Below are 144,179 nucleotides of genomic sequence, written 5' to 3' on the forward strand. Positions count from 1 at the left end.
TTCTCACTGCTCAGATTCATAAAGTGCACCAACCACAGATGTTCTATCAACTTATTTTTCTGGCTGAGTTGAGAATTTCTGGATCTCCATCAAAAGTTAGAGTGGGCCTCATTGGCTGATTTATCAGATGTATCAGATCCTTGTGAGTCAGTTTACGCAGCAGTCATGCCTTACTGCTGTGGGTTTTTACCCCTCCATTTTAGATCCCAGTAACGCTCACTCTTGGTTTTGTATTCTTATCACCAAACATTACTTGAAAATAATCATTAGTTTATCCATCAACTATCTGCTGTTTACCTGGTGTTCTTGATGCTCATTGTTCTCACCAACCTGGAAAAATATCTATTTAGGCAGTTTTCCCTGAATATGTGATAACAAATGTGAGGATCAGATAAAAAAGACTTTACTTAGAATATACAAATAAAGAGGGTTTTTTCCACAAACTTCGATTTTTTTATTAAATTCAATTGTAAAAATTTAAAATGCGTGTATTGCTTTATTTTGTAAGTTATCTAATAAAATATATAAAAGGATTTAATACAATCTGGAAGGTACTGTGCATAAAAAAACTGCCGCCTCACCAAATATGTTGAAATAAGCAAGCAGTTCTGATGGAGAATGTTAATGTTTCTGAAGTAGTTTTCCATTTTTGTCCCAGGATTGTATTGCAGCTTTATACTTTTCTGGGTTTATTTTCACAGTAATCTTCTATGAAAACACATACTTTTCTAGAAGCTGAGATTTTGCAGATTAAATGACTTGCAGCAATATAAATTGCCTAAGATTTCTTTTTTTAATATGACATTTTTTTAATGGTCTTAATTCATCATAATATACTTAAGTCAGCCAAGTAATGTGAAGCTTTTCAGACAACAGACTTTTTTATTTCCATGTCTGCACCGATTTGTAACATATAATACAACACTACTAAAGAGTAGTTTGGCTGCCAGTTTCTGTTAGCACCACTGCTATAACTGATGTAATTTTAACAGTACTTGTTCTTTTTAAAACCTACATTTGGGAAAATAAAAAAAAATGTGAATTACCTTTATATTTCATGTAGGTGCATGTTAGTGAAAAAATCTCACAGTTAAATCTGAATTATATTTCAGACAGAAAAAAATTTAATTTTTCGTTAAAAAAAACTGTAAAAAAAGGTTTCCTATTCACTTTTATGCAACAACTGCAACATAAATAGTGCAAGATAATTTGTGTTTTCCCTTCTAGTTAATCTCAAACTGGGATTAAAAAGTGAAATCTGGAACATCTAAGTCTGGATAAAGGATGATTTGGAGTTGTTAAATGGGCGACATTAATTATTCATATTTTGGTATGGCTGATTTCTAGTAAAACTTGGCTTTAGCGTGTTAAGGCCATTCCGTTGGGTACTACTGCCTTTCACATGCTTTTCTCTGTGTATTTAGCTCTACACGTCTTCATTGCCTTATTCCCCCAACCATGTTTCACTGTGGGGATGATGTTTCAGGGTGGTATGTAGTGTTATTTAGTCTCCAAATGTAGCTTTTTGTTTTAGATAAAATAAAATGTTTTGTGTCTTCTGACCAGAAAGCGAAAGCAGTCCGGAAGTTTGCAGTTTCTTCATGTCAAACTGCAAATTTCTACTAATACTTTTTAAGTTGATATATAAGTTGTGGATATCTGAAGCTTCTCCAAAGTTACCAGGAGTGGGCAATCAATCCCTGGCTTCTTCTCTTATACTGATCTGATATTAATTTCAGAGAACTATGGTTAGATTTGAACATTTTATTTCTAAAAAAATATTGTAATACTTTCTTTCACAGTACATCAATAATCATTTTGGGTTAATTACCAAATTAAGTTTTTTTTTGTTACCTATGTGAAAGAAAGCATTACTAAAATATTTATTTTTCCTCCACTTGGCAGTTATTTGGGAATCTTGTGTTGGTTTACCACAAAAAATTGCATCAACATACAATGGCGTTGTGGCTGTAAAGTGACATTTACAAAACCATTGTTTCTCTTGAAATTATTCAAAATAAGAGCAGAAATATGGCAATATTTAAAAAAAAATCTGTATATTTTTGAATGAAAAATAAAGGCAACTGATTAATGTGTATTTCTACTCATCAATAACATAAGCATAACAAGTCATAGCATGAAAAAAATATATAAAATAAGAAAAGAAAGATTTCCAACAAGAGCTTATTTAAGGTGATCTAACCTCTCATTATCACCCCAGGCTGTAATCAATGGTTAAAACCTGATCACCATCATTAAACACAAAACACCTTGAGCTAATAGTTACCTCATGGCGTTAGTTTGCATTTAGATGCTCAAACTTTTGAGAAATAAAAGAAATGTGTGTCCCTGTTGGAAGTTAAATACAGAATATGGAAACATATAACTATATCCTTTTTTTTTTAAAAGCTGGAGTGTTTTGCAATTAGCTGTTATTCTCAATACAGCCTGATCACCTGATTTATAGGTGTTTATAGAATTTATAGGTTCATATCAGGATTAATTGTTAAGTTTAATTCTTGTATTTACTTACCTATCTCCTTTCAGACCCTTGGCTTTTTGATTATTACATCCAGACAAATATTTCCACTACAGCCCTCAGCTAAACTCAGCCAGTCAGAGCTTAAGTTTTTTTTCTATCCACGGCTGTTCTGTTAAGGCTGAATTACAGTCGGACCTGCAGCAGCATGAGCCCACAGTTGTATCGCACCATCACACTGGGATAAAGGAGTTAGCGTGCCTCCATCGAAATGTGTCCTGTTCCACCCGGTGGAGATGAATGCTCTTTATCTGATAACATCGCTCAAACACCGCTCACTGCTGAAAACTTCCAACCACTGAATCCATCACATTAGGAAAGAAAAGCTTGGAAAAGTTTGACCAGCAGCAGCTCCAGTCTGCAGCTCTGAGATGAAACACATAGGTGAAAGTCCCACAGTAAAATACTCTCAAACATTTATCTCAGATAGGAGTTAAAGTCTTTCTTACATCAGTGCACCATCTACCTGAGCTGATATGAGCGTAAATGGGAAAAGATAGGAATGCCGCTTTGTAACAGTTTGGTGTTTTCATTTTTGAGTGCTGCATGGCTGACATTTCAGATGCTTTGCATGATGTGGATCAGACAAAAACAACATCTTATCCATCAGCATAAGGAAAAACTTGTTTTACTGCCTAACCCTTTTACAACTAACGGTGTGAGGATGTGGTGCATACAGGTCAGACTATTAATGCTCTGTAACTGTTTTTTTTATTTGTTTTATTTTGTTGGTTATTTTTGAGGCAAAAAAATAAGCCACTTATTTATCAAGGATCACTTATAAATGTATTTGGTTGGACTTTAAGATTGTTAGGAAATATTTGCCAGTGACATGGCTTCCTGCTTTGTAACTCGGCTCAAAGCAACATAATAGTAATTAAATCACCTCAAAGATAATTAAAGGTGTGTGTAACGCATGTTATCCAAGTCGTGGGCAGGGAGGATCTCAGCAGTCAGTGTTACAGTCAATTTGAAGAACCCGCAAACAAAGTCTTTTTCTGATTTGCTGTAATACTGACTATTCCCTAACCAGAAGTACACTACATTACCAAAGGTATTTGCTCACACATCAAAATTATTGGAATCAGGTTTTTCATTCACTTCCATGGCCACATGTGAATAAAATCAAACACCTTGGCACGCAGACTGTTTTAAAACAGATTATATTCAAACTTAAATAAAACCAAATTTAGAATTTTTGGAAATTTTGCCATTAATGGGGACAAAACACTTGATGATAAACGGAACTGATAGAACATGTGAATGAATTAAAATGTCTTGGAATAAATGTATAAAGGAAAGTTAGCTGGAAACTATAATAAATCAAAGATATTTAAATCTCTTGCAATAATTTCTAAAGCAAAAATGTTCCTAAAAAAAAAAATATATATATATATATATATATATCTTCTGTATTGCTCCTATTCTTGCTTACATGATGTGTTCTGTAGGAGTAGGGAAACACCTATCAAACTAATCTGTATCCAATTAGTATGATTTAAAAAAGAGCAATTAGACTCTGGTAACGTGACCTACAGAGAAAATAAAAATCTGCTTTGCATTAATATAAAAGATTTAAGATGTAATCATTTGATTTAAAACAGAACAATGTATGTATTACATAAAGAATAATAAGTTGCTGGGAATCCACAGACAGATCAGCGTTGCTGCCGCCATAATACAGACGCCGCAGTTATCCATCGTGGTGAAGAGAGAGCTGAGAAAAAGGGCAAAGCTCTCAATTTGCCGGTCGGTCTACGTTCCTGCCCTCACCTATGGTCATGAAATCTGGATCATGATCAAAAGAATGAGATCTGCAGGGGAAGTTCAGACTATTAATGCTCTAAATGCTGCTTTTGAGATGCTTTGTATCTGAAAAGAATGAGATACAAGCGGATGAAATGACCAATTCTCCACAGGGGGGCTGGGCTCTCCCTTATAGATAGGGAGAGGAACTTGATCATTCGGAAGGACTTTGAATCGAGCTGTTTCTCCTCCACATCAAGAAGAGTCAGCTGAGGTGGCTGGGACATCTTTTTCGGATGCCCCCTGGACCCCTACTTTGGGAGGTGTTCAAGACACATCCCAACAGGAGGAGGAGGCCTAGGAGATGACACAGTACACACTGGAGGGACTATGTCTCTCAGATGTCCTGGGAACACCTCGAGCTTCCTCCTGCAGAGCTGGAGGAGGTGTCTAACAAGAGGGAAGTCTGGGGGTCTCTACTAAGACTGCTTCCCCCGTGACCCTGTCTTGGATGAAGCTGGAGATGATGGGGAGAACAAGGGGCTATTATAGGGTGGAGTTGTTTTTCAGGAGCTGGGCTCTCTCTGTTAGTTCCAGAGGAATTAAATCAGAATGCTTCAGCATGCCTGGACATTTAGGCTCCCAAGTTTGTGGGAACAGTTTGAAGATGGTTCCTTCCTCTTCCAACATGATTGTCCACTACTAGAGCACAGAGAAAGGTCAGCAAAGACATAGATGGCAAAGTCTGCTTAAGATGAATTGATTGACCTGCACAGAGTCCTGATCGTTTCCAGATAGGACACCTTTGGGATGAATTAGAGCAGAGACTAGGAGTGAGGCCTTCTCCTCCAACATCTCATAACCATGGCCACCAGGCACTGGTTACCTGAGCCCTAGGCCAAGAATGTGCATACACCATCATCCCCTCCACCCTACTGTGGACACAAGCTGGGCAAGAGACACTAAAGGGCAGGCAACCAGGCAGACCCACTGCCCAAGCTGGGAGACAGTTCTGACTTAATCTGATAGAGAATCTGTGGAGCAATAGATTAGTGTGAGACCAAAGAGGCATTGCAAATACATAGACTTGAAGCTGCTTATCGAAAAAAAAAAATATTTAGATTAGCTTTGGAAACACAAACATAAATATTTTCTTCTGCCAAATATAAAATAAATGTGCAGAAAAAGACCAATTATTTTCTTCAACATTGGTCTCTTCTTTTAGGTTTTTATCATGTTATGTTTTAAGAGATGCATAGTTCTTCAAAAAGAAAAAAAATCTTAGATGAAAAAAATGAATACGCAGGTGGAAAAAAATGCAGTTTGGCTTGGTTAATATTCATAGCTTAAAAGATTACTAGCAGTTTTTTAATGTAGTAGTTGCCAATGAGGTAGGATATGTCTTTGAAATTGCAATTAATGATTTAAAGTCACTCTAACTTTTGCCTAAAAAAGAAAATCACAAAAAAAAACTACTTTCACCAGATTAACTTGTTAGCCATTCAGAAACAGAGAGCAGTAACTGTTTCTTTATACGTTGTCAACTGAGAATGCAGGAGTGACTCCATGTAGTCAAAGAGTGACTACATGGAGAGTAATTAGATGTAACACTTTCCTGCAAAAGTAACCACTGGGCCTTTTCCTTACAGATAATATGTCTCTTCAAAATCTCTAGCATTTTACAGTACATGTATTGAAATAGTTATTTGCCCATATGTCTATGCTGTGAATATTGCAGAGACTCCAGCTTTTGTCTTTTTTAAAAATTACTGAAATGTAGATTAACCAAATCTTAGCCACCTGAGATCAATGGTAAAACACAAAAAATAAAGGGACAGCATCTTTGACTCATCAACTCTTGTAGTATATATATAGTATCATAGGTAGACTTCATGATAAATAATTATGCAGAGTTGTTGTTCAAAAGAATTTGAGGATATCAATATACTTTCTTTTTAGGGAGCTATAATTCCATGCAAGTAAACCCCCTAAATAAATTGTTTAAAGTGCAACCCCAAAATTTGTAGTGGCACTTATACACGTACCTCTTGATGAAAACAAATTCAACTGAGGGCTAACACAATGCAATCTGATCGGGTTGGCAGCAGGTGAGAGACGTGTTTGCAAAATGATAAATGGGACAGCACAAGTGGTGCCACAAGATTGTAGATATTGAGCAAGGACTTTATTCTGTTAGGAGAAAAAAAATGCAGTGTTCTGATGTATCCAAAAAAAATTTCCAAATACAACTGCCATTATTAGTAATAATAAAGAAAACTAGATTAAGGTTAATCGGTGTATGCAAAATTTTCAATTTCTCTGGCAGATTTACATGGAGAATTACTTTCCTTCCACCAAAAACTTTATGTTCAAGATTAAATGGGACTGCATGTCTCAAGAGACAAAAAAAAAAAAAGAAACACACACACATAAAAGATGAGGCTGTTTTATAAATGACCAAATTTTTGTTAATCTCTGTTGTTAAAGGAATCAAACCCTAATTTAATATTTTCACATATATTATTATTTGTAAAGAACTCCAAGTTTTGAGGGTTAGAAAGCTATTTTGCTCTTCATTTAGCACCCCAATTTTTTTTTTTTTTTTGTTTGTTGGTATTACTTTGATTGGCTTGTTTTGAATTAATGTTCCTAATGTCTAAATCATTCAAGGGTATGAATAATTTTGGGCCTAACAGTTGATTCAGGCACCCTGCAAACACCTTCCTCTGTCAGCAGGTAATCTAAGGATTGCACAATCTTTCTGCTACTTTCATACTCTGTGAACTTTCCTCTCTTCATTTGTCTTTTTTCTACCTAGTTTTGAAAATGCTGCAGGAATCCGACTCTGGATTGCCTAAATTTATTGGTGATTGGAAATGATAGAAGGTATGTAGTTATGTAAGGAGTTAATTATAATGTTTTATTTGCTTATAACCTAGCAGCAGTTAACCACACATGCAGATTTGGATGATTTATGATATTGTCTCATAAAACTCAGCTTTATTAAATGAAAGAATGTGGGGGAGATCTTACTTCAGCAAAGTGAAAATCCTCTGCTACTTCCACTTGGACGTTTGCTTTCTTAGGGGCTGCTCCCACTCATTTCTTTCATTGAAATCAGTCCGATTTGAGGTGGTTTACAATTGACCCAACGAGTTTAGTGTGACCTTTTCTCCTTGCTGTAAATGGGTACTCATTGAATCTAAAGGGAAGGGGTGGGGAGGTAGATGAGGGTTGGTGATGGGGTTAGGGGGAGGTGGTGGGGGGGTGTGGGGTGGGTGGAGGCAGCGGAGGGGGGTGGCTGGGTAGAAATCACAGCAGTGAAAATGGCAGTGCGGTGAAAGAGGGGCCTGATTGCATTGGGACAGCATGCGAGACAGAGCAGCATGCTCAGCCCAATCAGAGCAGCATAAGGAAAAAGTGCTCTTATCAACGAGTAATGGCCCACTTGACAATCACACAGGCACAAAACTGCTCTATTTAACACTGATTGCAAAAACTGCTGCCCCCCCATCTGAGAACGGCATGACTCCCCCCCCCCACCCCATATCCCACCCCTCCACCCCACAGACGAGACCTTTTCCTGAATGGAATTTATAATCACCCCTCCTCCGTTTCCACGCTAATTGTTATTTTAAGACCTGCGTTGTGTGTCAGGTATTAAGTGCTGGTGAAATATCTCCCTTGATTGCTGTTTACTGACAGGAATGAAGGTGCATCTGCTCGGCTCTAGCGGTTCCAGAAGAAGTCTTGCAGCTCACCTACCTGGCCAGTCTCCTGAGCTAGTGTGAGAGGTCTGCAGTGGTGCACATCTGGACATGCTAGAGCAACTATTGTTGAAGCTGAACAAGGCAAACTTTGTTATACAGCCGGTGTTTCAGGACCTCCCTGTGCCTTTCAATACCAAACCCAACAAAGAAAGAGCTTTAATAAGAACTTCTAAACAGTAATTAATCATTCATATATTGTTTCAGAGAATCTACCCACAGTCACTCTGCCTTTTGTATTACCTATGCTACAAAATCAGTTGAAATGAGAAGATAATTACCCATTGCCTTATGTGTGCTGATTTATTGTCTTAGAAAGGAGCATAACAAATAAAGTTTCTGTGGGTTTCAAATTAAGTCTCAGTGAAGTCGTACTTCTTAAAGAATCATTTGAGTGTATTTATATCCATTATAAAGATTCAAGCTATAGCCCCATAGCCTCTACCATAAGTACAGATAATCCTGTTTTTGTAGAGGGGATATTTTATCTTGGAGCTGAGCTTCTCAAATGTGTGGCACTACAGGTCCTTCTCAAAATATTAGCATAATGTGATAAAGTTCATTATTTTCCGTAATATAATGATAAAACTTGAATATTCGTATATTTTAGATTCGTTGCACACTAACTGAAATATTTCAGGTCTTTTATTGTCTTAATACGGATTATTTTGGCATAGAGCTCATGAAAACCCAAAATTCCTATCTCATGAAAAAGGTCTCTAAACGAGCTATGCACCTAATCATCTGAATCAACAAATTAACTCTAAACACCTGCAAAAGATTCCTGAGGCCTATATAATTCCCACCCTGGTTCATTACTCAAAACCCCAATCATGGTAAGACTGCCGACCTGACTGCTGTCCAGAAGGCCATCATTGACACCCTCAAGCAAGAGGGTATGACACAGAAAGATATTTCTGAACGAAAAAGGCTTTTCCCAGAGTGCTGTATCAAGGCACCTCAGTGGGAAGTGTGTGGGAAGGAAAAAGTGTGGCAGGAAACACTATAGGTGCTGCATTCTCCATGTCAAGCTACTTTTGAACCAGAAACAGCGGCAGAGGTGCTTGACCTGGGCTACAGAGAAGCAGCACTGGACTGTTGATTAGTGGTCCAAAGTACTTTTTTAGGATGAATGCAATTTGGAAAAATTTGGAAATCAAGGTGCCAGAGTCTGGAGGAAGACTGGGGAGAAGGAAATGCCAAAATGCCAGAGGTCCAGTGTCAAGTACCCACAGTCAGCGATGGTCTGGGTGCCATGTCAGCTGCTGGTGTTGGTCCACTGTGTTTAATCAAGGGCAGGGTCAATGCAGCTATCAGGAGATTTTGGAGCACTTCATGCTTCCATTTGCTGAAAAGCTTTATGGAGATGAAGATTAAATTTTTCAGCACGACCTGGCACCTACTCACGGTGCCAAAACCACTGGTAAATGGTTTACTGACCATGGTATCACTGTGCTCAATTGGCCATAGAGAATCTGTGGGATATTGTGAAGAGAAAGTTGAGAAAGACAAGACCCAACACTCTGGATGAGCTAAAGGCAGCAGTGAAACAGGCTGATTGCCTCCATGCCACGCCGCATTGAAGCAGTCATTCCAGCAAAAGGATTACCGACCAAGTATTGAGTGCATAACTGTACATAATTATTGGAAGGTTGACTTTTTTGGATTAAGAACACTTTTCTTTTATTGGTCAGATGAAATATGCTAATTTTGTGAGAGGAATTTGGGGTTTTCATGAACTGTATGCCAAAATCATCCATATTAAGACAATAAAAGACCTGAAATATTTCAGTTAGTATGCAATGAATCTAAAATATAAGAATGTTTAATATTATCATTACATTATGGAAAATAATAAACTTTATCACAATATGCTAATATTTTCAGAAGGACCTGTATGCATAAGCGTGTAATTTGTGGCATTTCTGTATCAAATATATTAATGTTATGCATTTTTTTGTTGAATCTGTGATTTTGTGATTTTAGTTTATATTTGTTTTGTAAACAAATATAAAAAAACAACTATCTATTTATTCCAGGACATAGTTTGGCTGAGGTGATGATTTTAAATTATAAAAATTCCCATGTTTAAATAAAGTTTAATTGTACAATTGTTGAAGTAAACTTAGAATCTTATAGAGAAAAGAAATTCAGTGCATCAGTAATGTGTAATGCTGTTGTAGCTCAGCAGCTGCATTAATTGACCTCAATTTCCCGATGTGTACGAGCTAAACTCCATACCAGCAGACTGAAATCAGGACCACACAAAATCTGTATAAAATACAACTATCATTCTTTCTGTGTGTATAATTTGCCTGCAAAATGTTAAGTTACATTAAAATTAATTAATGTTAACAAGCTCTAAATGTTTTCAATTTTCCTGCCATAATTCTTTTTCCACAGTGAAGATTCAAGGTATATTGATTCATTCACTATTTTAAACACACACATAGTATATATATATATATATATATATATATATATATATATATATATATATATATATTTGTGTGTGTGTGTGTGTGTGTGTGTTTGGCTTTATACATATACAATACATATTCATCCATCACACCTGCAGATTTGCAGGGCTGCTACCTTACACCCTTCAGGTCGTCAGTCCAACATGAAGCATCAGAGAGAAAAACCGAACAGCAACCATTCACACACATAACTGTACCTGGGCAGAAAGACTTCCCCAACATGCATATTTCTATATTTTGGATGTAAACTAGAGTACCTGGAGAAAACCAACACATGCATGAGAAATTATGCAAACTCAATTCTAAATCATTCTAAAAACAGTCCCCCGCCACTCTAACCCAGGAGATTCTTCCTGCAAGGAAACTATAATCTGGAAGTTGTATTTTGTTTGCTTTGTTTCTTAACTTTTCATCATTTTTTTTTTATTTACTTTTTTTTTTTTTTTGTGCTTCTACATACACTATATTGCCAAAAGTATTTGCTCACCTGCCTTGACTCACATATGAGCTTAAGTGACATCCCGTTCCTAATCCATAGGGTTCAATATGACGTCGGTCCACCCTTTGCAGCTAGAACAGCTTCAACTCTTCTGGGAAGGCTGTCCACAAGGTTTAGGAGTGTGTTTATGGGAATTTTTGACCATTCTTCCAGAAGCGCATTTGTGAGGTCGCACACTGATGTTGGACGAGAAGGCCTGGCTCTCAGTCTCCGCTCTAATTCATCCCAAAGGTGTTCTATCGGGTTGAGGTCAGGACTCTGTGCAGGCCAGTCAAGTTCATCCACACCAGACTCTGTCATCCATGTCTTTATGGACCTTGCTTTGTGCACTGGTGCACAGTCATGTTGGAAGAGGAAGGGGCCAGCTCCAAACTGTTCCCACAAAGTTGGGAGCATGGAATTGTCCAAAATGTCTTGGTATGCTGAAGCATTCAGAGTTCCTTTCACTGGAACTAAGGGGCCAAGCCCAGCTCCTGAAAAACAACCCCACACCATAATCCCCCCTCCACCAAACTTTACACTTGGCACAATGCAGTCAGACAAGTACCGTTCTCCTGGCAACCGCCAAACCCAGACCCGTCCATCAGATTGCCAGATGGAGAAGCGCGATTCGTCACTCCAGAGAACGCGTCTCCACTGCTCTAGAGTCCAGTGGCGGCGTGCTTTACACCACCGCATCCGACGCTTTGCATTGCACTTGGTGATGTATGGCTTGGATGCAGCTGCTCGACCATGGAAACCCATTCCATGAAGCTCTCTGCGCACTGTTCTTGAGCTAATCTGAAGGCCACATGAAGTTTGGAGGTCTGTAGTGATTGACTCTGCAGAAAGTTGGCGACCTCTTCGCACTATGCGCGTCAGCATCCGCTGACCCCGCTCCGTCAGTTTACGTGGCCTACCACTTCGTGGCTGAGTTGCTGTCGTTCCCAAACACTTCCATTTTCTTATAATACAGCTGACAGTTGACTGTGGAATATTTAGGAGCGAGGAAATTTCACGACTGGATTTGTTGCACAGGTGGCATCCTATCACAGTTCCACGCTGGAATTCACTGAGCTCCTGAGAGCGACCCATTCTTTCACAAATGTTTGTAAAAACAGTCTGCATGCCTAGGTGCTTGAATTTATACACCTGTGGCCATGGAAGTGATTGGAACACCTGATTCCAATAATTTGGATGGGTGAGCAAATACTTTTGGCAATATAGTGTATTTTTATTACCAAACAGCTGCTTTCTGCCAGGTTAAACGAACCTTCCGTATTTGGTTTTCTGTTAATCTTTGAATTTTTGTGCTCCATTGGCGGAGTGTTTACCCATTTCCTGAAAGGTTATAAAGTTCTTGACTCTTTGAAATTAAATTAGCCTTTTGAAATTCATATCAACCAAAATGGAAAGGGGATAAGAATGGGTTTTTTTTATTTCTCCAGAAGAGGGCAGCAAAGGACCTGAAGTTCTAACTACTTGTCAAGATTTCTGAGCATTTCATGATGGATCACAAAACCATGCTCTAATGTTATGGTGCTCATTAGACTAGAGTTCCAATATTTCCTATATTTAACAGCAGTACATTAGTGTAAAGAATGGGAAATTTGCAGCTCACTGCAACAGAGCAAAACTGTTTATTATTGTTATTGTATTATAGTGATTGCAAAAAACCAATAGGATTGATTTACAATACAAACAGGTATTTCATTCATCAACAGGAAGCAGCTAATACATTTGCAGAAATGTCCTGGTTCCAAAAAGCTAATGAAAAAAACCCTTTAAATCCCTCCATCCCCCTAAGATCTTCATGACTGTCTAAGATGTGTCTCTGTGGGAATCAAATAATACTTCTGTTGTTCCTAGCTTTCAAATGCAGCCAAAGCTTTGCACATCCTACATATTAAACACAACCTTATAATTGACCTACCCTCTGTTTGTCACCAAAAAAGAAAACCTTTCCTATCTAAGAACAGTTAGGATAAGCAATATTTCTACTGTCTCAGTTTAATAGAAATCACGGGTATTGTGAAGATTCTGGCAGATTACAAAAAGTATTTTTTTGTTTTTACTTTACTGATACTGAGAATTTTTGCAAATGTTTCCAGGGATTAGGACCTTTTCTAATTCATTATTTTTGTTATTAATGTTATTATTTGTAGAAGTATCTCAATAGAAATAACAAACATAAATAACGTAGGTGAACTTAACAGATCTAAAACTTAAACTCATTAATTTACTCTGATTTTTGTCTGAAAGTGGGAATAAATTACCTATGTACCATATTTCTATATAACCTATCTGAAAGTTTGCCCTAATCTTTAAATACTTGTATAAGTGATGCTAAGGTTCTGGTACTTAGTAGTTGGCCTACATTTTATTGCTTTACAGACTTCCTATTATTATTTTATTCTTATTTAACTAAGTTACATAAGGTAGAATAAAACCAGTTTCAGCAAATAAATAAAAAAATAAATATATAAAAATAAAGGAATACTGCAAATAATTAATAATTTTACCTCAAAATTGTTTCTACTTTGTTAGCTTTAAAAAAAAAAAATTAATTCCTTGTTTTTATAGCAGAAAATCATCTCTCCTAGTCTTTATGTTGAGTTTTTATCTGTCAGTGAGGCTCTGAAACTGGAAACCTCGTCACGTGATCTCGCGTGATCTCCCGTGGCAACCGGTGCCGCACTTTCTAACTAACGCTGTTCCTGTATGTTTCAGCCCTCATCTCAGCCCTTCATACCTCTGCGACGCTGCGGGGATTTTTAGAGACTGCAAGCTGAAAACAATGAGTCAACTCAGCCCAGGGTAGGAGAAGTTTCATTTTTTATGTTCAGCTCTTAGATTAAACTGTAGTGCCATCCGATCTATATCATTAGTTAACTTGTGGCGTCTTGTTTCAATCCAAACAGAACATGAACTTAATTAACTGCAAATGCTGTTAAAGGACCAACAATTAAGGGAACTATAATAATAATGTCATTGTTTTAGCAATCTATGGTATGGTAGTTATATTTCTTGTTGTTGTTATGGGCAGGATTACTTTTATTATATACGCATAATATACATTTATAAATCCAGTATTGCTCTCTCTTTTCCCCCTTAAATTTATTTACAGCAGTTGTATTAGTGTGGAGAGTCCTCATAATTTATTGATAATTGTTGCCTACATGTGTAAAATAAAACATCTTTGACATTTCCCACTAGTAGTGTTTTGGGAAATCTACATTTTAATTAAAAATATAATATATATATAATATAATATTTCAGTAGGGCTGCACCAATCTGAAAATATATAGGACTATTATTAAAATCTATAATCGCATTATGACTTAGGATGCATAAACACTTCAACTATGACAGGTTTAGATTGCTGCATATTTACTGCAATGAGGCCACAGATAGTGAGTAGAGATGACATTTATAAGATTAAGTCATTTTATTATTTTAAAAGTGATTTTTGGCAGTATTAACACTGATATTATAATGATGATACATTTCTCTTGTGTTGTCCTAACTAATACAGAAAGTTAAATAAAACACATAAAATAGATAGATAGATAGATAGATAGATAGATAGATAGATAGATAGATAGATAGATAGATAGATAGATAGATAGATAGATAGATAGATAGATAGATAGATAGATAGATAGATAGATAGATAGATAGATAGATAGATAGATAGATAGATAGATACCTTCTTGATTATTGTTTATTATGTCCTATTGCTTGTGGGTAAGTGTCAAGGTGGGGGGGGGGGGGGCTCTCCAGAAGTGTTTACACTGTAGACAGGTTGCCAGTCCATTTCAGGGCAACATACAGAGACATACAACCTTGGACACATAAACACTGAGAGGAGCTTAGTGTTATTTAGAGATACCAGCAACCTAACAATCATGTTTTTTGATTGTGAAAGGAAGCTGGATTAGCTGGTGATAAACCATGTTCACATGCACAGAGAAAACATGTCAACACCAAGCAGAAAGAGTTTAAAACAGACACCAAACAGTGCTGAAGAATCCCTAAAGCTCACTGTTAGAGAAGTGAGGCAGAGTTAAAAGTTCAGGTTTAGTGTGTCGTCATATCATGTCTTATTGATAACCTTGTGGTGGGAGACATGCCAAGAGCAGCCTTCTTTTTCTCCTATTATCACGTATGTATGGATAGTAGAGCTTTCTAAACAGGATTTTCTACATCTTATTCAGCATGCTGGAGGTCCTATTGGCCTTTTTTTCTTCCATCCATTTATCTCAAGATTCATGTATCTAAGCCATATGACTCAAAGTACATGATGCAGGCACATGGCAAAACCATGCAAACATTGAACATTTGCCTGATCCTTTGTTTTAAGCCTTATGTGATTCCAGGTGTACGCACTCTTTTTTTATTTAACCAGTATCTCTGTAAGTTAGTGTTGCTATGAGGCAACAGGTCCACTAAAACTAAACCTACCAAACCAAGTGGATAACTGCAAACTGAAATTATAAGGGACAAGCCCTGACAAGCACAGAAGGCCAACCAGAAATAATAGTTGCTTTATTATTAACATTTATGCACCATTTGCACCTGATATTTGTGTCTCTCTAAAATATTTTCTGGAGTGTTCTGAGAGTTCAGAGGCAGAGTCTGTGTTCCAGGCACAAATCTGTAGCCAGCGCTGAAGAGCACCAGAGGCAAACAAAGCCAGGTGCAGGGAGAGCAGGATGTCAAGGCCAAGTGGGCCAATCCCTCAGTTCATGTGTGTAATCAAACACCTGAAACCCCCCTGTGGTCATAAGATCCTGCAATATCATACACACAGTTGGAAATCCTCTATTCTTTAAAAGGAAAGAGAAAAAATAGTCCTTCCTTCCTTCCTTCCTTCCTTCCTTCCTTCCTTCCTTCCTTCCTTCCTTCCTTCCTTCCTTCCTTCCTTCCTTCCTTCCTTCCTTCCTTCCTTCCTTCCTTCCTTCCTTCCTTCCTTCCTTCCTTCCTTCCTTCCTTCCTTCCTTCCTTCCTGATTTCTTGTTAGAAAGGACAAGAGGACAACAGCCAGTAAACAAACACAGAGCGGTGCACAAGCGAGGCATTTGATTAGCTGTAATCAACACGAGGTTTTAAGTCTGAGGCTTCCTCGTTAAGTCTGAGTGCTCACAGACTCTCGTTGGATTTGGTTTTGTCTCTACAGGCTTATATCAGGCTACAACAGCCTCACTGACAAACATCTCGCTGGTTACTTCAGCAAAACTCAAATCAGGAGACACCTGCAGAGAGCAGGCCTGGTATGTCAGCGAGACAGACCGTTTCAGTTTATTTTTAAGCATATAACAAGTTGAAGTGTTCGTACAATCTGTCTGAGAGGGTATTTGTGATCAGATCACCAGAAGTGGGCGAATTGTACCAGACAAGGAGTACAGACATAAGCTGATGCACAAAGCCCGTCAGAGACATGTCAGAGAGTGCTTGGCCCAGGCCGTTTTCCAAAAGGTGCTGGAGATGGAGGTGAGAAAAATAGGAGAGACAGGAAAACGATAATCATTTCATTTGTGATTACCCTCGCACAATAACTAATGCAAATTATTCTTGCTGCTTGGCCATACAGCGTCTCCATCAGATCGAGATCAAAAGAAAACTGGAGGACTTTGCAAGGATGGAACGAGTGCATAGGATAAAGGTACTAGAACATTTACATTTTAACAGCCACTGCTTTCCTATTCTTTAAATATGGCTATTAGAGACACAAAAAAATAAGCTATAATGATCAAATCTTCTAAAGAGTTTATTTAATAAATTAAAAAAATACAAATTTTGTGGTGAAAACGTGTTACAAATATATCTCTAATATGGTTTGAATATTTTGATATCCGGCAACAAATAACATTGTATGAAATTGTTTTGTCTGGAAGCTGGAGCGCTCTAAAAGGTATGAGGAAGATATTTTCCGGGTGCTGTCTCCACGCCCCCCCACAGGATCCAGGACCGCCTGGAAACAGAGCTCAGGTCCAGAGCAGCAGCATTCGGAATCTTCTGAATCTGTGAGTTCAAACACCAGCAAGCAGTTCCCAGTTAGGACATATTCTAATTTAAAATGCATTTGCAAATCAAAATATACATATATATTTTTTTATTTTAGTCGTAACAATTTGTGATAAAATGTGAAAAAAAACTGCTTTTTCAGTAACAAATGAAGATGCTTGCTTCGTTTGGAATTCCCAAGAAGCATTTTACCCTTTTCACTATTAAATATGATAAAAAATTAATTTTTATTATGTTTGCAGAAACACTATAGTTTTTGACGACTATTATTCATTCAGAAATAATCTCTTACTGTTTCTGTTGGTTTTATACATTACAGTTTATGTCATTTTAAAACCTATGAAATATAAAGGATGTTCAACAATGCTTTTTAAGGGAAATGTAAACATTTAAGTAATCTTTATCCCTCTTCTGTTGATAAATTTGAGCATAGATAATACTCTGAACACTCCTTGTTGATCCTGAGTTTGTAAACATCACAATGCCACAAATTACTTGGTGGAATCAAATGTTATTGGAAAACTAATAACCATCACTGCTCAGTTATTCAGATGTTTATTGTTACTGGTGTGAGGTAGTAGCACATTTATTAAGAAAATAAAAACTTTATTTTTAAACAACAGGAATCAGTCTGAAAAACCTGCTTAATGGGCAGACAGAAGAACAAGCTAATCGGCAGTTATAGCTCTTAAATATCTAAACACATCTTTAACTTTTTAATAGAAATTCTGTCAAAAACATGATTGATTACCTCTACATGTTGGTGGCTGTCATGTTTAGATCAACACTGATGCTTAAGTTTGGAGGTCAGCCTTTGTTTGCTCTATTTGCTAATTTTTGTTCTGTGTGAATCTGGGGATTAGCCACATATTATTTTTAAAATGTTAAAAGTCTTATGACTTGATGCCACAGCAAACAGTGCCAGTAATCCTTTCATGGTCTTTGTGTTTACCCTATGAAATCCCCTTCTCAAGTCTGCAAACACCTCACAGCCCTACAGGTTGAGCCTTGTCTTTAGAAGCAGGATCTCAGATAAAAAGATGCACACAGAAGTAGAGAGTATTATGAATAATTAGCTCCGACCATCTGCATTCACTATATGACATATGACATTCACAATAGCCTTTTTATATAAACCTTTTTTTACATTCTGTGATGTTGCAGTTCCCAGATTTAAAGGTTATTACTAAAAAAAGATTTGATAATTCTTGCATGCATATGAATTCAATCTGATGATTCTCAAATCCAGTGCAGAGATACAAGGACTTTTTTCCCTGAATATACTATATTATGAGGACCCACTGCTCCTTATGCATGCCCCCAGTTTGGAAAACTTCTTTTCATAGGTAAGGGGTTAGGTTTAAGACTTACGTTTGAACTATGTCTGTGTTAGGTCAAAGGTCAGAGTGAGTGAGTGAGTGAGTGAGTGAGTGAGTGAGTGAGTGAGTGAGTGAGTGAGTGAGTGAGTGAGTGAGTGAGTGAGTGAGTGAGGCTAGATGTAAAAAAAAAAATCTGGGAATGTACTGCAATGGTTAAACATGGTGGTGGCATCCAAATTCTATGGGATGCATTTGTTCAAAGAGAAGAGGGAACCTGAACAGTGTTATGAGATGATAATTATCAGGGTGTCTGTAGAGCTCAATTTAATTTAGTTTATTTATACAGCACCAATTCACAAGACATGTACATTACAGTCAAATTTGTTAAAAGTTTTCTATCTAAGGAAAACCAGTTGATTGCATCGACTCATCGACTCTTCAGCAACCCCTCACCCTAAGCATGCTTGTAACGACATTGGAAAGGAAAACTCCCTTTTAACACAAAGAAACCTCCAGCAGAACCAGGCTAAATGTGAGCGGCCATTTGCCAAGGGTGACTGGGATTCAAGGAGACAGAAGCAGACATGAGAAAAATAAGCAGAGATACAAAAGGCAACTGTCAATCAGCTCCAAAGGTGGCTCCATCCAGGAAACACACAGCCTGGTAGACTATCTTGGAGCCAGCTCCCACGTCAGAGGACAAAGAGAGCACATACATTTAGTCATAGTAAGAGAAACAGGACTACACTGAAAAACAGGCCAAGCTCCAACATCAATAAACAAAGGCTATAGCAGCATAACTATAAAGATAGTTCAGGATAACCTGAGCCACTCAAACCATGAGCTTTATAAAAAAAAAGGAAAGTTTTAACCCTACCCTTAAAAGTAGACAGGATGTCTGCCTCATGGACTAAAATTGGTAGTTGGTTGCACAGGAGAGAAGCCTGATAACTAAAAGACCTGACTCCCGTACCTTTAGAAATTCTAGGAACCACTAGTAAAACTGCAGATCGAGAGCGAAGTGCTCTGTTAGGAACATAAGGAACAATCATATCTCTGATATAAGATGGAGCTTGGTTATTTAGAGCTTAATATGTGACAAGGAGAATTATGGATTTAACAGGAAGCCAATGAGGATAAGCTATGATAGGAGAGATATGATCTCTCTGCTTAATTTTCATGAGAAATCTGACTGCAACATTTTTGCCCAGCTGACGGCTTTTAACTAGAGTTTGTGGACTTCTTGATAGTAAAGATATACAACAGTCCAGCATTGAAGATTGAAAAATTACACCATGATTTTTTTTTCTTTATTATCTAAGATCAATTTATTTCCATTCAAATGAAGTGACTGACTAATCAGCTCTTTTTTATAGACTCTGATCCAAAGACTATAACATCTGTTTTGTCTGCATTCAGGAGCAGAAAGTTAAGAGTAATCCAGGTTTTGATGTCTTCAAGACATGCCTGTAATCTACGTAATAGTTTAGCTTCATCTGGATTCATAGGCAGACATAGTTGAGTATCATAGGCATAACAGTGGAAATTATTCCCATGCTGTCTAATAATTCTACCAATTGGGAGCATATATAGTAAAGAGAATTGGTCCTAGCATTGATCTCTGTGGTACTCCACAGGTAACCCTGGAGCTCTTGGAAGATGTAACATTAACGTGAAGGCAAACTGAATCCTCTCAGATAAATAAGATTTAAACAAGCCTAGTGCTTTTCCTTTAATTCATACAAAATATTCAAGTCTTTCTTTAATAATAATAATATTACGTAACTGCAATTCTTGAAGAAAAAACCCCAATTAGAAGCAACAAAAGTCGTGAAACTTCGGCAGATCAAAAACACAAAATATACAGTCAGAAGTAAAATATAATAGCTGGGATAAAATAAGGTTTATTTAGGACAATTAACGCTTGGCCCAGTCAAAGTCTGGACATAATCTGTCATATACCATGAAAACTGATGTATACAAACATTTAATGTCAAAATTCAACAATACATTTTTTGCAGAGAGTTAGCAAGAAAATAGCTTCTTTATGGGCTGCACAGTTTCACAGTGGGTAGCACTGCTGCCTTACAGCAAGAAGGCTCCGGGTTTCCCGGCTCGGCGTGTTTCTGCAAGGAGTTTGCATGTTCTCCCTGTGCATGCGTGGGTTCTCTCCAGGTACTCTGGCTTCCTCCACAGTCCAAAAACATGACTGTAAAGTTAACTGGCCTCTCTAAATTCTCCTTAGGTGTGAATGTGTGCAGGAATAGTTGTTTGTACTGTTTGTCTCTGTGTTACCCTGCGATAGACTGGCAACCTGTGCAGGGTGTACTCCCCCTTCCACCCATAGACAGCTGGGGAATGGCACCAGCAACCCTGACAACCCCAGTAGGGATAAACGTGAAAATGGAAAGAATGGCTTCTTTATGTGCAAAACCGCACATATTTCCAAAGCCTACAGTTGTAGTTTTTAGTAATATTAAGCAAATTAAAACTGATCTGAATTATCATATATAAAAAGTTAGAATACCATTTTTTTTTTATTCTCTTTATTATTGTGCTGTTATTTGAGTTGATTTTTCCAATGAACTTGAAAAAACATTAATTAAGATTGTGGTTGCAACATGAAAAATTTGTATTTTTTTCTACAGCATGATACTATGAAACAGAATGAATAGGCTGCACCAGTGATGGTGATGAGGTGTCTTTCTAACTCTGATCTAAACCCCATGGCTGTTTTAGCCCAGCACTTCAAGGCCAAACACGGCTCCAGGGAAGATGCAGCGGCCGGTGCGCCTGAAGCCCATCAACAGTACCAGCACAACAGCCTCATTCAAACATGGCTCGCCTTGCAGACCCCTCATCTCTTCTCAGGAGAACAAGCATTTGCTCAACAACACAGTGAGTGTCTGATCTCCACTGAAGACAGGCCACTTGTTGTTTAAGAAAATACTGAGATTTCCGAACATCTTCAGCAGATGGACATCAGGTCCCGCGGACATATGACTGCAGAGGACGTCTCCCATGGCATATCCCCCTACTGCCTCCCAGTCATCAACAACTTTGTGACACCAGTGCCCCCACTGAAGAAGAAGAACGACCGGGAATTAAAGGTCACTGCCGGCAGCACCATCAGAACCCGCAGACTACGCCCTGCCACCTCCTCCAGTGGATCTCAGGTCAGTGCTGTCCTTATGTTCGTATGTGCTTAGATGACTAAGCTTTATAAATCACTGTTTAACTAGTCAACAGTACCAATTTCAGTCCAGCCTATTATTATTTTATATATTTTTTCTCTTTTTTACGTGCCCTGTCAAATGTACTCCACACATCTCCAACCAAAGCACTAAATGTCTAAATGTATCCAAACACAGAGATGCCCACCCTGTGTTCAAGGCAGTGCTGTTAATAATAATGACTAAGGTGATTATTTAAAATCGGGCATAAACAAGCACCAGCAAAGGAAAACCCATCCTGGTGATGTTCTACTCCTCAACGCCAGAACACACCAAATTTGCTTTTGCGTCTGATACAACAGAAAATCGTGTCGGAAAAGGTGGGCATGATCACAGTCGACACGATTTTGTGGGCTTGTGTAGCTATATAGACCTGGGGTCTATCTCAGTCAGACTATACAGCAATTCAGTGGCAATTTCATGGGTCTGACACGAAGAGAGATGTGGTTACAAAGTAAAACACATCCGCTTTGGGGGAAAATAAAAAAATATAATCTGTTAATCGTACTGGGAAACAGTCAGTATTGGAACTGCATATCACATATATAGCAAGTGTGATAGATTCGTGCAAAAGCAATGAATGAAACATTAAAAAAAGAATACTTTACCCATGATAGGAGTTCAGGAGGATTGAAAATTGATAAAGTAGTGATCCTCTTTGAGCCTTGCAAAAGCTACAAGGGACAGCCAGAGTAGGTAAGCATAGTTGTATCTCTCTACCCTCTTTATGAAAAAGCAAAACAAAACATTGATAAACTTCACAGATCTCTCTCTCTGAGAATCACCTCTCGCTGACTCAGCCAGCATATTAACCGTCCCACAGCCTTTATGCTGCGTTTTCTTTTCTTTAGATGTATTTCTCATTATGTTTTTAATATAGGCCTATAACATTTCTCTATCTGTTCTGGTTTGAGAGATGATGTCTGTGCATGCCAGAGACAGAAGTGAAAAAGAAATCTGCACAGATCTGCTCATCCATCCTAGTCGGAGGCTCCTATATGCAATTAGTGTGACATGGAAAGAAATTGGTTTGGCCATCGAAAAGATGCAACCAGTGTCTTCAGGCCTTCATTGTCCTACATGTGTGGTTGTGTGATGGAGCAGGCGAGGGAACAGCATAGTGAGTAAAGGTGTAGGGAACAAATCCGCTCCACCACCATCATAGATAGGGACCCCAACCATTCAAAGACAATGGCCAGGAGCACCATGGACCCACGCAGCCCAGGACAGAAGACAGACACCGAGCCCTAAGAGCAGGCCGCTGGTCTAGTCTGCTCCTCAGTTCATGATTATTGCTTTAACAGAATCAGAGTCACTTTTGTTCTGCAGGTTTGTTCAAACCAGAAAGGAATTTGACTTCAGTCCAGCCTGGCTTTTTAAAATATATAATATAAAATGAATTGCTGGGAGGTATTAACTCTTAAATGTGCATACTGTATATACAAGGTGTTTACAAACTAAAAGGAAAAGGTGGAATCCATGCAAATATGAATGCATAGAACTAAGCGCTGCAGTAAGGGCCTGATCTTCAAGGATTCAGAATTTGGGATGCTAATTTACATGTGCAGTTTCTTCTTTAGTAAGTGCAATGAGAGGGCTTGTTGCGGGTGATCTATAAAGACTCCTGGGCAAATGTGAAGATGTGCAAATCAATTTGGTTTCGTACAAAATAATGAGCAGATTGCATGTTGTACAGGCAGTCTGAAAGTGCTCATAAAAGATAGACAAGGTTCTAAGCCATGCAGTTGAAGGTAACAATGATAAAAGTCAGTTAAATACTAATATCTATTATACTAAAGGATTTTTTACAGAGCACTTTCCAAAGGTAGCATATCTCTAAGTGCTACAAAACAGATATAAAAGAAAAATGATGAAATAACCAAAGTTAAATATTAAATAAATGAAAAATCAATAAAGATGACAAGGTTTCCATGTCTAAAAAAAAGGTGCAAACATATATGTTTCATCAAAAACAAGTGAGAAAAAAGTCCCAGTTGTTTAAACCTGTAAAAAGGATGCAGGTGAGTTTCTGATTCGAACAATCGATTTTCCCTAAGTGTTGACCAGATGGACAACCTGAGGAAAGAAGCTTTTTCTGTGATGTTGGGAATCTGTAGATAGTGCTTTATATAGTTTATGGTTCAAAAGATTTTTTTAGATTAAGTGTAGAAAAAGCTTTGGGGAAAAAATCTGCTTACCATTTATTCTCTTTAGAACCCCTCTTGGCTCAGCAGCTCTGTTTACCAGAGCCGAGTCTGTGTCAACATGGTGTACTTTGGCAAAACGGTTCATCTCTCCAATGACTTAATCGACTCCAGGGATGAAGTCAAGGTGTTTCAGCAGCATTGCGGAGGAGAAAACCTGTGTGTGTACAAAGGGGAGCTCCGCGAGGGAGGTCAGTGCTTGCGTACCGGGTCAAATTAAAAGAATATAGGAAAGATTCAGACCTAATTTATGATCCTTTCCTTATTTTTAACATTTTCTCCTCTCAGAAGCCTTTCAGTTCATATCAAGGCGCCACAGAGGTTTCCCCTTTAGCCTGACCTTCTACCTGAATGGGCTGCAGGTTGAACGGCTAAGCTCCTGCTGCGAGTTCAAACACAGGAGAGGCGCCCGACTTGGAGGAAGACATGGATACTTTGGCTTTTCCAACATCGAGGGGGCTTCTCCTTGTTACAAGTAAGAGTGAATTGAAATGTGTACTACAGCTGTAAGAACAAAGACAGTGTTTTATATGAAGCCATACAGCAAAGTTCACAGAAATTCCAGGACAGTTCTTCATTCAGGTCTTTGTTTTGGGGGGATTATTTTTCAGGTGCATCATAGAAATAGGCCTGGATAAAAAGCCCTCTCCTCCAAAGAGGGTCATTGGAGATCGGTCAGAACTGAAATCAGCCACTAGCCTTAAAGATGAAACTGAAACAACCATTAAAGAGACCACAGACAGAGAAGAGACAGCGGCTGTGGAGAGCAAAGTCAAAGATGGTATAATACATAAAATCTCTGAGCAATGACCTCTCCCTGATCTAAACAGACATCAGTATTGTGTTGGTTATCTCATCTTCAGATTATGAGGAAGACTTTGAAGCAGACGATGAAGGCCCTGTGGAGGAAACAACTCTACGAGAAGAGAAATCTCCCTCTCTGTTCAGTGAAACTGAACTACCGGACCAGGAAAAGGATGCCTCTCAAGCTGAAGATGAGGAGGACGACTGTGAGTAAACCTCTTGGCTTGACATAATTAATCCAGAAGCACAAGTATGTGTGTCTGGATTAAACTTTTTTTATTTATTTTATTTAAAACAAACAAGTTAGAGCTGGAGGTTTGGGTGAAAGCTGCAAACATCAGTTTTCAAGCCTCGCCTCAATGATATTTAATTCTGTCCCTATCTAAGAAAAGAAAAGCGTCCCTCTACCTTGTGATGTTATTTTTCACCACATCAATCATACAGAGTTATAGGTCATAGTTTATTTTGGACAACCACATCTTGGTAGGTTTACAGTTCTGCCGTTCTCTCTCAGTTTTTAGATAATAGGTCTAAAATCTGCTCTTCCAGAGGTTTAAAATCTGAGATATTATGGCATTTCTGCTGTAAACTTGGCTATACCTTTATTTCTTGTGCCTCCTTATTGCAACATTTTTCTTACAACTGAATTATACTTTGTTGACATTAGGGTTCCTAGCCCAGCAGTGTAGCATCTGCTAACAAGGTATAATGTTTTGTGATCGTTTTGGCTCTCTGTGCGGGAAACAAGCGCTGCTGGATGGAAATAATGGGGTGAAATGCTGGAGGGGGGAGCTTGACTCTTGCTGCTTATATCAGAGATTTCAGATGCAAGCCCATATTTTTTGGCTGATATCGGAATGATTTCCAAACATTCCCTGTTAGTATTGCATAAAACTCTGCCGAATTTGTTCTAAAGTCAAAACATTGTAATACACCTGTAAAACAAATTTAGGGGTGTATTGCTCAGTTTGCAGAGAACTGCTTTTACAGTAAAATAAAGAACCCTCTATTAGCAGTTTTCTTGTGTTAAGAAAGAATCATCACTACACAAGTATTCATATTAAGGTCTGATATTTGAAGCTCAGAAATTAAAAATGCTCCATGTTTTTTTATCCACAGTTGAAAAAGGGTCTAGCTCAGGCTCCAGAATGTCAGGCAGCGATGAGGAGAGCGATGGTGAAGCTACTAAGCACTCAGAAGATGACGAGACAGAAGACAAGGTTAAAGAGGATGGCCAACCTGACGCTGACCAGCAGAAACCTGAAGAAACTGTTGCTGCCAGGGTCCAATCTGCTTCTGTCAATAACTCCGACATAGTTGACAGCGCCATGGACAGCACAGGGATTGAAATCTCTGGTACCAGTGTTTCCATGGGCAATGAGGATAAACTGAGCAGTGACAACTCAGAAGATAAAGAAAGGGAGAATCCTGGGAATGAGACCAAAATCGAGTATGAACAGGAGAGGGGTGAGTGAAGCCGAGTGTTGAAACTAAAAAGGTTTGAACTAAGTATAAAAAGCAGTTTCAATTTGTGTGCTTTTCTGCTTTTTCCAGCTTGCGTTTAATTTTGAAATTGAAGCAAAATCATCTACTAAGTAAATAAATACACATTTCTGAAAGCTTATTGGTAGTGAGATTGCAATCAGACACGAGAAATGAAGCAGTCACTTAGAGGAAAAATGCATACATTTGCATGTGGTATACTCTTTCAGTGTGCTTAAAATATGCAGCTGCGAGGAGCTGCTCCATATTCATGTGGTGCTTACTTAAACAAATCAAGCAGCTTTTTACTCTCTGTAAACATTTCACATACATAAAATCTGCAAACATTAAAAAAAATGTAAAGTAAGTAGTTACAGTGAGTAAGCAATGCCTCCCTATTGTATGGCAAACACTTTAGAGCAAATTTCAGAAACTTAATAAAGCTTACTTTCAAGTTAATTTAAAATGTCACATTTTGTTTTAGTTACCGTTTCCCATGCATGTTCATGGTTTTGCATGACGGGCAGCTTTCTTTTGTTTGCCGTGGCTAATAAAAAGTTTTCACAGCTGTGCGTTTTTATTCTTAAGTTCTAGTTGCTCTCTTTCTCTGCATTTTCTGCATATTCTGATTAGTCATATGCATCATGTTCCCTTGCCCTTCCAAAGCCAAATCTGTGCAGGAGAAGCTGGCAGAAGCAATCCTCAATGTATCCCATTGCAGCTCTGAGCCTGAACTGAGCGACACCACTACTGAGGAGGAGGAGGGGCCTGCACATAAACTACCTAGAAAAGACAATCAAGGTACCATTATTTTAAGTTTTGAAGAAAACTTACTGTATATGCTCTGTAAAGGTTTTCATAGCAGCTGACTTTTTTCATGTTGCATCAACCACATATTTTGCTGTATTTCTGTAGAATGAAAGTGTTATGTGGTTTATAAAACGCTCTAAGGTCTTTCATACAAGCTTACTTTCCAAAAGAAGATATGCAATTTTTCCACTAGGTCAGGCTCAGCACCTGCAAGTTAAAATGGGGACGAGCACATAGGACGGCCTTACGTAAACATATAACTAGAGTGATTGACCACTTATTTTGACAATCCACCCGGGAATAGAACATCCTCCACTATACCTTTGATAGGGTGAAGGTGTGTTCAGAGGGATGCTCACTGTTAGTTTTCCAGCACACATTGCATTTAGCATGAGGGGTGAAGATACATAAACATGTTTAAGCTAAAAGAAGTAAAGAGCTAAGTTAAAGCTGCAGCAAAACTTATTGTTCATATTGAAGAAGTATATGCCATGTATAATCTAAGGATGGGTAGCAAATTTACTATTCCCAGGTGTTAAGCCAAAGCTCGCAGAGGGGAGGATGAAATCTGTAGATAAGAGGGTAGAATGACCTTGCTGGCACACACGCAGAAAAAGCTGATTAACAATGTGGAAGCAGAAAGGCAGGAAGCAACTCCATACATGGAGATAAGAAGGTAGGGAGTATGATCATTCTGTGGGACTGTCTGTGTGAAACTGTAAGATGTTCCCCTATGAAGATAATAAAAAGAGCCGGTGTTGCAGGGGGGGTCGGAGTTGCTGTTCGCTGATGCGTGCTGCTGCTGCTGCTGCTCTTCCTTTGCAAAGGCAAATCGAAGCTTCTTGGTCCAGAATTCTTTTATAACACTCCATCTCAGTTAAGTTACCTGCACCTGAATTAACAGACCCGGGGGAAAACCATGACGGTGTTTTTCAACAGGGGCAAAGAAGTTTAATTTGCTTATGACGACAAACTTTTGAGGGTTTTTTAATGGCCTTATTATATGCCAAAAACCAAGAGCATACATTTTCTTTTTGTGAGTAGGATTTCCTTTACTTGCACTTAAAACTTGTAATGCTTACAGTATATTCAAAACTTCAGTTTTCTCTCAAAAATAGTCTCTTCTCCATCAAATCTTAGTTTCTGCTCTCAGATCGAAAGGACAAGAGGAGAACAGATATGTTCTCCTCTGGTTTACTTCCTTCTCCTCCAGTCTTAGATCCAGTCAGTGATATGCTCGCAAACCCGTCAGCTCTGAGTGTTGATTTTTTTTCACTCTCTCTCAGGCTGGAGTCGCACCGTCGCCTAGCAACCCTTGCAGGCAATATAAGGACAGCCTCAGAAGAGGTGCGCTTGTTTTCTTCTTTAGTTGTCTTTAGTAGTTTCTTCTTGAGTTTACCTGTTACTGCTTACTGATAATAAAATTGCAAATTGCCAACGGTTTTGCGAACGTATCTCTGACTGGAGGAGATACTGGTTTGTACTTAAAAAAAATGAAGTTGTCTAGAGCTGTTTTTAACCTTTTTTTTTTTTTTTTTTTGTATACACCCATGTGTACAAAATGACAAAATAAATCTGTCTAAATCTACATAAGGAGCAGGAAGTAAATGACTGTAGATAATATCTGTGCTAAAAGCATGACATCTGAGAGCAGAAACAAAGATTTGATGGAGAAGGAAATATATTTGAGAGAAAGCAGAAGTCTTGGATGGGAGCATTGCAAGTTTTGAGTGCAAGTAGTAGAAGTCCTGCTCTCAAAAAGTAAATGTTTAGTCCTCGTTTTTGGCAGGAAAAACTTGCATACAAGAACTCCAAAAAGGATGCTCCAAGTTTAGTGAAGAAAATGTGCTCCCAACCAGGTTAGCTCTGGGGAGAATGTTATATATATATATATATATATATATATACACTATATTGCCAAAAGTATTTGCTCACCCATCCAAATTATTGGAATCAGGTGTTCCAATCACTTCCATGGCCACAGGTGTATAAATTCAAGCACCTAGGCATGCAGACTGTTTTTACAAACATTTGTGAAAGAATGGGTCGCTCTCAGGAGCTCAGTGAATTCCAGCGTGGAACTGTGATAGGATGCCACCTGTGCAACAAATCCAGTCGTGAAATTTCCTCGCTCCTAAATATTCCACAGTCAACTGTCAGCTGTATTATAAGAAAATGGAAGTGTTTGGGAACGACAGCAACTCAGCCACGAAGTGGTAGGCCACGTAAACTGACGGAGCGGGGTCAGCGGATGCTGACGCGCATAGTGCGAAGAGGTCGCCAACTTTCTGCAGAGTCAATCACTACAGACCTCCAAACTTCATGTGGCCTTCAGATTAGCTCAAGAACAGTGCGCAGAGAGCTTCATGGAATGGGTTTCCATGGTCGAGCAGCTGCATCCAAGCCATACATCACCAAGTGCAATGCAAAGCGTCGGATGCGGTGGTGTAAAGCACGCCGCCACTGGACTCTAGAGCAGTGGAGACGCGTTCTCTGGAGTGACGAATCGCGCTTCTCCATCTGGCAATCTGATGGACGGGTCTGGGTTTGGCGGTTGCCAGGAGAACGGTACTTGTCTGACTGCATTGTGCCAAGTGTAAAGTTTGGTGGAGGGGGGATTATGGTGTGAGGTTGTTTTTCAGGAGCTGGGCTTGGCCCCTTAGTTCCAGTGAAAGGAACTCTGAATGCTTCAGCATACCAAGACATTTTGGACAATTCCATGCTCCCAACTTTGTGGGAACAGTTTGGAGCTGGCCCCTTCCTCTTCCAACATGACTGTGCACCAGTGCACAAAGCAAGGTCCATAAAGACATGGATGACAGAGTCTGGTGTGGATGAACTTGACTGGCCTGCACAGAGTCCTGACCTCAACCCGATAGAACACCTTTGGGATGAATTAGAGCGGAGACTGAGAGCCAGGCCTTCTCGTCCAACATCAGTGTGCGACCTCACAAATGCGCTTCTGGAAGAATGGTCAAAAATTCCCATAAACACACTCCTAAACCTTGTGGACAGCCTTCCCAGAAGAGTTGAAGCTGTTCTAGCTGCAAAGGGTGGACCGACGTCATATTGAACCCTATGGATTAGGAACGGGATGTCACTTAAGCTCATATGTGAGTCAAGGCAGGTGAGCAAATACTTTTGGCAATATAGTGTATATATATATATATATATATATATATATATATATATATATATATATATATATATATATCAAACGTACATGTAATGTTTTTCTTTAAAACATAATGTGTCAAACAGACCTAGTGAATGATGAAATGAAAAATAAATAAATTGAAAATGAATATATATATATATATATATATATATATATATATATATATATATACTTGTTTTTGGTCTGTTTAATATGAGCGAGATGCGGATCATTTTATTTTTATTTAGTCATATTTACAGTACATGTAGAACTATTGAAATTATTTTTAGATTACACATAAATAGATTCATTAATTCCACTGGGGAAAAAGAATTACTTTAGGGTAAGGATTAGGATTCCCTCGATGATAACAATCTAATGAGCCTACTGGCACAATCTAAAGTCATTCTATGAGGCTGATAGCTGCTTATAACGGCCATTTATTGGGATGATAACATCGGAAGCGTGGATCCAAACGACCACTTTAATGTGTAATAAAAGACCGACTCAACATGAGGAGGGAGGCATGAGATGATGCACAGGTTGTATATATTAGAACAGCGTTTTTAGACTTAATTTTCACCTGCTGCCAGAAGATTTCACATAAATAGATACATTGATCTAATACCATTCCAGAAAAAATATCCTGTAATATTTTCACGATAACCCTATGGCAAGCCGTTTTGATATATACTAGTTTTACTGAATATGTATTCTTGATATCCAAAAAAAAAAAAGATTTCTTTGACTAATTGACCATTTCAAACAAAATGACATTCTCTACATCTAGAATAAACATTCTGGATGTCTATAAATTAATTTCAGTGACCATATTTCTAATATTATTGTTCAGCATTAGTATTATTTGAACTATGAACAAAATGTTTTTCAGATATCATAAATAAATTTTCAGTCAAGCTGATAAATTTCAGAACGGCCAATTAAAATGTATAAACATTTCTAGATATATAAAACTTAATTCTTACTAGTATAATTTTTTTTACTTTCTAAAATTCAGTTTCTGCTACAAAAATGTAAATTAGAAAATATATTATTACAGTTAGGTCTAGGAGTGTGATTCTGAACAGGAAAAATCTTATTTTAGTGATCTAGAAATGGAACAGAGAGGAGCGCTAATAAAAGTAAAAACGGCCTGCCATAGTGCACTTCATATAAACTTACACATTAAATGAAGCAACAATCCTCTCCTTTGCAGCTGTAGTGCTGTCTTTTTAACATATTATTTTTTATTTTATTAATTTGCATTTCTGCACTAAAGTTCCAGTGGGGTGAAATAGGCACTTTCTGTTGCCTGTTGTCTTGGTGACTCGTCGAATCGGTGCTCCACTGATAATAGCTTTTCATACTTGTTGCGCACGCGCTCAACGCTGAGTGGACCTAGTTAAAATTGATTGAACTAACTGAAAGCAGCCGTTGTGGAATCGAACACTCAGAGTTCCCGACTTTAGGCTAGATCAATTTAGAGTTGCGGATTTGAACCTGAATTTGTTACACCTTTTTTCTGAAACGGACCCCAGGACTCTGAGCTCTTTAAGTCTGTTGTTGTTGATGGTTCCACAGACCCATTTTAAAACTTTTGGAAATTAGGTTCAAGGAAGACTCTCCCATTGTCCCTAGCAGAACAAATCAGAGGCAGGACAAAGGACCGTGCAAGGAGTGTAGGAGCATATTATTGACGCATCATGACGTATGTAAACGGTTGGTGACAGTTTTTACCCTAAATACACTTGCCAAAAAATAGAGAAAGAGGAAGTTAAATTAAATGAATTTAAAGTTAGAAGAAAGACTGTAAAAGAAGTAAGTCATGCAGAGCAACATCTATCTAATATTTTACTCCTACTACATCAGTAAAATCAGTTGGTCTTGTAAAGTTGTTAGAAACCATGTGACTGTGGCAACCTTTAAAACCCCCGTGTAAAACTCAGAAGAAATAAAGTGACTTTAAGCCCCCCGTCACACCTTGATGATTTATACAGCGTATGCCTGACATACGGAAAAATGTGCCAAAAATGCTGGCATACGTTTTATAAGTTATGGATACGTTTTGTATAGGTTATGAGCACGGTGAAGTAAACTGAAGCACGCTGAAACACGCTGGCACAGGTCGACATACGGCTAGTACGTCGATAAATTTTGAGCATGCTCAAATTCATGCCAGTGTACGTTATCTGATCGTTGACATACATTTAGTGTACATTACTCATAAGTTGTGGCGTCCAGCTTATCCAAAACCTATGAGTAACTTCTCCTCCAGACTGCATCCCCATCATAGGGTGACAAGAAGGTGAGTGTCATGGATCCACGGCCACGACCAACAAACTTCCTAGTAGACATGATGCTGAATCTGCTTCGACTTAAAACCTTCTTTTTCTTTTTATTTATTGTTTTTTTGGGGGGGGGCGGGGGATGGGGGGGGTTGTATTATCGCTGATCCCCTCAGGCGCATCCTTGTGCCAAACTCCCTCATCTTCACTGAATACAGGGGCTATTTAAATGCCTGTCGAAGTTTTTCGGTGAGCTGAACCACTTCCCGAAGCAGTCACGTGGTGTGGTGGGGTAGCGAGGCTTCGGACGTATATGATTTTGGCCCCTCCCCTAAATGAAGCAAGCCACGATATGCGCTTTGCGGAAACGCCCCCTCCACTACTCGACACACACCTCAAAGCCTTTGCTCATCTCATAACATCAGTAGTAAATACCATATTGTACTAATTCTGCTTGCTCTAGGGTGACCAGATGGAGGACACGTTTTTTATTTTTGGGGGGGTGGGGGTTCTGGGGGATGGGTTCTGGGGGGTCCCTAGCGGACAGGGGCAGGGAGCCAGTCGGGGACAGAGTGAACGAACCCGACCCGGTGATGGTATGCTTCCACCCGCCTTCCTTACCGTGCTTCCCCTCGCCCTTTGTGATGAAGGTTGGTGGGGACACTCGGGTAGTGGCTCATGGACCTACAGTTATACTTTCATTAGGCTAAATTTCCAAAAAATTCTGCTTACATTGCAGTGTCCATATAATCTGTAAAACTCCCTGCATAATTATAATAAAGCAATTTATATGCATAAAACAAGCGGAACACTATGGCGATAGCCCTACTGCTCCACTTGTGAAAGTAAATTTCGTTAGGCTCTTTTTGGCATCAAGACACTTATTGCCACATTGCCAGACAGGACACTGTTAAAAATAAATAAATACATAAATAAAAAAATAAATAAATACATTTCCAAAAATTAGCTCAAAGATATATATATATTAAATGCTTTCCTATTTTTGAGAACACAAGAGCATAACACACTGATATTTATATTTATAGATGTTAGAGAGATGGCTTTTAGTGCATTACAATATAGGGCCAAAAAACATCCATGCATGAAAAAAATTATTAATAAGAGCAGATTCCAATGCTAAAATTGATATATCATGCATCCCTAGAAGTACAATTTCAGTTCCATCCAGAAAAACATTGGATATGCTGCATTTTAAATATAACATAGCGTATTTTTTTCTTGTAAACTTTGTAGTAAACTTGGTGATATATTTTATTGCATGTTGCATATCTCAGTAAATCTGTTTCACCTTTAAATCTGCAGCCCTCCCTACTTCTCTCTGTTATAATACCAACTTGTTTAAAGTTAAAATCTGTTGCCATTTTTAGCTAAAAAAGCTCTGTATGTCTAACGAACAGATTTTTGGTGGCATCTCTAATTATTTTAAGCAACCCGTCTCCCAACTTTTACTTAAACATCGAACTAGCTGCCGGCTAATATTCACTGAGTGCTGCTGTGTGTCTCTCCTCCTCCACATTGCTACTCTCTAAGCAATGAAATGCGACCGCAACTCAGATGTCTTAAAGGGACAGATCCAATGATGGTGCACCGAGAGGCGGGACACGGGAGCAGCGGGAGAGAGGAAAAAAAAAAACACTAACTCAAAACTCTCTGAACAAAGATAGCTGCACCCAACCTCTGTTACCACTGCTGGCTCCCTGCCCAAGTCCGCCGGGGTTCCCGGACCAGCCCCGGAGCGGACGGCTCAGTTTAAGTGCCCGGTTTGTTTCGATTACGTGCTGCATTGTAGTCGAGCAAAATCCCGGACGATTTTGAAATGAAAAGTAGGACATGTCCGGGAAAAAGAGGATGTCTGGTCACCCTATCTTGCTCTATCACAATATACCTCACTAAAATACAGTACATTAAAGCTTGTGGGTCTGTTATGAAAAAATGTTAATACTGTAAGTATGAATGTTTCTGGAAGCCACTTTGAATGATGCCATATTAGAATTATTGATCTTAACTATCTGAACTTTTTTTCCTGTTTTCAGAACAACTGCAGACACCCGCAGAAGAGGCAAATTGTGAAGAAAGTTTAAGAGAAGAAGCTGTAGAAAAAGAGTTTCCAGAAACAGAAGAGGAGAATGAGCCGGACCATGGCGACAACCCCCAGGAAGAGAGAACCAGTGAGGCTGTGGAGAATGAGGAGGCTGCAGATTGTGAAACCACAAGAGGGGATAAGTCAGAAGAACAAGGGAAAACTCAGCCTACTGTTGATGGAGAAAATGTAGCACACGATGACAAGATAGAGGATCCCTTTGAGGGAAGTGAGTCTTCAAATGTTGAGGCTTCCAGTAACACTCAAGAAAAAGGGGGAAAAGATGCAGAGAAACCTGACATTTATTATGATGAGACAGAGGAATTGGCAAAAAGCAAAGAAGAGGATGACTCATCAGTGTTGGAGCAGAGTGAGCAGATGGATAAAACAGCAGTGGCAGATATTGCTGAGGCGGAGGCAACAGCTACAACCGAGACAAAGGAGATCAAAGCGGAGTCCTCAGAGGAGCGAGAGGCCCTCAGCCATGAAGAGGTACCTGAAACCGGCACCGACAAGATGCAGGCAGACAGCGAGGAAGCTCGAGTCACAGTGGAGAATTTACGCATATCACCAGAGGAGTTTTGGGAATCCACAGCTGAGAGAACATCAGATATGCATGCGGAAACTGTGAAAACCCAGAGCAGTTTTGATGAAATGCATTTAGAATCAAAACAGCAAGCATCAAAAGCAGATGATGGAGAGGGCGAACCTGTGGAAGTCAATGAAGCAGCAGAGATGCAAACACTTGCAAATTCTGAGGAGAAAACAGCAGATGAAAATGAAACGAAAGAAATTCCTGATGAAAGAGTGGCTGCTGAATCCATCAAATATAAGAAAACCCCATCAGAAGGGACAGAAGATATCCCAGATGAGGGCGATGAAGATGGAGTTATAGAGACTGATACAGAGGCTAAAGGTGAGGGAGTTAAGGTTGCAATCGATGGGGAAGAACTTGAAGCAAAGAGAGATGATAAAGGTCCGGCAGATGCAGTGGATAGTAAGTCAAACAAAGCTTTACAAGAAAAAGATGAGGAAGAGCGACAATCAGAGGATGTTGAGAAAGAAAAATGTGAAGAGGCTAAAACTGATGAAGTATGTGGGGATGTAATTAAAAACAGTATATCAGAGGGAAGGGAGGCATTGGAGCACACAGACGAACTTGAAAAAATGCAAGATGGCTACTTGGATACAGAAAAAGTGGAACTTTTCCCTGAAAATATTGCTGACTCTGAGAACGCCAGTGAAAGCAAAGCGGCAGATGGGACTGAGACGCATGAGCAGACTCCAGATGTTTCACAAGCTGGGGCTGGTGAAGGAGAAGTAGAGAGGGAAAGTGAAAAAGGAGAAATCAACACTGAAAATGGGGAAAGTTCTGTCGCAGCTGAGCGTGAACCTCAAGAGGATGAGGAAAATGCTCTGACATCTGGCGAAGGAAGACAGACAGATGAGCCAGATGAAGAAAACAGGAGCCCAGAGAAAAAAATAGCCGTGGAGTCTGGAGACAATGCTGAAAACTTGACTGATCAAGCCCCAGAGATCGGTATCGCAGAGAGCGATGCTAAGGAAGCAGATGGTGTCAGGGTGAAGCATGATGATGCTGTAAACCTGGACTCTGAGCCAGGAACATCAGAAGCAGAAAGACAAGAGGAGAAAGGTGGAAACGGGGAAGCTGAAAACAAAGAGTTCAATTTGATCCAAAACAACACTGGGAATGATGCGGCTAAGGTTTATACTTTACATAAAACCTCTTCAGTACAAATAGCTGCTGATGTAGAGGAAACAACTGACCGAGATGAGGAAGGGAAGCTTCAGTCTATTACTGAAAAGCCCCTTGAAACGGAAGAGAATGGAGAGGAGATAGAGGAGGCAAGCAAGGCCTCAGAGGAAGGAGCAAGTGTGCTGCTCAAGCCTCTAACGCAAAACTATGCTGTAGTTAAGGAAAGTCCAGAGGCTTTAGCTGGGGGTGACAATACAGATATGGTCACAAACTGGATACAAATGCACCAAATGTCAAAGTTTTTTGAGACTTTTGTAGAGCCCTTAGAAGAACTGAAGGAAGATGTTCCAGATGCGCCAGTATGCGATCCAAATGGTGGAGAAAACGATTCTGAAAAGCTTCTAAGATCAGAGAGCCCGATGAGAATGGCAGAGGACAAAAAGGAGCCCAGAGACGTAACTCAGATAAAGGCTCAGGAGAGTCATGATGATGAGCAGGATGAGAAAGAGCTAGTGGAAGGTGGACTACAAGGCAGTGAGGAGACGGAAGAGAAAAGCCTGGAACTAAATAAGTTTGACAGTGGGGGATCAAAGGCAGAAGAGAAAGAAGAGGGAAACACTTTTAGAACCGACGGTTTCTCAGCCTGTCTCAAGGCTGAGGATGATTTTGAGAATCAAAATTTTGGGTCCGCCAACAGCAGTCTGGAGCTGGTTGTAGAACAGGCGGCAGCAGATCTTCCATTTAAAACAGACAAATTCAACTCCCTGAACGGAGAGAAAGACAAAGAGAACACATCGGACAACTTAAATAGAGATGGAATTCAAATTTCACAAATAATAGATTTTGCAACATCTAACTCAGCTGATGGAAGAGAAGAAGTATCTCATAAAGAAGATATCCAAACTAAATTATTAGAGCAAAGGTTCAGTGGAGAGACCAGAGACATCCAACTCATTGAAGACATCAGGCACACTTTGAGCAAAGAGCGCCTCAGCACTTTTTCTTTGTTTGCTCAGTCCTCTTATCCTTTACTGACTACTTCAAAATCTGAAGGAGGGAAGTAACGCTAAATTGATGTATTAAATTCCAAATTTGAGAGAACTTTGTTTAAAGCAGGACATGTACCTAAATTATTAGCAATTACGATGTAGGTTGAGGTTAAAAAGAATCCCTTAAGTGCCTCTTACTTTCTGCATGTATATTAGAATGAGCTATCAGATGGCCGTCACTGCTAATTTACCAGGAAGAACTCGCTGTACCTTGTGTTTTGACTGCTGGGCACAATATTTACAATAGACCCACCTCTTTTCATTGTTAGTCACAATGTGGCAGTATCAAGTACAGTTGCTATCATCTATTACCTGTAAAAGGATCCACCCCTAGTCCCGCTCACGGATGATTAAATAATTCATAGCTGTCAGACTCCCGCATCTTTGGCCGACCTCCGATGCACTTTAGATTTCCAACCCGGGGGGTACGAGCAGGGCGGCTTTCATCAGAGGTCTGTAATTCAAACTGGTAATGGCCGTTTTAGTCAACACTCTGACATGATTATCCAGAGACATTATCAGCAACAGGAGACCGCTGATGATGATTTGCTTGTTGCTGATGAAGTGAAATATCAAAAAGACCCATGTTGCTAATACTTAGCTGTATTTTCTGATAGGCTTTATTGTTGATTATTCTTCTGTATAGGTGTAGTAGTGTTTAGCTTCAGCATTTTATGTAATATCTTTCCTTGTACAGATTGTGTGAATAGGCCAACATGACAATAAATTTAATAATAACTGAAGTGGGTTTTCTTTTATTGACAAAAGCAAATTTGTCAAAAATCTACCTGATATAATGGAAAATGGAACATAAATATTGAGTAACTTACTAATAAATTGACAAATTTATCTTTTATCATTTATCTTCAAACTCCCTCTTTATTCAACATTATATACAGAGATATCACTGAACACAAATGGATGATGAACAGTTCAGCTGTTGTCTTCAAAGCTGCCGCTGCTGCTGAATGATGAGCAGAACCTCATGGTGCTCATGGGATCAGAAACATACCCTGAGAGACACCAGAAAAAAATATACATCATCTCTTTGCATGTGTATTGACATGTACGAGTTACTTGTATGCTGGTTGGTGTGTTGTCATCTTTTCTTGAGAAATAAAATCATTCTAAATGAAAAGTAATACAAACTCTCCATTCACACTAGAAATCGTGTACTTAGGTTTAAAGGCATCTATTATAATTTAGAGCCAGAAAACCTAAAACCTGCATAGAATAAATATTTAAATCATAAATTCCTATCTTGGTTCAAAGTAGTAATTGAAAGTAAATTTAAAATGCACCTCTCTAACAAAAAATGAGCCAATGGAGTCACATCTGTATAAAACAGAGGGATAATTAACACATTAATAATGACAGCTTATATGTTTATTATTAACAGAAAAAATAATAAAATTTGCTTCTACAATCCTTCTGCAATCATCTTTAAACTCATGTTTAATATTTTAGGGGAAAGATAAAAAAAAACCTAGAGCTCATTCTGATCCCTTTTAATACCCTTTTTTTTTAAAGGGTATGCCCTAGAACTTGGCTAGTGTGTATGCTCATTCATCTGGATGTAGCGTTAGCAACATCAGCAGTTTGCTATGTTGGTTAAATAATAGTAGGTTAATAGGTTAGGTTAATAGGTATAATAATAGGTTTAAAAAAATGACACAAGCAGCAACACTAATTGACTGCCTGCAGGTGAGTCTCTAATTGTCGGAATTCCTGCAACATCTCTGTTCTATGCTTCTGCTGGAAAGGAGAAGGGAGTGGTGATTGTAAGGTAATGTGCTAAAGTTAGCACCCTTCCACGACTGGCGTCAGCGTAGAAGGAGCAAATTCACGCTTTGTCTAGTGAGCACTTTAATGGGCTTTTCTGGTTTGAACAATGAGCCCACAGGAATAAAAACTAAAATCCACTTTCAGTGACCACTCCCAGCAACATTTCTCTACTCTGGAAAAGTTTATGATTTTGTAAAAGACAATTGGAGAACAGGGCAGATTGAAACTTACGCAGCACAGACAGTTCAGAAAACTCAAGAGTAATGTCTTTATTAATCTAGATTGCAAAGTTTAGACTTAGTTATGTCCCCACCTTATCACATGTTCAGGAGGATCAACATACCATGAAATGAGGAGTATCTCCACTCCAGATCACTTGTTTTAGTATTTTGGTTAGTCTCTAACATTACGGCAGGAATCAGAGAGGTATGAACCTCCTGAGTAATCTTGCATGAATTAGCTTGTTTTTTCTATCCAAAACAATTTGTGCACCAGGATAATAAAACAGTTGTTTCTAGTCAAAAATCATGCTTCATTGCATACAAGGGAAGTAGCGACCCAATGCTTGCTCAGGGGTCAGCTACAATAGATATATAGCTCTAGGAGAATCGACAGGCAGACCAGTAAAACAACTGCAGGGGCTCTTTGTTTGCATAAAGTTTTAGAAATTTTGGTATTAATACTTTTTATGAGTCTTGTCTGTGGAAGATGCTGATCGATAAATGTGGATTACTTTTCAGTAGATCAAAAACCACCATTTTCAAATATTTATCCAAAATGATTTTACCCTCAACAATTAGCTACAGCAGCGGCTCATGTCTTTTTATGCCAATGTAAGAAGAGAGTGATTTACTGCCACTTCTACGTGATGTCTTCTATAGAACTTCTGCAATTCCAACCATATGTGAAGCTCTAATGTTTAAGTAACTGTCCAAATGACACATAAGTATAATCTTAAGGGCATGGGATACATTGAAAAAAACATTTTAAAGTTTTGTCTCTGTTTCTATAGTGCAATCAAACACTGAAAAAAAGATATTCTGTAATATCCATTTAAAAAATGAGTGGTTAGACAACAACTTGATAGCTGGCTAATATAAACAATTTTGGGAAAAGCCGATGATAATGGTGTTCAGACAAGAACAATGAGTTACAGTATGTACCTCACCGGTTTCAGAATTTTTTTTATTATTTATTTGTTTTTTGCTTTTTTATTGCCCTTTTTTCCCAAGAATCTTTATCTGGAAATTTTCAGCAACTGATCTCAGATAACAGCATATTGAACTCACATTTAAGATGAAAGCTTTACTTTTAATGCTTTCATCTAAACTACAACACTGTTCTTTACTCTGATACTCAAGAGCGTTATTTATGTAACATCATTCATTGAGAGTTAAGTTCACTCTTGAACCATTTTTATTTTTCAACATTAAATTACTCTAATTATTTTAAGCTACAAGCTCAAGCTGTTTAAAAAGAAAGATTTTGAAAATAGAATTTGATCTTTACACGTTGCATATGAGGTAGAGTGCATTTGTGTAAGGAAACATCCATAAGTTGGACTGTATGTGTTATGCAAACAAACCGTTTCGATCAATGGGAGAGAACTGCATGTTCCGTCGAATTTCCTCCAGTGAAAGGCCACCAGAAGCTCGGCGACGCTCACTAAAAATGAGAAAATGAATAACCTCAGCTCTTCATTTGTAAATAAATAAGTTTATTCCAGGAACTGCATTTAAACAAGTTTACAGAAAAAAATTACAAATGTTTTCCTTCTGAAGGTAAACAATAATGACAACTTTTAAAGATTTACAAGACTGCTTCAAAGAATGGTTCTCCTCACTATTTTTCACCTCTAAATTTTTTCAATAGCTTTTTGAGCTACAAAAAGAATGAATGAAAACTGCTATCTACTATATTCACATTTATTTTTGGATGAGTCAGCATCATGATCAAAAATCGTATCTTTTTCTACTAGTCAAAAGTTATCATTACCAGATGGTCTAATTTACATGCAGACCTTTAAAACTAGGTATCCAGTAGAAACCTGACCTCATATGAATGCCACACATATTTCTTATTGTTTAGCTTGTTTCTTCTTTGGTTACCAAGTAACTCCATTGTTCCCTTCTGCATTGCACAGCTTAGCTGGTCACTGCGACAACCCTTTTATAACTATTTAAACAGATTAAAGTCTTTGTTCCACGAATCAGAAATAGCCCAGAGAATTTCCCAATTTCTTTTCTGTAAGTTTAAATGAAAACTGTTTTAAATGTGTTTAAGAAATTACAACCAAGAAGAGACTGGATTCAATTAAAACTTGTGTTAAAGTTTAGTTTGACATTAACTTAACACAAACAATAATAACATTTGGGTCTGGTCAGTTATTTCTTGCTTCTTATCAGGTAATCTATTAACTTTGGAAAACTAATTTATTTCCCTCTAAATAGTGACAAGTTTGCAAGTATGTCCATTTTATGTTTTAGCAGGACAGGAAAGTGTTGGGCCAATGCCTAACCTGCCAAATCCTCTCTGCCAATAGCAACAGCATATTCTCCTTTCAACATTTATTGGATTGAATGATTGAAGTCAGACAAAAAGAAGCATATTAGCAATTTATCAGTTTTCTCATTTAACAACAAAGGGCTCTTAGTAGTGTGTGAGAGGATCATACAAAGGCACATCAGTCTGGAAACTTAGTAAGTTGGTCAACAGCTTGTACACACTGCTGCAGGATGGCATCCAGTGCTTTGCAGATTATTTTCTGTATGTCAGTCAATGTGGTGAGAGCTGCAGCCTCCTGGTGTGGTTAAGGTGAGAGCTACAGATGTGGTTAAGGTGAGAGCTGCAGATGTGGTTAAGGTGAGAGCTGCAGATGTGGTTAAGGTGAGAGCTGCAGATGTGGTTAAGGTGAGAGCTGCAGGTAGGCCACTCTGTAGGTACCCTCTGATAAATCCTGCTCTATGAGAGCAACCAGTATATATGGCAAGAATTAGTTTAGTCTGTTGGTGTAAAGATGAGGGATGTATTTTGCTATGTTGGTGAGAATGCAGTTTTAACCCTTTATAGAGCAAGTTACCATTTTTGATCACTTGTATACCCCTTACAAATGGAGTCCCCCTGTCCCTCAGTGAGGTCTAGAAGCACAAGATCTATATCCAGCCATTCAGCAAAGATACTGCTACATGGCTGTACATCTTATTTTGGCATTCGATCAATTAAAAGAGCCCTTGAGTGATATATTACCTACTGTAAATAAAGTTGAAAAGTCAAGAAAAAAAGGTAAAAAGCTAATTTTAAAAGTTAAAAAGTAATATAAAAAAGTTAATAAGCTGGGATAACAATTATATTTAGGTTTATAAACTAAAAAATGTAACTGCCAGTATCAGCATTAATGCCTTCAAGGATATGTTGTACCAAAAAACATGTGTTTCTTCCACTCTCAGGGTGTTTTTCATGAATTTCTTAAAGAAAATATTTTGTTATTTTTCTTAATATATTTGGGCCAGATGGCATTTCTTGTTATTATTACATTGACATTTATTTTTGCCATCAAAATATCCATAGTTTTTGAATGTTACAAAGGTAATAAGGTCTTGTCCTGGATTCCAATAACACCATAGGCTTGACATTTAGATTTTCAAAGTATTTCACTGAGTGCCCTAGAAAGGATTAAGAACTTAACATTTTTTTCTAATGTTAATTTTTAAAGGTTAAGTATTGGTTACAAACATGTTAGACAAGAAAAAAAAAAAAAAAACACCCAAACGTTATGGCAACTATTTACCTAGATTCTGCATTAGCTATTCAGTACTAAAGCACTGGATGAGTGAAGTGACCCTTGTCTTGCAGACCTCTTGTTATTCAGATGCCAAAGGAAGCAGTTGATCTTTCTTACCTCTGAGTCCAGAAGGCATAGGCGCGGGTGTTGAGAGCATACTCCAGTTCAAAACGGGAGCGCAGGGCAGCCACATGGCTTCGGCCGGGTCCTCCCCGGCCGAGCAAGCAGTCAGAGGAGGAGCAGGGGGAAAGGGAGCCGCTGCTGTTGCTGGAAGCTGGAGACATCAACTGTAACACAACACAGAAAAAAAAAAATTATATTGCTGTTTTATTCAGCAGTTGGTCAAAGTGGTGTTAAAGATTAGAACAGGGGAAATTAGAAATATAGACAGCCATTTTTGTAATTGGAAAAAAAAAAAGTTAAACATTATGGACAACTCTAATCCAATAATTATAGAACTATTTGTTTGTGACCTCAAGCTAAGTGTTTTTTTTTAGAAATGCCCAAGTCAAAGTTTGGACTTATATCCATAAAGACACAGCTTATGTTCGAGAAACCAGCAAGACCCCTGACCTGTTATCTAATAAGGTTAATAGTAGTTTTGAAAAAGTGCAACTACTTTACTAGGCTGTTTCCATGTAGGGCTTTTCTGGTTTGTGTTGTTTTCACATATCAAAAGAAATCAATTCTTGATAAACTGTATTTTGTATTTACTACGTTATTTTTATGATGTGTTAAAAAAATCTTTTTGAAGATCAGAAACATTTAGCAGGGACATGCAGCAAATCTGGAAGGATGAATTCCTTTTCTTTTTGACAGAACTATATGCTACAAACCTCAATGTTGCTCAGACATTCCTCCAAGTTGGAAACCACCTCAGAAAACTCAGGTCTGTCCTAAAATCAGAGAGAAGCAAACAATTATTTTGTTGTTTTTTTTCCTGGGGGATCAATCTTACTCTAAAAAAAATGCACAGGTGTCTGTTCCATTGCTCTTTTTTTTTTTTTATTTAGGGTCCTTCCACATGTGAAGCAAATGTGAACTCTGCTTCTCAAAGGGAAGCCTTAGATCTCATGCTTTGGTGTAAAACAACAAACACTGCCCCCTGGGACCTTTACATCGAGATTCAGCAGCCAGACTGCAATTCAGCAAATCAAACCACTTAAGAGGCAATAGAGGCATGTTTGACATGAATCATTTTGTTTTTGGAAAATTAAGAACAATGTTTCCAGTTAGGGTTGAATTAGATAACTTGATCTGTTCATATACTCGCAGTGATTCACAGATATCTCTAAGGCAGGCAAATAGGGGATTTATTGGACGCCCTTAATTGACACACAGGAAGAAGATCTGTCACAGAGGGAAATGTGGTGCCAGCATGTTTGGCTGCAAAATAATGTAACTTAATGAGGCAGAGTGGAAAAATGTCCTGGATAATTATGATCATCATAGAACAGTGGGAGGACCCTGCAAATCCCATGTGTTCCTCCATGAAAACACAGCTCAATGATGTATCATCAGCAGACCTGATTCTATCATTTGTCAGCATTGCATAGACATTAATGACCAACTGACTCTGCATTATTATACACTTAGGAGCTTTAGAAATTAATGAAATTATCCTTATCTTAATGTGTATCAACAATAAGATGAGCATATGCTAAACAGTGCAAAACGTAGTAGATGAAAAAAGATCTTTTTGCACAAGTTTAGAAAAATGTGAATAATGCTACTTTGTACATGAAATCCGAATATCAGAGATAAAGTCATTTACTTCCGGGCAGGAGTTCCAGCCTCTCATCAGAAGTGCAGAGATTGGCTTGGGGATAGAGTAGCCAATAGGAGGCCGGATGTGATGGTAAGCCATGTCTGCAGCGGCTGCAGCTGAGGAAAAGAGCAACAATTGAAACTTAGATGTGAAAAAGATTTTTTTACAAGTTTAACACTGTAGCTCTGTTTAAAAATTTACAATTATGCAGGGATTTTAATGAAAATGTTTATTTCTTCTTCATGTAATTAAACGTAAGCATACAATTAAACATAAACGAGATAAATTGCATTTTGTTAGTTATCAGTTTCCTATTGTGATAATGAACTAAACACAATGTGGTGTCTGAGGCTACCACCATCACACTCATAATCATCAAATTGTTTTTAACTAGCTTTGCCCTGATATAAATGAATTTAGTGGAACCATCTTGTAATGTTATTCTTTGCCAAAGAAGAGCACTAAGTCTTTTTTCTTTTTTCCGTTTTTTTTTTTTTTTTTTTTTTTTGTCTTTTGTTTTTTCATTCATGGAAAAAGGTTGTGTCTTATGAACAATTACCATTTCAGTTGATTATCCTGCTGAATGGGTCTGTTGCAATTTAGTTTTATTACCATATATTTGTTTTGGGTAGAGTCTACCAGATTTTCCATGTATGCTGGTATTTTAAAGACTTCATTAAGCAGTGCACTTTAATAACATTCACAGAGGCTTTGGAGGCGGAAACTGGCCCACAGCATTACAGATCCTTTATAACACCCAAACAAGCGTACAGTTCCTCCTGGGGTCAGATCTTTGCTACCAAGTGGTCAGTTTTTTGCTACAACGTTCACTAGAAAAGACTGTTGTTTCTATTATTATCCAGCTCAGTGAAAAAGGTAACAAGATAAACTTAAACCTCTTTGTCATGTCATGCTAATACTCATGAAAAACAGCCATGGATCATTAATAAAAGGCCCTAGAAGGTTTAATTACTAGTACTTAGGTTATATAGTATTTATGTTTACTTTTTATTTCATTTTTAAAGGTGTGCATAAATGTAAGTGAGATAATCTTATAAAATTAAATATTACATAGGTTAATATTCCTCTGCAGTTGTTAAGAGACGATAGAAAAGTACCTGGTTTAAGGTGAGCAAAAGGGATTTCTCCAGTTAGCAACTCCCACAGACAGAGGGCGTAGCTGAACATGTCTGCCTTCACAGAGTAACGGGTACACTGTGTGAACACCTCAGGAGCCATCCATCGCAGGTTCTGCACAACCAAAACGCAGCAGGTAGAGGGATGCTCAAATTTGGGGCTTGCAGAAAAGGTTTTAGTGAGGAAAAGACTGAAGTGTTTTAAAACATTAAGTCAGGTAAAATACCTACATGCATTGCACATAGGTGAAATATAGGCCAATTACTGTGATAAACACAGAGTCCTAGTAAAGGGAAGGAGTTGGAAACAACAGGCGGCTCCACTGAGATGCAACACACTTAACGTCAAACTGCAGGCAAAGCACTATGTAGCACTGAGTCAGCATATCCACACAAATTCTGCATGGAGGCACTTTTCTTTTTTAGCTGGTGGGTAATTGATGGCAGGTGCCAGGAGAAGCTCTGACTTGGGCTTCAACAAAATAACAGCACAAATATGGCTTGTTTGTTGTAGCTAGTATTAGAGCTGCCTGGGTAGAAAATGGAGTAAAATCTAAATAATATCATAAAATCATTACTAAAAAGGGGCAAATCTCACTGACCCCTGGCTGCTTTGTCAAATTATCTTCATCTACCGACTGCAAAAATCTGGATTCTGTAAAGAGAGAGTTAGATATTAAAAGGTTAAACAAAGGTCAACTATTCTCATAATAAGCAATAGCTCCTTTGATTCTTTTTTTTTTCCTCATCAAAAACACATTCTTGGAAATGTATACATGTTACAAAGCAAACAGCCTAAAATGAACTTTTCTGTATTCATCTACTTATCAAAGATGAGGCTGAAATAGTGAATACAAGTCCATGTCCAACCTTGCAGCTGCAATCATAATGAGGAGGGACTGTTGCCAATTCTTCTGTTCAGATGCACTAATTAACAGATCAATACCAAGTTTACCGTTCTTGAAATTGGCAATTCTGTTGAACCGTTGCAATCAACTGCACCTGGACTTAAAGGTTGTGATGGGAACAATACTGTTGTGTTCACAGAGCTGCTTTGGTTTGGAGTTTCTTCTTCTTCTTCTTATGAGATTTTATGGCGGTTGGCAGACTTGTGAATTGTGCATTACCGCCACCAACTGATATGGAGTAAAGCAAGAAAACAGGAAACGATTCACCCCCCCCCCCCCCCCCCCAAAAAAAAAAAAAAAAAAAAAAAAAAAAAAAAAAAAAAAAAAAAAAAAAAACCTGTGTAACTTAAACCAACATAATACTAAATCACATTTGCCCATATAATTTTAATTTACTCTAGGTCATCGTAATTCTGCCAGTTTCTGATGGTCCCATCGGTCCTCCCATCATGCTTCCAACCATCTCCCAGTTCAAATCTTTAATGTCCAGATATTTTTCTGCAGCCTTCACTATTATTTTGATTTTTTCAGTTTTTTTTGTTGTCTGTGCAGTACAATTAATCACTTCTACCATGAAAAGAACAAAATTTGTCTTTTTAACAATTAGTGAGTCTTCATCAATTTTTGGAGATTTCTCTAGAGGTTTGGAATTTGCTGTGTGTTGAACTGTAGGTTTGGGTTTTTTGGTTTGGAGTTTGTTTTCTCCCCTTCATTTTCAGGGTGTGCCAGGCAGGTGAGGCTCCCAGCTGTTACTCATCAGCCACAATCAAGCAAGCAGTATTTAGAGGAGTGGATTCCCTGAGGCAGACGACAGATGGTTACCTATACCAGTGGTAACTGGGTCCCTCTTCAAGACTTCCAAGTTAAGTTGAACTTGTTCTGATAGTCTTACTTACCAGTCTTGTCTCTGTTTTTCTTTAGTTTTCCTCCTGCTGAAGGCTGGCTCCTGTTCCTCCCTCAACGGTGCTTTCCACTCCTCCCCCAAGAGCTGTCTTTCAAGATCTGCAAAAGCTGAACTCGCCTGCCTGTCCACCCTCCAACGCCTAAAGAAACTGGTAACTCCAAGGTCTTCATTTCCCCCTCTCTGTGGACACTGTTGCTCCCCCTCAACCTATTTCCAAGCCCTGAGAAGTAAGTCTGGCCTCACTGTTCATCTCAACATCAGCTGGTACTCATACTGATCACCTAACCTGTTTTGCAGTGAGACACCGCTCTGGATTTTCCTGTTTTCTCTGCTTCCAGTCTGAACAATAAAAACCCTTAAAATAAACCCAGTTCTCCTGTCGTACGTACTGCTGCTGCGCCAGAGTCTTGATCCGAAATCATGTCAAATACAGAAATGTACAACTGAAAATCTCAATTCAGCAATATTAGGAAAGAATGTTTGAAAATTCTTAAAAAAAAAAAAAACTGTAAGAGATGCGTAAAACATCTTCAAGCTGTTAGATAATAGGATGTGTTTGGGTTGTACCATTAAGATTTATGTTATTTATAATCTTCTGCTTTTGAATGCAGACAGGACAGAAGTTAATGTCTGTCAACCATAGTCTTTGAAAAGGAAGCTTCTGGGTCAGTCATTTCATATGGATGACTTAATTGGCCTCTAATAATAATGTTAAAAAAAAACATGCTGTTATTTTTTTATCAGGACTCTTTGTTTAAATCTCATATCAAACTGGTTTCTAGAAATAAATTATTTAATCTCCACAATATAAAAATTAAACATATCTTGTCCAGGAGTGAAAAACTAGTCCAGGCATTTGTACCTTCAAGGCTGGACCATTGCAGTTCTTTACAATCAGGAGTTCAGATGAAAATTAAAAAGAGAGATCACATTTCTTCTATTTTAGCTTCCCTTCACTGTCTTCCTGTTCAATCCAGGATAGAATTTAAAATCCTCCTTCTCACGTTAAAAGCCCCAAATAACCAAGTTCCATCATATATCAAAGATCTGACTGTACCTTATGTTTCTAACAAGGCACATAGCTCTATATCTGCAGGTTTCAAGGGGTTCCTAGAATTTCTAAAAGTCAAAACGGGAGGTGCATCTCTAAGTCATCAGGTTCTTCTCCTGAGGAACCAACAACCAGTTTTAGTCAGTAAGACACTATGCCCAGTTTTAAGGCAAGGCTTAAAATGTTCCTTTTTGACAAAACTTATAGTAAGAGTGGCTTGAGTTATCCTTATCTATCGCTATTGTTATGCTAATATAGGCTTAGGCTGCTGGAGGACATAGGGACCCCTTTTTATCATTCTGCTTAATTCGTTTTCCAGTTCTTCATTCCAATTCTTTTTAAGTGAACCCCTAGCTTTATGTGGTCTCTCTCATCCTTTATGACATGAAATGCAGACTTCATCTGCTAAATTGTTTCTTTCCTAGATAGAACTACCTATGGAGCTAATTTACTGCTACATTTTCTAACATAAAAAAGTGAATGTACATCAGTGCCTTTGTGTTCCTTTTGTGTGTCTGCATCTGCCTTCTTGAACCCCCTGTTGACCTTGGCAGAAGGCCCCCCACACTGTGTCTGATTCTGCCAGAAGTTTATTTCTGTTAAAAGGAAAGTACTTTTTTCACTGTCGCTGCGGTGTGGGGGATTGCTGCAAAGTCAACAACTCTGAAAAACACTGAGCCACTCGGTTTACTTTGGCTTAAAATTTTCACCTTCTTAACTTCTTTGTGAAAGAGATCAGATTCTGCCAGAGGTTTTAGTGTTGAACACAGTTATCATGGATTTCCTGACTTAATGGAAGACTGTTCTGGATCAACTGATCTTAAGTTTTTAAATTTAAAGAAAAGACATCCTGACCTCCAAAATCAGCCACCACTGCATGTCCATCCTCATAGAGCAGGATATTGTGACTGAAGGGAAGACAAACATTGTTTGTAACATCAGTAGTTATTTAAAACCCAAACCAACTCCCGGCGCACATGTTATTACTGTGACACTAACCTGTTGAGGTCCCGGTGGATGATGGGCTGGGTGAGGTTGTGCAGGTACTCCATGCCCTTGGCTACGTCGATGGCGATGATGAGCTTGGACTGCAAGTCGATGAGCCTGTCCATTGACACATATTAAAGCAGCAACCACTTAGAGCTGGATCAATGGCCTCTGCCAATCACACACAGCACTTTACACAGATCAATAGGACAGTCTATAAAGACAGCACCTGGCCACACAGTTAGCGGAACACTTCATCTGGATCAATAATGATCTCGGCTGAGGGGCAGAGATTGGTGGACTGATGCTAGCACAGCTGTTAATGAGACCTAAGCCTGTCAGATGCTTAGTGGAAACATGTGCTTATTCTACAAGACCAAATAATTACTGCCTAATCTTTTACAGACAAACTGTATTTTTTTTCTAACTTTAAAGTAATGTGCTGAGCTCCACCTGAACTTATACTGGCAATGCATACACTCTTTCTAAAATCATTTGAACACAAAAGACTACATCAAATCCCACTTAACTTTCTGTAATAAAAACCTGAACAGTTTGATGGTGTTTGATATAATCCTGCATCTAATGATATCATGAATCGTCTCTTTCTACTCCTTCACATTCAAGATTTTATTGTTCCCAAACCATGCCAAAGTGGTATATCAGGTGTCTGTAGTCACCCTCTTGTCCATATCTGAATGACTAGACAATTACTAAGTCATCCAATTATTTCTTCTGATGACAGGAATCAGATTTGTGCCCAAAGCCAGAGATGTGTGGAGAGAAAAGAAGAGGTGGAATTGCAGTACCCTGTGATGCTCCTGTCCTGGTGGCCTCGTGCTCACACTCACACATGTGACTATTTGCGCTTTGTCAAGTAGTCCTCAAGAAGATTTTCCATGCCTTTACCTGAGTCTTCTGAAGTTTCTGATATACAGGTGCTGGTCATAAAATTAGAATATCATGAAAAAGTAGATTGATTTCAGTAATTCCATTTAAAAAGTGAAACTTGTATATTATATTCATACATTACATACAAACTCATATATTTCAGATGTTTATTTTGTTTAATTTTGATGATTACAAATGACAACAAATGAAAATCTCAAATTCATCATATCAGAAAATTAGAATATTACTGAAGACCAATAAAAACAAAGGATTTATAGAAATGTTGGCCAACTGAAAAGTATGAACATGAAAAGTATGAGCATGTACAGCACTCAGTATTTAGTTGGGCCTCCTTTGGCCTGTATTACTGCAGCAATGCGGCGTGGCATGGAGTCGATCAGTCTGTGGCACTGCTCAGGTGTTATGATAGCCCAGGTTGCTCTAATAGTGGCTTTTAGCTCTTCTGAATTGTTGGGTCTGGTGTATTGCATCTTCTTCTTCACAATACCCCATAGATTTTCTATGGGGTTAAGGTCAGGAGAGTTTGCTGGCCAATTAAGAACAGGGATACCATGGTCCTTCAACCAGGTACTGGTAGCTTTGGCACTGTGTGCAGGTGCCAAGTCCTGTTGGAAAATGAAATCTGCATCTCCAAAAAGTTGGTCAGCTGCAGGAAGCATGAAGTGCTCTAAAACTTCCTGGTATGTGGCTGCGTTGACCCTGGACCTCAGAAAACACAATGGACCAACACCAGCAGATGACATGGCACGCCAAACCATCACTGACTGTGGAAACTTTACACTGGACTTCAAGCAACGTGGATGAAGTGCCTCTCTTCTTTTCCTCCAGACTCTGGGACCTTGATTTCCAAAGGAAATGCAAAATTTACTTTCATCAGAGAACATGACTTTGGACCACTCACCAGCAGTCCAGTCCTGTTTCTCTTTAGCCCAGGCAAGACGCTTCTGACGCTGTCTGTGGTTCAAGAGTGGCTTGACACAAGGAATGCGACAGCAGAAACCCATGTCTTTCATACGTCTGTGTGTGGTGGTTCTTGAAGCACTCACTCCAGCTGCAGTCCACTCTTTGTGAATCTCCCCCACATTTTTGAATGGGTTTTGTTTCACAATCCTCTCCAGGGTGCGGTTATCTCTCTTGCTTGTACACTTTTTTCGACCACATCTTTTCCTTCCCTTCGCCTCTCTATTAATGTGCTTGGACACTGAGCTCTGTGAACAGCCAGCCTCTTTAGCGATGACCTTTTGTGTCTTGCCCTCCTTGTGCAAGGTGTCGATGGTCGTCTTTTGGACAACTGTCAAGTCAGCAGTCTTCCCCATGATTGTGTAGCCTATAGAACTAGACTGAAAGACCATTTAAAGGCTTTTGCAGGTGGTTTGAGTTAATTAGCTGATTAGAGTGTGGCACCAGGGGCCATCAATTTTGAACCTTTTCACAATATTCTAATTTTCTGATATGATGAATTTGAGATTTTCATTTGTTGTCATTTGTAATCATCAAAATTAAACAAAATAAACATCTGAAATATATGAGTTTGTATGTAATGTATGAATATAATATACAAGTTTCACTTTTTAAATGGAATTACTGAAATCAATCAACTTTTTCATGATATTCTAATTTTATGACCAGCACCTGTAGTAACTCTGGCTAAATGTTGATAAGTATAATAGAGAAATAAAAGAACTTTATCCTAAGCTTTTAGATATCTGCCCCTTATATTTTGGATTATTTGTAGCCGTAGCTCATGATTTTATAGATGGGATTTCTAGGCCCAGCCCAGGTCCAGAGGGGTCTGGTTTGGAGAGCAGCGGATCTGGTCTCTTCTTTTTGGTCCTGCTGGATCCCGGTTGCCTAAATCTAGTGTGAAGCGGCCGGGATGAGATCAGCTCCTCCAATGCCAACGACTTGGTTGCCAACCAGAAAAAAGGTGGCTTGCTGCCTTCAGGTTGGAGAAGATTTTTTGCATCGAGAGGAAGAGTTCGAGTATCTTTGGTTCTTGTTCATGTGTGAAGGGAGAGTGGAGCAATAGACGGATTGGTGCAGCTGCTACTATAATGGCTGGGCTCTCCCTTAGGGATGAGAGGCTTGGTCATCCAGGAGAAGCTAGGAATATAGCTGCTTCTCCTCCACATTGAGAGGAGTCGGCTCAGACATCTTTTTCGGATGCCCCCTGGACACCTGCCTTAGGAAGTTTTCCAGGCATGTCCCACCAGAACGAGGCCCAGGACACAATGGGAGGAACAATGTCTCTTAATTAGGCTAAAGGAACCTCGGTCTAAGAATAGGTTTAAGATAAGGTCTAAGAAGGTCTCTGGGTAGGGGAAAATCAGGGAGTCCCTACTGAGACTGATTACCCCGCGACCAGGTCCCGGATAAACTGGAAGATGATGAGTGGAAATATTTCTACCTTTATTATCTAATCCTACTACAAATGAATGGAAAAAAATTGCAAGGGGCACTGTTTTCCATATTTAGAATGGATAATCATTTAGTATTACACTCAAATAGCTTGTATCTTGATGTAAATAACAATGTATTATTGGTGGACTGTTTTTCAAAGCTCTTTTGATTCCAATACCAATAATATAATATAATATAATATAATATAATATAATATAATATAATATAATATAATATAATATAATATAATATAATATAATATAATATAATATAATATAATATAATATAATATAATATAATATAATATAATATAATATAATATAATATGACTCATTGCTTGGTGAAGGTTTAATTGTTTTCTTTATTCTTTAGACCACCTACTAAATCATAAGTTCAGTAACACTAACACTGAAGATTATTAAATGGATTTTCTAAGAAAGGTACAAAAAGATTTAAACAGCCTCAAAACTTAGAAATAAGACTGTAACTTTTAAATCTTACTGTGGAAGATACTACTGGTGCATCAACATTAAGGTTTAAAAGAGGAACTACATTTCATGATTTGATTTCATAAACTTTTTTTACCCTGCTATTTAAATCATTTGTATTTGTATTTGCATCTGTATTTGTGGTTAAAATACATGATGTTGGTGCCGTGGGGTTATATCACTATAGACTTTCTCCTGCCTTTGCAACACCCCTTTTCTGTATTGTTGAGTACTTCTTGTTTTGTTCCGTCTTCAGGGAGTATTTTTGGTTTATCCTTGTCTGAACATTTCATAATTATTTTTCTGTTTCTCATTCAGTCCTTTTAAGTAACAATCTTTTTAGTATCCCTGCTGGTTTTATCTGTTTGCAGTTGTTTAATTGTCTAGTTAACAGGAGATAGTAAACAGTGGCTACAGTAAGGGACACAGGATTAACAAGCTCTGATAGTTGTTAGAGAGTGAAAAGTTTGTGTGCATTTGTGCTTTACTTGTTCTCACCTCTTCTGTTCATGCAGCAGGGAGAACAACGAGCCTCCAGAAACGTACTGGGTAACAATGGCGAACTGACTGGGGTCATCCAGGCACGCCCCTACAAACTGGATGATGCAGGGATGATTGAGGCGGCACAGGATAGAAACCTCTCTGCAGAACATGTCCACATCCGATTTAGAGCAGTATGTGTTGGCTCTATAGCTGTTAAAACAGAAAAAAAAGTAGAAGGAATTGAGTAATTCCTCACTTAGATACAAAATCACTTATTTGTCTGTGTGGGAAGAAAAATACCGTTTTATGGCGACAATTTTGTTTCTGCATTTGCCTCTGTAGACTCTCCCAAAGGAGCCTGCATGTGTAACGCATACGCTCATCAATAGTATTATCAGATTTTCAAGCACATTAGCTGACAGGAAAAACAAAGACGAATGGACCTACCCGATCCGATAATTTCATTAAACTCCAGCTCAGACAGCTGAAGGTGGAAATGAGATGGAAGGCTGGCCCTGAGCACAAGCACTTCAGCTTTTTCTGGAAGAACAATAAAATGTGTCATTAACTCCAGTTGGAAATGCTCAGGAACAAAAAGCTTTATTTAAAGTCAGCATCCAAGTTACACACTACCTGCAACAGGCTGGGGAATAGTGATTAAACTGAATAAAACCTAAATAAAAATAATTCCGATTTTATTCTAAGAAAACAAGCATAAATCCATTTTGAAGTTTGCATTTTATCTTTGTGGGCTTTTTTTATTATCCTTTTAAACAATGTCATAAATGATCTTTCTATTGTTTTGGCCTTATTTTTTAAGTAAATTTGATAACAAAATTATCTAATTTAATTTGAAAAGTCAAAAAAAAATGTGTGTTTTATGTGTTAGGATTAGCATCTGAACCCGTTTCATTGGAAACAAACAAAGTGTGGGTTGGGGGAAATATGTCGGGCTCCACTCCGCCTCATTACCTTTAGTCATGCTTTTAATTTTTCCAAGAGGCGATGGAACTGAAACGTAGGAGCCATCTGAAAACAAAAGCACAAAATCAGACATGATGGAAGATTTTTTTATTTTGTTTCTTTTTTTTTTTATATACAGGTGCTGGTCATAAAATTAGAATATCATGAAAAAGTAGATTGATTTCAGTAATTCCATTTAAAAAGTGAAACTTGTATATTATATTCATACATTACATACAAACTCATATATTTCAGATGTTTATTTTGTTTAATTTTGATGATTACAAATGACAACAAATGAAAATCTCAAATTCATCATATCAGAAAATTAGAATATTACCGAAGACCAATAAAAACAAAGGATTTATAGAAATGTTGGCCAACTGAAAAGTATGAACATGAAAAGTATGAGCATGTACAGCACTCAGTATTTAGTTGGGCCTCCTTTGGCCTGTATTACTGCAGCAATGCGGCGTGGCATGGAGTCGATCAGTCTGTGGCACTGCTCAGGTGTTATGATAGCCCAGGTTGCTCTAATAGTGGCTTTTAGCTCTTCTGAATTGTTGGGTCTGGTGTATTGCATCTTCTTCTTCACAATACCCCATAGATTTTCTATGGGGTTAAGGTCAGGAGAGTTTGCTGGCCAATTAAGAACAGGGATACCATGGTCCTTCAACCAGGTACTGGTAGCTTTGGCACTGTGTGCAGGTGCCAAGTCCTGTTGGAAAATGAAATCTGCATCTCCAAAAAGTTGGTCAGCTGCAGGAAGCATGAAGTGCTCTAAAACTTCCTGGTATGTGGCTGCGTTGACCCTGGACCTCAGAAAACACAATGGACCAACACCAGCAGATGACATGGCACCCCAAACCATCACTGACTGTGGAAACTTTACACTGGACTTCAAGCAACGTGGATGAAGTGCCTCTCTTCTTTTCCTCCAGACTCTGGGACCTTGATTTCCAAAGGAAATGCAAAATTTACTTTCATCAGAGAACATGACTTTGGACCACTCACCAGCAGTCCAGTCCTGTTTCTCTTTAGCCCAGGCAAGACGCTTCTGACGCTGTCTGTGGTTCAAGAGTGGCTTGACACAAGGAATGCGACAGCAGAAACCCATGTCTTTCATACGTCTGTGTGTGGTGGTTCTTGAAGCACTCACTCCAGCTGCAGTCCACTCTTTGTGAATCTCCCCCACATTTTTGAAGGGGTTTTGTTTCACAATCCTCTCCAGGGTGCGGTTATCTCTCTTGCTTGTACACTTTTTTCGACCACATCTTTTCCTTCCCTTCGCCTCTCTATTAATGTGCTTGGACACTGAGCTCTGTGAACAGCCAGCCTCTTTAGCGATGACCTTTTGTGTCTTGCCCTCCTTGTGCAAGGTGTCGATGGTCGTCTTTTGGACAACTGTCAAGTCAGCAGTCTTCCCCATGATTGTGTAGCCTATAGAACTAGACTGAAAGACCATTTAAAGGCTTTTGCAGGTGGTTTGAGTTAATTAGCTGATTAGAGTGTGGCACCAGGGGCCATCAATTTTGAACCTTTTCACAATATTCTAATTTTCTGATATGATGAATTTGAGATTTTCATTTGTTGTCATTTGTAATCATCAAAATTAAACAAAATAAACATCTGAAATATATGAGTTTGTATGTAATGTATGAATATAATATACAAGTTTCACTTTTTAAATGGAATTACTGAAATCAATCTACTTTTTCATGATATTCTAATTTTATGACCAGCACCTGTACAATTGACAGTTAATTGGAGTTTTCCTAACCTCCTCCTGGCTGGGAGTATTCATTGCATGGAGAATCGTCTGGACGTTTGTAGTGTTTAAGTAAGGTGACAATAGCATCATGACCTGGCAAACACAAGGTGAAGCATTTGTATAGATCTATATAAGCACTCTTCTAACAGGTTCTTAGACATTCTTTAGATTTCTTTAAACCTTCTTATATTTTGTCCCATTTACAACCACAACTTTATTGTTTTTATGTGTATCTTTTGTGATAGACCAACGAAAGTGGTTATCTCCTAACTGTAAAGTAATACAGAACATGTATATCTGAAAAGCGTGGGATGCATTTGCATTAAGTCAACACTTTGGGGAAGTATGTTAAAACAGATGCAAGCCTTACCAGCTTTGCACAGCTAGAGGTTGAACTTGGTGCCAATTCATCCTTTCCAGTGGCCTTAAGCTCATTCTGGATTGTTAGGATGTTTAGAACTGTTTTCTCACTGTAGCTCTGGTCTTACAGTATTTATCATCATTTTCTTTCTGGAAGATTATCCTTCATGTCAGACATGAACCTTTCCTTAACATGTTATCTTCTAGGATTGTCCTGCAGATTCTCCCACCTTTTTTTTTCTAAATAATGTTCTACCGTATGTTCATCTTTTCAATTTAGGTGCATGATCAAGTCTTCATAGGTTTGTAGTTATGTATCCTCTTTCTTTTTTATAGATAATGGCTTTAATTTTTCTCATTTAAATTATGAAAGCTTAGTTCATTGATTTAGAACTGGACCCTGCTTTAAAAGTCCTCACTACTTTTTCTCTGACCTGTAAACTAGTTTCGTCGGAAGCCTGCTAAGAACAGAAGGATTTAAGTTGAGATTAAAACAGATTACTCTGGATTTTCCCTTTTAAATTGTTTAAAAATGTCAATATTTTATCTACTTCATAATTTAACTACTTTGTGTTAGTCTGTCGGATTAAATTGTAATAAGAGACATTACAGTTTATGGCTGTAATGTCTACATGCATAAAAAAACAACTTAGGGCAAAATTAATAAGTTGAAAGGCACTTATAAACACACCTTTTTCATAAGCCCACATCAGGCATGTCTGCTCTTCCTTCTCCCCACTGGACCTGCTGGGGTCACAGGCCACTAGGTTCATGTCAGCCCCATTGTCCAGCAGAAACTGCACCAGACGGATGTGGCCGTGGAAACAGGCGCTATGAAGAGCTGAATATGAGGATTTGAGTTTAATTTTTCATGCAAAAGCTAACAAGCGTATGTTCATTTTTAAGCATCTGAGGAATACCAGTATGGCCGTCTCTGCCCTGATGATTGATGCTCATGGCGTTCTGGCCCAGCAGGAATTTGACCATCTCTAGGTCTTTGCCATAGGTACATGCACTGTGATATTAGAGATTAGTTAACATCCCCTCAGATTGAATAATATTATTGAACAGTTGTCCCTCTGTACCTGTGAAGTGGTGTCTCACTAAATATGTTCTCCTTTAACAGACTTTCTGTACCAGAGAACTGTATCATCTCCTTCACAGCGCTAAATTTGCCATTGTAGCAGGCCCTGATGAAACATATTCACACAAAGAAATCAAGTCAAAAACTGCAAGCTGCGGGAAGACCGACCTCCATGGAGCACATATTTACAAGTGTAGCGGTGTATCCCCGTAGATGTTGACAGAATGAGGCTGAACTTCACTGCTGCCTTCGAGAAGAAAATGAACAATCTCAGGGTGACCAAAGCGGGCGCAGAAATGGAGAGGAACATGTTCTTCATTGTCTCGTGCGTTGACTGGTTAAAAGAGAGCAAACGTCAATAACTGTTCCTAACATGTAAATTGATATTAGCTGGTTTACACTGTTGCTGCTGCACAGCTGTCAGACAAGCTAAACATAAATTATGAGGACAAGTTATGCTTGATTAACAATGATGGTATTCTACGGTAATCTGGATTTACCATTTGCCTTGTTCCCGTCTCCCACCAGCAGGTTGATGATGCCAAGAAATCCTTTAGCTGCAGCCAGGTGCAGCGGCCGGTCACCCACCTCACCACCAGCATCCACATCTGCCCCAAACTTCAGCAGAAGCTTTGCCACCTTGAAAGCAAAAAGAATGTACATAAGAGTTCGGAAAAGGTACATTTTGTTTTATATTTTCTGGCTCATGTTCTGTAGAGAGTTTTGAGATATCAACCTCTTCATGACCGTAGTAGGAGGCAATATGTAGCGGAGTGAAAAACACAGCATCCTGCACATTGACAAAAGCTCCATTCTGCAGGAGTATATCAGCAACCTACATGAAGAAATAACAATCAATTATATATTGTAAGTGTATTTAGCAAATGGATCCAAGGTAAATTATGTTGGGCATGTTATTATGATAAGCCAATCAACAGAAAGCCATTAAAATCAACAAGTAATGAATGTTTAAGTAGACGGGGAGTAATAGGTTGATCAGAGAGGCTTTCTAAGGGAAATAAAGTAGTTACTACAAGGTACAATGATACTCTATAATTGGACTAATATTGTGGATTCAAAAATAAGTCGTCCATGTTTTTTAAGAGATAAAAAATCAAAAGTACAGCTAGAGATTGCATTTTAACAATGGAATAATATTTAAACTTGTTATAATTTTTTTACACTTAGTCATCTTTACTCTTAAAATCTGAATAAAATTCTATGTAAACAATTTACCAGTAGATGGTGCTTATTGAACATTAGTGTCCAAAAGCTTTACTAGTACCAAGGAACCCAGCAGAGATGGTAAAGATTAATCTAAAGCAGAATATTAGGCTGCAAACCAGCATCACAAGCTTTGAAGACCTACCAGAACATTATGCATCTTAAAACTGAAAAGGTGTGACAAGGTCCTTAAACTTCCAAGATATGGATTTTCATAAGGTAGGCTGGATGAGCAAAAGAAGCAGCAAAGAGGCCTGTAGGAACCCTGGATGAGCTGCTGAAATGTACAGCTCAGGTTGGAAAATATTGCAGGGGGACAGCTGTAAAAAGTCCCTGTTTAAAGCGAGCTATAAGAAGTTTCATTTACAGTTTTCATTAGAAATGACGGAGACAGCAAACATTAACTTTGCCCAATATACAATATTGCCTCACTCTTGGGAAGATGGTCGGAGGTTATGGAGGAGGAAGGAAGAAAATAAATGAAAGAAAAGGAATGTTAATGTTTTAGACTAAACTGTGGAAGTCCAGACCTAAATCCAACTGATAAGCTGGGGCAAGAATTGTGCAAAAATAAAAACTGTAAAATCTGACACAGACACACAGAAAAGCTTAGCTGTAAAATACGGTTTTATAATGTGTTGAATTGAGAGAGCTGAAAGCAAACACACATACTCTTTTTAGGGTTAATTTGAAAATGAATATCTTAACAAATATTTGAAAGTTGAAGAAGGATAAATACTTTTGAAAAACATTATATTAAATATCCCAAAAGCTTAATTAACCTTTTTTTTTTGACAGAAATTCAGTTTAGAGAAATGCTAAGAAAGGAACAAGTCTGTCTCTTTTTCTGGTTCCAACGTGGCAGATTCATTCTGGTTGCAGAAAAGCAGGTGGAATGGGATGCATGTAGGATAGTGACCCCCCCTCTCACCTCTCGATGTCCTGCCAGTGTTGCAACGTGCAGAGCTGTGAGAGCCCCGTATCCCACCTGCTGCACGTCTGATCCACCATGCAGGAGTTCAGTCACCAGCTCTGCGTTGTCCTGCAGCACAGACACACACCAAGACCTGAGGCAGCTGCTATGCCATTTTTTGTGCACTTTCACTCCACCATGTGGTAAAACTCAAAATGTTTCTAGATAGATCAAAATAAGGGCAGCAAATACTTGAGGAAGAGTTGGCCCACCTTATAAGCAGCCAGGTGGAGTGCAGTGAAACCATTCCTAGTTAGTCTAGAAGGACGCAGGCCTTTGAGCAACAGGGTACGCATGTGAGCCTTATTTCCTGGGCACACATGGATGATATCATGAACTAATTATAACAATACCCAGTAAAACCTTATGGAAGGGAGTAAGCAGATGTAATCAATGCTGCTCTACTTTTGATTTCTCCACCTGTCTGAAAACAGAAAGGTCATCTACACACAATAATGTCAGTGGGTGCCACAGTAATCCTTCCTTCCACTGCCACATTTTGCAGAGGCGTTATTAATAGACTCCAGCAGTCATGCATACCTCCACACACGCAGCAGAGATGCAGCAGAGACAGCCCCTTCTCCGTTCGGTAGTTCACGTTCACCTTCTGAAAAGCCTCATCCGAGCTGAATCACAGACCATTGAAATCCCAAATTAAAATCAAACATTTGTGAAAATCCTAACTCCACAGAGATTGAGCTGTGCTCGATCTCCTAAGAGGGTCAGTGGTTATTTCTATGGAAGGGATGGGAAGGTGGGTTACCTGAAAGCGAGGTGAAGGTCTGCCAGGGCGCTTTCTGGAAGCTGGAAGTCGTCGTCCAACTTCTCAATGATCACAGAGTAAGACTCCCCCACCTTCTTCTTCCACTCATCTTTATATCACATTTATCACAAACATCATTTAACATTACATAGCATTACATACATGTAGCGACCTGTTTAGAAATTTACATAAGAAATAATGACAGCTAGGTCTTGGATAAGAAGTGTGGTGAGCATAATAAAAACAACAATAATAATAAATGTTGATAATCCCAAAATGACACCAGAGAAACTCCTTACCTGTGCACGTCTGAGATGGTCTGGATTTGTAATTTCCCATCGTTAGCTTTTTTTTTTTAAATGTGCCTTAAGGTTATGTTAACTACAGTAAGAGAGGAACACAACCTCACACTCTGGCACAATTGCATGGGATCAGATAAAGACAGATCATGGCTCTGGGCTAAAAATAAAAACACTTCTGAGTGGAATGCCTCACAACTATGACAACTGATCTCCCTTCACTTTGTTTATCTACAGACTGAATTTAACAAAGCAGGGGATCAGGGTGCAGCAGCGCCACACTGCAAGAGAGACATGACTCTGACATGAGCCAACAAATTGATTTCTTAGCTTTTTTATGTAGGTTTGATAATTTTGACTTCCTACTCTTGAAAACCTCACATTATAAAATCAACTTACAGAAGTTACTGCAGTTCAGGAAGCAATTAATATTCATACACTAAAAGAAGTTGACAGAAAGGTTTTTTTTCACTATATAACTCAAGTAAAACTAAAACTTCTGCACTTAGAAAATGATCAATAATTCTTTTCCTTTTGGTGATTTTCTGGCCAAAATCAAAATCCAATCTTTTATTAATCTGGTGGTAATTCTCCAAGCATCATAACCAAACTCAAAACAACAGAGTCTTATTTTTTCTTCTTGTGCCAGCCTACAATCATAGCTAATGAGGCATTTCTATGGAAGCCAGTTTCCACCACAAAAAAATAATAACAATAATTTATCTCATAATGAGATAATAGTACAATAATAGTATCTCAATATAATGAGATAGTGTCTCAATATAATGAGATAGTATCTCAATATAAATATTGAGTTACTTTCTCATTATAATGAGATATTTTTTTTTTTAGAGTGGCGGAAACGGGCTTCCATAGGAGGTTAGCAGTTCAGGAAAGAAGGAAAAAAAAAACTCTTTCAGGTAGACTTTGACAAATGTTGCAGAAGCATCCTATTGTAGAGCAATAGTAGGAGCTAATTCAGTTTAAGTTAAGATAAAAGGAATCATTAATAAGTTACAGTATTTATCAGAAAGTAAAAAGTTTGCAAGTGTAAATATATTCAATATTTCTAATTGTACTGAAGTTCTTTTGCAAATGTACCTGTTTTGTTGCTCATCAGCGAGTTCCTGGATGTTAAGGACTTTGGCTTCTGATTCTGTGTTAGTCAGCTAATTGGAGTGGAGCCACACAGTTTCTTGACCTCATTTACATTTGTTCTAATCTTCTTTTATTATTTTATTTTTGATGGATATTTCATAACCTTATATTTTTTAAGTAAATGGTTAAACCTAATGGAGAGGATCCTGTTTTGTGTGTTTTTTTTTTGTTTTGCCATCAAGTGGATTACAGAGGGGAAAAGAGTGTCAAGCTCATGGCTTCATTACTTAGGGAACTACAGCAATAGGTGTGTGTTTTCAATCATAATATTACCACTGCTTCAGCACTAAGGGTGGGCATTTATCATTATCAGGAAACATTTTTTGGCATTATAAGAATTTTTATCTATTGTCTAAAGGATAAATTAGAATTCAAGTTTTAAATCTTCCCAAAAACGGGTCAGTGTAGGAATGAGTGTAAGAATTTTTATTTCTCATTCTTTTTATTTTTATTGGGGGAATTTACTAGTTCTATAAATATGATTAAAAGCAGTTACTGAGGGATGTTAAGTGATATTAATCACACTTATTATTTTATTGGTGTTCTAAGAAAGCCATTTTTTTAATTTTAAGAAATAAAGAGACTGATGTGTTTTTTCATCCAAAAAATTTACCATTAGCACATTATCAACACAAAATATATGATTTTAGGTGTATGGCCCCCAGTCCTGCTCTGCACTCAAGATGCACAAAAACCTTTAAAATAAACCCATAAAAATCAAATAAACAGCAAACCATTTTCCAGCTTGCAAGTTGAACGCTCCCAAATCCAATAGCTCCGAGATACTAAGAACGCAGGCTGTCCCCATTCTGTATGATGGCAAGAAGTAGATAGAAGCAGGGCTGCCACTAATGATTATTATGCAAATTGACTAATCTGATAACAATTTTTCCGATGAATCGTTTAATAATAGCAAAAGGTTCCAGGTGAAACTCAAACTTTTCCACTTGAGGAGTTCTGGATAGAGCATATTGTTTTTCCATCTTAAATGCAAAATGTTTACATGTTTTACAATTTTGGTATATTTACTGCTCCGTGTGGGTCACTCGTCAGCTACAGGCATGTACTGGAGTCTCTATACTCTAGTTAACGATTAATCGATTACTGAATTAGTTGACGATTATTTCAATAATCGATTAATCACGATTATTTGATTATTTCAGCCCTAGATAAAAGTCCTCGACCAATCTTTTCAGTTTGAGTTGTTTTACATTCCAACATATGGCCAGAAGGTGAGTAGCTATTCTCCAGTAGCCACTTCCTGAGCCATCGATAGAACTGCCTTACTTGAATGACACGTTTTTGTAAAGCAAGCAAACAGGAAGTTGTGAAAAGGTAATTCAAAGGTTTCTAGAATCTGATGAAGAAAAAGAGAAAAATGGTATAAATAGGTAAAATCTCTTTTTTCTAATGCAAAAGTATGAAGGAAAACATGACTCATTTAAAATAGTTTTATAGAAAGATTTTTTTCTTTTTTTACAACCGAAAGCTTTAAAATGTCAAACTCCTCTCTTTCACTGGCAATGTAAAACTTTTTTAAATTGAACTCAATATTAAACATGGCTCTTTAAATGCTGAGTTTCCCCTGTTTGATGTTACGATGCAGTTCCTTCTTCAGCTTCAGCATTTCCTCCAGGTCCTTGCACAGTAAACAGTCCTGCATGGACATCAGAACTGTGTCTCTGGGTGGGGGGCTTGTGGAGCCGTTCAGGATGGCCTGCAGCATCCCAAGAGACATGGAGAACGAGCTCTGCTGGTCGGGGCAAACGGGAAACAAGCAAGCGTTCCACAAACTGCAGCTTGATGCGTCTCCGGAAAACTTAATGGATTCTTTCTCCATCCCCCAATGGGACAGACACTTTGTGAGGTTAAACCCAAAAAACTGGAGTTCTTCTAGATATGCAGGTGAAGCTACACTTTTCTTAAGATTGTCCTGAATCCCAAAGAAGACGGTAACAAACCTGGTTTGTCGCTGGTGGCAAACACATAATGTGTGCAGGAAAGCTCCAGCTGGCAAAGAGAGGCCTGAACTGACCCAGCAGCTGCTGACGATGGACCCACCGCCTACTGAGACCCCTCGCTCTAATCTGGAGTACTCCACCACCGACCCAGCCTCCACAGAGCAACTGGGATCAAGGACACTGAACATGATGCAGCAACCAGAAAGGTTTTCATTGACATTTACACTGAAGGCAGAAGACAGGAGGCCCAGCTCACGCTGGAACGCCTGGTCCTCCGTCAGGTGGAAGAGGTATTCTGAGGTGGTCCCAATGTGGTAAAACTTGGAGCTGTTGAGGAGAATGACATTGAGAGGCGTCCCTTTGAGGTGATGGAAGATCTTTTGTCTAACTTCAATTAGACCGCTCTCTTCTTTGGTCACATTAGCTGTGTTTTTGGTGTACTCTATTGTGGCTTTAGGCCCCAGAGCTTGAAGAAAGTCCCCATATGCATCTATCTCACAGTTCAAAGGACCCAACTCACTCAGAAGGTTCAGAAGTGACTTAGCTGTGTCAAAGTCCATGTAATAGGTGCTGTCTGTATAGACGAACTCACTGTCTGACATGGAGAAAAGGTCACTCTGCTTCCTACACACAGCTCCGCTGTCCCGCATCTTATGAATACTTGGCTTGTGCAGAAAGCACAGACAGGAGGCATTCTCCATTTCTGAGAATGAGGATCTTTCATTCAGATCCAACACAAACACACCATGGGTAGTTCCCACAGAGAGCGGGGAGGGGTGGGCTAAAGCTGTAAAGCCTGGTTTATCAAACCTAACTGTATCCTCTTCTGCTATACTGTAGAGCTCTATGTCATCTGCACAGGTCACCAAGACACCAGGCCTCATGTTTGATGGGAAATCCACATACATGGCCAGTTTGAGCTCCAGCATCTGGTAGATGGGGTCACCCAGAGGTAAAGGCATGAGGATCTTTCCCAGAGCACTGGCATTGGGGAGACGCTGGCTATAGCCACCTAAAGAGAAATGTTAAAGACAAGAAGGTTTAACTGAACAAAGTGAATCAGGTGATAATTCATATTCATTTATTGCAATGCTACATTAAAACGTAACATCCTCTGTCATTGGGGAGTGTTGGCCTAGTGGTTAGAGCAGTGCACTTGTACTCTGTAAAGGTTGCAAGTACCCACACCGCTCCTTGGGCGCCACACAATGCCAGCCCACTGCTCCCCAACGGGGTGGGTCAAATTTACCCATTGTGGGACAACAAAAGGATTTACATTAGTTGTTTTTCTCTTTCAACAAAATTTGTAATTTTTTTTATTTTCCTTTTTCCCCCCATGAATTTTGTAAACAGTTTCTGCTTTTTTTTAAGCTCCTAATGGCTAACTTTACTGTGTAGGAAATAATTAGAGACGTTTCCTGATATGACAATGGTGATGATACTACTGTTATGTAAATAATGCACTCATAACAGTCGTAATTTAAACTGATTTTTTTATGTCGCCAATTATTCTAATCTCTCTGCAAAATAAATCAGCTTCTATGCAGCTGTCTGAATCAAGTGTGGGCAAAAAGGGAAGTCGGACCTCATTCAAAAGGCTAATCATATGATTAGCCATTAGTGATGAGTAAATCTTTCTCACCCACACCTTTACAACAACAAGATGTTGCAGTCAAAGCACTACCTTGCAATTATTCAGATCAATACTGAAGTAAAATCACTATATTTAAAAAAAATATATTGACTTTCCTGCAGTAAAATATAGTGATTTTACTGCAGGAAAATCACATTATTTTAAAACTATAGTGACTTTCCTGCACTAAAATCACTATATTTAAATAAATATAGTGATTTTAGTGCAGGAAACTTGCCTTTTTTACATTTATAAATCCCTTTTCACCAAGGGCAACTCTTGTTTCTTTCTTGTTTTTTTTTTGTCTTGCGTCTGTGCTTGGATTGGCACCATCAGCCTTGTCCACATGCGTGAGAATATTAACAGATCAAAAAATGAAAATGCTTATATTTGAACATGGAAAAAAACATATTTTTCCTTTTCCTTCTTTTGCAATTTGTAAACCCCTGTTTCAACGTATGCATAAAAGATTCCTTTAACAGGACCAACACATCCAATTTAAGAATGTATAAAGATGGAAGGTGAGCAGATGGACCTGCATGGATCAGGAGGATTCTCAAGTTGCTCAGAGTTTTTCCATAGATGTCATTCAGCTGCTTCAGAGCACACAGAGTAGAGCCTCCATTCCCTGCAAAACAACACAACTTTAAACATTAATTAAGGAGGATTAAGGAGAGTGAAGTTAAATCCACTGACAGCTTCACTGACCTATTTTGCATCCAGGAGGATCTGAGAAGACCTTGTAGTGAGCTCCAAGGGGAAGCTCCTTCCTCTCAGCTTTCTCTCTGATCTGCAGCTCGTAGGCTTCTCTCTGGCTCTCATCCACAGCGCTCACAACCACTACATCCCAGAACTCACCTGGTCCAGCTTCTCGACCTTAAAGGACAACAAAATGTTACCCTTACTGAAATGAAACTAATGTAGAATGAGATCAAATGAAACTCACCGCGCAGAGAATCCAGTTTCCTTAGCTTTTCTCTTGTTGCAGTTTGTAGTTTCCTGTCGAAATCCCGACTCATAATGACTCTCTTAAAATAAAATAAAAAACAAACTGTAAAGATAGGAATACGTTGCTTTTCGTTTTTACTACAGCTTTATTTCAATCATACTACTCTATTTCCGGGTTTGGTCACGTGATTTGGGATCCTTTTTGATGCGCCTGCGCATTGTCATCCTGCCTCCTTGCGCCTAAAACAATAAAAGCTCTTTGTGATTATTGCAAGTGGTGTCAAAAGTACACACATTTATTACTTAAGCATAAGTAATTATAGATACTGCAGTTTAAAAACACTCTGGTTAAAGTTGAAGTATCAACTTGACCTCTTTACTCGAGTAAAAGTTAAAAAGTATGTGCTCCAAAAACTACTAAGTATAAAAGTATAAAGTAACCTTTAAAAAAAAAAAAAAACAACCAGCTGCCACTATATGAATTGAAACAGTGGCGGTTCTAGACCAAAAAGTACCAGGGGACCAGGGGGGGCCAGCTTGTTTTCGTGTGGGAACAGAAAAGCATAAAATAAAAACAGGGCAAGGGATTCAAATATATTAAGATAGCTGCATGAAGTGAAATTTCTATTCAATTGGGTTTAATTAAAATTATATGTCTTATTAGGTCATTATACACTCAGAATTTAGGAATGTTGCATATTTTTCACTTAATTTAAATTAAAATAACCTTTTTCCATAAAATCAGAATTAGAACTCGAGAAAAACTGATAAAGTCAGCATTCAGAGTATTTTTTCTTAATTTGTTTTGGAAAAACATTTATCAGATGAAAACTGGGATCCTATCTCACTGAAGCTTTCACCTTATTATTTTTTAATAATTAGTAAAACACAATTTGAAAAGAAAAAAATTAAATAAATCCAAAGTACCTTGCAGTAACCATGTCTATTCCAGCGCATATTATCATTAGTTCTTTGAGTATTACCGGTATGTCTTCATTACAGGGGACATAACAGGGGGCAGGGCATGATCTACGGGAGCACTGGCCCCTGTCTAGAACTGCCCATGAATGGAAAGCTCAATTTTTCGGCCTTTTTGAAAAGTCTTTGAGATAGGGCCAAGGATGAGGGAGGTCTTGTTGGTTTCTGTCTCCATCTCCTGATATTCTCTTTCCTGTGTCTGACCTTTCAGACGTTTCGACATCTTTTTCTGAATCCAACGTTGTAGCATGGCATAGACAATTCGCGTTTGCAGTTTGAAAAAACCTGCTTGCTTCTGATGATTTCCTTTAGCTAACCAATGAGTGTTTGCATTATTTGACTCATCCAATTACACTAGTTTTCACTAGATGTGGATGGTGCCAATAATCTGCATTGGATGGCGCACATGACGTGAAATAAATATTAATAAACGTTAAGCCAAAGCCAAGAGTAACGAGTAACATTTGTTTTAAAAATGTAAGGAATAGAAAGTACAGATACTTGTGTGAAAAATGTAATAAGTAGAAGTCAGAATTAGGGAGAAAAAAAGTAATGGAGTAAAGTATAGATACCTAAAAAGTGTACTTAAGAACAGCAACAAAGTATTTGTACTTTGTTACTTGACACCTCTGCATTTTGCAAAAATAGCAGTCTTTCCATTAAGTCTAGAAAGTAGCCAACCATGTTACGTACCACCCCACAAACAAAATAAAAATATAGCATTACACCTCTGTAGGAGCCAATTATTTTTTGTTAATAATTAACAAAGTTTTTTGTTTTTGTGGATAATCCAGCTAAGTTTATTTTACTTTATTGTTTGATATCTGTTATGACCAGTGACGTGCGGTCAGGGGAGGCAGGTGAGGCAGTGCCTCACCAGCCATCATGGAAAGAAAGAAAATATATAATCATAAAGTAATTTAAATTGTTATATTCATCCGGTGGTTTGTACTAAAAAATATTCATTTTTCATGTAGCTTCACCAATTTCGATTTTTATTTGTTCAAAATCGCTGAATTTTCTTATTTTCCCATTCAAATGCTTGGAAGCGATGCCGGTGAGGCAGCAGCGAGCTCTGCCTCACCTTGGATTGCGCAACCCCTGGCTCTGCGCTGGCTGCAAAGCGGAGAGAGCATGTTGCTGTACGGCGTCAATAAAATGGTTTAAACAAATGTAATATGTGAACTTATTTCTAATAATTTGGCTTATGTATATAATGTACAGAGCTTTTTGTCACCAACTGTGTTTGTGTAACGTGTTTCGTGTAATGAGCGATTATAAACGGCAGAGAACAAGTTCGAGGTGAGGCAGGCAGTTCTCTTGCCTCATGGCAGGGGGTGCTCAAGAGACTGAAAACATAAGGCAGGAACAGGACGGATCAAGGAAGGCTTTCTTCCCTGGCAGTGATCTCCATTGAGACAGAGAGACTTTTAAAACTGAAGGAAGATAAGGAGGACTTCTATTCATTTATAAGTAAAGGTAAGACAGTAATAACATTTATTTTGTTTTGTTTTTTAAGGAAATGTGTGTTTTGTGAGCTACAGTTTGTATGTGTAAGGATGCAGAAGTGAAACATAACCTGTAAACTGCTGTCAATCTATGCATCTATTTGCAAATCTGATTCTGATGACGTCAGTGCCTCACCAGCTATGAACCTCACCGCACGTCACTGGTTATGACATTATGTTGTTTTTTTGTAGTCATGTTCCTTTGTTTTTGGTTAGTTATGATTAATTTGAGTGAATTATTTTAATAAATAGGCAGTCAATGGTAGGACCAGCATGCATCTGGGTGGGCGTACGGTATGTTTTTTTTTTTAACAGCACAAGAGAAACATGGAGTAAATGTTTGTCTTTTTCTGTTTGCTTGTCTGAGAAGAAAATAACCTGAGAAAACTAAAGGAGTTTATCTGGAACATTTTTTTTTTTGCTTGCATAAATTACGTAGCCCATGGTGCATCTGCATCCTTTGTGGGTTACATTTTTTTGTGTCATCAAAGCTGGGCCACAACAACCTCCATATATATATTACTCTACACTTTAAATTGAATTCATTTCACATAGTGTGATACATTTTATTTAATTGGAGTGTAGGTTTGTGCTACACTATAAGTTCAGTTTCTAAAACACTAAAATATTGCACAAAAAACAGTAAAAACAGAATAGAAATGTCAGCATTGTAGAAGTTACAGTACTTCATGACACAATCACCTCAATGCTGAAATTTTGCTGCAACTTTGTTGCTTTAAAATTGGGCCCACCATCGTGTTTTCTTTCATTAAACTTCTCATTAGAATAATTGATTTTGGCCTTAAGTAATTTCTGGATATATGAAAAGATTGCTTAAAGTTCAAGAAAAGGTTTCCAACTCTGTTGCAACAAGTCTGGTTTATCTCTTTATCATAAGCCTGAATGAGTCATGCATCACCCAAAATAAAAATAAAAATAATAATTTGCCTAAAAAAGGGTATGAAATGTTCATATGTCCATAAAATACATTTTATCCCAGCGCTGCGTGTCCCCAGTCCATAACCTCATCGATGACCCCTCACATCCCCACCATGGACTGCTCTCCCTCCTTCCCTCTGGGAAAAGGCTTCAAAGCATCCGATGCAGGTCCAGCAGATTCCGAAACAGCTTTTTCCTCCCCGCCATCAGACAGCTGAACTGTTGAGAAAACTCTTAATCATGTCACTGACTCTGCATCACACTGATAACACCAAACCAAAATATATTTGCACCAAACACATCTTAATGCTCTGAACTTTCATATCAATGCGCTTTTTGCACCATGTTTTTTTTCTCCCACACAAACCAAACAACCCTTTGATCACTGCTGCGCTTTAAGAAATGGAAATGTTATGAAAGCTGTAGAACATAAAATGTCCTTTTGTCTACACTCTGTGTATACAAAATGACAAAAAAAAAGTTGACTAAGTTCTAAACAAAAAATAACGAAACAGATAATTTTCTCTGTCTAATTAAAAATTACAGTATAAAGAAATGATGCATTTGCTGGGACGTGCTGAAGCAGCTGAACGCATCTAAAAGAAACTCTCTTTGTAGGGAATATAATTTTTTATGAGACTGAAAAAAAGGGCAGAATCATCAAACAATAATCAAATTACCAGTTTATAGTTCTGCCCTCAGCGTTGGCTGCAATTATGACCACTGCCTTTAGTTTTAATGTTGTTAGGCTGGTTTCCCTGGCTCCCAATTTACAGACACAAAGTAGGCTTCATCCCTAATTTCAACAAATTAGCTCCCTCCACCCCCCCAACAGCAAACAAACAATAATGAGTGAATCCACTTTGCTCTCTGGGCGCAGCATTCATAAACTGATTTGCACTTTTAGCTGTATTGATTAGGAATAAACATCGTTTTACCTTGTTGTACATTGAATCTCTCTAACTGCACTAAACAATATTAGGAGACAGAAAATAAATTAGGAAAACTATGAGAAAAAAAATGTGTTACTTATACATTTACTATATAATGTAATAAATGTATGCTGTTATTATGTTAGTGAGTGAAGATAATTAAATAATGTTTTCTTATATGCACTTTTTTAAAGTTTCATTTAAAAAAATGCTTTTTTTAACATTCATTTATAGATTGTAATAAGGTCCATCATAACATTTTTTTGACTCCCAGAGCAAAATATCACCCATCGTCCTCTGGGTTTAATTAAGGCTTCTCTGAGTAAAAACATTGATTGAGAAATATTCCAAGCTTTAATATGAAGCTTAAAGGCAAATTATTTGCTAGAACTGGACAGACTCAGTTCCTGGAATCACTGGAAGAAATTGATTTGAGCGTATCCATGCTACACTGAGGATGACACCCATTTTCTATCAAAGTGTATATTTGCAATAATAAATAAAACAGCAGCTGAAATCAGGCCAATAACCTGTTTAAACTGAACTCTCAGGGTGAGAGAATAAAGGCTCAGATTTAAACATCAGACGCTGATTCATGTTCGTTTGATGCAGTAATTTTATCAAAAGCCTTCTTAAAAATGGTTTGGCAAAGTCATGCCAAGTGGCCCTGAAAATGAGGAATCTTCACAGAATATTATCCACAGCTCTAACATGTTTATTACTTAAATAATCACATTTTATCCCAAATGCCCACCTGAATACAATATAATTTGTTCACTTGATAGTGTTGTTTTAAATTACAGAGTGCTACTAGACACCAAAGGCACATGTGAACTTTCTATCACAGTTCAAATAGATTTAAATACAAATGTGACAAAAATACATTACACCTTATTTTAGAGCATCTTTACAGAGTTAGTCACAGTCAAACAACCATCTGAAAGCATGCCCGGACTGCTACAAATTGATTTTTAGCAAAAATATTCATCCTGTATCTAGAAAACTGAACTGCAGATATCATAAAAAGAATCTCTAAAAAAAACTTAACAGGCATAAATAATTTATCTGTTTTTGATTTGTACAAAAACCTGCAAGGTACAAACTAACAGTCCTTCACGATCTCATACTGGCGTATTTCATTAGAGCCCAGCATCTATGAAACAGTGTTAAAAAAGTAACTGTATAATAATAATGCAAATTCTTTCTTGTTAATCTCAGTCCTTTGCTTATGGGAGAGGGATTGAAATTAAAGAGAAGAAGGTGGCAGAGCATCAAGACTATCCTTGTTGGCCTCCAGGAACTGACTGCAGGCAGTAAAAGTATTGTAGAAGCTTGAGGAAAGGCCAGCCACATCTGTGGCGAAGTAGGGAAGGACTCCAGGTGTGGCCTGGTTGTAGTAGGTGAACTAAAATAATAAAAAGTGAAAATGCATTTTGTTATCTGCAGTGGTGCACTTGTGCCAAGCATACTTTAACCATGCCGCAGAGTTACAACAATAGTTTGTGCTGCAGACATTGGGCTAACCTTGGTGACTGCATTGGACTCCTCCCAGATCGTGAAGCCAGCACACAGCACCTCTCCTCTGGAGAAATCCTCTGTGGGCGGGTGATCAGGCAAGGTGACAGACCGCAGAGCAATCAGATATGGGTCCCTGGAGGAGACCAAATTCAATTCTATAGTTTTATACCAGTGCAAAAAAAGACTGAACGTAAAAAAGGGAGAATTTTATTAAAAATAAAATGCTTATAATTTTTTTATAAGTAGTTGTCCACTACCCCCTAATCATGAATTCATTTATTTATGTGTGTTTAGGACTTATTCAATAATCATAAGTAATGTATATACTTTGTATCTATTTTTTTTACTTATTTACATATTTGCAATTTTGACACCAAACATAAAACTTCACAATACATTTTAGGATGAATAACAACAACAATAATAATAATAATAACAATCATAATAATATAATGCAATATAATATAACAACAATGCACCTGCAGATGTACTTTTGTGTGAGTTTTCTTTCCTGTCTCTAACATAGAAACATTAATAAATAGCATCAAAGTGTGTAAAAAAGAATTGAAAAGGGAAAAATCTGATAATAGTGAGAAAATATTTTCTGTGGGATTTAAATCCACAGAGATTGTTGCAACCTGTTATTAGCTTTATTTCCACAAAGAAACGTGAGAACATTGACAAAGCAAGTAATCAACAAGCTATTTGAAATCATGGTGACATAAAAGTAAGATGGAGAAAGGGGACATATTGTATATGTAATGTCACTTTTGCACTACCTGGAATCACATGGCTTCCTCCTAGATGCAAGCAAGATAAAGTCTTTCCCTTTGCCCCCTTTGCTGACAGAGGGCGTAACAATACGATAAAGGGTGTCTTCCTCATCTGCATGGTTGATCACCTCACACTGCCTGTGGTTCAAACATGGACATAAAATGAACATTTGCAATATATTTGACACTTTCTAGTATTTAAGTATTTGACAATAATTTCTAAGCTATCCATTAATCAAAGCGCTGCTGTTTTTTGTTATTAAAAAGCTTTGCACAAACAGTAAATCTCCACTGTTGGTTACTGTCATAAAACAGACACTGGAACAACCTAATCTAGATTTCTCCTTTGATAGTGACCAGTTTGAAACGTGTGCATGTTACTGACTCATAATGGTGGTCCCACTCTTTTCTCCTCCTCAGGTCCGATAACAGGTGGAACGCCTGCTCTGCCGGGACGCTGACATACATCTCCACCTTGACACAAAGCATGTGGTTCTCCTCCAGTGTGTACAGCCTAACCTATCAATACCACAGCAATGTGTATAAACAGTTTGTTTAACGTATCAACAAGTACAGTGTCAGTGACAGGTTTATGTGCATTCCCACCAGGGGCATGAATGTCCTTTTAGTTTGGGGGCTTTAATGCACTTGGGCCCTGTTGTTCCCAGAGTGGACTGAATTCATTTCTAAATGAAGAATGGGGTCAAACTGGTTCAAACAACTTGCAGAACACTGTGTAGACTCTGTAGCCATAAGCAAGGTACTGGCATAATTCTGCCTGGTTATTACTCTTCTTATCATTCATCCTAAGTCCACCATGCTTTGTCAATTTAGTAAAATGCCCAATCTTTATATGCTATAAAAAAAATTTATAAGTCGTCTCAAACATGCATTTGGTTTCTCCAAATGAGTAACTGCAATCTTTTAATTCAGCTGGAGGGTGTTGATTTAGGAGCAGCTTCTCAAACCTGTCCCTAAACATCCTAACTCACTGAGTTTAATATGACATGACAGTTTGGGTCAGATGTACAGCTGTTTTTTGTTTGTTTCTTTCTTTTTTCCAAGAGAACAAGACAACTGAAATGCACATTACCACTTTAGGAAATGGAATTTCTAAGGTGATATATTCTAGCAGTAAATGTAGAGTAGGTTCACTAATGAATGCAACAATGTTGGTTGGTTTAGTTCTATTTGCATTATATATTTAATATTATCTACAATCAGAAATCTGTATCTATTAATTTTGTAACTCTAAATAATAAGTTACAGGATGGAAGCTTGCAAACCAAATCTATCTTGGATCATTTCACAAACCACACTGTACAGTAACTGTCCAGGGGATGGTTAAGAGTTAAAAGTCTTTGGTTAGAATTGTTATATAATTTATATATATTTCTTTGAATGGTTGTTAGTAAAGTTAAATTACTGTTTTTTTTTTTATTGTATGTGAATAAAGGTCACATGACTAGTCCAGTTAATGAATTTAGATTTAATTGTGTGGAATGCAATATGGCTGCAGAGACACATGCCAACGTTGCAGGAATGTTACTGATCCACTCAAGAGGAAAATACTATTCTGTTCTGGTCTGAAAGATGCACACATGAACTCATGTTGATATTTTTCGAGTGTTTTACATTAATAATTTAGCATGTAGGATCCATCTCCTGTTTTTCCTGCTCATCTAGTTTGACCAATTTCCTTTTAAATCTGTGTAATCAGAGACATTTATTTTGGTGAATGTGTGATTTAAATGTTTTATATTCTATATTTTTGTAGTTTTCACAGTGTCTTCGACAAGAGAGAGCAACAGAATAAAATGTTAAAAGACATCTATTTGATGCGTGGCCCTCGTAAAAATCAGATCTGAGTAGTAAAACACACTGACCTTGTTCTTTTCTGACGTTAAGACCCAGTTGGTTCTGGTATCCATTAGTTTCAGAGCTGATACGTTGTTGTAGCTCAGGTATATCTAAGAAACCAAAATGCTGAGAGAACCCAGGAGCTTGAGCACAATATCTGGTAGGCTTTAATTGCTTTTCTGAAATACCTGGTTGCTTGGATCCCAGGGCACAGACAGAGGCACTTGGGTTAGCTTACAGGAGATGATATATTTTCTGTAAACATTAAGGAAAGAAATGACAGAGCTCAGGTACAAATCAAAGAGCATACACCTGACTATTATAAACACTATGGCTCCAGCTCCAGTCAATCCCACATGTTTGGTTACTAAACAGAAGAAACAAAGATTATACTGGAGGCAGAGTGATTAACAGCTGAACAATGAGCCTTCTATTCTTAATAAGATCTCCACTAAAGTTATTTGAAGCTTAGCCAGGTCAATTTCTACTGAAAACTATTGTAAACACGGGGGCCTCTCCATGCTGTAACAAAACCAATATATAACATAGAAATCATTTGAAGACTTTTAAATATTTTTGCCAATGTTTAACCATTGTGGTTGCATTTTTTATTTTTAAACAGTCTTGGGACAAAATGTATGGTAATACAGAATCTATGTTATGCTAAAGACATTAATATTAAGACTTTTAGAAACGTTATTTTTTTTTCTACCAGTAAATAAGCAAATCTAGCGGTCAGAAATATGCCTTATAAATACCTAAATGTATAGAGCTAATCCTAACAATTATCATAGTCTTGTCACAAATCAACCATACATATTTTCATACGTATTTTATTAGGATTCAATGATACAGACCAAAAAGAGCACCATAAAATTGAACAATTCAAGGAAGAATAATACACAGTTTGCAAATCCTTGTACAAATGTATTTATCTCCCTGTGCTCCCATACAGCTAAATGTATGCGGTCATTTCTTCTGGTCAGATGTCATAACTGACATTTTAATCTGTAAGCAAAATCCTATACATGTCAGAAAACAACCTGAATATGCGACATGGTGGTGGCAGAATTATGCTGTGGGGATCTATTCTTCAGGGAAGGTGGTCCAAAGGTTTAATAAATATTTTATGTTTCAAGGCCAGGGGGTGTAAGAAACCTTTTATAAAATATATTTATTGCAGTGTAATATACAGGAAATGAAATTTAAAAAAAATATTTGGAAGCTGTGTAAAGGTAAAACGTAAATGTTTTTTTACCTAGTTAAATCAATATTGCAGATTTACAGGTTTACTATGTCTAAATTAATTGGGTGATATTAAGTTAATATCAAGGCAGTGATTGTCCTGCAGGACCTTCAGGGCCTACTAGGGGGACACAACCCCATAGCTGCAGACCTCTGGCCATTCTATTGGTTAATAAAGCAGACATAAAAGCTAATAAAATGTGCGATAAAGGAATGGTTTTAGCAATACAAGGTTTTCATTCAAAAGCAAACACTTCCTGATCTACTATGAATTATGCATTACACAAAGATCAATAAAATCTTCATTGCTCCAAAAAAGCAAAGAACAAAAACATTCTTCTTTGCCAATTTTGGCTTTATTTATAAGAATTCCCCCCTTTGTTACTACTGTTCAGGGGTCAAAGTAGATTTAAATTCAAAGGGTTTTAGATACAAAAAAAATACAGAGAGAACCTACATAATTTCCTTGTAATGGCATTGCAATCCAGACCTAAATTGAAGAATTTGCTAGCTAAAATGTTGAGATATTCAAAAGAATTAGAGAAGATGTTTTAATGACAATACAAGGAAACCTTTACATAACTTTTTAACTGATAGAAACAATAACAATGAAAGATAAATATTCAAAGATCTATCTACTTTTTCACCTGGCTCTTTATCAAAAAATAAACAGTATGCAATGAAATATTTTAATTGTATATAATTTAGGGATTCCTTTTGGTAGAAATTAAAGAAGGTCACTTATTGTGAGCTAGAAGAAATAAAATATTGATAGTAAGGGGATTTTTACTTTTGGCAGAGGATGATCAGCCCAATTTAGTTTATTACGTAGCGAGATCAGGAAGAGCCATACTGCTGAGAGCGAACCATCAGAGTGGATGGCGAAGTGCAAATTTGGAGTTACGAGCGTGCAGAGACGCATTTCTGCACAAGCACAGCTAGAAGAGCAGAGTTTGTCAGAGTTGAGCGTGCAGTACAGGACAATTCAGGGTTATTTTCTAAGACAATGCCGCTGCTGCCATGGTCCATGTGTGGTCATGCAGAATGTGCAGCGCTGCACGCAGGTGGGAATCAGGATCAAACCAGACGCAGCAGCTGATACTGCTTAGTAGATTACAGCACTATGATGCATTTTAAACGTCTGACCAACGACCCGCTAATTTTGATTTATTCTCGTCTTGTTGACCAAAATTCAAACCTATGACTAGTCCTGTTTTAGTCATTTTCATTATTGTCCTGAAAAAAAGGAGCATTAACTAAATGATTTCATCATCATTACTGCAACATGAAGAATTGACTGAGAAATTTAGTCGTACTCTTGCTAAATATAATGTGACCAATACCGAGTGCCTCTACACTTTAAAATTTGTATTTTGTTAAATTATTGTTGTATTGTAAATTCTATCAACTTTCCAGCCCCAATATTAAAATAGAAGGTGACTAAAATGTCCACCTTACTTTTAAATGTTTTATTTTTTTTAAATATTGGCCCATCCAGAAACACTAAATACGTAGTGAAGGGGTTTGGTAACCTGACTCCGCCAGATGGATTTGCTCCGCATATCCATCTGGAAACCTTCCGTTGAAGTAATTTTGGGAAGGGGCGAAAATACTGGTTAGCTGATTGGCCTATGTTGGTGCTAGACGGACCAAATAAACCAATCAGATCAATGAAGCATATGATGTACTAACAGAGTGACAACGAAGAGGAGCCAATTGATAGAGCAAACTCTTGCCGAAACCAGTCGTGAGAAGAGCAAAAACATATTTTCCTCTGAGAAAAGCCTCCAGAGCAGTGTTTTGCTCTTCTTTCAGTGAAGAAATACTCTGTAATTCCGATGAAACTTGCTCGATAGCCACGCTAACGCTAGTTTCATCGGCTGAAGCCGGCATGTTCTTTAGACTGAACTGTCGCGCTTCTCGTTGCGTCACACCTCAACCCGCCTCAAAGCCAACGCTGATTGGACGTTCGTTTGGTGAAAGGCTCCAAATTTTCTTTAACGCAGAGTCTCCAGACTGATCTGCGAGTGAAACCTTGAAAGCTCGCTAGATCAGGATGGTCTCACGAGGCTAGGGGTTTGGTGTTGTACCAATACTAATTCAAAATTGTGTAAAGGAGTATAAATACTTTGAAAGGCACAATAAATGTAATATACCTGTCAAGACGGATCTTCTTTCTTGCAATAGCTTCTTTAAAACGTCTTTTTCCATCCTTAAAAACAAAGAAAAACTTCAATAAATGCAGACAAAAACTATTCCCACCAGTGAATTTTTGATAAAGTAGCAGAATAAGGTCTTTATAAGTCATAAATACACCTCTGAAAACCTACCACAGGCTCAGGGCGTAGGTGTGGCAGCGTGCAAGGCTTCCTATCTCTGTCCAGCACCTCAAAGGTCATAAAAGCACTGTTGATATGCCGCAGAGGTTCTCCACCCTGATAGGCCTCAGCACAAACTCCCACCTCCATGCTACAACACAGGATGTGTAGCAAAAAGACTTTTTTTTTTTCAGACATTCAAACACACACCAATTGCACACACACATATTTGAAGAATTAAATCAGATGCAGAGCAATTTTTCTTTTTGCAGGAAAGTACTTATAACAAGAATTCTAATCAGGCTTTGCTTTACGAGATCTCTTAGATAATGTGACCCACCTATGTTTAAAGGCGTTGTTAACAATAGCTTTCAGCACGAGTCGGTCTCCAATGTGAGACGGTCCCCGAAAATGGAACATGTCTATGGTCCTCAGGGTAGGATGGGCATTACACAATCGACTGAATAAGAACATGGAAAAGGAAAACATGCATATCAGCCACTTGTAAAATACTGAACATTTCATCTTGAGGGGAAACACTTATTTACTGGTTTGATGAGAGTTTAACTTGGAAATCTGTAAGCTCTGTGATCTTCATGTAGCTAAAAGCAATAATGGTTATTTGTGATTTATTCAATTAAAAACAGGGATGTAATATATATGGCCTCTGAAACACTGAATTACATAAATTTGACACAATGGATCTCAGTGACAACCAAGACCAATATGCATTGTGTAATAAAATTATTTTCAGTGCTTCAATTTTTTTTTGTTTTTTAGGTTTTTCTAATGATTATCGGAACAAGCAAGGAGCTTTTTTGAAAAACTAAAAACAAAAAAACATTAGATTTTGTACACAAGGTGAGAAAACACTGTAAGCATGTAGAGATTTCTTCATCTGTAAGGCACGATAGCAGTACCATCATGGATTGGGCTTGTGTTGTCTAAAGACGAAGATTGCTTGTTATACTTATTTAAATTATGAGATCTGATTCATCCAAATGAGTTCTAAAGTAGGTTCTCTTAGCATGGATTAAAGAAAGGGTAAATTAAACAAGAAAGCAATAATTCTGGGAAGGCAAGTTGCTTAAGTTATGTCTTTTTTCATGCTGGATTTCAAGCAGCTATTTATTAATAATGATTAATCCTCCTGGCTGATCATCAGAAAGCGTCTTTTGGAGTTTTTTTTCAAAATGAAGTCACATGTTGATAGAAATTTTTGAATAATGGATGATGCATAGGCTAAACTTTTTTTAAGCGTACCACATTTTTTCAGGAATGTCTGGGGTGTATGCAAACCCAATACTTTGTTAAAGCAAATTTAGCTTCATTTGATTTCCCTTTTTGTTTTCTGTATAATGGTACAGCTCAAGCAGGTAATGAACGTGTTACTTAAAAAAAAAAAGTACACTTCTGGAAAGTTTGGCATGAATTTGGCATGAAACTCATGCTCTCCATAGTCTTTTCTCACAAACCTCCAAGGTTCTTACAGAAGAGATATTAAAATGTAAATGTGCGCTGCAAAGTAAGTAATTTCCAAAAGCATGTGGAATTTGAAAAAGTTCAAAGGGTACGGATATCATTACAAGTCATTCTATAAGTGAAGTGCTAGCAGAGAAAGAAATGCATACCTTGCTGCTATTGTTGCTACATTCTCCATCCAGGCCATGATCTGGCCTCCAAAAGTGCTGACCTGATGGTTGGCATGGGGTGGAAGCACCAGCTCCACACTCTCCACTCGTGTCTTCTCAGCTGGCACAGCATCGTCATACTCCTGATATTCTCCTGATGAAAAGGCAAAAAGGAAGACGTAATCCTCCTGCCTTCAGAGTGCCGTGTGTTCTCAAACCTTTTGTTTGTACCCAGCTGAGCGGTGCTGCTGCTCAGCAGGTCTGTGATAATCTCAGCGTGGATGAGCCGCATCCTCCGCCGCTCTGCTGCCAGGCTGTACTCCATCTGCTCCATTTGTGTACGAGGAATCACCTGCTTGAGCTGTACCTTTACACAGAAAACAAAAAGGAAAATCAAATCAGCTAAATTTGCTTTAGCAAAATGTTTGGTTTGCACTAGATTATTTCCACCCTTGCTCCATTACCTTTCCAGCTTCAGTTCGTCTGGAAACAAAGGTGGCAAAGGCATGGCAAACTTTCCACTGTCTGTCAGTGTAGAGGTCCTCACAAGTCACCAGTATCCCCACCTTAAATTTAAGCACATTTAATACCTTTTTATGTAGAATTATGCTTATACACCTCAGGTATTATTAACCAAACCAAACCCTCAGGGGGGACATCCACCCACCTCCATGCTAGATGTGAAGGCTCTGTTGACCTTTGCAATGATATTGACAACCTGCCCAATTCTGGAGGAGACAGACATGGACATTCTGTACTATCAACATGATTCTACTCAACACAGATGAGCCCTCTCTACCCCTAGATGTAATATCTAGCCAACAAGTAAATCACTGCCTATAAATAAAAAAAAAATTGTAATTGCAAAAATTTAAGCACAGGATGAAGCATATTATGGTATTTTTTGAAGAAGCTTAATCATTGAACATGATTTATTAAAAATAGAAAACATTGGTTTTACGGTTGATAATATCTTACCCTATGGTGTGTTCAAAGTGGATGTCATCAACAGAAGCAGTGACACAGGAACATCCTGCATGTCTTTCAGCTGGGAAAGGATTAAAACAAAGTTCAGAAGAGTTTTTATTCACTTTACGCATTCATCTAAATCTGAAAATGGCCCAGAAGTAAAACATGTTTTACTAGAGTTTGAACTTTTATGGTTTATAGTTGAATGAACTAAAAAAACTGAAACACACATAATATAATGTAACATGCCTCCAAAGTAATGGACTCAATCCAAGTTGGATATACACCTTATATTTTCCTCTGTTTTTCACATGTAGGTAAAAATGCACATCAGTATGTGCACTGAGGAGCAGAAAACGCATGTGAATGCATGTGAATTTTCAGAGGTTAATTTTTTTCATCAATGCTCGTGGATTAGCAGATTCTTCCAGACAAGTCAGGTGTTATGCTGAACAAGGTTTAGAAATGCAAACATCTCCATAGAAATGTAAGGTTGCACAGTTACAAAACTGTGGAACAATGGCAGCTTTGGTACAGCAGGGGGACGTCACTGAAAAAGGTCAGAGGAAAGTTTGGAGAATATTCAAAGATCAGAGTTATTAGCCTGGATATTAGATTCGCCAACACTGCAGCTGAACAAGTCACAACAAATCACAATTTTCAGGGAGGAGCCGAATTCTAAATGTTATCAAAGCTATAGACTAAACTCATATGCTATAAGGGCTCCATCTGTAAATGAAATTTCTTTGTGAATTGAAAGTGTTTCATTCAACACATGAGAAAAATTTGTGATGTTTATATCTGTCTCCCTCATGTATTGGCATCTTAGCCTGATTCAACTTATGGTCCCTCTATACTGTGACATAGTAGATTTAGATTTTATAGATTTTATATAGTAGATTTAATTTAATTTAATATATTTATACGATTGTGGGAAAAAAACATATCTGATGGTTTGAACATGTAAATGTAGCATACTGGACTTTACTAAGATTAAAACTTATCTATATCCAATATTCAACATATAATATAATTATTGATTTGATCATGTCTGACCCTGACTGCACATTATATTACATGAAAGGGAAGAGGTTAATGTGATTGTTGTGATATTCTTTGTGGTGTTCAAGATTTTTAGTATTTAAATTGTACTATGTAAGAGGTTTTGTAATCTTCCTTCCTACCTGATAAACAGGCTGTGGAGTCCATCCACTTCAGCAGCTGTCCAACACTCAGCTCCCCGCAGTGATTGGCATGGCAGGGCAGCACAATCTGGCTCATCTGCACCTCAGTGGGGTTTCTGTACACTTCCCCACTCTCTTGGATAAACTGGGGTTCCAGCATAATGTCTGCATCTTCCTCCTCTGATGTCATTACTACACAAAAACATAGAGAAACATAGCACTGTCCACCTGATTGAATTCACTTACAATGTATATTTAAATCATCTGAATCTTTTAACATTTTTAATGAAGAAACAAAGATTATGATGGATTCTTGGATTGTATGTGATTCCCCACTAATTGTGAAGCCTAAGGAAACATACAGAGGTGTAGTTGCCCCTTTTACTTTAAAACCCTTTAAAAAAAAATATAGTGCAAACAACTGCCTTTATAAGTCACCCAATTTTTTATTATCTAATCTCAGGTATTCTCACAGTAAACCTGGTTACTCTGGAGGAGCTACAGGGATCCTCAGCTTAGGTGCGACTTCCTCAAATCCTGCCTTTACAAAAGACTGACAAGGAGAAATCCACACTATCTACCTGTCATGCACGATGCATGGACACATCAAACATGGTGGTGCCACTATTATGCTGTGTTGATGTTTTACTTCATTGGGGGAGAGCAGCTGGTTTTCTTGAGAAAGAAAATTTTGAACAAATTTGACTGTAAGATCTGATTGAATCGTCTCTGTAAAGTGATTTGTGTTGTCAGTTGGTGCTACATAAACAAACCTAACTGAATTGAGAAAGGTAGCTCTACATGTTAACTCAAGTGGACAGAATATAAATATATACAATGCTTTTTCATATCCATTAAGAATTCCAAAAAAAGGAAACTAAAAACAATCCACTGGACTCTCTCTGAGTCTTAAAACTTGGAAACAAAGTCCAGTGGATTGTTTTTAGTTTTTCTTTTTTGGAATGACTATGACCCAGATCACTGAGAACCTTCACCAGCATATCCATAAAGTACACATATTTGGGGATGCAATGTTATAAAATGTGAAAAACTTAAAGCAATACATGAATACTTGTTACTCCCTTGTATGATGGTGGTATACATTACAAAAGCAAGTTAGTATAATATAATAGAAAGTACAGCTTTTGTAGCCTAATAAAAAAAGAAAAAATACAAGTAGTTGTTCTGCTACATCTGAGATCCCCACATTCTCCAACCAACTCAGGACTTTCAATAATCTACAGATAATCTGCACATAAACTTCACCAAATGCGTCCAATCTGATCTGAGCCTTGAAATGTTATGTAATTACAGTTGTTTTCAAGATGTAGCTATATACTCACAGACTTGTTTTATTATTATTATTATTATTATTATTATTATTACAAGCAGGGGCACGTCCCGTTTAGTGCAGCAGACAAACTATTTAAGGACATGCAGATAAAAGCGGTCTTGTACTGCTGGACAGAGCGACACACAGTCACCTGTCACAGCATTTTTGGCATTCATTCCCAAGTCAAAAAAACATTAACAACAAACTTCTTAAGGCGCTTCTTAGGTTTTATACTCGCAATATAACGCATCAGATTGGACCTTTTAAGAGAAAAACAAAGAAATGGCTTACTCAATAAAAAAAAAAAAACCCGCTGAAGTCCAATGACAGCCAACAGACGTTTCCTTAGAGGAGATCAAACCGAAGCATGTTTCTATAAGCAGGCGCTCAATCCGCACAAACAGAGCGACAGAAGACGCAAACAAGCCGCTCTGGTTTAATGAAGAAGTTTAGAGGGGAGGGGGAGGCAGGGACACCACCCCCTGAATGCTTTCTGCACTTTTTTTTTAAGGTGGAACTAAGGAGTCTCTCTTTTAAAACACCTTACATGCAGAGGCGTAGCCAGAATTTTTTAAATAGGGGTAGCCAGTCAATGACCAATGTAAACTGAGCGGTGGCCAAAGCGGATGGGGACCAGAACCTTAGGGTCAATATAAACTGGAACGAGCACAACATACATATCTTCTTAAGAAAGACAAACTATACTTTCCTATAGCCTTTTGATTAAAAATAGATGCATATATTTAAACATCCATGCTGTCTAAATAAAAGGTATAGTGGACAAAATATTTTCCATTGTCATTACTTACCTTCTTTTATCAAAAAATATACTGCATTACATTAATATTACATGTAATAATATCTACATTAAATTGATTTTTTTATTATTAATAAAGTAGTTATTTATCTATGATTTAACTGAAAACTCCTTGATAACTTGTAGAGACACATAATTTTCTCTTTACCAAATATAACACAAAATTAGGGTTTTAAAATATTAAAGTAGGCTATGTCTAAATAAAAGTATGTCTGTTTGATTCTGATTAAAAGAGCATTAATTCTGTATTTATCAACTATAATGTTAGTATTTTGATGTGCATAATTAACCATAGCGTTTTGGCTGTCAAATAACTATTAATATATGAAAAATTAAAATGTTTAATAAGTTTGAACATTCTTCTTGATAGTATTACTGCTGCCACCATCTGTATTAGAGAGCAAAAAAAATGGTAGGGGTGGCCACAGGGGTGGCCAATGATTGGCTAAGGGTGACCATGGCCACCTTTGACCCCCCATCTAGCTCCGCCCCTTCTTACATGAATGGCCATAATAATAATTAATGTAAAACTACCACTATAGTTATTCATATGACACTTTAAATACAATTTTACCTTTAGTTCAATCTTTGAGAGTAAAAAACACAGTTGCAGCTGTGATTCAATATGCAAATCACCCTGCATAGGAAACAGCACAGACAACATATCTGCATTTTAAATGCGCTGGCAGCATGCAACTAAACAAGACAAGGCACCACTTCCCACTGTGTTGCGTCACCTTCAAACACTGGTTGGAAGTGTTTTGGAGATAAAGGCACCAGTCGGGTTAGTGTGAAAACATTTAACCATCCTTGTCTGGACTCAGTTAAATGTCTGGTGTTGTGTTTTTTGCAACAAATAATAACAGATCTGTCCTTTTGGTGCAGTAACTAAACACACAATGTTTTTTTTTTTTTTTTTTTTTTTTTTTTTTAGTAATAAGTCAGATTTAATTTTTTTTAAATGAGCAACTCTAGCTTAAAGGTGCAGATGTTTAACACCTAATACTATACCCTCACACTCCTGCAACTATCATAAACCATACGTTTTCTTCCATATTTAGCCTTGGAGATAAAGCATCAGAAGGTAATTTTCATTCTGCTTTAATGACCAGAAGCAGATGAAAGAAAGCGATCACATCCCACAGAAAATAAATTTATTTTTGAATATTGAAAACTATTTTTCTCTGCATGGCTGTGTTCTTAGTTGTCTCTGTGATAGTGATGTTAAAATTGTCCTTTTCTGTAGTTTTACTGAGCCTATTTCTTTTGTATTTGAAAGGGTAAAGGAATAAATGTACTTTAAGTATGTGTTTTTGGGGGGGGCTGTGTGGGTCACTGAGCAACAGAGGTCTGCCCCTCCCCCACATGTTGCTGTGCACCCCTTGTAGGAAAAAAAATGTTCCTTTATTTTGTGCTTGCATTCATTAGATTAGGCTGTATATAAATAATTTTGACTATCAGTAGATCAGATAGCAGATGTTATAACATTGATAATCAATATAATAGATTATCTTATTTGAAGCCAGTAAAAAATAGAAAGGAAAATCATTTGATTGTTATGTTTGGTTCTCTATTTTATGAAATCTCCAATTGTTTTGTAAATTATATTTAAATTACCTCCTGCTCAATGTTTATATATGTAACAAGACACATTTAAAAAAAAAAACCCCATCTAATTATGGTAAATAATTATTCAAAAATTGAGCAAAAAAATAGAATAGTCAGCTTGCAGTGAATGATGGAGCTATTAACTAGGGAAAAGTACATTTGTTCCTTAAATATTGCTCATTCATATTGAAGCAATGTGGACGTGCAAAAGAGGGCGGGTCTTAATATGATTGCTGGTTTCTCATTGACTGCCGGTCCTGCTGCTCACCGTAGCTCCTCCCCTTCCTCCAGACAAGGCTCGGTTGAGTCGTTGGATCGAGGAGGAGTGCGGTTGGCGGCCGCGATGGTCTGACAGATGAAATAGCGAAAAAAAGAAAGAGAAGGCGGGCGTCCTCCCACACAAAACAATGTTCCCTAAAGGCAAAGGCACCCCGGTGCCATCGGACAGCCAAGCGCGAGAAAAGTAAGCCGAGAAACGTTCATTTATTCCGTCTTTTATGTCCGCCTCTTAAGTTGCTTTGTGTTGTTTGCTGGATACAGGCTAGCAAGAGGCGATTTCCTCCTACCGAGAAAGGAATTGAATGAACCGCCTTGTCTGCTCGCCATTCCTCCTCCGAACTGCGTTTCTTATATCTTTAGCTTTTTTTTTTTTTTTTCGCTCTTCTTGTTCCGCGTACAAAGCGCGCTCTGGTTATGTTTTAAGCTAAGCTCTAAAACGTTTTCGGGCTTGTCTGAAACGGTGAAGGAGAAACAATAACATCGCGGCGCTACAGTGCATTGTTTTCTCTATAGGCTTCGCTTTCATTCCCCTCAGCCCCCCCATCAGTGCCACCAACACACCAGCTACAACACAGCATTTGAAGCTGTTAAAGATATAGTTTATCTACCAGCTACGTAACATGAAATGCTAACCTACAACAGGCTTGGCTAGTTTTCCAGTCCCCATTTAATTTTTGGCTTGAGCTATTTGGCAGCCATTGTTCACAGGGCCTGGAGGCGACTTTGCTCACCCACTCTTCATTTTACAGGAAGAAATCACCTTATAGCTTTATGGTTTTATATACATATGGTTATAAAACTAAGTCACAAATTATTTTCACTTTTCATTTCCTTCCCCATACAGGTTGGCTCTATATGTCTATGAATATTTGTTACACATAGGAGCGCAGAAGTCTGCACAGACCTTTTTATCAGAGGTATGTGGAATTTATTATTTTTTTTTAGGTTAAAACACTTTAAAATATACTTTTACTTGATAATAATTTAACTATATGAAATTCTGTCTGTCATAGATCCGATGGGAGAAAAATATAACCCTTGGAGAGCCCCCTGGATTCCTACATTCCTGGTGGTGGTGAGTCTAATTTCATCATAATGTAATACAATGACCAAAGCTTATTCATGTAGTTTCTGTTGCTTCATGACCCCCCCTCTCTTTTCTACAGTGTTTTCTGGGACCTGTATTGTGCTGCACCAGAGAGGAGAGAGACATGTGACCACTCCAGTGAAGCAAAGGCCTTCCACGACTATGTGAGTAGTGATCACATGTAGCTCTTTCTGAAGAGATATTCCCTTCTTTTATATGTTTATCAATCAATTTGACTGAAATTGAGCTCTTTTTTTTTTAACAAATTGGTTGATTTATGTATAAAAATCTGTACATCAATTTTTCCCCCAATATTTGTTATGTATTAGATTTACTGTTTTAATTATAAATGCATCATTCAAAATATTTTTTCTTTAGTTTCACTATAAGCACATAAGGTTTTGGTGCCTCCGTTGGGAAAACCCTTTTCTGTTGGATTCAAAGCAATTGCCCCTATTAAAATAACCTGCTTATTATATTTTATTTTATTGTTATAGTCCACCAAAAATTAAAATTAAAAACTAGAGATGTGGATTATCTGGGAAAAGCCTGATTCCTCCATCACTTATTTTTCTAGTATAATATAATTTAAACGTGCAGCTTTTCTATTTCTTGTGATCCTAAAACAACATGGGATCATGACCGTGATACAGCTGCGGTATAGGATAACCAGTCACTTGTGGGCAGTACTGGTCAGGTGCAGGATTAAAAATCTTTCCTTCATGCTGATCAGTTTTAGATACGTTTACATATTATTGTAGATGATTGTTATATTGTGTTCTGCACTGTGTGCTTAATAAACTAAAGTAGCTTGGACTGATTTTTAAATCTGCCGGTGGGCAAACCATGAGTATCCCAGGCTTCTGGGAAAATGAAGCTGATGTCAGCATTTCCTGAGTCAGACCTGTCGAGTGTTCTCCCCAATAATCCCCATCTCCGCTGTGGAGGGAGGGAAATGGTTTAGACACAATATTAGAATATTTCTGCACACGGCTTCATTTTTGTTTTAATAACTGTCTTTGGCTGCCTGTTAGTCTGTCATCTCAAGTACATGTTGTAACATAGTGCTTGCAGAGTCATGATTCTAATGGATCTGAAAGAGTGGTAGTTGCAGATCTATGTGCTCCTTTTATGAGAAGTCACTCACAACTTGCACCTAATTTGGTTGTACATTGCAACATGATCATATTTGCATAGATGGGCAGGGGGGTGCATGTTGATAATTATGCTATTTTGGAGATTCAAGGGCAGGTGCCTTTATTTGCTGCTGTATTTCCTGCTTTAAACCTACTAAATAAAGGGTCATCTAAAAAGAGTGTTGTGCAGATTAAAGAAACTGAACCTCTGTCACATATTTGTTTCCTCCTAGACAAATTAAAAAGTATGATCTAATAAGTAAAATTAGATAATTTGTCAAAATGATTTTAGAAAGAACATAAGGATTCAAGAGTTGGTTTCAACTCTGTTCAGATTACATTTATCCACTGGCTTGTTATTTTTTATTTTTTTTGTTAACATGTCTGCATCACATTTAAATTGCAACGTCCCAACACAAGATTAGAACCATTAAATGTTGTAGTTTCTCTGCCAAGCCTTCAGTAGTTGATATTTAAAGTGCATGAGTAAGCATGCTTAAAATGGCACACTGCTAAACTAAATACTTTTTACATGCTGAAGATTATTTGTTAGAGGTAGAACTGTCTAATCCAGTTAAACGTGTATCTCCTATTATCCCCCTATTATATTTAGCTGTTTTTTTAAATATTGTTAAACATAAAAATATTGCAATTAAAGCTTCTGTTTAGAGTTAATGGGCTCAAAAGAGTGAGAGCTTTCTGTTTAATGCATTTAATCAACAAGGGGGAATAAATCACATTCTCTTAGCTTCTTCCCTGCTGTTTACTCCTCAGAGCCTGTTAAAGAGAAACTGTCTGGTTTTGATAGCGTCTGGTTAGATTACTGCATCTGTACAAAACCTCATGTCAATGTTTATATGTTAAAATGTGTCTATTTTCTTTCTTGATAAAATATGGGTAATCTTTCAATTTTAAAGTTAAAACACGACATGAGTGGTTTTTATTTTATTTACCTTTTATTACCGATATCTATGCAGTCTTTATGAAAATACTGCTTTTATTTTGAAGGATTATCTTTTTGTTATTGTTGGAATATTAAAAAAGAATGTGCTGTCTTTTAGCATTGCCTCGTTTTAAGCAGGGTAATCGATGATGAACAGCTAGTTACAAGTCACAATGTCAGTTTATACTGAAGAAACTGGTTGAGAAAGGAGCAGTAAAGACAAGAAAATTTGCAGAAAAATGTATCTCTGGAGAGAACGGTGAGGTTTATTCCCAGCATTTACAACTTGAAGACAGGTGCTTTTAGAAAAAAAAAATCTAAATGGTAATGATTCACTTGTCAGAACTGAGGGTAACAATTTGTTTAGTTGCAATGTTGTCACAATAGATGACTATTCTATTTATTTTTTTTGTTAGGTTGTAGGTTTATTTTTAGTGCTTTTAAATCATGGAAATATTGTGTTCGGCCAATACTCTAGCCCTCGGCAGCAGTCACAATTGCTTATGTGGCCTTTTGGGAAGAATAATTGCCCACCCCTGGTGCAAACCTTTAGCTTGCTTCCTTTGCTTTGACCGAGACTATTTTCTTCTCCTGGAAAACATTAGGCAAATGAAGGAGCGGTAAAACGGTGTGCTGCTGAGGAGTGGAGCTTAGAGAGTTCCTGTAGCCTGAGATCTTTCTCACATCTTGTGGTTGGCCTCTGCTCTATGCTGTCTCTTTATGATTATTAGAGGTCAGTCGAGTATGAGTTTGTGTGTCTGTGTGTGTGGACAGTACTAGTCCTTGGACCCTTGCCTTTGTCTTGGAGTGGGGGAGGTGAGCGTCTTTCTGTTAGCCAGCAGTGCTCGTAAAGCCTGGGCATATTCACTCAGGGTCTGCCGAACGCTCCCTGAGGGCTCGGTCGCCATGGTGCAGCTGCTGATTGATGGCTGTCACCGAGCTGAGGGCAGATTGGAAAAGAAGGAATAGGGAGTGGCATTGTGGCATATGCCCAGCATCCAACACAGCGGAGGAGCCGAGGGAATAAAAAGGGGTTGGGGGTTGGTGGGGAGATGAGTATAAGAGGAGAGCTGCTGTAAGGAACTATACAGGGAGGAACAGCATCCAGCCAGAATCCAGACCAGGTTTTATGATGTTGATTGATGGTTAAACATTTACAAGCTACGCATACAAGCTGGTTTCCTTTGAGTGTTGGTTCCAGTGGAAGAAGTGAGGCGGTTAGGGGAGCGTGAGCTGAGGAGTCAGAAGTTGGGTGGTCTCTGCGGTGGCTGAAACACCTACATTTCTCCCTCATCCACCTTAAAATGGTAGACTTTTCTTCTGTTCGTCTATCTTTCCTTGCTACTCAAGACAACCTTTTGGTCATTCCCGCACTCTTGCATTTCGTTCCTCCTCCCCCATGCTTGTTTGCTGATACAACCCCTTTGTTGTTGGAAAAGGAGCACCATCACATCCGCCACCATTGCCCCTGTGTGACCTCCTTCTGTGATCCAAGGTTTTATTCGCCTGAGATCACTCAAGAGTTTTATTTTTTTTAAGTTCACACGTGTACATGTGCTGAATCATGACTTGGGCTGGAGGCCTAGTCTGCTACAGAAGGTGGTTGTAAGGAAGGCCCCAGACAAGGAGGGCTCAGCCTCAGGCCAGGCTAAGACATCTGCCTTTTTCTGCTAGCAAAAAGCCTGTGGAGAGACGAAGCTCATTTAAAAGGCGAGCAGCGTCAATCTGTGTGTGACGGTCCACCCAGCACAGCTGTGGGCTTTAAAAGCATGTGATAAAGATCTAGCAAAGCATGCCTGGAACTCACCCTGCACATGGCTGTTTAAGTTTGGTTAATGCTCCTCTACAGCAGGATTTTAAACATTTGCATGATGTAATCATTTGGTTATGGGGTTAAATTTAATCTTTACAGGAACATACTGCTTTAGGCTAGAGGAAGGTTTCCGTCACAGTTTCCAGAAGGGGTATGTATCTGCATAAAAAGCAGCCACAATGTAAATTTCCCTTTATCTATATGAAAGGCTGCCTCCACTATTGTTTGGCTTTGTGTTAAAGACTCTGATTCCAGAAAGAAGAACTATTGGCCAAGTCTAAGTACCTGTGCTGGTAGTAAAGCTGTAGGGTTTCTCCCATAGTGCTTATTGCAAGATCAGTGTGGGATACAATACAATCATACAGAAATGCTCTGTAAATCCAAAATATTTTTGTCCAGCTGGATGGACCCTTATGCATAAAGCTGAAGTATACTTTTAGCAGCTGAGAAACTAGCAATTACAGAAAGGGGTAAAAGATCTCTGAAACTGTTGGAAAAAGAGTGGAAAAATCATCATAGTATTGTTATTGCCATTTTCAGCAACAGTATTGAAATTCTTGACTAAGACGTCTTTTCCACTGGCCAAAAAACAGTTTATACAATCAGTTTTTAGTTGCAGTCGGTACAACTCTCTGACCAAGGACGACCCGGGCCAGACGACTCGGCAAATTAGGGTTCGGAATTGATAAGACTGTCACGATTCCTTTATTGATTCTGTAAAACGATTAAATTCCTTATCGATTCTCTCATGGATTCTGTGAAACACAGAATTTGGTAAGTGCTCGGTGACACTCATCTCCCCCTGATTTAAATAAACGAGCGTCACCTTTCTCTCGCTCCGTGAACTGCGCAGAAACTTTGTAGCATGTTTCATTACATCCATTGCAATAGCTAGAATCATGTAAGAATCCCAGCTACCAGTAGTTCTAATTAAACATGCTAGCAATGGAGGGCTGGATTCAAGAGAAAGGCACACTCCCTTAATAACCCCAAAGAGAGGTAAGAAATTGATTTATTTCCAGAAATGCCATACAATGTATTAGGAACCACATTAAGCACAGCCAGTGATATAAAACTAGCTACTTACCACCAGAGTTGCCTTCCATACTGGTCGTAACTTTAGCTTCTTAAGCATCAAAAACACGGCATTCGTTAAAATGTATGCCATGTTGTGTGCGCAGGTCTTTCTGCATGTTGGATGGATTTCCTCCCGTGGATGTAATTGACACTTTGCAATGATTGCAAAGCACCTTGTTGCCATCTTTCTCTTCCTTAAAATGAAACCAAACTTTCGATCGCTTTGACCGCTTTTGATTTGCTTTTCTAGACTGGCGCCTGGTCACGTCGTACTTGCTTACTGAATGCCGTTTGCGTAACTTGCGTAAGAAAACGTGACGTAAATCGTGCCTCCCTAGGCTCTGGTGCTGTCTGGAGTTGTATGAGAACAGTTAAACGAGCTGCCAAGCTGTGCCATGGAATTGGAACACACGGAACCAGTTCTGAACAGGCACCGGTTTTAGATTCCCATCCCTAGTGCAAATGACCCGGGTTAAATTCACCCTTAAATGGCTCAGCTTCAATCAGCTTACATTGGAAACATCAGACCCAGTCGACCCGCTAATTTGTGTGATACCATTGGGCACAATGAATGGATGCCAACACACTGCGCCAGTCATGTCTTATTTAACAACCCAAAATAACTCTGCTTACATTTGATAAACATGGCACATCACTAGTTAGAGGGATTAGGACAGACAAAAGAACCAAACAATACAGCACACCTACTATGCAGAAGCTCCCTTCCATCTTGATCTCTTATCATTTCCTTTTCCTATATTAAAACAGTTACATTTGTTTTTTATATACGATATATTTATACATTTAGTGACAATCAATTTAAAATCGTTTGCTTTTGGAGGTTAACTGCTTACAAACCATTTGAGAGTCTGTCTATATTTATTTAGAGAAAAACTACAGATTTGTTAGGAAGGCATCAAATAGGCAAAACAAATGTCTGGTTGAGTACTATCGCCATCAACCAATACTGCTCCAGTATTAGCCAGTTTTAAGTTGTCGACTTTGAAAGGAAATAACTAAATCAGTAAATCTTAAATTGGTAGGTCACCCCTTTAAAAATAAACAAAAGCACATAAAAATTTGAATTCTGATCGGGGCTTTGCTTAATTTCTCGTCTACATTTAAATAGAGTAACGGTGCATTCACATACGCCACTGTTGGTCTGCTCTAACTAGACCAGAGTCCCGTCCCCCTTACTTACTGTGTATAAATAAGGACTAGTTTCCTGGTGTATTCGCACTTGTCAACAAGGTGCACATGGAAGCACACAGATGGCGCACGCAACAGCTGTGCGCAACTCCTGCATGAACACAAAAGAGACACAATGTTGCAGAGTTCCTATAGAAAAAGCTATCACTGAAGGCTAAATGTTTCTCTTATTTGCTCATTATGTATGAAAACAGACTTTGTAAGCATTGGTTAGAAGCTGTAATTTAAAGAAACTCTCCACATCTTTTTAACAGTTGACAGCTGCTACCTTTAATTGACTCATGTTCTTTTCTTTCTCTGGGCTCTAATGATTTTACCTGCATGGTTTACGTTTTCTCACGCAAAAAATACTGGGATTGTGCAGTCCTTTTCAGCTTCATACCTATTTTAAAGCCAATTCAAGGCTGCTGATGTGTAAAATATAAATAATGTCGAAACATCACATGTAAATAATCACATTGCAACTCACGTGTCAAACCGCACACATCAAAATAGTACAGATGTGTAGGATGAATCATTTAATGTATTAATGAATAAAAACACTTTATTTCCAGAATTGAATCTCTAGTTGTATTTAACTTCCAATAAAAGGAACTTTTTGACACTTTATATCATAAAAAGTAACTAGTTACTTTGGCTAGTAACTAGTTACTTTCACTGATTTTGACAAGTTACTTAACTAGTTACTTTTAATAACTTGCCCAACACTGGTAGTAAACATCCTAGCATTACGTGTTCCACTCTCTGTTGCTTGGCAACACTGTAGCCAGCAAGCGGTTGTTCTCCCTCAGCTTGGAGAACTCATACTCGGACATGTCGCTAAATAAAACAGATAAAAATAGAAAGCCTCAAAATCCACATTGATTGAGCTTCTCTAGACTCAACAGCTTTGCCGTAATAACAGCATAACTATGCAAAACAGAGGGGCAACATTATGAAATGGAAGCGTTCCTCCATTTTTTGGGGATCTGTTCACTGTCCGACGATAGTCACACCTTTGACTTTCTTATAAATTATATTTCACTGCAAGTACAATTTCAAAGACAATTTGAATACAAACCGAACCTAATGAGAAGAAAAGGTCCCAATTTCATCTGGAGAAAGCAAGTGAAGCAAATTCATTTTCTGGTGTAAACACCCCTTAGACAACAACTGTCCCAATTCAGTTGTTTAGGAGGAGTTAAAACGCTTAAAAGGGAGTTTAATGCCACACATAAGGGGAGAAAGTGTTGCAGCTAGCACACAGATCCATGCACGTCAGTGAGAAGTGAGCTTTTTAGACTCGGCAATAAAGTCCTGTGACAAGGGACTGAACATGAGAGCATTCAGGGCATGAAAACTATGAAACCCTTGAGCCAAACGGCTCATGGTTAGATTTTTGGTAAAATCGAACAGCCCTAATTTGATTCATACTAACATTTAATCCGAATGATAAGTCTTCTGTGGAAGATGTTGAGAAATACAGAAATGATGCAGAATCTTTGATAATTAATTTGGGTCAGAGTAGTTAATGCCTTTGTGTGGAAATTGCCAGTTAAGTGAATGTAGCCAGGTTAATTAATTGATTTTTGTATTCTAAGTATGCAAGTCTAATAAATAAAATATGCTTGACTTTTTTATATCCCCACAAGCTTGTCACTAATGTTTTTTAATTATTCTAGCTTGCAATGAGCAGCTCTAGAAGATAATGATCTTATTCAATCTGCTGATCTTTGGGTTATAAGCCTCTTTCCAAGGTTGGTTTTGGCTCGCTTGTCTGCTTTTCTCACTTTCTGTGTTAGCAAAATTAGTCAATTATTTTTAGTCTTGTCTTGTCACTGAAAGCAGCATAGCTGCAACGAGCAGCTATCATGGTGGGGGGGGGGGGGGGGGGGTACTCCTGCTGCATAGAGAGGCAGTGCACCACACATGCACCAAGTTAAACTTTGCAGAGATTTTATGAACCTATGTAAAACGCTTAAATAAATATAAAATGTTATCATTCTTGGTAGTCTGCATACAGTCTACTGATTTTTATTTTTTCTAATCTTTAAAGCTTAATGAAAAAAATCATTATCAAGTCTTTTATATATCAATCCCCTACTGTGTCTGTCTGTCTGTACACCTGTCAGACCTCAAAGGTTATATAAACACATTACTGCGCGCCCATGTCAGCTTAACATTTCATGCAGGGTGTAGTCCTAACGCCACCCTTCACTCTGACTGGTCTGAGCAGTTTCCACCTTGTGAAACAGGTTCACTTTTATATTTTATGCAGAAGTATTTGTTACATTCTCCACCATGCAACAGTGTCTTGGTTGTGAGTGTGGGTTCTTCCTACATGGTGCAGACTTGGGCATTGGGTCAGAAAGATATTTATTGATTAGTCGATGCAAAGAGGATCCGCTTCACAGGAAGTATTTCAGAATGTTCCTGTCGGATCCTATACCTGACAGAAACAGTAGCTGGGATCCAGACATGATGCACATGCTTGCATGTAGTTTTGCCTGTTCGTGTGCAGGAAGAGGGTTTTTGGAGATAAAGCATGCAGGACATTCCCCACCACTGATGTGTTTCTGCTTCCAACAGTGATGTTTGCATGTGATTGGTTTGCTATTTTTAGCAACATGGAGGCACTGATCAGTGTTAAATAAATCTACATGCTAAATCATGCTTCACATGTCAAGTTAGGATCTTTCTAACCAAGTTGACAAAGATTAGATGTATTTTATTATTGCTTTTTTGATTCAGGCCTTATTTAATAGCATTATATTATTACTTTTTATGATGCATATATTTTCAAAAACGAATTGATGGATTTAGCGGATGTTGGATAAAAAAAACAAAACAAAACTTGCTACAGATGCGCTAAACAGGCTTTTATTAGCATGAGTGTGCACAGCTAGATCTGTTAAAAAGTCTCATAGACAGTAATGCTTCATCTCTGGTGTTTAACCTTTGACTGTTTATACAGATTTTAAGACTTTTTTTTAATTTTTTTTAAGATTTTTTAAATAGATTTAACCGCACTATGATTTCCTTTGAAAAGCTGTGAAAAGATAAGCATTAAAATAGAGATAAGTATTTCGAGTCATTCTGCAGTTAAAGGTCAGTGGGGAGCAGCCATAAGTTACATTTACACTAACGATTTGCAACTGTGCCGAGAGCGGTCCCAGCACAGTAACTGAGATAACTGTTGCGCTAAATGCCATGCAAACTGAACCAGACCGTGTCAGACACAACCAAACCGTACTAAACTAGTAGTAGTTCAACAGTAGGGCTCGACGCAGTTCAGTTATGGCTCGGCCCTCTGATAACAAAAAGCACATGAGCAGACAGAGTTCATCTCCTTACAGTCAGCTTCCAGTAGTTGGTGGTAATGCACATCAATAAGGCTACGTTCACACCGCAGCCTGAAGTGACCCAATTCCGATTTTTTTGCCCATATGTGACCTGTATCTGATCTTTTTATGACAGTCTGAACGACACAGATCGGATTTTTTCAAATGCGACCCAGGCCACTTGGATATGTGGTCCTGAATCCGATACGTATCTGATCTTTTCAAATGCGACCTGTGTCTGTACGGCCAGGTCGCATTCATCCGACCTACACGTCATTGATACTTGACAAATATTACTAAACGTTACTAATCTGCGTCCTACTAAGCGGAGGCGGGAAAAACTAGCAACCATGGCGGAAGATAACACAGAGAGCAGTCAATGGAGAGAAAGTGAGGTTGCTGACTTAATTCATATTTAGAAAGCTCGATTCAGACCAAACTCGAAGGGTCTTACCGGAACCGGGGGAGGGTCTTTCTTTTTGATCTTCTTAAAAAGATTTCGTTCGTAATGTGCCTGCTCCTGTTGGAGAAGAACTTAAAGAACGCAATATACGCTGCGGTATTACGAGTCATGTTTACTTCCGCAAACACTGAGGACGCTTGCTACGTGTGACGTCATCGCGTCCTCGAGTGCGCATGCGGGACACTTCGGTTGGACGCATTCAGTTCACACAGTAGATCACATACAAGTCGCATATACTTGGAAGTGTGAACGGACACGCAAAAAAATCCGATTTCACAAAAAAATCGGAATTGAGCATTAAGGCCTGCAGTGTGAACGTAGCCTAAGTTGCTTGCCAATTGCCACAAAACGAAGAAGAAGAAAAAAGTGTAAACAACATTTAAAATCTTCTCAACATTACACTTTTTAAAATGGCTTCAAAAGAGCTTGGGATTACACCGAGATTATGTTGGACGGAAAAAAAACCTAATCACAAAGTTTTCCTACTAGAGAGCAGTAGTACCATAGACTGTCACTAGGAGGCAAGGAACCGTGCTAGCGTGATGTGTAAACGGTCTTAACGAATCAAGCTCAGCATGGTTAACTGATTGAAGCTTGGTCTGAACTCAGCACTGATCGGTTTTTAGACGGTTGTGTAAATGGGGCTATAGACGTCATGAAACAGGAAATACTTGATTGTTGCAGAGTAACCTTTTCAAACTGTGTTCACAATCTTGTTTATAAGTATGACTAGCTTTATGTAAATACAGCTCTCTGTGTGTATTACCTAGTGAATTGAATTCCTCACTTTAACTTACATTTCAAGACTGTCCAATGGAAATGTTAGCCTATTGCTCTGTTAGATAAAACAAAAACTCTATTCTGCCTTCCTGTTATCTGATCAAAGTGTGGATCTCTCTTATACCTTAACTGAACCACAGACATGTCTTTTCATGTCATAGGAAATGCCTAGTTATGGCATTTTTTTTAAATCTCTGTGTCTGCAATATTGAAAGTGTCAAACTTTGAGTCTTTACCCTGACAATCCCACACTGGAGGGGGTTCTTAGTGTGACTTGGTAAATGTGGCTGCATTAATAGGATGGGGAATTGCATATTTGCATCTCTTGTTTAGGTGAAATACTATCATTGATTTGGATTCCGAAGTGAGGGGAAAAAGCAGTATTATTGCTGTCTATGTGAGTGTCCTGTGATAGAGGGAACTGACTCTTCTCTGTGGTCTCACTTCTCTCCTCACTGAGGTATTTCACAGGGGCCGCCTGAGCAGATATGATTAGGGAGGGTGCAGCAGTCGATTATAAAAGGAGTGAGTTGGCTATTGACCAGCGGTGTCTGCAGGGCTGTGAGGCTCTACAGTACATCTAAGTGCAACTGTGGATCCTGATGCGTTAATTCTTGTTTAGGTCGTCGCCTGTCTCTATCTGCATGTAACAATCTAAAGTAAAATCGCTTCTCTTGTTGTTCCCTGGAAGCTAAACCCCACAGCTCAGAAGACATTAGCTCATCTCAGATTGCTTCAGCTGCAGGGAAGAAAAACTCAGTCAATTAGGAGCGTGTGACCGAAGCAAATGGCACATTAGTGAATTAGGGCTGCGGTTTGAGCAGGAAATAAGCCCAGCCTGCCCCTGCTGTGCAGCAGCACTTTGGAGCCTCTGACTCAGTGCATCCCTCTGATACTTATCTGATCGTGCTGGATCCCAATCAGCAGGCGCTCAGACCTCAATAAAGAGCCTATCAATACCTTATGGAGGTCTGAGATGGCGACATGTAGGATGGTTCAACTATGCTTAAACAGGAAAAACAGGGAGGAGGTTTATTCGCAGGTTTATGCAGGGGTTGAAGGCAGTGGGCATACATGGAGGTAATGTTTTGTGTTGCTGAAATGCTTAGCTTACGTTGTGCAGAACAATAAGAAGCTTTTCATTTTGATGTTTCTCAGAGTGCAGCAGCAGCCCCCAGCCCCGTGATGGGAGGGATGCCTCCTGGTGAGGGTATGCCAGGAGGACCCATGCCTCCAGGCTTTTTCCAAGTAAGTCTGTCACTACTGTTGGACACTCTTAAACTGATTCAAGCACAATTTTTGTTCATCCTAAACTGAATCATTTTGATTCTCCTACTGAGTAGATTTAGCTTCCATTCTCATGCGTTGCTTCAAAATTTTTTTTTTTAGTAGTATTGTGGGTTGCAGATTTGATCTATAAACATAAGCGTTCTGCCAGTCTGGACCCCTCCTGAGCTGTAAACAGGCAGGCGTGGCCTGGCTGTTTCCCCTAATGGAGAAATCGAAAGGTGCAGCACCTAGTGTAAATCGATAACTAGAGAATAAAGTCTTTACAGGCACCTGTGTGGAGCTGACTCTCTGGGGAAGCTGTTCATCACATATCCAATAGTTTTCCTCCTTTTTTGTCTTGTTAATTACAAGTGAAAATAATGCAGTGACTTGTTAATATCAGAAGTCGTTTTGATATCTAAATGAGCACACACCCATTCCCACTATCCCTAGCACAAACCAAACGAGGCAGCTCAATTAGCCCCTTCATTCTGTCAGATCAGCAACATTAGTGCCAAAGTGCTAGTGTTTAGTGTTGTTATAAAGCTAATTGCATAGAGCTTAATTGATGCTGTTAATTCGGAGAAATTAGCACTGATAACACGCTGCATGCAGCAGGCTTCTTTATGCCTTGACTGACAGGCGGAAGAGCCCACATCCTCTTCATCACTGTCTCTTCCTTCTTGTTCAGGGCTATCATTTGCTTGTTCTGCTCTGCTCTGTACATGAAAATGAGCACCCTGTCTTTGATGCGTTGGCACCATGCTTTGGTTCAGTTCTGCTGTCCTCTGCCTTCTAGTAACCTTGCTTATCTCAATGCTCCTTCTTGCACACTCCTTTTCTCATCTGACTCACCCTCCCCACCACCTCCCCCTTCCTTGCCCCATCATTCTGTGATGCTGCAGGGTCCACCTGGTCCCCAGGGCTCTCCTCACCCTCAGCCTCCTCCCCCTAACAGTATGATGGGACCACACAGTCAGGTAATGCTATAATTCTTCCTTTCGCTCCCTTCTTCATTCTCTCTGGTTTATGCTACCTGCAGTCGTTCTCGGAGCTGAAGCTTCATGCTCAGGGATTTTTTTAAGCTTCAGATGCTTTCAAAAAAATTTTTAATTCTCACATAATTAAATAAAATTAGAGCAATTCTGCCTATTATTATTTAATAAAAAAATCTAATTTAATGTCCTGTTTATGTTTTAGTCCTTCATGTCACCTCGTTTTGCTGGAGGTCCCAGGGGTCCCCCCATGAGGATGCCGAACCAGGTATCGTACACACCTCCTCTGTAGTGCAGCCGCCTGGCTGATTTCAAAGACCAGTTCCTTGTGTTTTGTTTTTTTTTTTTTTTTAAAGGAAAATACAGGGTTCATGTTCAGCAGCATGCAGAAGTGTGAAAATAATCCAAATTTGATTAATGCAGTTGTCAATTTTATTTAAATATACAAGAAAAGAAGGAACGGATATCTGCTCTGCAAGCTTTTTCCTTGTGTAGAATCAGCCTGTGCCTATTATTATTATTAATATTAGTGACTATTAATGTAGCTATTTCAAGATGGCAGGTTTTTTTTGTGCATACTGCATCCCCCTTTAAACTAAAGTTTAACTGCATCTTTGTTTTTTTTTTTTTTGATAGACTCCTGGTGGGGGACCTGGACCCCATCCCATGTTGCCCAACATGGATCCTACACGACCACAAGGTGCAGATTGTTCCTGCCAAGGCTTTAACACTCACACATCACCCGTTTGCTTTTTTTTTTCCTGTGTTACATCAAAAACTGCCTTTGTTTCTCCAGGTCATCCTAATTTGGGGCCAATGCAGAGAATGAGTGGCCCTCGTGGCATGGGTCCTATGGGGCCCGGCCCTCAGGTAGTCTTTTAATTTATGCAGAATATGGTGTCACTGTCCTCATGAATGTGATGCCCTATTTTTGAGGATCCAACCCAAAATGTAATTCTGATGCCATTAGTGACCATCCCTGTGAATGTGTTTATCAAATTTGATCTGAATTTGTTTGAAAAAAGTATTTTGAACATCTGATTGCTTTTTCAGAATTTCGGTGGTGGTATGAGGCCTCCACACAACGCCATGGGTCCTGGCATGCCAGGAGTGAACATGTAAGCTCTTTGTTCTTTTGTACCTTTTGTTGCTTGATTTATTTTGCACAAGTGCCAGAAACGACCCAGGTTTTTCCCCTTTAGGGGTCCGGGGACAGGTCGACCATGGCCCAATCCCAACAACGCCAACACTGTGAGTGCAACTGCGCAACAAAACTCATACATGCAGTTAGAAAAACAATGTTTTAGATGGCTGTTTTTCCTGCTCCTTCTAGTCTGGGATGTAATTGTAGTATTGTGTGTCATAGTTTCCACAGACAGCTGGACATTCAGCAGTAATGGTATTAGGATGATGGGATGATAAATGATGACAGCTCGAGGTGTAGAAAGGGTTTGCTCTCAGTCTGTAATGTCTCTTTCTTCGGTTTCAGATGCCTTATTCCTCACCCTCTCCTGGCGCATATGGGGTGAGGACAGACTCCTAGCTCTTTATACATTTTATACAAAATGGTTGTAATTCTCAGACAAATAGCTGTAATATGTCTCCATCTGGGACTGTTTCTCCAAAGGGGGCATCTGGTGGCGGAGGTCCTCCAGGAACTCCCATCATGCCCAGCCCTGCAGGTTAGACATTCCCCTCCTAAATACTTACCTTTCAACACTTTCTCCTGCATTTATTTTTGAATATAGCTGTTATTTTCTCCCCCTCAGACTCAAACAACTCTGGTGACAACTTGTATACTATGATCAACACTGGACCAGGCAACCGAAATAATGTAAGAACATCTTATGTTAATTTAGCAGCTGTGGTGGCTTTTGAACAAGTATTTAAATGGAGAGACCTGCGAATATGACTTGAAACTGGCTTATGGATGTGGATATAACAACGCAGTTAATACTAACTTTCACAAAGAAGCTGCTTCAAAGGAAGACCACTGGTGATTGAAAAGAAACAGAGAGCAGACAAAGGGAGGGGAGTCTATAGAACAGAGCTTGAGTCGGGTCAAAGAGTCATTTCTGTTATGACAGCATTTGGTAGGTCACTCCACCGTTGTGGAACAATTCATTATATAATCTGGACTGTATTGACCGTGATATATCCACAGCTAGCTGATGATCTTTTGACGACTGGAGTGAATCGAGTCGAAACAAGTCTTTTTCAAGTGCCGTTCCATTTCTAACTTTGAAGGCCAACATCAGAAATGACATAGCCAGTCGGTTGAGCTCTCTTTTAGGGTCATTTAACAACAGACACACTGCCATTTTCTGCACAGTCTGGGAGATCTGCTTGGAGGATGTTGAAGTAGGAGGAGTTGACCCCATTGCAAAAAAAAAAGAAAAAAAAAAAAAATGCTCAAAAATAAGTAAAAACATTTTACCCTTACTTTTGGCAAGTAATTTAAACTTTCTATGGAAAGATTACATATCCCCTAACCCTCTCAGGCTCAAATTAAGTTTTAGTTGCAGAAAAAATCTGATATTTGGTGAAAATGATCATATGGGATAGTAATATACAATTCAGACTTTGAGAGAGAGAGACCTTCACATGAGATGAATTCTGGGATGTTGCAGATTTGCAACAGTGGCCCGGAGTGTTAAATTAACACTGAAGACTGAATCTGATATGAACGTTTATTTGAATGTCACAAACAAAAAATTAACAAAACAAAATTCGAAGAAAAAACATTTCTCTCACAAAACTAGAGACAACTTTTTCTAACACTTTTTCTCCACCGACATCTCAAAACCTATTGAGAAGGCAGTTTCTGTTAAACTGTTGCTCAAAATATAGGCAAACTAGGAGATAAAGCATGTAGCATCCATTGGTACCTGTTTGGGCACACGTTGCGAATCCACAACATTGAAATCGAGATGCCTCTGGTGGAAAAACCCAGAGGAGATAAAATCTACTAATTGGCATGTGTCATATCTATACACATTCATGATTCAACTTAGGTAGAATTGATTTCAAAATAATGGAAATTGGTAGTGATACTTGCATCAAATTGGTGCTTAGAAAATCTGTTTCAGTGACACCAAGGACTCAGCCATGTTGAAAGTGAGTCAGCAGTGCTATCTGGTGAGCTGGAGAGAAACTGTTTGTTGCAAATGCACAACTAAGTCCTCCTGTTGTACTTCTGAATAACAAAAGCTCTTAAAATATGGATGTGGAGTAATTAGCTAAGTGGCATTTAGCTGTTGCAGATCTGCACCATCTGCCTGGAGAGGGTTAAAATAAGGTATTATGACCTTTAAATAAGATATTAGTCGGGGTTTTTTTTAAAAAACATATTTCACCCATTATAGTTCATTGGCAAACTGTCTTACTTGCCAGCTCAAAAAAAGAGGAAAAGATGCTAATTAAAGAAGAATGTCTGCATTTTAAACAGATTGAAACAGGAGCTTGGTGGCATGTTGGTTTAGGAAAGGCCTGATTTGACTTATGTTTGTTTATATAACATTGTTTGTTTCACTTTTAAACAATCTGTTTTCAAGTTTTTAATCTGCTGGTCCTACTTTTGCCCATGCAAAATGTTTTCCCTCTACCTAACTTTCCAGTAAAATGTTTGGATACGGCACAACAGGAGATGGGAGCCAGTTTTATTGCAACACATGGTGTTGGAGATCCATGAATGACACCCAGGTCTCTAAGAACACTAGAAAGCTCAGGGCTTTAGCTGCAGCTTGAAGAGTTCTATCTTCTTCTGCTGTTTAACAAGGTTTTTATCTCAGGTTCATCTCTTTCTGTCATGATAGTGTTGCCCCACTCCAAACACTGTAACGTATATTTTGTTAAAAAGCAGCAATAATCAGATATATGTAGAGGTGATGTGGTTTTTATACAGCTTGATCTTAAAGACCCGAACTCCTGGCTGCTCATCTCTCTTGTTACTTTACTAGAAAAATATATCAAATGAGTGTAGTTGGTTTTGGAGCATAATTTTTTTTTTTTCATTTGAATAAGATCTGTAACAAACTGTGCTGTGATGCTAGTAAGTCAATTTCACTTCTTTTTTCTCTCTCCCTCTTTTCACCTCCTCAGTTCCCTATGGGCCCTGGCTCTGACGGGCCACTGGGAGCTATGGCTGGGATGGAACCACACCACATGAATGGATCACTAGGTAACTACCAGCTGTTGAAGTAAAAACATAAAAGTTTTATTCTCTTCTTTGGACTTTCATAAACAGAACTCTTATTTATATTCTAATAATGGTGTAATTTATTTAATCTTGCTGTTCCTTGTCCAGGCTCTGGAGACATGGATGGAATGAATAAGGTAAATTATGTGATTGCACAAAGTTATTTAATTTTAAAGCTTTATCTTACTTAAAGGAAAAAAAAACCCTGCATTTAAGAGGAAAAAAACCTCTGTGATCTTTTTATTTCCAGAATTCCCCAAACAATCTAAGTGGCATTAGCAATCCTCCTGGGACCCCGAGGGATGATGGAGAACTGAGTGGAAACTTCCTCCACTCTTTCCAGAGTGATAGTGTGAGTGGCTCCTCTTTCTTGCTGCTTCACCAACTTTTGATTGTAGCAGTAGAGCTTCAGAAATGTATTGAAAAAAACAACCTACTGGTTTATTTTTCCTTTCCTTATCTTCTTTTCTCTTCTTTTAGCAGTACTCTCCCACCATGACGATGAGCGTGTGACCTCCCCTCCCTCCCATCACTGTCCCACCACCCCTACCCAGCATTATTTGCCATCATTCCAAGGATCTGAACTCGCGACAGAACATGGCCAAAACACATCAGCGCCAAAATCAGGGACAGGCGCCATTTTGGTTCCACACTAATGCCAGAATGCAAGCAACCACTGCTCCTTTACTCAAAAGGAAGAACTATTTCCTCCCTTTATTACTACCACACATCTGACATAAAAAAACCAGCTACTGAAATGCAAACATGACACGTTTTATGTTCCTTCGCAGAAGCTGCCCCCTCCCCTCCCCAAAATTTCATCAACCTCCTCAGTGAACAGGAAAAAAAAAATGGTTGACGTTTACCTCTTGTACATTTCAATGATCGCTTCGTGGTGCAAAATGTGCAGGAAATATCCGCTTTTTGTCATTCAAACACTGGAGAGTGTGCATATGCATTGTGAGCTTGGAAAGTCTTTGTCTTGTCCTTATTTTTTTATTTTTTATTTAGTTTTCTGCCATGCATACTGTCTCACTATGTCAGGTGACATAGGAATTTGCCTTTATACCCAATGGCCACCTTTAATAATAATAATAATGTAATATTCCCCCTTAACCAGTCCTTTTTATTTAAAGAGATTCTTAAGGGGAAAATGTCTGAAAGGAATGTGGCTTTTAGTTGTAATAATGTCATATTGATCCAGTTTCCAGTTTATTGATTGACAGCTGACCGGCCCTGCTCTCTTGGCTGCTGCGTTCAAACAGCTGGACTGCTGCAGCTGCTGTTTGCTGTGAAGGGAAGCCAGACTTTGGCATAGGAAGCGAGTGCATGAGTGCGGAGGGTTTGTGTACAACATACTACCTAGTGCTGCTCTTCTCTATGTGGACACCTGCTTTAAGACGTGGTGTGTATCATCTGACCTGCCTGTGCTTAACACTCTGTGCTCCCCATTGTCGTAGCCTTCTGCGTTTCTGGTTTTGTTACGATGAAATGAACCATTTGTTTATATCACTGGTCGTCCCCATAACCCCACCCCCCACCCCTTTTTGCCCATCAATGTTTTTTTTTTTTTTTATATTTTGATAAAAAACCTTTGACTACGTATATTGCTCCAATTATTCAGTTAGTCAAAGCTTTCTCAGCTGATTCTAGTAGACGTCATTATAAGGTTAGCATCAGTCTTGTAAATGTGATGAGAAATTTGGTTTTATTTTTATTTTTTTTTCTCCTGTGAACATTACACATTATACACATCTGTCCTATGTTGCCTTTATTTGCTGATATTTTTTTATTTCAAATTGAGGAAAGATTGCTTGTTAATATAATTTTAGAAAAACTTATATCACTGTATGAGTCTTTATTTGGGCTGAATGTGGATCACATCCTGCAGACCTATAGAGGTGCATCTTAAAGTTAGGCTATCATGATTAAAGTAATTGGTTTCTGTGATTCTCTTAAGATGAAACTAATCTAGATTCATTACAAAAATTATGATTTCATTTTCATGTTTGCATTTTGCAGCAAAGAAAACCCAAAAAGTAAAGCTTCAGGAAATTTTTGTTCTAAGACATTTGTTTCCAAAATCTTATGGTTAACAGAATGTGAAAGGCTGAGAGGATGGCTGCCATCCAGTCAGTCTAAACCTCCAGAAAAAGATTGAACCCTGTATATCAGAAAAGTAGTCATATATGATACTAATTTCAAACTACTAGACTCTTTCCAATCTTCCCCATTCTGCAATATTCCCACTGCTCTCTATAAGGTCCAGCATTTCCTCCTCTAAATGTAATCATCCAGTGAGCATGTTAAAGCCAATTGGAGAATAGTAAATAGTCAGATAAATTAAAGATATTCTCCTAAACTTTGGAACTCCGCAAAACATTATGTTCAATAATGTGAGTTGGATTTTCTTTTTTTTTTTTTTTTTACGTGCAGCTCGTCAATTGGAAGTTTAGTGGAAAGAGAGTTTGAGAGGAAGGAACATGTGGACTGCAGCTGGAGTTTTTGCAATCAGAAACTATTACATTTTCCTCCCCTCGTTGTTACAAATAACATCTCTACTATAATGATTACAGTATTACGGTGCTGGATTAACCAGCAGTGTCACCCGACCTAAGCTATTATCAGAACCAACAACGCAGACAAGGTGAAGGCCACTAATAAAGCAAACTGGGTTTCTTGAACATATCAGCAGAGCCCGATTCTACATGAAGAAATAAATACAAAAGGAACCGTAGCTAAATACTGATTTCTGTTACTATAGTTCATTAACATACTTTCCAGTAGGTGCATATTTTATGACTGATCACTTTTCACCCTTTGGAAATCCTTGGCCACATGGAAGCCTTTGTGATGAGAGATCCCTCAGGCTTGGATGTGAGAAAGGCCTTTAATTACATGCCCTGACAAAGGAATGGGGGTGCCCTCAGAAATTCCTGTATAAAACTACTATAATATCTTGGATTTCATGAATACACATTTTTTCCACCTATGGTTTTAGTAGAATTGAGAAATTGATATAAAACTCCTAAAAAAACAAAAAAAGGTATTACAATGTTCAAGCGTACCTGCAGAGTGAGACTTCCCCTTCCCCCAAATCACTTCTTACCTTTTACGGATCTCCACAGTGGAAAGTGTTCCTCTAACTCTGGGTGTTGATTACATGCTTTAAAGTGACCCATTTATTGCACTGTAGTTTGTCAGCCCCTGCACTGCCCTCTTTTGGACAATGTGTAAAAATCAATTCACAAATCCAAAGCTGCTCATTCAGGCACCTTATGTAGCTAATTCTTAAAAATACACGTTTTTTCAAACCACCATACAACTGACAGCCACTCCGGTTTGCTGAGCAGTTTGTCACTTCTGTATAGTACAGAATTTTAAAACTGCAAGAAAGTAGTAGCCAAGGAAATGACAATGTATCAGCTGTGGAAATAAGTGGACTTGATGCCGAAATGTTAATAGACTATACTTTAAACAACATGTTTGCTGGTTAGCTTAGTGTGAATGATGATATCTTATTAGACTGACCTGCAGTTAAAGGTATTAAGATATAAAATTGTAAAGCTGACTTCTAAGGATGTTGATAGTGATGCACATATGTATTATTTATGTATATATAAATATATGTATGCATGTACAATGAGGGGAAAACAGAACACCCTGCTATTTTGCACGAAATCATGAAATCATGAAGGGGTCTAAAATTCTCATTGTATCCAGAAATCACACTATATGATTTTTTTTAACTATTTATATGATACAGCTGCAAATGGTTATTTAAACAACAGTCTATCAGCTATAATTCTGACGCTCAAAGGCCTGTTAGTCAGCCTTCAAAATGTCCACCTCCACTCCATTTATTATTATTTATTATCCTAAATTAGATGCACCTGTTTGAAGTCGTTAGCTGCATAAAGACACCTGTCCACCATACAATCAGTAAGAATCCAATTACTAAGGTTTGGTAATACACTAAAATGTCATGTTTTGAAATCCTGCATGGCACAGAAGGTCCGTCTTAAGTTTGCCAGTGATCATTTGGATGATCCAGAGGAGTCATGGGAGAAAGTCATGTTGTCAGATGAGACCAAAATAGAATGTTTGGTCATAATTCCACTAATCATGTTCGGAGGAAGAAGAATGATGAGTACCATCCGAAGAACACCATCCCTATTGTGAAGCACGGGGGTCGTAGCATCATGCTTTGGGGGTATTTCTGCACATTGGACAGGGTGACTGTGCTGTATTAAAGACAGGAAGACAGGGGCCATGTATTGCAACATTTTGGGCAAAACCTCGTTCCGTCAATTAGAGTATTGAAGATGGGTCCAAGGAGTGGCTCTAGAAGAAGCACATCAAGGTTCTGGCATGGTCTAAGTCTCCAGACTTAAACCCAATAGAAAATATTTGGAAGGAGCTCAATCTCCGTGTTTCTCAGTGACAGCCAGAGATGGCAAAAGTACTCACCTTCCGTACTTGAGTAAAAGTACAGATACTTGTGTTAACAAATACTCTGGTAAAAGTGGAAGTACTGATTAAACTTCTTTACTCAAGTAAAAGTAACAAAGTACAGGCTTGTAAATTTACTTAAAGTATAAAAGTAAAAGTAGAAACCACTTTTTTCATGCCGTTGCCTACATTTTAAATGGATATCTGCCAATAGGACTAGATCTCCATTGTGTTCATTTTCAATCATCTCGTCGTCCATGCTACTATGCTAACGCCACCGCCACCAAGCTGCAATGATTTGCCGCCAATGAATACCGCCGAATCTGTCGATTCATCTTGTAGTGGTGCATCAAATGCAACGTAGATTCTCATCCAATTAGATTAAATTTGGTATCGATGACGTGAAAAATAATAACGGTAACTCCATTGAAATGATTCAAAACTAAAGTAACGAGACAATTTTTTAAAATGTAAGGAGTAGAAAGTACAGATATTTGTGTAAAAATGTAAGGAGTAGAAGTAAAAAGTCGCCATAAAAATAAGTAGTAAAGTAAAAATATCAGAAAAATCTACTTGAGTACAGTAACGAAGTATTTGTACTTTGTTACTTCCCATCTCTGGTGACAGCCCAGAAAGCTGACTGATCTAGAAAAGATCTGTGTGGAGGAGTGGGCCAAAATCCCTCCTGCAGTGTGGAAACCTGGTGAAAAACTGCAGGAAACGTTTGACCTCTGTAATAACAAAGGCTACTTTACCATATATTAACAGTGATTTTCTCAGGTGTTTAAATACTTAATTGCAGCTGCATCATACAAATAGTTGCAATTTTATTATTTATTTTTATTAGATTATGTCTGTTCATTTAAAATGACAATATCAGACCCCTCCACGCAACATAGCAGGGTGTTCAAATACTTATTTTGCTCACTGTATATATGATTGTATGTGTGTGTGTATATATATATATATATATATATATATATATATATATATATATATATATATAAATATATACATATACATATACACACTTAACAAATACAGGGAACATTCAAATAACACATCCAAATCTGAAAAAGAAATATTCACACTACAGGCAGGTCTAACTTTGTGATTTTTCAAAGAGACGAAAACCAGGAGCTGAGTGATGAAGGGATGTGGCTAAGATGTCAGAAGAACTAAGTTAAAATAATAGTTTTTTACTGTTATTGTTATACTGCTACCAAAGGACAGGAAAGACATTTTTCCCCAGCTTTTTTTTGTGAACCGATAATACGGTATGTTACATCACAGGTAATTAGAGATAAGCCTGTTTGGTTTCATTTTCTCTTGGTACTTCAGTCTAACCTCAAAAATAGACTTTTTCTTCAACGATTCCGCGATATATGTCAATCTGCCGTCTGGTGGACTAAAGTAAAATTGGTATTTTTTGCAGGGAAAAAGGGGGGACGTTTTTTTTTTCCAATTTCTTTATAATTTAGGGCTCTGATTTGTATCCAAACTGGACAACGGTTGGGAGGTTCTGACATTAGGCTATTCTGGATCCCATCTCCACAGAAAGGAAGTCAGACTGAGTTACAGTGGCCCTGCCTCCACAGGATGTGGCCTAACTGGGCCGGAGCCAAACATACTTAGACCAAACTTAGAGCCTCAGTTTATGCTGTCAAAACTAAAAGGACATGAAGCCGCTGTTCCTTCTTATGGACTCAAAAACATAATCTCATCCTAACTATGCATTTTACTTGTCCTCTATGAGTGTGTACATGTGCAATAATACAGCCTTTTTTTGCTCAAAATAGAGAAAATATAAAAATTAAGCACAACACAGCTACAGGCTATCCATTTAATGTTGGTGAGTAAAAGACTATAAATCCATAATTTTCTATAACGCTCAGTTATTCTACAATTAGTCAAAAAGTCCATTCCAAATACAGATATTCACTTAGCTATAAAAAACAAACAAACACTTCTTCCATAACATTAAGGTCATTGAACACAGGAATAAGCAGTGATAAGACTGTTAAACATTAACCTGGATGAGAATATAGATCGTAAGCTTCACTCTTCAAACTCCTGCATCTGCAGAGAATCAGATCGCTGGTCAAAAACACTCTTGCCACAAAACAGGACAACAAAGAACAGCTGGATTCTCATGTCGCTGAAAACTGTATGTCAATATTAACAGGCAGCAAACCTTCCTGTAAAGCAATAAGGATGCAGACCTCTTGTCTTACAGGAATCTTAGTGCAGCGATGACTCCGTGACTAAGAACCTTTCTGAAAAGGTTAATATTCTAGGAGATTAATAAAACAGTTCAGTAAGATTAAGATATACATATACATTCGATTACCGGTAGTTTTCAGTAAGGTTTTTATGCTTGGTGGTTGATGTGTAAAACATCTCTAAATCATTCAGAGTTGCAGAACATTTTATCTAGATTGCTTATTTCAGAAAGAGTTAAACTCAAATTCCCAAAGACATGGCAAGCCACATAGGGTCAAAGGTCAGCCTGGTGAGCTGAAACCAGATGAGAGGCTTCTGGTAAATCTGGATGAGCTGTAGAAATGAATAGCTAAGGTGGGAGAAAACCCTAAGTTATGGAAGAACGCCATCAGAACAAATAATTGGACTCTGGTTCAACCTGAATAGCTGTTCCTTTATTTTTTCATTGTCATTCAATGTCATCCCTGAAGTATATAAAGATCCAGAATATATAATGAAATACGTAAACCTTCTGATTAAATAAATATACCAGACAATAACTATAAGCAGTTGCATTTATTCATCAATTAAGTTTTCAATATAAAATATATAAATTGTTAAACACGCCATTAAATAATTAAATGTGCATATTCAATCCTTAAATCTTCCTTTTGAAATTGAAAGTCTTGTTTTATAATTTATAAAAATAGATTCATTAATTTTATCTTCACTTTATATCTAAAAAGAAAAAAAAATAAAGTTGTATATTTTAGGGGGACGTATTTTTATTTTAATGCTTGGAAACCCCTGCTGCACTCTATGTTGGTCTGTCCTGTGGATGACCCCTTCAGTATTAGAAAAGGGATGTTTGGTCTTTCCTTGTACAGTAGATAACCCAAACAACAGATTAACAAAAGAAAATGGATGGGTGGAAAAGACTATTTTATTTTTACATTATAGTTTTACAAAACAAGCTTGCATATTTAAACAGACTGAAGATTAACAAAAGAAAATGGATGCGTGGAAAAGATTTATTTTTACGTTATACAGTAGTTTTACAGAAGAAGCTTGTATATTTAAACAGACTGAAGAAATAAAGGACCATAAAAAAAAAAACTTTACAGCTGTAGTACTTTGGACAATCAAGTCGACGGCATCAGCTCCCAACAATCTCCCTAAACAAACTCCAAGCTGTCAATCTCTGTGTTTCACCTCATCTGGCCACAGATCCCAGCGGTTTCATCTGCAGCAGTCACTAAGAAACACAGAGCTGAGCTCCATCTCAGACCCTGTTTATTTAAGAGCAGCAAGAGAGCCTGAGGCGCGACAACGGGGCAAAGTTTCGAGGAACTAAAATGGCTGTTGTAATCCAGGTCCAATAAAGAGGTAAAACACGCTTAGATGAGCAGATTACAATAAGCTACTATCCAAAAAAAAAAAAAAGACTGGTGGAGTAATGCCGTTTGAATTATTTCATTTTCTGCAGGACCGAACGCACTTCCTGAGGATTGTAGCCCCAAGGCCCCATTCCCCCCTGCAGGAAAAAAAAAAAAAAAAGAGTTAAAGCTGCATTATACTGAAATCTTTTAACTTTAACTGAAACAGGGGCAGATCAATGTAACTCTTTAGAAAGGTGTTTTGCAAGCAACCTTTACATTTTGATCGTATCAAGAGAATTACTACATGCCACAAATTCTTCTTCAGAGGCTGTTTGTTTTTTATTGCTTTTCATCACGCAATGCTTTGCGATCAGGGAGAACCACACCCTTACTTAAATTTACTTTCCGTAAAGGCATGACAAGAGCAAAACCTGCAGAAAAGATTTGTGTCTTTTTGTATATCTGGGCTAAGCTCCAAATACAGGCACGGTTGATATTGAATTTTAGATTCCTCGAAAAACTTGGCTCATGTACAAGAGGCAGCCTCACAACTTTGTATTGCATATTCCTTCTGCAGGAGTTGCAGAGCTCTCACCTTATAGAGGACTTTTCCAGCCTGCAGCACATACAGCCTCTCAGGCAGAGCAGCATACTTGATGGCTGAGACATCACTCATGTCGTCCACCACCACAGGACACAGGGGGTCATTCTGAACAAGGATCTGCGCTGCAGACAGCCTGTCCTCGAGGCTCCGGTGCTGACTGATGTCAACGTTGTTACGAAACGACCAGCCATCTGTGACACAAAGGCAATTTCTTATTAAGGAAGCTGGCGACCAGACAGCAAACAGCTGTAAATTTTGTTTTATTATTTCAAAGCCTTTTTAGTATGTTGATGATAAAGATACATTTTTTTTTTATCAAAATGGTGACTTTTACAGACATACGAGACAAAAACTAGAAAAACAGACCTAAACTAAGCATTAAATCTTGCCCAAAATTGTGACTTACACCTATAAGTAAAACTCACAAATGATCTGGATCTTTACCAACTTTAAATTAATTGTTCCTTGGGATGAGGTGCATCTCTAATGAAAAAAAAAAAAAAAATTTGTTCATAAAATCAAATCATAAGCATAATCACATTTGATCCTGCTAAGAAACCAACAAAATAGCTCCAGATTTATGAGTCCAATGCTGAGGCTGTCAGTCACTGCTAGTACCTTTATTTGTATTCAAAGTAGCGCTGAAAAAATTGGATTAATCATGATTCATCAATTATTGATATAATTGTCAACTAATTCAGTAATCGATTAATTGTTAACTTGAGTATAGAGACTCTAAAACATTCCTTCAGCTGATAGAGCAAACCAGTTAAAGCAGTAATTATACCAAGATTGTAAAAAAAATATGTAAACATTTTGTACCGTATTTAAGATAAAAAAAATGTTTTTGTCTGTCTTTCATGCTATCCAGAGCCCCTTAAGTGGAAAAGTTTTAATTTCACCTGCTTTAATTTCGTGAAGTCTTCTTTAAGGAACCTTTGGTTATCCAATTATTAATTGAAAAAATAATCGACAGATTAATAAATTTGCAAAATTATTATTAGTTGCAGCCCTAATTCAGAACAGGCTCAAATTGGAAGGCAAGTGAACTTTGGCTCAGTTATTTGAAGACGTTTCAACACCTATCCAGGAATTTTTGTCAATTCTGTTGGCTCACAACACAGCAATCTGTAATTGAGGTGTAAGAGATGCAATTGTGCAGCTGAATCTTGCCAGAGTTATTGGCACTCATGCTGTGTTATGTATTTGTGTAGTTGTTTTGTTTCTTCCAATACAGGAGGCTGCACTGTCCTGTCTGCAAACAGCTCAGCTTAGGTTTGCATGTTCTGTCTTCAGGATGAACCTGTTTTTGTCTGAGGGTGTTGTTCCCTTCCAAGAAACCCTTCTGAGTTTCTCAGAAATTCAGGATTTCATAATGCAAACAATTTGGTTCCACCCACTAAAGAGAGCAGTGGCCATTAGGAAAGGTGAATTTCAGAACCAGGTAGAAGGAGAAAGAACTCCTAATTGTTTAAATATAATTATATGAATACAAAATAATATGTATAATGTACTTTGGAGCCCAACTCATTGTACTATGAACTAAAGTAGTGCCCTGGAAGAGAAAACATAACTGTGCTTCACGCTGCATTAATGCAATCCAGCCTGTGGAAGTTTTTTTATTGATCAATATTTTATTGCTGATATTTCTGCCAGTCCTGATATGTTTACATGCGCCCAGAATATCTCCATCCAGTGGCTTGTTACTAAAACATCCTTGTTGCAAAAAAGATGCTGAAAATACTGCTGCATTTTAGGTGGAAAACTGCTTTTTACATGGTAAATATTAATATTTGCATGTCTTCCACACATGAATTTGCGCAATATACACGCTGTATATCTGCATATTGATGAAAGGCAAGGATATAAAAAAAAATATTTGCAAATACGGTCTGCTGAATGCAAACGCAAATCTTGTAACCTTTTTTCCCTGAGGTCTTCTGTGCATGTAAAAACACGTTTGAACCATGATGATCAAACCAAGAATCTGAACTATTTGCCCATTATTGTTTCCATAACATGTTCATTTAAGCCAGATTAAATAGAGGGTGTCTGAACAATCATTCTCAAGTCTTTCCACTGATTCCTGGTTAGATTTAGTCTGCAGCAAGGCTTGGCAAGGCAAGGCAAGGGTTATTTGTAAGCACAATTCAGTAGAGAATATTTAAAATGCTTTAAATTAAATGTCAAAACTGAAGAAAGATAAAAAGCAGAATAAAAGCAAGTACACAGTAAATGTTGCAGTGTTAAAGTAAAACTTTAAGAGTACATTTGGTCCCACTCTCAGTGTGTGACCAAATGTACTCTTAAAGTGTTACTTTAACACTGCGACATTAACTGTGTTGATAAAAATATGATAAAAGCAGGCAGTAAAACAAACGTATTTATTGGTGGTAAAATGCAAATGGTATTTATATATATATATATATTTATTGTTTCAACGACAACCTGATTTTTTGCGTGCAAAATTCAAAAACTAAAATGAAAGGAAATGCCAATTCTAGCATTTCTTAGCAGCGAGGTCCTATAGATGTGAAGATCTCCACCTGAGTCCCTGCTGGCTTGTTTTCACTCACCTGTTGAATGCGCCTCAGAGATGTAGACCACTAGAAAATCTGCCACGTCCCCAAAGTCCCTGACGAGCTGCTTGAACTCGTCAAGCTTGAACATAAACGGGGGTCAGCTGCAGCTTCCAAAACTCAGCACCAGTGGTCTGTTTTCTGCAGACAGGAAGCAACACACATGATTGAGAGGGAGAGATAGGCTGCAGATATATTCAATTCAGTTCAGTTTATTTATATAGTGCCTATTCACAACACATATCATCTCAAGGCACTTTACAGTTCACCAGATCATACAGTCAAGTGGATTCAAAGTTTTCTATCTAAGGAAAACCAGTTGATTGCATCAACTCATTGGCTTGAATAAAATCCCTCACACTAAGCATGCTTGTAGCTACAGTGGAGAGGAAAAACTCCCTTTTAACAGGAAGAAACCTCCAGCAGAACCAGGCTCAGTGTGAGCGGCCATCTGCCGACGCCAACTGGGGTTCAAGGAGACAGAAGCAGAGACACAAAAAGCAACTGTAAAAGGCGGCCCCGTCCAGGAAACACACAGCCAGGCAGACGAGCTCTGAGCCAACTCCCATGTCAGAGGATGAAGAGAGCACATCCTGCCAGTTACAGTCAGAGAAACAGGACTACACTGGAAAAACAGGCCGATCTCCAGCATCTATAAACAAGGTGTTGCAGCAGCACAGCTGATATTTCTCTCCAGTATGGTGTCACAGCCAAACAGGAACAGATGAGACGAGGCAAAGCTACTATGAGAAAGTGCAAGATATATGGACTTTAGAGATTACTGATTACTTTAGAGAATAGATTACTTTAGAGAATAGAGATTACTGAAATGAAAATGTGACTCTAGTTCTCCTAAATGTTAGTGTACATGTTTATGAAGGTTTATTGTTCTTATGTGATGTATTTTGAAAATATGAGTTTTTGTTTCATTGATGCTCTAAATAAACAAAAATTTTGTTTAAAAAAAAATGTTTTTTCCATTCTTCTTTCTGTGCCCCATGAAAAAACAGTGGCCCCGCCTTGGCCCCCCGAGAAATCTTTGACTAGAACCGCACCTGTTTATAACTCACCTTTCATGTATTGGTAGATGCTGGTTCTCTCTCTGTTCATGCTGATCACAGGTGAGTCTGGAGCTTCTCCGCCTGCAAAAGCCTCTTGTCTCAATGAGAGCCACATAGTCTGACAAGCAACTTTGAGAAATGTAAGAGATCCAAAAGTCAGGCCCCAATCCTCGTAGCTAAACTTTGGGTTTTGGGTCATGGTCACCTTTTCTCCCATTTTCAGGATCAGTTTATTTGCGAGGTTTGGCGTGAGGACCTTTAAAACACTGAGCGTGACGCTCACGGTAATAATGTAGCAGAACATGCATACCGCCGTTAAATAAACCAAACACTTTTGGAGAAACATTGTCCGCTTCTGGTGGAGACAGACTGCTTTCCCCAGCTGCTCCACCCTACAGTAATAACCCCTGGTTACCGCCCAGCTCCATGATGCATTCACGGACACGTCGTATGCTGGCATTTCTAGGAATAGTTTTTCCCCCAGTTTGTATATTTTATTGATACGGAAGAGGATTAGGGCCACTGAAAAAATAAAAAAAGTTAACTGATTTTTAAATGTACGGAAGAGGATTAGGGCCACTGAAAAAAAAAAAAAAAGTAAAAATTCAGAATTCTGACTTTAATCTCAGAATTTTTTTTTCTTAGAATTCTGGCTTTTTCCCCATAATTCTGACTTTTTTTTTTTTCTCAGAATATTTCAGAACATGGTTCCCATCTTAACATAGGTGAAGGTGGTAGCACTCAGCTTCACTGACAGAGATGTGAGTTGTTTGAGAGGGCCAGTAACACATTGGTGGAAAATGACTTTATACATGCCCAAGGGGTCCCCGGTGATGCTATTACATTAATGGAAGAGCAGAAGGTGATTAAAATAAGAGAGCTAGTTTAGTCTCTAAAACAGACATGACATGGGATTGTTAATAACATGTTTGTTAGCTGTCAGAATTCAGTCAGAATTCTGAGATTAAAGACAGGATTCTGAGAACAGAATTCTAAAAAAAAAAGTCAAAATTCTGAGAATAAAGTCAGAACTCTGAGAAAAAAGTCAGAATTCTGAGATTAAAGTCAGAATTCTGACAGAAATGAAATTTAAAAATAAGTTCACTTTTTAAATTTTTTCAGTGGCCCTAATCTTCTTTTGTATATTAGTCACATTAGTAACACTTTTGAAAATATGAATTGCAAGTGGACTTGGTTGCTTCTTAAAAAATACTTAATAAACAATAAAGTAAGAGAAATTTCTTATAAAATTATTCATAATGTTCATCCATTTAAAGCATTTTTGATGAAAAAAATAAATAAATAAATAAATAAAAATGATATAGGCTAAATGGAATTTGGACCCAATGTATACTTTTTGTAAAAAATAATGAAGAAAAGCTTATTTGTCTTTTTTGGGATTGTAATTATACCAAAATATGTCAATTTTTTTTTCATCAAAAATTTTTTTTTTTAAATATTACTGTAACTTATTTGGATGTTTTGTTTGGGATGGAGAAACATGAACTTGTCAAAACAGAATTTTTGTATGTTATACATGTTTTTATTATTCATGGTAAATATCATAGTCACACCTCCAAATATTTACAAAAAAAAACCTAATTTCCTGACTTTATTATCTTCTATTAATATCTATATAGAATCCTCAAAATGTATTTCAAATGCTAAAACCATGCACATTATATCTGCCCTTAAAGAATTATAATCCTCGAACATAGATTTGATTTTGACATTTAAAATAATAGTTCTGTTCTGTAAAGCCCTTTGTTGTTGTATATGTTTGCAATGATTAACATTCTATATTGTTCATGCATGTTCTTTTTTTTGCAATAATAAAAAAAATAATTCTAGGAACTTAAAAAAAAAAAAGAAAGCTTGATATGTGTGAATATTGTGGGGGGGCAATCATTGGTCACCACTGTGGCCACCCCTACCATTTTTTCCTTCTAATACAGATGGTGGCAACAGTAATAGGCCTACTCTAAAGTGGAATATTCAAAACATTAAAATTTTTTGTGGTTATTTATACATATCAATATACTAACATCAAAGATGATAAGTATAGAGTTCATGCTCTTTTAAGAACCAGATTTTGTGTTATTTGGGGTAAAGAGAAAATGTGTCTCTGCAAGTCACCTAGGAGTCTTCAGTGAAATCAAAGATGAATAACAATATTAATAAAAACGTATCAAATAATCAATTTATGTAGATATTAGTGCTTGTAAATATAAATTTTTATGCAGAATATTTATTGATACAAGTAGGTAAGTAATGACAATCGAAAAGATTTACACCTGGGAACTCAAAGCTGAGTTTTATCCATTATACTTTTTATCTAGAAATTACGGATGTTTGAATATATGTGTCTATTTGTTATCAAAGGCTGTAGAAAAGTATAGTTAGTCTTTATTTAGAAAATAGGGATGTTTTGCTCATTAATTTTCCTGTTGGAACAGTGTAGATTGACCCTGAGGTTCTGGTGCAGATCCACTTTCCACTATCCCTCAGTGTACATTGGTTATTGCCTGGCCACCCTTATAAAATATTTCTGTCAAAGGTACAGCTAATAATAACGGAGGTATTACCAGTAATATGGTAAAGGGTGAAAATCCTGATAATTATTGCTTACCAGAGGTGTAAAAGTAACAAAGTACAAAAACTTTGTTACCTCACTTATGTAGAACTTCTGGCTATGTATACTTTACTGGAGCAATTATTTTAAACAACTTTTTTATTCTACTGCTTGCTTTTTTAGTTTATTTTATACAATTGTTATCTCTATTTTCTAATCTTTATATTTTAAAAATAGACTCATTAGTTTTGTTCCATTTAAGCTCATTTCGTTATGGCCAGTTGGTATTTAAAAAAAATAAAAACCATCAAAACACATTTTTTTCATTCAATTAATTTCTTTGTTGTTGGACTCTATACTGCATGAATTTGTTATTTGCCACGTAACAAAAATACATTATTTTCCAAATAATGCAAAGTTACATTTGACATAAAACTAAGAAAATTAAGTATGAGGAAGTTATCTTCCAGAATTGTAGAAAAAGGTTAATTTAATAGGGTAGTGCAGTAACCAGTAAAATGTTTAAAGCATCTGTCCTTAACATTTTGTCCTGCATTACTTTTCCTTTTGTATTTGAAGTCGTTTTAAAAATGGTACTTTGAAACATTTACTTGAGTAAAAAGTTTAAGCTGATAATGTAACTTCTACAAAAGTGTAGATTTATACTTCTACTTGAGTGATAAACATTAAGACTTTTGACACCTCTGTTGCTTACTGGGTTTTTATGTCAGGTGCTGCACAAAAATTGTGTTCAACACACAATAGAGATTTGATTATTCCATCAAATTAGCAAGACTGACTCAATACAGAAAAGAACACAATTTATTAGTAATTTATGTCTGTGCATGTGCATGTGTGTTTGAAGAAAACTAATCAAACTTTAAGAGTTCAACATATTAAAACAGTTGAATGGTTGAAAGTTTTAAGTTGAGCAAATTATGTTTAAAAGACTTATGCAGAACAAAAAAATATGTTTGTTTTTTTTCTAGTGTGAGTGGGCTTCCTGTCACAGAGAGAATCATTGGCTCTGTTTGAAAACCTGGGCTGCATCCTCCAAGGACGCGGTCTACCTAGACTGGATCCTTCGAGGTCCTTGAAAATAAGGAGACCGAACAAGTCTACCCTTGGGCGGGTTTTACCACCGTATGCTCTGTTGCTTAGCAACCGCCAAAGTTGACACAAAAAGCAGGAAAAGAATGAAAACCGAAGTTTTCAAAACTGTTTGTTTATTTATTTATTTTTTATTGTAAAGTGAACAAGGACTACCAAGAATCCAGAGTGGAATAAAGGTTCCAACCACCGGGAGCAGGAACAAATAAAATAAAATGTAGTGATATAAACCTTAGTCAATAAGTTAAATAACATGCTGCTGTCATTTTGCACTTCTCTGATGTTGCTGCTATTTTCAAATATCCATTACTGTAAAAATGTCCATAGCTGCATATTGGTTATTTATTCCCCAGTTTTATATTGTTAAAACACTTTACAGTATTTTATTGTTTATATTTTAACTCTTCCCTATTATGTTATTCTTATACATTTTTCTAAGGTCCTCACATGTGTGACCATTTTCAGTAATCTTTCTGCTGCTGTAAATTTGCCCATTATGGGACAATAAAGGGATTTTATATTCTATAAAAGGGGTAGAAAAATATAAGTAAACCTAAACAATGTATGTATAAAAATATATCTGCAAAATCTCTGCAAAATTATTCAACAACAAAAAATACTTAGTTAAGCTTATTGTGCAAAACAGCAATAAAAAGATAAAAATCCTATCAGATTTATAGTCCCCACACTGCAAATCTATTAGAATCTGTCCTTAAATTACAGCCAAACCCATTTACACAGTAACAGATTAAAACCTTTAGATAAACCAAACATTACCGCCACATATCTGACTCTATAACCATTAAAACAACTACTTTCATTCATCTCTGACTTGTATTATATAAACTGAACTTCCAATTTTCACCACTGTTCGGTGCCAAGTAACCTCCAAAAGACACGCAACAGAAGACAGCGATGGGAAAATTAAACGCAAAAACATCCCAATCCCTTATGTTGCTGGAGTGTCTGAAAAGCTCAAGAGGATTTTCTCCAAACACAAGATCCCAGTACATTTCAAGCCAAACCAAACCCTTAAACAGAGGCTAGTGCACCCTAAAGATAAAACCCCCAGACCGAATATGAGCGGAGTGGTATATGCTGTTCAGTGCAGCGAGGAATGCTCTGATCTTTATATTGGCGAAACAAAACAACCTCTCCACAGACGCATGGCCCAACACAGAAGAGCGGCCGCCTCTGGACAAGACTCCGCAGTACACCTACACCTTATGGACAAAGGACATTCTTTTGAGGACCAGAATGTCCATATTCTGGATAAAGAAAATAGGTGGTTTGAGAGGGGCGTGAAGGAAGCCATCTATGTTAAGAGAGAAAAACCAACTTTAAACAGAGGTGGTGGACTCAGATTCCAGCTTCCAAAAACATACAATTCAATCATAGACATGATCCCTTCCAGATATCACCAAACCCCCCACCCCATCACAGAGGAACGAGGGACCTACCCGCCCCAGCCGGTGAACAATACCTCCTTAACGACCAACCCTTAACAATCATAGACAGGTTTCAGGTATTACAGGAGACAATCCCCCCCTTAATGGCAATCCCCCCTTTAACGACCGACCCCTAGAATCATAGACAGGTTCAGATATTACAGGCTAACGATGGAACTAACGACCCATTCATCGGTTACCATTGCATGTTTCCAAGCGATACAAGGCGTTGTCTATATAAGACTCAAACTCACTGCGGATCCAGACATTTGAATTGAGAAAGCTTCCTGGAGAGGTGGCGAAACGTCTTCAAATCTTGAAAACCAAGTCCAGTGGATATTTTTTGAATTTTTACGGAATGACTATGACCTGGATGACTGAGAACCTTCATCAGCAAGTAACCTTTCCTCTGATCATGGCTTGCTTTATCTCGCAATGAATCCTGGGATATCCAAGGATAGCGAGGATACGTTGGATCGGGCAAAAAGAGGGACGCATTTTAAGACCGCATAACGAGGACTCTTGGAATCCGACCAGACCTCGGCGCCACCTATGACATAATCAGCCTTCGAATCTGGCCTTCTAAGGATGCGTCCTAGGTTTTCGAACAGAGCATTTGCATGGAATACCTTTCTTGTCCCTGCCCCAAACCTGTCCCTGCAATTCTTATAGAGTATTTCTACGATGTTGTACAGCTTGGTTTACACCTAACCATGCAAAGAGTGATGCAGCAGGATGCTGAGGTCCTTATCCAGCTGCTGCCAGACTGCTGTTTCATTTGCTTTTGGCCATTCGATCAACTGCCTTTGCCCCGGTTCTCTCGTCTCTGCCATCTGCCGTACATCTTGGATGGTGGAGTTTGGTGGTATCCTAGGTTTATGTTGGTGTTTTAAGGGTGCTCTCATTGCTACCTCCTTCAGAGGAAACTGGGTCCACCACAGGCTCTGTTGAACTCGCTGCCAGCCCTCCTGCTGCAACGTTGGAGTCCTTAGCCCTGTGGTTAGCGTCCTGGCCCTGGGTTCCTTTTGTCTGAACTGTGATTGCAGTGCAATGTTGCTTCTGGTCACCTGCTTTGCATTCTTTATTCCCCTTGTGGATCCCTAGTCCTCTAAAGATGGTTAACTATTCCCAACCACACCTGCATCTTCTCATAACCCTAGAATCGATGTCTGAGTCCGTTACGGTCATTACCATGCTTTCCATCTTATGATGAGAAGTTTGAGTAATTAATTACATTTACTCAGTTACATTTACTTGAGCAACTTTTTAATAAAAACTTTCAGGAGTAATTGTAATGTATCATGAGTTTTACTTCGGTAATACCTTTTTGAGGTCTTTCTACTCTTACTTGAGTCAAATTTCAGCATGTACTACCTACCATGAGAAACCTGAGCTATGCGATCAGATGAATAAACAGTAAACAATAGATATTTACTGGAAATATTTATCATTTCCTAAAATAGGCATAATAATTTGGTCTTTTTTTGTTGAAAAAATTATTTGGAAGTTTTGCTCTTCTGCCTGACTTTGTTATTGTTATGGTCTTGGTTTTGTAAAGTTTTCTTTGAGTTTTCAGTTTTCATATTGATCATGTTTTTCATTGTGTTCTAGTTTTAATTCCTATTTTGTTGTGTTTTTGGATGTATTTGACTTTTTAGTTTTTTCTTTGTTGCCCTCTGTTGCCTTCTTTTGTTGGTTTCCTTTTCCTTTGATCTCTTCCTAGAAGCCTCTGTTTGTTCACACCTGCCCCCAGTCAGCTCGTTAGTCCCCCCTTTGTTCACTCAGCCATAAATACTCTCCCTGTGCAGTTCCTCAGTGCTGGTTCCTCGTCTCTCCTCGTCTTTCCCTGGTTCTACGTGCTTGTTTTCCCCTGATGTCTCCATGATTATGGTTTGTTTTACATTTTAAGTTGGATTTTTGGATTCCTGCCTTTGTTAACTTTGATTATTAATTAAAACTGCAAGAACTCACCTCTGCCTCCCTGCCTCTGCATCTGGATCCTCAAAAACCTCATGACTGACAGTTATGCTATCGTATTTAAATTACCAGAGTTTTCATATAACTCTGATTACATAATTTTACAGATATAATCAGATATAATTTAATGTTATTATTCAGCAGTTATTTAGTTCTCCAGTAGCCTTTATACCAAGTGCTTTTTTTTCTTTGAGTTTCTTGGATGACTTTTACTTTTACAAAAAAGAGCAATTAAAAAAAAATAAAAATAAAAAATTTAACATTTAAAAAAAGTAGTCCCACTCTTAAAATCCAGATGCTCTGGCCGCCTCTGTTATTCAGTTATTCTGACTTCAGAGTACAAACTGAACAACAACAACAACAACAAAAAAAACTCATAAATCTAGATGCTACTGATGCCAATATCATATTGCTTTAGAGGCAGAATCAGAAACCCTTTTCATGAGCAATCATATTTGGATGATCTATAATTTATTGTTTCTTTAGCAATGGAATCTCCAGTGGAATCAAATTGTCCGTCTAAATGTTGTCCTTTAGGTTTTTATCACTGTCTTTTATACATAGTTATCTTACTACTATTATGCATATTTTTAAAGTAAACTAGAGTTTAACTACTTACAGGTATAATCCACAGTACAACAACAAAAAGAAATACGATATACGGCCATGATAGGCTGCACATAGAAGTTTGAGGGCTCTCATAATCACAACGTTTAGCTTCATACAGATGGAGTGATACATGACAAATAGATTTTTTACTACCGGTAAGTTAGATAATCTTAACCTTTCGGGTTCAGAAAGGTTCTGTGCAGAAATAGTGCAGGAATTAGCTTTAAATATATAGACCTAACTTATAGAGAGTGGTTGCCTAGTGGTTAGAACATTACGCTTGGATCTCGGAGGTTCTGAGTTCAAGTCCCACAGACTGCCACTCCGGGTCCGTGAGCCAGACACTTAATCCCAGTCTGCTCCTCGGGCGCCGCACAATGGCAGCCCACTGCTCCCCAAGGGAATGGTTAATTGCAGAGAGTTAATTCGTTGCTCTGTACTTCTGACAGTGTAATGTCAATAAAAGTATAAATAAAACAACAACAAAAAAACTCAGAGCTGCTGCAGTTTAGATGTAACTTAAAGAAGTACATCAAGCGAAACGTCCATTCAAATGTTTTTCTGGCTTTTTCGTGCAGAAAAAAAAAAAGCTTGCTTCATGACCTAAAGTAAGACTAGTAAAGAAAACAGCACAAAGGATTTTATTTCCTCCATGCAATGTATTTGCACATTAAGTTACATCTGGTCATGCTGTTTCACTACTGTGAAATGTTTTAAGAGTTTATCTATCCTGGCAATGGCCACTAGATGGCGGAGTATAGCTATAATACTGTTAGGCTATAGCTGGTACAGAAATAAGTATGATAAAAATGCAACATCAGACATAGCATAATCTATTACATTGCGATTTTCTTTGTAATTAGTATCTGGAGAGTAATTTATAATCGTACAGCTTAAAACAATCGTCATCCTTCAGGACCCATTTAAGATGCTGAACGGAAAGGCTAAATATCTGGTAATTCATTTAAATAAAAAGTCCAATAATAAAAATCAAGGAAAAGGAAATAAAAATAACCACAGACTTCCCAGCAGAAATATATCATGAAGTGGTGTTATTGAATCTTATCATCATCTGCACAGCCACTGCTTCCTGATCCAGATCTTATCCTCCCACAGAAACGCGCACCCACTCCTTATTGGCGCTCCTGAGTCCTGCAAAGATGTGTCAATCTCACAGAAGCAGAGAGGCGGAATTGGATGCTGAATAACTGAAAACGATGCAATCGATTGGTCGTTCATGCAGTATCCTGTTTGGTTTAACATGATATTCAAACTTATCCTGGACATTATTAACGGATTGGATAAGGTACTTTTTTATTGAGTTCCACTTCATTGTACGATTTTTTTTAAAGTCTTGTCTTAAAAAAAATCTAATGTTTGCAGTGATTTAATTTTATTTTCTCTATAGGGAATGTGAAGAAGCAGCCGATCGTTGCATGGGGAAAGCCGACTGATCGATGCACCGCTCCTCAGCGCAGGTCGGGATGGTGAGCCGCTGTCAGACCCAAACTTTCCCAGACATCACCGGCTTGACGCTCTCCGTGTTCGGCGGAAAGGTGGAGGAAATGTGCGCAAATAAGGGCTATGTATCCCAGATATGCCGGAACCCCAGTGATTATCAGAACATGAGCTGCTCTAGCCCGAAGCGACTCATCATTCAGTCCGAGGAAAGAGCGCATCTGTCGGCCAAAAGTGCGCGCCTGTGCATCTCCCGTCCACAGCTCCAAGGTAGGCTCAGTGCGCGCAAATATTAAAGGGATGCTGAGGAGATTATTCATGGTAATGTTAACTAAAAACAAGCCAAAGCCGTTAATTTTGTTATTTTATCATTTTAAATTATCCAGATTTAATTATCCGGTTTAAACCGAGGGAGATATATAGTTTTATTATTGCTGCTAAATTGCTCTATAAAGCATCCTGTGATGCAGATGTGTTTTTGCAGTTTTAGATTAGGCTTGATAATTAAACACAGATCTCTCTGGGATTCATTTCCCAGTTCGTAAATATCACCAGAATCAAAGTCTCCTCACTGTCACATCTAAAGCCATGTGAAGGGAGCTCCCTGTGAGGGTTAACAACTGCATTTTCAGAATTAGTAGATTTTACCACATTAACATACAAAAGTTTTACTTCTTTGAGTTGGAATTTCTTTTTCTAAAATATACGAATGGTTCTCTTGTCTCTTGAAAATATTAAAAATAACAGGGAGGTTAAAATATTTACAAAAAACTATAATTACTCGGTTTAAATGAGCACTTTCCATGACTGGGATCTCTTGTTGATGCCCTCCCCATTAATTCTGACAAATAGGGATTGATTTAAGGGGATCAGAGGTGGTGGTAATTACAGCCCCCAAATTATGATTAGCCTGAACAGTTTTATATTAGCAAACCTCATCCTAGCAAGAAGAGGATCAACAGATTTGATTATTGTTTGCTCTCTTCTAAACACAAACCATATGTCTGCTGAATGCGCCTCAGCATTTATGAGTTCTCCCGAAGAGCAGTTGTGCCCTCAGCATCTCAAAAAGCAGAATGAATCGCCTCATTGTCTTCTCAAAAAGGCCTTTGAACTGGCTTCCCGTAAATTGTGGGGATGTGTTTATGGATGATGGAGTGCTGATTAAAGCTGAAGCAGATGAGGGTGTTTGTGCTGACTCTAGAAAATATTCATCTGATATGAAAAAAAAAAAATCAAAATATTCTCACCTCTATAGTGATCATGAATTATGATCGTTTGAATAATTAATATGAATTAAAACTTAACCGTCCAATACTTGCTCCCTCTCGAGTCAAGCATATTATATTTTCCTTTTGTAAGCATGGAGTATGAAAATAATCTTAGTTCTCATTAGTCTTTTGCATCACGTCCCATTTCAGACTGATCATATTACACACCACTATTTAGGGACTGCACAGATTTAAAGCATCATTCCTTGTCCTAACTTTTAGATTTATAAAGGAAAAAGCAAAGGAATCAGAATAAATCCAGACTGCAGTGTTTACCATGATGGAGATGAGACAGAAGAGGAAGAACCTGAGTCAGATTGGAGATTTCTGACCTCTTATAGTGAACCCTGTGACTGTGAAAAGTGAATAATAACTGAGAAATGAAATTGACCGATATGTGGTTATTAATGTTCCATGTAATCTTCACTGATAATAGCTGCATTACAGTTAGAAGTTATTCATATATTCCCAGTGGAGTGTAAATATTTTTTTATTTTGACATAGTTTCTTTATAAAACGTTAAATGTCCTTTAAATTGGCTAAAAAGTGAATAAAGCCAAAAACATTTTATTTCAACTTTTTTAATTTTAACTGTTTTATAGCTTCTAATAGAATAATCCACATCTTGAGCAATTGTATATAAACATCTAAGTAGTTTTAAAAACCATCCCTCATTTACTGCAGCAATCCTACTTAGGATAAATTAATCAATGATGAGGATGCACCTGAAAACGCATTGTCTTCAATGAAAGAATAGTTTGCCTTGCCTTGTTGGAAGATTAAATATGTTTGAATGAAGCAGGTAATAATGCATTATTTGACATGTTTGTGAAATATCTCCTGACCCCTGAAATGTTGCCTGGCATTAATGTTTTTTTTTAGGAAAATGAAGCTTGCTGGAGTCCTTCCCACTCATTAATGGAGTGTTAAAGCTGATAATTATCAGCTGTTTTATTGTTTTTTTCTTCTTAGTTTTTAACACATGCGTCATCACGCAACATACTTTTGCAGTGTTCCAAATATATATAATCTGATATATACATAGCAACCCCAAGGATACATAGCTGCATACCACACACGCACATGCTATTGTGGTGAAGTGGCATTGGCAAAAAATTGAAAAAATTCCTCCATACTGACATAGTTTCCAGCTGGATATGTAGATGTCAGCTTGAGGGGCGATAATCTGAGTGTTATGAGTAACAACCGACCGTTACCACTCCGCTTTGAGCCTTTGCACTGTCAAGCTCCTAATGACAGCTTTCCAGTAGCTTGTGAATAGCTTTTGGCTGCGAGTGCGCAACGGGGTTGGAAAGCAGAACAGCATCAAGCGCCTTCGGTTGTGTCAGCTATTCTGATCAAACCCTGTGGTTCCTTTATTTTTCTTTGAAGAAGAAAGAACATTTGTACTGTGTGCAGACAATAAAGTACATTGCATGTATTAATTGTCATGGCTTTATTATTAGCCTTATTCTTTTTTCCACTAGAATTTAGTCTTAATACATGTTACCCAAGACAGTAAACTGTGCAAATTTGTAGTTTCATAGCATGTAAAGAGATTATAAGCCTATAATTGTAGGAAATGCCCTTTTCTTCATTATTTGTTTACCGTCAGAACACATTTTTGATTTGTTCAATTTCCTAACATTGAATTTGATTTTTAGGTCTAAAGTGGCTTTTATTTATTATCAGAACAGTATTAGCAATATTATATTTCAGTTGAATACCTTTGTGTTGAGGGATCAGAAAGTATGTAGAGTTTAGTGTTGCAGGAATGGTTCAGGTTGCAGCACAAAGAGCTGTTGTAACAAGAAAACAGGTTGGGTTGACCATTGTATTTCTCTCCATCTTTAGCTTGAGCACAGGATCTGTTGATCAGAAATGTCAGCATTGTGTTCAACAGGCTAAGTGATGCATCTGATATTTCTGCTTCAGGGTTTAACTATAAAGCTGTAAAAACAAAAAAACAAAAAGTTACCTGTGCCAGAAACAACATCCGATGTCAAACAGTGGAGCAGCCAAAACATAAATATCCTGTGATGTTATTTAAGTTTGACACACTAAGGTGCAGGGCTAAATTGTGCCAGGCATGTACAGGTGCTGGTCATAAAATTAGAATATCATGAAAAAGTAGATTGATTTCAGTAATTCCATTTAAAAAGTGAAACTTGTATATTATATTCATACATTACATACAAACTCATATATTTCAGATGTTTATTTTGTTTAATTTTGATGATTACAAATGACAACAAATGAAAATCTCAAATTCATCATATCAGAAAATTAGAATATTGTGAAAAGGTTCAAAATTGATGGCCCCTGGTGCCACACTCTAATCAGCTAATTAACTCAAACCACCTGCAAAAGCCTTTAAATGGTCTTTCAGTCTAGTTCTATAGGCTACACAATCATGGGGAAGACTGCTGACTTGACAGTTGTCCAAAAGACGACCATCGACACCTTGCACAAGGAGGGCAAGACACAAAAGGTCATCGCTAAAGAGGCTGGCTGTTCACAGAGCTCAGTGTCCAAGCACATTAATAGAGAGGCGAAGGGAAGGAAAAGATGTGGTCGAAAAAAGTGTACCGTATTTTCACGACTATAAGGCGCACTTAAACGTCTTTTTTTTTCCTCAAAATGTGCGGTGCGCCCTATGGTGCGGTGCGCCTTATGTGTGTTGTAACTGCGACTTTTGAGACCACCTCATTGAGGAGATGATGAAAGAGTGGCTGAATGTAAGGAGACCAGGTGTTTTTTTTCCACCCCTCACCATCGCTGATAATATGTAACTCCATGCGTGCCCATCTCACAGCTGATGTGAAAAACATGGGGAAACAAATTAACGCTGCTCGACATCGGTGTGAACCGGACCCAGCAGGTGCAGCAGAAGCAGCGAGTTTACATGCAAAGTCAATGGTTGACGCGCATATAGGTGCAGCAAAAGGTCCCGCAGCGCATTTTGGTGCAGCACGTCGGGAGCGTTTAAGCATCTGAAGCGCCGCGCTTCTGCTGCTCGAGATGGAAAAATTGAAGTTTTGCTGCTGGACGCGCCGCATCAACCAATCAGAGAAGCTGATCTGGGAGCTGCCAGGGAGACAGACACAGCGCTCTGATGACATATGATATTAACGCAAATGGAAAAGGCTGGATGGATGCGTGGCTGAGGCAGGTGTATGTGAGAAGACTAGGTGGTTTTTTCCACGCATCACCATCGCTGCGTGCCCATCTCACAGCCGATGTGGAAAAAAAGGTGAATCAAATGAACGCTGTGCTCGCCGTTATCCCGGGGGTCTGACAAAGGAGCTTCAACCGCTCGACATCGGTGTGAAGCAGCCGTTCGAAGTAAGGCTGCGAGCGGCGTGGGAGCGATGGATGACCGACGGAGACCACAGTTTCAGGATAAGTGGAAGGCAGCGCCGGGCAGATTACGCCACAGTTTGCGGATGGATTGTAGATGCTTGGACTAAAGTGTCTGCTGGCTCTGTGGCTTTCGCAAAAGCCGGCATTATTTCTGAGGAGCTGCGCTGCACGGAAAGTGACTGACAGCGAAGAAGGGGAAACTGGCATGTCTGATTTAGCGCAGCTGTTTTATTCAGAAACAGAGGATGATGACTTTGATGGGTTTGATTAATACTTTGTAATAAATACATGAATAAAGCACAATCATACTCAGTTTTGCTCCCGCTGTATTTTTCTCCCTGAAAACTTAATTCAACAGCATCCCCGGCGCGTCTCCTCCTCTTCATCGCGGTGGCTGGCAGGTGTTTTTTCATCTAAATAATCTAAATCTTGCAGCTATATTTGCTGTGATCAGTGGGAATAAAGTAGTTTTAATATGTTTTTAAGTGAGAAAGTCCACCTGAAAACTTAATAATTGCAGTCAGTTCATCCAGATTATCTATTTCTGTCGGAGGCGCTCAGACCCCCACATACCAGCGGTGCGCTGACAGCAGAAATCTCTTCATCAGCAGCCTGTAGGCTGGGCAGCCTGGGGTTCACCGCGGCTGCTGGCAGGTGTTTTTCATCTAAATAATTTTAGCTGCAGGCACCAGGATACCGGTAATAAAAGCGAACATATTCCGTCAGCAGGTTTCAGGATTTTAAGTTAATTTAGGAGTGACCACAGCGCTGTGTCATCTGCGATGTCTCTGTCTCACGGCCAGCTGCCAGGTTTGATTAATACTTTGTAATAAATACATGAATAAAGCACAGTCATACTCAGTTTTGCCCCCGCTGTATTTTTAAATACGCAGTAGAGGTATTTAAAGGTAGTAGAGGACTTGTACCTGTATATAAAAAACGCGCCCTATAGTCCGGTGCGCCTTATGTGTGTGTTAAATACAGAAATGGGACACATAACTGAGAGTGCGCCTTTTAGTCCGGTGCGCCTTATGGTCGTGAAAATACGGTACAAGCAAGAGAGATAACCGCACCCTGGAGAGGATTGTGAAACAAAACCCATTCAAAAATGTGGGGGAGATTCACAAAGAGTGGACTGCAGCTGGAGTGAGTGCTTCAAGAACCACCACACACAGACGTATGAAAGACATGGGTTTCTGCTGTCGCATTCCTTGTGTCAAGCCACTCTTGAACCACAGACAGCGTCAGAAGCGTCTTGCCTGGGCTAAAGAGAAACAGGACTGGACTGCTGGTGAGTGGTCCAAAGTCATGTTCTCTGATGAAAGTAAATTTTGCATTTCCTTTGGAAATCAAGGTCCCAGAGTCTGGAGGAAAAGAAGAGAGGCACTTCATCCACGTTGCTTGAAGTCCAGTGTAAAGTTTCCACAGTCAGTGATGGTTTGGGGTGCCATGTCATCTGCTGGTGTTGGTCCATTGTGTTTTCTGAGGTCCAGGGTCAACGCAGCCACATACCAGGAAGTTTTAGAGCACTTCATGCTTCCTGCAGCTGACCAACTTTTTGGAGATGCAGATTTCATTTTCCAACAGGACTTGGCACCTGCACACAGTGCCAAAGCTACCAGTACCTGGTTGAAGGACCATGGTATCCCTGTTCTTAATTGGCCAGCAAACTCTCCTGACCTTAACCCCATAGAAAATCTATGGGGTATTGTGAAGAAGAAGATGCAATACACCAGACCCAACAATTCAGAAGAGCTAAAAGCCACTATTAGAGCAACCTGGGCTATCATAACACCTGAGCAGTGCCACAGACTGATCGACTCCATGCCACGCCGCATTGCTGCAGTAATACAGGCCAAAGGAGGCCCAACTAAATACTGAGTGCTGTACATGCTCATACTTTTCAGTTGGCCAACATTTCTATAAATCCTTTGTTTTTATTGGTCTTCAGTAATATTCTAATTTTCTGATATGATGAATTTGAGATTTTCATTTGTTGTCATTTGTAATCATCAAAATTAAACAAAATAAACATCTGAAATATATGAGTTTGGATGTAATGTATGAATATAATATACAAGTTTCACTTTTTAAATGGAATTACTGAAATCAATCTACTTTTTCATGATATTCTAATTTTATGACCAGCACCTGTACAGAGGTCCTTGTCTTTAACATGGCTGTCATGGCTTTGAGTCCTGGCCATCTGACTTATGTTGCATATCTTCCAACCGCTCTCTCTCTCTCTCTTTAACTCATTTTCTGTCACCGTACGGTTAAATAAAGGCAACAGAACTTTCTCTTAGCTTTGTTTGCATTTCCACCACATCTACATTTACAAGTTAGAAACAACATAATGTTAGGCTTAGCATAACTAATCTGTCTGGTTGACAAAATCAATGCAATAATTACAGATGGTTATTTTATGCCAAGACATATATCATTATGTCTGTACCATTATTGAGAAAGATGTCACAGATTTTCCTTTACATTGTACTTCTAGGTCTCTTTAGGTTTCTCTCCGATGTGTTACCCTTAATCTTTAGTCTTGGACTGTTTGTTATGTCTGGTTGGAAAACTTTTTCTGTTTTTATTTAAAGTAGGAGATGAAAAAACATATTTTGTTAAAAATAATTATTCAATTATTCCAGGTATTGTAATGATGGCTAACATTTCAACCTGAAAAACTCCCAGAAGGAAGTCAACTAGAAGTTTTTGTTGAAATAATTTAAGACTCAGGTCTCGACGAGGTACATTAACACTGAAATTTACTTTGATAATATGTATGAGGGGCTAAATGAGAAAAGGGATAAAGCCGCTGCCGGACCTGAAACTAGTGGTGGAACAGAGACTGAATGAATGAAGATCGATGCCAGCTCGGACAAGGTGCAGGTTCATATGAACCTCCATGATGAGCAAGCATAGAGCGACAGTGGAGACAAAAAAAAAAACTACCCTAGGGAAGAAATCTCTGGCAGAACAAGGCTCTTTCGCTGGACCGGCTGGGGATGTGAAAGCAGTATGAGTCCTGGGAATTACTTCTGACAAGAAACGACACAGAGAAGGAGCCAGGCGGAGTTTGTGAGGATGGTGGAGCAGGTTATGAGGAGGGTTAAATCAGGGTCCTCAGAATCAGAGTCTGACATGAGATCCAACTCAGATGTTTTTTGAGTAGCAGGTTGAGCTGTTGATCTCAAGGTGTTTTAAGCTGGACTCTGCATGCTGATTGGACTGAATGAGCTTCACAGATGAATGAGACTCAGGTTGCACGTGGGTAAGAGACCCAGATTATTCAGTTGAACTTGGCTTCATTTATTCATCAATATATTTGATCTCATATATATTGATATATAACACTGCATACTTGGACAGAGCTCTGGGGGCTTTAAAGACAACCTATTTTATCAGATAATAAAAGTAATAACATCTACAACAAAAAAACTAGCGTTTTAAAACATATTTCAATTAAAGTTAATAGAAAATGTGAAATTTGGAGCAGTTAACAGTTAAATTTGAAGAAAGAAATCTAATGCTAGGAAAGTATGTCCCATCTGACCAGCTCAACTCTCACCCAAAGCTTCAAGGTTGTATTCTTTTAGGGCTATCTCTGTCCAATCTGTCCCAATCCTGGTAGGTAACATTTGACAACTACAAATCTGTTCTTTTTATTTTTTATTTTTTGCCTTTAAATCATGTGAAAACTTAAATGTGGACCAGTCTGTGTTTCTCAAATTAGTACCATGATCGTTGCATTCTTTTCATGAGCTTTCCCATCCGTCACTACATTCCCAAGAGCTGAAGAGCCTCGGCCCACGGCTTTGTGTGCTGCATGAGTTCAACAGTGAATTATAGGCAAATGTGAGTCTGGCTGCTTGGGAACGGCTGCTGCAGGGTGTAATGTTTGCAGTATGTTCCGCTGATTCACAAAGCACTGGGCCTGGTGATGATTCTGCAGTGGTATTCCTGTAAACTCCACTCTGCTTGAGTTAGCAGGGGTGAGGTGGGGGTGGGGGGTGCTTGGTAATGGAATCGCAGCGATTCCTGAGTCATATTCACCAAAGAGGGAGAGATGGATAACACTGATGGTCTGGCATCTGTTTTAGCTGAATCATATCAATCAGACTTGGCTGGAGATGATGGACATGATGATAATGGAAACTTAAGGTATTAACTTAGGTATTTGGGGAAAAAGTGTTGCTTTACCTCACAGTGGATACATTTACACAAAGAAAAAGATTCTTTAGAGATTAAAGTTGTTTGTTTTCTTTAATTAATCCTGATACAGATAGAAAACCTTACATTGTCAGCTTTATGTCTTTTCCTGTCTCAATTTTCAGTTTTGGGAAAGTCAGCTCTCCCTATTCTTATGAGACCAGTGTGGTATGACTATGGCATCTTACGCTAACCAAAGGCATTCTGGCTCTTATTCTGCAGATAAATCTAAAATGTCACAGAGCAGAAATATGATTTGGTTTCAGTTAGTGTCGACATACCTCTGGAATACCAGAAGAAATGCACTCTGGGCCTCAGCTTAATCTAAAAAAAATAAAAATATTGACTGCAGAGTTGGCTCAGAGCTGTCTTCATACAAAAGTATTTTTAGCTTTTCTTCAGAGGCGCTTGCAGAAGTTTCACAAACTTTTTGCTGAAAAGAGGAAAGAGCTGCCAAGTTATTCCGTATTAATCATGGGAATGTTAACTCTTTGTTCAGAAACGTAGAGACTCCTCTGATTCTAAAAAACATGCCCCAAAGCTGACCACATGTCTATAGACTCTACATTACTCATGCATTTTCAGACAGCAGCGACTCCTCTCGCAGACTTCTCTGTGTGACTTAGCACACGAGTGGGTTTTTGAGTTACATCTCGTTTGTGTCATTGGCTGTTCTTGGCCTGGTGCTGCTGTGTTTCATCAACGAAAAATCCACTCTGCTATGACTGCGGCTTTTAGGACAGCCGTCTTTAGAGGTGCTGACTCTGACCGGGGGGCAGCTACACATGCTTTTCAATGGGTTTTGTATAACTTAATTTTTTTCTTATTTTTTCATGTTACAAATATAAAATTCAGAGTAATTTATTGAGACATGTGACAGAAAATGTAAAAACATGTGGCATATGGTTTTTCGATATTCAGTTGGAAGAAAAATTATCTGAAAGGTGTGGCATGCAGCCCCATATGTCAGGACATTGTATAGCAACCCTTTACTATTGAAAGTAAAAAAATAAAAATAATTTCTCCTATGATTCTACCAGCTTTGCAGATTTAGAGGCTATAATTTCTTTATGTTTTTCGTTTTAGTTGAACAGTGACTTTTCCCTCTAATTTTCAGGTCTTACCACTAGCCTTCTATTGGATGTAGGTTGCGATTTTAACCACTCCAATCTTAAACTTGAATGTTCTTTTATCCCGGCCATTCCATAGTAGCTCTGGCTATAAGTTTAGAGTTTGACCTAGTGTTATGTGTGGAGAAAAGGCATTGCAAACCCAAAAATGAAGCCTGACAAAAGAAATGCAAGAATAGGGAAATGTTGCAATCACAGAAAATCAGTGCTGCAAATGCATAAATATAAACGTGCCGCAAATACATAAATGATGTTGAAATACGAAGACACAAAACTCAAACAACAGAAACATGCTGTAAGAAGCAAAATACAACTAACTAACCAACTAACTACAACTTAAGAATTAACTGCGAATTAGCACTTCATAATTTAAGTACTCTAGACCAATAAGGGAAATCGACCATCAACTCATATGGAAGCAGGCCATCTATGGAAATAGATATAGAAGAAAGAAAGAAGCGTATCACCATGGACATGGTATGTTCTTTCTTAAATTTCTTCTTAAACGTCTAGTTCGGCTTTAATGCTGTAGTATTTACAATCGACCGTGATGGAGTGATTAGAGCCTTTTCTGCAGCTTTATGTCTGACTATCATGCTGATTTCTTTTATCTTCCTGATGTTTTTTGTAGCATCAGGAAGACCAGCAGAGGAACTTATCTAAATCTCTGCAGGATTTACAGAACAGCTACAATAAATTACAAATGGACTTTTCATGTATCAGGCAACCTCTGAAGCTAAAGCTTGCATAGAATCATCAATTTAATTTTAGTTATTTAATTAAGTCAGATGAAAGAAATGCACATCACAATATTGATTTATTTATTTTATTCATAAAACTATGTTGAAAACCATACATTTTACGCACTTTTCAATAAGCACTACTTCATATTCAATTCAGTGAAATTTAAACATATGTTAGTGAAAAAATGCTTTACTCACCTCATTTACGATGGGGCAGAGTACACAGAATGTTTGAGCCTGAAACCTGAGTGGCTCCTTCTCTCTCCTTCTGAGAAAACTTCAGCATCATATTTATGAGCTTGATATGACTAACAATCACAACACTTAAAAATGCTGTAAACACACCATCATTCATGTCTGCCTCATTTTAAAACGTCCGAACCCTGAGACTGGACTTGTTTAAATTCTTCTTTTCTTTACGAGGCCAGTAATGTTGGAAAGCAATCAGCCAGCCAATCAAACTTTGGCTTCAACCAAGCGGCCAGAAACAAACAGGCAAACATGATGAAGCTAAGGCTCTTTTAATGCCTTCATTAGTGCAAAGGGAGAACGGCCAGAAAAGCTGGAGTTTTATCCTCTCTTACTCTCGCTGTCTTTGCCAGGAAGCTGCCACGGGGCAGTGCCCCGCCAGCTCACTGCTCCATTGGCTGGTGTTGCCCTGGAGGACCATGAAAAACGTTATAAAGTCTAACAGTGCAGTTTATATACTTTATTAGAACTCGTTATGGCAGAGTTCTGGTAGAACAAGTTATTTTGTAGTCAGATGCACAAAGGTAACTTCCTCTTCTTTACTCACAGCTTACCTGTGAACCAAAGATGACCAGGTTGATATGATTCACACTTGATTTTGACTCAAATAATCATATGCCCAATAGGTCTTGGCAGGGATATGTTTATGCTGATTACTTTCCTCAAAATGGAGCCAAGATTCATTACAGTCTATAATTGCTGAATCCCTCTTTTAAGAAAAAATTTGCAGAGCCAGCCTTTGTGTCGTTTTGTGTGCTATAAGTTTAGACTTATCAAGTGGTCTGCATGGGTTCTTACCCAAACTGCATGCTTTTGCCCAGGTTTGTAACTTTTTCGTTGAATAGATTTTCCTTTTAAATCTGGGCGATGCAGGGTTTGCAAAATGAAAGGGAGGACATTTAGCATAGAGGTGTTTTAAAGTAGTCTGCTTGTCAGTGAACTTACATCAGAGCAAGATGATGTGTTTTAGACAAAAAAAAAAAAAAAAAATTCTGTTGAGGGGGCTCAGAGGTTCTTTTTTTTTTCATTGTGTGGGGATTTCATCCTGATGCATTCTTTTTTACATTGATTTTAATAGAAATCTGTTGAAGTATAGGGCTGCAAAGGGGAGCAGTTTGGAGCACTATTGCCTAACAGCATGTACTTTAGATCCTGGGTTCGAGTCTTGGCCTTCAGTCCTTCTGCATGGAGTTTGGATGGTCTCCCTGTGTTTGGGTTCTCTCTGTCTTCCTCCTACAGTCCAAACACATGACTGTTAGGTTAAATTAAAATATGTAAACGTGTGCATGGTTACATGTCTATGTGTTGCCATGTGATGGCAACACATAGACTGGTGGAGCTATTCACCAACCACATGTGACCCTGATGGATAAGTGGCAAAAGATGGATGGATGGATGGATGAATGGATGGATGGCCTCATATAGTATCACACTGATTGCATTAGATTGATTATTTACACATAAAGTGCTATTTATTTTCTGGTAAAACCTCAGCTTTCGGTTTTCCAGGAAAATAAAACATTGCCTCAGACGCATTATTCTTCGCATCAATATTTTTAGACGCTATGACAGGACACATATTTAAGTGATGGTAAGGTGATTAGGGAGTTAAAGCTCTACGTTTGATAAATGCAACAAAAAGTTGCACCTGGGCTTTAGCAAGCAATCCCCAAAAATAAGTTTGTAGCTATATACATACAACACGTTATTTGGGATATATGTCAGAATAACAGGACAAAACAAAACTTGTCTCCTACCACCACAAACGTTAATTTGTGGGCCTTGGTTAAATCTGCTGGCATATTAACTGGTATCATGGGATTTGGTGAAATGATATTAAGATTGATCTTCTTGAAAACAGAAATGGTAAATTTGATGATAAAAAGATGAAATTAAAGGGAACCTGACTGAATTTAGATCATGGTAGCGTTCATAATCCAGAACAGATTATAGATGCTCTCTCTTGGAAAACAGCAGCAACATACATTTGTCTAAATTTAGTGGGGTTTATTTCAAATTAGCACTGTTTTCTTTTTTAAAACAAGAATAAAATTCTTTTATTTTCTGCTCTTTCAGGAGACTAAATGCAGGACTCCCTCCCTCCTTTAATAGCTGGGGTCTTGTGGCTTGCTCAGAAAGTGTATTAAATATCTCCATGCTGCACTGAGCAATAACCTCAGTATGTAATCTTTATTAACGTGCTTAACATTCCCCTGAAGACCCAGAAGTCAGCTACTATAAGGCACCACTTAACACAAACATTATGTTGGACCCTTACTACAGTTACCAGGCTCATTGTGGGCCTTTTGAAAGGGAAGCTGATTAGGGAATATCTTTCTGGCAATGGTGTTTAGGGAACGGAGTGAATGCCAACTTGTTGAGCTCTGTTGTGAGAGTTTACCAGAAGACTATGAATATATGAAATAACTAGAGCTGGAAGTTATAGTTAATTAATAGGTAATTCAAATAAAGGTTAAAACTAAGTAATTATTATCAGTTGAATGACTATAATTGTAATTTGAAAGTGCACATTCAGCTCGGCAAAGAACTCATGCTCTTCCTCAACAATGAAGTCCTCAGACATTCTTCTTTCGTTGTTTCTTTCTTTGCACAGGTAAACAGCACATTTCTTCTTCTACGCTTGCATTATCGGCAGAGCAGACGCTGAATGCGCACTTTCATCTGGTTTGGTCTGCCGCGGTTTCCGTAGACTCGTGAACTCGCATGCGCGCGCTTTCAGGGAATCCTATACACTACTGTTTATGCTCTAAAAACATTCTAAATGACTTCGTTTCGAGTAAATTATGGACGCTACCCACTCAGGACACTTGGAATACATTGGACGAGCAGTATGGAGGAATATTGACACGTTTTTTGTGGACTTTTATGGACCTTTCTGCCTCGGGCGCCATAGACCTCCATTATTTGAATGTCAGCAGACAGCAAGAAGCCTCCCAGATCTCCAGATGCATTTGAGATATCAAAAAAGTACTCCAGAGTGTTGTTCAGCATGGGGGTGAGTAGAAAATGAAGGCTAATCATGTTTTGGGTGTACTATTCCTTTAAGAAAAAAGAAATCTGTGGCTTCTTTCCCAAAGTGTCTTCACTAAAGCTCAATTATAGATTTAAAGAGAAGAGACAGTAAGAGCAAGCTATGTTAAGTTTTAGTGTTGATCTAAATTCTGCGCTTAAAAAGTCTCCTTGCAGCACAAGCTGTCTAATACTGATAAAAAGGTTAATCAACTTCCTTCAGCTCACAGTGACGGATGATCTAATATGAATCTGAGGGTTAAAATGAATTGGCCAGAGTCAGAGCCATGGCAGCCAGGTGCTAAACGCTTGGCCCTGGTGCTTTAGACCCTGAGCCAGTTAGAAAAGGTTTTATAAGATTTATCTGCACCCTTTTCCCCTGACAAATTATTTTATTGTTCCTACACAGTTGGTTTTGATTTAGTCTTTGGCTAATGATAGGCTGAGAGCATGTGTTTTGTTGTTGTTCCCCTATTAAACACAGTCAGACTGGAAGTGTTCACACGTGATAGCATGCTGTCATGAAATAGAAGTCTGCAATGTGCCACAATGGCATGATCTGAATGTGTCAAATAGCTTCTGTAACTTCTCCTATTACTGAGCTCCAAAACTCACTCCTAAAGTCTTCATGACCGTGTCTTTCATATACAGGGACAAGTAAGAATTAGGCTTCGGAGCTGCAGATGGAAGAGATAGGCCCAAAGCATGAAGTACGTCCGAGCGCTGCACTCTAGCTGACCCGAGCGCTCTACATCAGGACTGCGCCGCTAATCTTTTACAAATGCTGGGAGTCTCCGTGACGGGGCTTTTACTGAGACAGATTTAGTCAAAACAGCAGCTCTGCTCCTGAATGATACCTTGGCCTCCGGCCTAATTCAGACGCCTGATTAACTAACAAATACTTAATGCTTGTTCCATGGCATTACACAGCCCAGTGTGCTCTGCTGTGTTACATGGAGTTTGACAACACTTTCCATTTTCGTAGAGGAGTGCTCAGACGGGCTTATTTACAAGCTTTTCAGGATCATTTGGTAAAACGATACAGGATCTGTCAAGTGATCTTGAAAAAACACAGAAATACTAAACTGTAAAAATAATATAGAATACAATCTGAATGTATCATCATTTGTTTGATCCTCAAAGCATTCCTTTTAGTGTGATTTACACTGAAAAGAAATACCATATATCATCAAATAACAATTCACTCCGACAACCATAAACCTAATAGGCAGGGTTTTCACCGTCTGGCTTGAATTGTGAATAAGACGATAGGAGGTTGCATCAGCTCTGTGTCCTCTGCCAACTAAAAGATGAAAGCAAAAAAAGGTTTTCTACCAGTTGTTATAGTTTAGGTGATGAATGAAGGGATTTCCCCCAGGAAATGCGACCCATTCAGAAATCCCACCATAACCTCTTACAATGAGCCCATTCCGAATCGTCATCTCTAAGCACTTTTTGCACTGAATTTGGAGGAATTATTTTCATTTATATGTGATCTTTTTATACTAAATTTATAGAAAGGTTATGGTACAGTGGTTCCTAAGATGCAGATGATTTTTTTCAGATATCAAGACTTAAACTGGCTAGTGGCGATAGGCACAAATTACATTCAACAAAAAATCATTATGATATAATAATCTATATTAAGTGATACAAAACTGAGATAATTTTCAAATTTTTGAAAATTGTTTTTTTAAAAGCATCCAGACTGAGAACCATAATTTCCTATCTTTTAAGCAGTGAACAACAGCATGCACTAAGGATGAGTGTAATATCAGATAAAGATTAGGGATGTGCTGTAAAGCCTTAATATTTGTAATCCTTTATTCTCGGTTGGTTTTCAAACCACTACCTATTTAAAGTACCTCTTTTCTTTGCTATGTCTTCTGGTCCTTGAGATAAACAGAAAAATGGTAATGGTAAAGAATGGGAAATGGCAGATAAGACTTAAACTTTAGTTGAACTGGCAATCATAATAGGCCTTATCGGTGCATCTTCAACCATTTTCCCATACATAGAAAAAGTAATTCAAAAATACAGTTGGTGTCTGATTAGTTAGATAAGTTACAATTGAGCTTGTTTTGAAGAAAGTTTCATCCTTTATTACAGTAATAAGAAGGACCTTGTTGGCTGTTTATTTAAAAAATCCTGAGATGCATGATCATGACATGCCAATTACAATCACTCAATCCAATTTTATGGCTTTTACCATGCATCATAAATTCTCATTATTTGTCATCATTTAAATACCTCCTTGATAATGAATAATCTGACAATTTTAGAAGTGTAAGTAACATAAATAGCATTAGAGTCTGATACTTGAATAATGATGATGTTCTGTATATCATGTAGAGACATATATTACATTTCCTCCATGTTGCATATTCTACAGTAGCAGTTCTAGACCACGTCTAGCAGTGGGGACAGGTGTGACCAGGGTTTTTTCATGGTGGTGCAGAATAAAAGAAAGAAACAAACTGAGCGATAGTTAATTTTTTAATACATTAAATAAGCCAAAGAGCTACTTGCTGCTCTGGAGCTCCAGGTTGTAGATCCCTGATTTAGCAGAGTGGCATAGAATCTGTATGGCTGAATCTAGAAGTGCAGCATCTTCATTTTTAAAGAAAAACAGTGAAGGTAAAACTGAAATAGATCCAAGGGACCAATCAGTGAAGGTTTCTTTACCTGCGAAATATAATCAATAAAAAAATCATTTAGTTCTATTGCTTTATTAAAAATTTGCCTCGTGCAGAGCAAGTCAGGGGACATAGATAAACGGGGAGCTGCAGTGGCGTGTAAAGACTTTTTTAAGGGCAGGGGTAGAAAGAAGAAAAGGGCAAATATAGCACATTATTCCCACTGTAGAGGGCACTTTAGTTTATGTTATGGCTCCCGAGAAAGCACTCTAACAAGCGTTTTTGCTGCAGAGAGGGCACTTTAGCACATCTTTTAACTCCAGAGCGGGCACAAACCGAGCCAGAGCTTTAACACGCGTTTTGGCTTCCGAGAGCAACCAACAATATAATAAGCATTAAAGGTAAGTATTCAAAATCAACCATAATAAATGTAATTAATTCAGTTATGTAAAAATAAGCTTAGCATATTTGTGTGTGCGCACTAGGGCTGCAACTAACGATTATTTTAAAAATCGATGAATCTGCCGATTATTTTCGGACAAAAAATATTTTTTATATTAACCTCTTTATTCCAAAATAAACATTTTAGACAGAACAAACAAGCACACAAGTACAGGTTGCTCATTAACTGTACTGGTGCAATATGAAAAATAAATGTTTGTGTTAAAACTACGCAAACTTACATGAGAAATGTAGCTGTACATCTACAAAATATAGGGTACTTTGTTTCATAAAGCGCAAAAAAAGACATTTTTGTTTTTAAAAGCCCCTAAGGGGTTCAAACAATAGGTCCCCCCCATTTCAACAAATGAGTTTTTTTTAGACTAGAAGAGTTCTGCCTTTTAATACAGGAAAGTATAGCAGTTAAAGTTGCTACTTGAGAAAATACTTAACCATAGAGATAAAAATAGCCCTGTGATTCAAATTATAAATTGTATTTGGGATAAAAATGAGAGAACTAGGGCTAAAAAACA

The 144,179-nt window shown here is 38.2% G+C and overlaps 6 protein-coding genes across 10 annotated transcripts; 2 read left to right on the forward strand and 4 right to left on the reverse strand.

The window, feature by feature from the left end:
- Window positions 1-13,698: 13,698 nt before the first annotated feature.
- On the forward strand, window positions 13,699-38,013 carry erich3 (glutamate-rich 3). The gene is made up of 14 exons (XM_038269689.1): window positions 13,699-13,827; window positions 16,190-16,283; window positions 16,378-16,503; window positions 16,604-16,675; window positions 16,908-17,036; window positions 21,096-21,254; window positions 21,329-21,532; window positions 23,804-23,984; window positions 24,082-24,268; window positions 24,405-24,574; window positions 24,657-24,803; window positions 25,717-26,064; window positions 26,746-26,880; window positions 34,386-38,013. The coding sequence occupies exons 1-14, from the start codon at window positions 13,808-13,810 to the stop codon at window positions 37,211-37,213; spliced, it is 4,800 nt and encodes a 1,599-aa protein (XP_038125617.1). The 5' UTR covers window positions 13,699-13,807; the 3' UTR covers window positions 37,214-38,013.
- A 41-nt stretch (window positions 38,014-38,054) lies between these two features.
- tnni3k (TNNI3 interacting kinase) lies at window positions 38,055-61,445 on the reverse strand. Its single transcript, XM_038269690.1, has 25 exons — window positions 61,239-61,445; window positions 60,940-61,048; window positions 60,717-60,802; window positions 60,389-60,486; window positions 60,135-60,245; window positions 58,716-58,814; window positions 58,480-58,618; window positions 58,169-58,313; window positions 57,981-58,085; window positions 57,816-57,910; window positions 57,587-57,736; window positions 56,545-56,628; window positions 54,774-54,830; window positions 54,249-54,341; window positions 54,102-54,159; window positions 53,817-54,011; window positions 49,531-49,635; window positions 49,387-49,439; window positions 46,271-46,323; window positions 45,651-45,783; window positions 44,539-44,648; window positions 43,601-43,660; window positions 42,882-43,051; window positions 40,569-40,648; window positions 38,055-38,211 (listed from the first exon to the last, which is right to left on the reverse strand). The coding sequence occupies exons 1-25, from the start codon at window positions 61,276-61,278 to the stop codon at window positions 38,132-38,134; spliced, it is 2,508 nt and encodes an 835-aa protein (XP_038125618.1). The 5' UTR covers window positions 61,279-61,445; the 3' UTR covers window positions 38,055-38,131.
- A 2,450-nt stretch (window positions 61,446-63,895) lies between these two features.
- Window positions 63,896-67,144, reverse strand: fpgt (fucose-1-phosphate guanylyltransferase). The gene is made up of 4 exons (XM_038269691.1): window positions 66,937-67,144; window positions 66,699-66,866; window positions 66,526-66,618; window positions 63,896-65,369 (listed from the first exon to the last, which is right to left on the reverse strand). The coding sequence occupies exons 1-4, from the start codon at window positions 67,007-67,009 to the stop codon at window positions 63,964-63,966; spliced, it is 1,740 nt and encodes a 579-aa protein (XP_038125619.1). The 5' UTR covers window positions 67,010-67,144; the 3' UTR covers window positions 63,896-63,963.
- Window positions 67,145-71,987: 4,843 nt separating this feature from the next.
- acot11b (acyl-CoA thioesterase 11b) lies at window positions 71,988-84,574 on the reverse strand. Of its 2 annotated transcripts, none has more exons than XM_038269671.1 (16): window positions 84,418-84,574; window positions 82,794-82,985; window positions 81,619-81,688; window positions 81,308-81,368; window positions 81,105-81,206; window positions 80,872-81,007; window positions 80,641-80,794; window positions 79,350-79,469; window positions 79,022-79,160; window positions 78,848-78,903; window positions 75,635-75,701; window positions 75,473-75,556; window positions 73,972-74,105; window positions 73,593-73,724; window positions 72,820-72,946; window positions 71,988-72,700 (listed from the first exon to the last, which is right to left on the reverse strand). In XM_038269671.1, the coding sequence occupies exons 2-16, from the start codon at window positions 82,981-82,983 to the stop codon at window positions 72,542-72,544; spliced, it is 1,731 nt and encodes a 576-aa protein (XP_038125599.1). In that variant the 5' UTR covers window positions 82,984-82,985; window positions 84,418-84,574; the 3' UTR covers window positions 71,988-72,541. The 2 variants fall into 2 exon arrangements, with proteins under 2 accessions (XP_038125599.1, XP_038125598.1); XM_038269670.1 differs by lacking the exon at window positions 84,418-84,574 and adding an exon at window positions 83,375-83,396.
- A 2,260-nt stretch (window positions 84,575-86,834) lies between these two features.
- On the forward strand, window positions 86,835-106,961 carry ssbp3b (single stranded DNA binding protein 3b). 4 transcript variants are annotated; one of them, XM_038269678.1, is made up of 18 exons: window positions 86,835-87,014; window positions 87,675-87,747; window positions 87,844-87,905; window positions 87,997-88,081; window positions 99,817-99,906; window positions 100,833-100,907; window positions 101,128-101,190; window positions 101,559-101,622; window positions 101,719-101,792; window positions 101,976-102,040; window positions 102,125-102,173; window positions 102,412-102,447; window positions 102,550-102,604; window positions 102,692-102,756; window positions 105,024-105,102; window positions 105,229-105,257; window positions 105,371-105,472; window positions 105,601-106,961. In XM_038269678.1, exons 1-18 carry the CDS (start codon window positions 86,959-86,961, stop codon window positions 105,631-105,633), a joined length of 1,155 nt encoding a protein of 384 aa, XP_038125606.1. In that variant the 5' UTR covers window positions 86,835-86,958; the 3' UTR covers window positions 105,634-106,961. The 4 variants fall into 4 exon arrangements, with proteins under 4 accessions (XP_038125606.1, XP_038125607.1, XP_038125608.1 ...); XM_038269679.1 differs by having other exon boundaries at window positions 105,604-106,959; XM_038269680.1 differs by lacking the exon at window positions 100,833-100,907.
- A 5,738-nt stretch (window positions 106,962-112,699) lies between these two features.
- Window positions 112,700-117,795, reverse strand: dio1 (iodothyronine deiodinase 1). The gene is made up of 4 exons (XM_038269695.1): window positions 117,407-117,795; window positions 116,334-116,477; window positions 113,749-113,948; window positions 112,700-113,308 (listed from the first exon to the last, which is right to left on the reverse strand). The coding sequence occupies exons 1-4, from the start codon at window positions 117,741-117,743 to the stop codon at window positions 113,243-113,245; spliced, it is 747 nt and encodes a 248-aa protein (XP_038125623.1). The 5' UTR covers window positions 117,744-117,795; the 3' UTR covers window positions 112,700-113,242.
- Window positions 117,796-144,179: the final 26,384 nt, after the last annotated feature.

This window comes from Cyprinodon tularosa, unplaced genomic scaffold, assembly GCF_016077235.1.
Source record: "Cyprinodon tularosa strain WSP-4 unplaced genomic scaffold, ASM1607723v1 ctg735, whole genome shotgun sequence".
NCBI classification, from domain to species: domain Eukaryota; kingdom Metazoa; phylum Chordata; class Actinopteri; order Cyprinodontiformes; family Cyprinodontidae; genus Cyprinodon; species Cyprinodon tularosa.

What these genes read in the sequence shown, in the direction of transcription:
- erich3 (XM_038269689.1), top strand. Translation starts at nt 13,808, where the DNA reads ATGAGTCAACTCAGCCCAGG. An exon ending in ACCTGCAGAGAGCAGGCCTG is followed by an intron (nt 16,284 to 16,377) that starts GTATGTCAGCGA and finishes ATTTGTGATCAG; the next exon opens with ATCACCAGAAGTGGGCGAAT. An exon ending in AACGAGTGCATAGGATAAAG is followed by an intron (nt 16,676 to 16,907) that starts GTACTAGAACAT and finishes TTTGTCTGGAAG; the next exon opens with CTGGAGCGCTCTAAAAGGTA.
- tnni3k (XM_038269690.1), bottom strand. Translation starts at nt 61,278, where the DNA reads ATGGGAAATTACAAATCCAGACCATCTCAGACGTGCACAG. An exon ending in CACTGGCAGGACATCGAGAG is followed by an intron (nt 58,815 to 60,134) that starts GTGAGAGGGGGG and finishes TTCTTCATGTAG; the next exon opens with GTTGCTGATATACTCCTGCA. An exon ending in TTTTGCTCACCTTAAACCAG is followed by an intron (nt 44,649 to 45,650) that starts GTACTTTTCTAT and finishes TCTTTTCCTCAG; the next exon opens with CTGCAGCCGCTGCAGACATG.
- fpgt (XM_038269691.1), bottom strand. Translation starts at nt 67,009, where the DNA reads ATGAGTCGGGATTTCGACAGGAAACTACAAACTGCAACAAGAGAAAAG. An exon ending in TCCTCCTGGATGCAAAATAG is followed by an intron (nt 66,619 to 66,698) that starts GTCAGTGAAGCT and finishes GTTGTTTTGCAG; the next exon opens with GGAATGGAGGCTCTACTCTG. An exon ending in AATCCTCCTGATCCATGCAG is followed by an intron (nt 65,370 to 66,525) that starts GTCCATCTGCTC and finishes ATTTCTCTTTAG; the next exon opens with GTGGCTATAGCCAGCGTCTC.
- acot11b (XM_038269670.1), bottom strand. An exon ending in CCTTCACATCTAGCATGGAG is followed by an intron (nt 81,207 to 81,307) that starts GTGGGTGGATGT and finishes CTTAAATTTAAG; the next exon opens with GTGGGGATACTGGTGACTTG. An exon ending in CAGCAGCACCGCTCAGCTGG is followed by an intron (nt 80,795 to 80,871) that starts GTACAAACAAAA and finishes CCTTTTCATCAG; the next exon opens with GAGAATATCAGGAGTATGAC.
- ssbp3b (XM_038269678.1), top strand. Translation starts at nt 86,959, where the DNA reads ATGTTCCCTAAAGGCAAAGGCACCCCGGTGCCATCGGACAGCCAAGCG. An exon ending in CACAGACCTTTTTATCAGAG is followed by an intron (nt 87,748 to 87,843) that starts GTATGTGGAATT and finishes TGTCTGTCATAG; the next exon opens with ATCCGATGGGAGAAAAATAT. An exon ending in TGATGGGACCACACAGTCAG is followed by an intron (nt 100,908 to 101,127) that starts GTAATGCTATAA and finishes TTTATGTTTTAG; the next exon opens with TCCTTCATGTCACCTCGTTT.